We start from the raw sequence: 142248 nt of genomic DNA, 5'->3' as shown, positions 1-142248 counted from the left end.
AAATACGGTCCAGGATTGATATATGTGCTGCTGAAGCAAGCATATGACCCAGGATTGGGCAGCCCAACACTACCTTCTTCCTTTTTGACCTCTCAGTCGACATTTACTAACCAGAAGCGAGAGGCTAAAGTGGAAACTAATCATTATTTGTGCTCATAATAACTAAGGAAAGGCACATTCTGGCACACTGGCTTAGGTCTTAAGAAAAAGTGTTAACTATCCTTTCTCATTTTCAATAAAATATTAAAAGACACATTAGTCACATTTGTGCCTAGAAGGTAAAGGGGATGTTCTAGAATGGGGGTTTTCTGACTCTCCCACTGTGTGGCAAGACTAATTTTTGTCACCACACCTCTTTTAAAGGATGAGCAAAGGCACATTGGGTGGTATGGGTCAAATGCCAAGTAAATAAAAACAAAAGTGAGGAAAGTAATTGGAGATAGCAGAACTCAAAGAAAAAAGGCCCTGGAAACTGTAGCATTTAAGACAAAATACATTAAATAATGCAAATATTAAATTAAATAATATAAACAATAAAAATACACTAATAATATAAACCATTTTATTTTGGTAATAGGTATATTATAAAGTTTATTTTGGTAATAGGTATATTATAAAGTTTCACGAAAATGTATAAAATGTATACAAAAATGTAGAAAAAAGACAACTATTAGAAATAGAAAAGAATGAACCACAGAAAACAATTTGTGTGAAAGAAAACACAATTCCTTAAGCATCTGTGTGTTTTAATGGTTAAGCATCTGAATAGGAAAATAATTAAGATTGGATTCATGAATATCTATTCATCTATCTACTTCTATCACATCTCTGTGTATCTATAAAGCTCTTCAATCTACAGAGAATCTACCTCCTTATTAAACATTTATGAAAGAATTGGCCATATACCAGGTCTTGAGGAAAACTTAATAAATTTCAAAAAGCAGAAATTACAGGGTTTATATTTTCTGATCACAAAGCAAATAATAATAATGATAATTATAAATGCTTAAAATACCCACTTACTTGGAAACTAAAACAAAAACTATAATAAGTTGTTGAGTCGAAGAGGAAATCACAACCATAATTACAGCCCATTTAAAAAATAATGACAACAGAATAATGCCTATCAACTTTGACGGAAGGCAGTTAAAGTAGAAGTGAGAGATAAATGGGCACTTGCACATACTTCCATTTTTATGCCAGGAAGGATGTACATAAACAAACTCATGTTTCAACTCAAGAAACGTTCAAATGTTCGAATCAAGAAATCAGAAACACCCCTCTAGGCAAAGAGGCTCGCAGGGGGTTTAGGGTGGGGAGAAACAAGGAAAGAGGTGGAGTGCTGAGCTATAATTCACCTGCTTCCCGTCATTAGCCTGCAGTGGCCACAAAGATGGGGGGTCAGGGGTAGAGTGGGGAATCACAAATCATTTATATAAATGATTTGTCTTTTATGTTTGCCCAACAGAACCATTGCTTTTCCTCTCTTCTTTGTTCATCTGGAACTTTCTACCTTTTTGCCTCCCTTCCTGCACACATTTGCACGTGACATGCCTGTCTAAGGTATGGTTATTCAGATGGAGCTCCCAAACTGACTTGCCGACCGGTGGGTGTGCACTTGCATTCTATAACAACCTATAAGTACGTTTTATAGCAGACACCAGTTCGAAGCACAATTAATTCAAACGAAGAGGCGCATCTAGCCGATGAGGCTTTATTAGGATGACAAATGGATTTAAATGAAATAATGCTTGTAGAGTGCACTGCCTAGCTGGCACATTCCAAATGCTCAATAAATATTAACTATTAGACCATTTTATTTCACTGTCTATATTTGTGTATATAGAAAAACTGTAAAGCTATTACTCTACTAATAATAGAGTTCAGAAAAGCTACTAAATAAAAGGCAAATAAAAATAAATATATTTACTATATTCTATCAACATGCTTAAAAACATACAGAGAAAATCCTTTTTTTTTTTTTAAGACTTTATTTATTTTATTCATGAGAGACACGGGCGGGGCGGGGGCGGGCAGTGGCAGGCAGAGACACAGGCAGAGGGAGAAGCAAGCTCCATGCAGGGAGCCTGACCTAGGACTCGATCCAGGGTCTCCAGGATCATGCCCTGGGCTGAAGGCGGCGCTAAACCGCTGAACCACCAGAGCTGCCCAGAGAAAGTCTTATCTGGGAAAGTTGCAAAATGAAAACAGAACAGATCGAACAAAGCAAAAGAAGGAAAATATACAATTTCACTGAGAAAAAATATTAATGAATAATGGAGAGAGATACCATATCCCTTGATTGGAAGACTGCATATTTTTAAAATGTAAGTTATTCTCAATTTAAGGTACATTTAAACATAATCCAAGAAAAATATTAATGGAATTGGAGGGGGGGAACTTTTCGCTCATGATTTTAAAGTTCATCTGGAAAAATGAAAAGGGTATTCAATGTTAGGAAGTGCAAATTAAAATCACAATGAATGATCTCTATACACCTATTAGAATAGCTAAAATAAAACGTAATCACAGTTAACTGCAGAGGTACTGGATGTCTCATACTTTGCTGGTGGTTATGCAAAGTGGAATAGCCACAGTGGGAAATTGTTTGGCAATTTTTAAATAAAACTTAATGTACACTTATCATATGACCTAGAAATTACACTCTGGGGCTTTATCCCAGATAAATAAAAGCTTCTGTTCACACAAAAGCCCGAACACAAATGTTTATAGCAGCTTTATTTGAAACAACCCTAAACTGGAAATAATCCAAATGTCCTTCAATGGGTGAATGGTTAAACCAGCCTGGCACAATGAAATACTACTCAGCAATAAAAAAAAGAATGAATTGTTGATATACACAAAATCCTGGATAGATCGTAAGGGCTTCGCGCTTAGTGAAAAAAATGCCAGCCTTAAAAGGTTATATACTGTATGCTTCCATTTATATAAAATTCTTCAAATGTCAAAACTATAGAGATGGAGAAAAGATTGGTGGTTGCTAAGGACAAGGATGCAGTTATAAAGAATGGGAAGATGTGAAGTAAGGGGGGGTACCATGTAGGAGCCCCCTGTTGGTGATGGAGCAGCCCCGTGTCTTGACTGCACTGCTGTTGGCACGAATCTATGCATGGGATAAAATTAGAGCTGTGTGTTGTGTTGTATGTAAAAATGTTTTTTTTTTTTTACATCCATGATGCAAAAAATGTTGATAGTCTAGTTAACAGTACAAATGGTACAAATGTCAACTTACTGGTTTCAACATTGTACTATAGTTATGTAAAATGTCGCTGGTATGGAAACATGGGTGAAGGGTTCTTAGAACTCTATGTACTATATTTTGTGATTTTCTGGAAGTCTACAATTATTTCAAATAAAATGCTTTAAAACAATCGGGAAGAGGGGCACTTGGGTGGCTCTGTTGGTTAAGCGTCCGACTCTTGATTTTGGCTCCAGTCATGATCTCAGGGTGGTGGGACCTAGCCCCCTGTCCCACTCTGTGCTGAACGTGGAGACTGCTTGAGATTTTTCTCTCTCCCTTTCTCTCTTCTCTCTCTTAAAAAAAGAAAAGAAAAGAAAAGAAACACAAGAAGAAAACAGGTTAATAAATAATAAGAACTATGGAATTCATAAAAACTACAAAATTTTAAGTAAGAAGACTAGTGTGATGTGATTGCCCTGGCACATGCAGAACATACCATGAACCCTATATAATGAAAATGTGTTAGGACTCATGAGTCAACAGATCCATGAAACAGAAAACATAGCACTGAATCAGGAGCTGAAACGTGATAAAGAAAGAGCTGTGGTCAAAGTCAAGGGCTCACGACTCAACAACTCATGTTAAAAATTGAATGTAATTCCTTTGAAACAAAATTGTGTTAACGCCTCATCTTATATTACACTCCAAAATAAATTCCAGATGTATTAAAAAGCATCAAGGAAGAAAATAAGTTAATTGTTTAATATATAGGGAAAAAACTTTCTAGTCATAAAAACCTATGGGTCAAATAAATCATAAATATCTCAAGCTTCTAGTCATCCAAAACATCATAAACCATGACAACAAGCAAAGAAATGTAAGGGGAAATGATCGTTATCATTACTTTACTGAAAAAGATCATTTGAACGTATAAAAACAGAGCATCTCAACGGAGAAATGTAAAAAGGACAGTAATAGACATTAACAAATACAAAAATATTAAAACTTTTTCAACCTAATGAATAATCAAAGGTAAGAAAAATTAAAGCCATAGTACAATTAGACAGTTTCTTAAAAAACTACACACTCAAATGCCATATGATCTGGCAATTGTACTCCTGAGAATTTATCTCAGAGAAATGAAAACTTCTGTTCACAGAAAAACCTGTACACAAATGTTTGTAGCAGCTCTATCCAAAGAGCTGAAACTGGAAACAACCCATATATCCTTCAATGGGTGGACAGTTTCACAAACTGGTATATCCATACCACAGACTACTACTCAGCAGTAAAAGGGAGAAAACTATTGATACAAACAATTTGAATAAATGTCTAGAGAATTAGGCTGAATGGAAAAGCCAAACCCCAAAAGGTTACATACTCTAGGCTTCCACTTACATAAAACATTTGAAATGACAAAATTAATGAAATAGAGAACATGTTAGTAGTTTCCAGGAATTGAGGACACAGAGGTGGAAGGGGTAGGCAGTGAATGTGGTAATACAAGGCCACATTAGGGATCTTTGTGGTGATGAAAACGTTGTGTGCCTTGACTATATCAATAGCAATGGTGATATTGAATTATAGCTTTATAAGATGTTACCACTGGCTAGCATGGTGGGGAGGGGTACAAGGGATCTCTATACTGTGTCTTTCAACTGCATGTAGAATCTACAGTGATTTTAAAATTAAAAAGTTAATGAAAAAAGAAAACAATAAAGCAACACAAAAGATCGTTCTCTTTGCCTATCAACGAATGAGGAAATAAATTATAGGTAAAAATGCTGGGCTGTATATGGTAAGATCAGGATTCTCCAAACAGCTGATGGGAATATAAATTGATAGTGATTCTGAAAAAAACTTTCTGACAATACATATGATGATCTTTTAAATTGTTTATGTCCGTGACACAGTGATTTAATATGGAGGGATCAGTCTTGAGAAAATAATCAGAGAGGTGGACAAAGATGTATGAGTAAGACTATTCACATTTCTGTATTATTCATAAACTAGTAGAGAAAATTCAAGGGAAACTAAATGTTCAACTGTAGAATAGTTGGTTAAATGGAGGCATGTTCGTATGCTAAAAATGAGATTTTTAAATGACTATTGGATGACATGGGAAGATGTAGACATTAACATATGTTAATGAAAATGCATGACAGAAATAAGATAAAATAGCAAATGTAGATACATACAGACATATGAACCCACACACAGTTATACATGCATACCTGTGCATCATTAAACACACACACACACACACACACACACACACACAAAGCTTGGAAAGGAAGACACCAGAATATTTATTTATTTATTTATTTATTTATTTATTTATTTATTTATTTATTTTTAATTTATTTTTTATTGGTGTTCAATTTACTAACATACAGAATAACCCCCAGTGCCCGTCACCCATTCACTCCCACTCCCCGCCCTCCTCCCCTTCTACCACCCCTAGTTCGTTTCCCAGAGTTAGCAGTCTTTACGTTCTGTCTCCCTTTCTGATATTTCCCACACATTTCTTCCCCCTTCCCTTATATTCCCTTTCACTATTATTTATATTCCCCAAATGAATGAGAACATATAATGTTTGTCCTTCTCCAACTGACTTACTTCACTCAGCATAATACCCTCCAGTTCCATCCACGTTGAAGCAAATGGTGGGTATTTGTCATTTCTAATAGCTGAGTAATATTCCATTGTATACATAAACCACATCTTCTTATCCATTCATCTTTCGTTGGACACCGAGGCTCCTTCCACAGTTTGGCTATCGTGGCCATTGCTGCTATAAACATCGGGGTGCAGGTGTCCCGGCGTTTCATTGCATTTGTATCTTTGGGGTAAATCCCCAACAGTGCAATTGCTGGGTCGTAGGGCAGGTATATTTTTAACTGTTTGAGGAACCTCCACACAGTTTTCCAGAGTGGCTGCACCAGTTCACATTCCCACCAACAGTGTAAGAGGGTTCCCTTTTCTCCGCATCCTCTCCAACATTTGTTGTTTCCTGCCTTGTTAATTTTCCCCATTCTCACTGGTGTGAGGTGGTATCTCATTGTGGTTTGGATTTGTATTTCCCTGATGGCAAGTGATGCAGAGCATTTTCTCAGGTGCATGTTGGCCATGTCTATGTCTTCCTCTGTGAGATTTCTCTTCATGTCTTTTGCCCATTTCATGATTGGATTGTTTGTTTCTTTGCTGTTGAGTTTAATAAGTTCTTTATAGATCTTGGAAACTAGCCCTTTATCTGATATGTCATTTGCAAATATCTTCTCCCATTCTGTAGGTTGTCTTTGAGTTTTGTTGACTGTATCCTTTGCTGTGCAAAAGCTTCTTATCTTGATGAAGTCCCAATAGTTCATTTTTGCTTTTGTTTCTTTTGCCTTCATGGATGTATCTTGCAAGAAGTTACTATGGCCGAGTTCAAAAAGGGTGTTGCCTGTGTTCTTCTCTAGGATTTTGATGGAATCTTGTCTCACATTTAGATCTTTCATCCATTTTGAGTTTATCTTTGTGTATGGTGAAAGGGAGTGGTCTAGTTTCATTCTTCTGCATGTGGATGTCCAATTTTCCCAGCACCATTTATTGAAGAGACTGTCTTTCTTCCAATGGATAGTCTTTCCTCCTTTATCGAATATTAGTTGCCCATAAAGTTCAGGGTCCACTTCTGGATTCTCTATTCTGTTCCACTGATCTATGTGTCTGTTTTTGTGCCAGTACCACACTGTCTTGATGACCACAGCTTTGTAGTACAACCTGAAATCTGGCATTGTGATGCCCCCAGCTATGGTTTTCTTTTTTAAAATTCCCCTGGCTATTCGGGGTCTTTTCTGATTCCACACAAATCTTAAAATAATTTGTTCTAACTCTCTGAAGAAAGTCCATGGTATTTTGATAGGGATTGGATTAAACGTGTATATTGCCCTGGGTAACATTGACATTTTCACAATATTAATTCTGCCAATCCATGAGCATGGAATATTTTTCCATCTCTTTGTGTCTTCCTCAATTTCTTTCAGAAGTGTTCTATAGTTTTCAGGGTATAGATCCTTTACATCTTTGGTTAGGTTTATTCCTAGGTATCTTATGCTTTTGGGTGCAATTGTAAATGGGATTGACTCCTTAATTTCTCTTTCTTCAGTCTCACTGTTAGTGTATAGAAATGCCACTGACTTCTGGGCATTGATTTTGTATCCTGCCATGCTACCGAATTGCTGTATGAGTTCTAGCAATCTTGGGGTGGAGACTTTTGGGTTTTCTTTTTTTTTTTTTTTTTTTTTTTTTTTTTGACTTTTGGGTTTTCTATGTAGAGTATCATGTCATCGGCGAAGAGGGAGAGTTTGACTTCCTCTTTGCCAATTTGAATCCCTTAATGTCTTTTTGTTGTCTGATTGCTGAGGCTAGGACTTAGAGTACTATGTTGAACAGCAGTGGTGAGAGTGGACATCCCTGTCTTGTTCCTGATCTTAGGGGAAAGGCTCCCAGTGCTTTCCCATTGAGAATGATATTTGCTGTGGGCTTTTCATAGATGGCTTTTAAGATGTCGAGGAATGTTCCCTCTATCCCTACACTCTGAAGAGTTTTGATCAGGAATGGATGCTGTATTTTGTCAAATGCTTTCTCTGCATCCAAAGAGAGGATCATATGGTTCTTGGTTTTTCTCTTGCTGATATGATGAATCACATTGATTGTTTTACGGGTGTTGAACCAGCCTTGTGTCCCAGGGATAAATCCTACTTGGTCATGGTGAATAATTTTTTTAATGTACTGTTGGATCCTATTGGCCAGTATCTTGTTGAGAATTTTTGCATCTATGTTCATCAGGGATATTGGTCTGTAATTCTCCTTTTTGGTGGGGTCTTTGTCTGGTTTTGGAATTAAGGTGATGCTGGCCTCATAGAACGAATTTGGAAGTACTCCATCTCTTTCTATCTTTCCAAACAGCTTTAGGAGAATAGGTATGATTTCTTCTTTAAACGTTTGAAAAAATTCCCCTGGGAAGCCATCTGGCCCTGGACTCTTGTGTCTTGGGAGGTTTTTGATGACTGCTTCAATTTCCTCCCTGGTTATTGGCCTGTTCAGGTTTTCTATTTCTTCCTGTTCCAGTTTTGGTAGTTTGTGGCTTTCCAGGAATGCGTCCATTTCTTCTAGATTGCCTAATTTATTGGCGTATAGCTGTTCATAATATGTTTTTAAAATCGTTTGTATTTCCTTGGTGTTGGTAGTGATCTCTCCTTTCTCATTCATGATTTTATTAATTTGAGTCTTCTCTCTCTTCTTTTTAATAAGGCTGGCTAATGGTTTATCTATCTTGTTAATTCTTTCAAAGAACCAACTCCCGGTTTTGTTGATCTGTTCCACAGTTCTTCTGGTCTCGATTTCGTTGAGTTCTGCTCAAATCTTTATTAACTCCCTTCTTCTCTTGGGTGTAGGATCTATTTGCTGTATTTTCTCTAGCTCCTTTATGTGTAAGGTTAGCTTTTGTATTTGAGTTCTTTCCAGTTTTTGAATGGATGCTTGTATTGCGATGTATTTCCCCCTTAGGACTGCTTTTGCTGCATCCCAAAGATTTTGAACGGTTGTATCTTCATTCTCATTAGTTTCCATGAATCTTTTTAATTCTTCCTTAATTTCCTGGTTGACCCTTTCATCTTTTAGCAGGATGGTCCTTACCTCCACGTGTTTGAGGTCCTTCCAAACTTCTTGTTGTGATTTAGTTCTAATTTCAAGGCATTATGGTCTGAGAATATGCAGGGGACAATCCCAATCTTTTGGTATCGGTTCAGACCCGATTTGTGACCCAATATGTGGTCTATTCTGGAGAAAGTTCCATGTGCGCTTGAGAAGAATGTGTATTCAGTTGAGTTTGGATGTAAAGTTCTGTAGATATCTGTGAAATCCATCTGGTCCAGTGTATCATTTAAAGCTCTCGTTTCTTTGGAGATGTTGTGCTTAGAAGACCTATCGAGTATAGAAAGAGCTAGATTGAAGTCACCAAGTATAAGTGTATTATTATCTAAGTATTTCTTCACTTTGGTTAATAATTGATTGATATATTTGGCAGCTCCCACATTCGGGGCATATATATTGAGGATTGCTAAGTCCTCTTGTTGAATAGATCCTTTAAGTATGATATAGTGTCCCTCTTCATCTCTCACTACAGTCTTTGGGGTAAATTTTAGTTTATCTGATATAAGGATGGCTACCCCTGCTTTCTTTTGAGGACCATTCGAATGGTAAATGGTTCTCCAGCCTTTTATTTTCAGGCTGTAGGTGTCCTTCTGTCTAAAATGAGTCTCTTGTAGACAGCAAATAGATGGGTCCTGCTTTTTTATCCAGTCTGAAACCCTGCGCCTTTTGATGGGGTCATTAAGCCCATTCACATTCAGAGTTACTATTGAGAGATATGAGTTTAGTGTCATCATGATATCTATTCAGTCCTTGTTTTTGTGGACTGTTCCACTGAACTTCTTCTTAAAGGGGAATTTTAAGAGTCCCCCTTAAAATTTCTTGCAGAGCTGGTTTGGAGGTCACATATTCTTTTAGTTGCTGCCTGTCTTGGAAGCTCTTTATCTCTCCTTCCATTTTGAATGAGAGCCTTGCTGGATAAAGTATTCTTGGTTGCATGTTCTTCTCATTTAGGACCCTGAATATATCCTGCCAGCCCTTTCTGGCCTGCCAGGTCTCTGTGGAGAGGTCTGCTGTTACCCTAATACTCCTCCCCATAAAAGTCAGGGATTTCTTGTCTCTTGCTGCTTTACGGATCTTCTCTTTATCTTTGGAATTTGTAAGCTTAACTATTAAATGTCGAGGTGTTGAACGGTTTTTATTGATTTTAGGGGGGGATCTCTCTATTTTCTGGATCTGAATGCCTGTTTCCCTTCCCAGATTAGGAAAGTTTTCAGCTAGAATTTGTTCAAATACATATTCTGGCCCTCTGTCCCTTTCGGCGCCCTCGGGAACCCCAATTAAACGTAGGTTTTTCTTTCTCAGGCTGTTGTTTATTTCCCTTAATCTATCCTCATGGTCTTTTAATTGTTTGTCTCTTTTTTCCTCAGTTTCCCTCTTTGCTATCAACTTGTCTTCTATGTCACTCACTCGTTCTTCCACCTCGTTAACCCTCGTCGTTAGGACTTCTAGTTTGGATTGCATCTCATTCAATTGATTTTTAATTTCGGCCTGATTAGCTCTAAATTCTGCAGTCATGAAGTCTCTTGAGTCCTTTATACTTTTTTCTAGAGCCACCAGTAGCTGTATAATAGTGCTTCTGAATTGGCTTTCTGACATTGAATTGTAATCCAGATTTTGTAACTCTGTGGGAGAGAGGACTGTTTCTGATTCTTTCTTTTGAGGTGAGGTTTTCCTTCTAGTCATTTTGCTCAGTGCAGAGTGGCCAAAAGCAAGTTGTATTGGGAAAAAGAGAAAAAGAGAGGAGAGAAAGAAGGAAAGAAAAGAGAGAAAAAAAAAGGGAAGAAAAAAACGAAAAAAAAAAAAGAAAAAGAGAAAGAAAAAGAAAGGAGAAAAAAAGGGGGGTGGGGGAAGGAAACAAATCAAAGAGCAAAACAAAACAAAACAAAACAAAACAAAAAGGACCACGGGGGAGTATCTTCTGATTCTGTGTACTTTAAGTCTCTTGGCTTCTCCTGGAAGTTGTCCGTCTAGCTGGTCTTCTGGGGGAGGGGCCTGCTGTGCTGATTTTCAGGTGTTAGCAGTTGGGGGAGCTGCTGTGCCCCTGCCTGGTGCAGGGCTCAGTGGGGGTTGTTTACCCCGTGAGGCCGCAGGAGCAACAGCCCCAGTGGCGGGGCCGCTCTGGAAACCTGGATTCAGCCCCCGCAGGAACTCCGTCTGCAGGGCCTGGAGGCTCCGGGCGGGGCCGCTGATGTGCTCAGCTGGGGCAGGAGCGTCCTTGCTGTCCTGGGCCCTCCCGGCCTCTGCCTGTCCCGGGGGAGGCGGGATCCTGGGCTGTGTCCCGGCGCCCTGTGCTCCGGAGCCTGCGCTGGTGGATTCGCGCTCCCGGGCCGCGCAACCCCCTCCGCGGAGCTGCCGCCCGAGCCCCTCCTGGAACCGTGCAGCCCCCTCCGCACGGAGCCTCTTCCTCTGCCCGAGCCCCTCCGACCTGCTCCCGGGGCCGCGCAGCCCCCTCCGCGGAGCCGCCGCCCGAGCCCCTCCAGCTGCTCCGGGTCCCTCCGGGTCCCCCCGTGCGCGCTGCAGCCCTTAGGGAGCTCGGCGCACTCTCCTGGGGCGCAGGTGTCTGTTAGTGTCCCCGGGAGCCCAGGGCATCCCCGCCCTCCTGGGTCCTGCTCCAACTCCCCGCGAGCCCCTTTCCGCCCGGGAAGGTCGGTGCAGCTCCTGCTCCTCCGGGACGAGGCTCTCCTGTCCTGGGGACACTCGCCCCGGCCTCAGCCCGGCTCCTCGCGGGGCCCCTCCCCCTTGGAGGCCTTTGTGTCTTTACTTCTTTTTCCCCGTCTTCCTACCTTGATAGAAGCGCGAACTCTTCTCACTGTTGCATTCCAGGTGTTCTCTCTTTAATTCTCAGGCCGAATTGATAGATTTTCAGGATAATTTGAAGGTTTTCTAGGTAATTTGGTGGAGACAGGTGATTTGGGGACCCTGCTCTCCCGCCATCTTGCCCCTCCCCGACACCAGAATATTTAGAGTGGGTGATGGCTCTGTGGCAGTGATTTTCCATTTCTTCTTTGCACTTTTAGTACTTTGCTAGTATCATATGCTTGAGAAGTGGCCAAGCGGATTGCAAGACTGAGAGGTCAGATTTAGCATAAAATTAATTAAAAATAGATTCAAACTGCATTTATTGATCACTTCCTGCATGTCAGCCTCTTAGCTAGGGATTCTTTTCTAAAGTGTCCATTTAACATTCTGGCCTCAAGGAGGGCATTTTCCCCATTTTAGGTCAGATAAGAACAGTTCAGAGAGGTTGAGTGGAGAGCTCAGAGACACCCAGTACACAGGCAGCAAAGCAGGAACCCCACCCTTCCATTCTGTTGCTCCTCCTGTTCTGGCAACACTCTTGACTTGGGTGTTTGTTCAGGTAGGTATGGTCAGGTTACAGTGCTTGTGACTCGGCTCAGAGGACAGGAGTGAAATTATTAGCTCAATTAAAAAGAAAAGATGGTTTGATGGAAACTTTATTACTAGAGATAAACAAAGTGTTCGGAGCCCAGTCTCACAGGCATACATGAACTTGGAGCTACCAGTGGCATCGATCCACTGCTGATTTGTGAAGGCAGCATCAGCTTCAGCCTCTACTGGACAGCTGCTTCGACCTGTGAAAACAAAGCCAAAGTTCTGAGCACGGCTTCCCAGGAGCCTGGAAGTGCGGTAGAGTCAGGCATAGCTACCAGACCCTGCCTTCCTCATCCTTTGGCAACTGGGAAACGCTGGTGCAGAGAGAGGAAAGAATGGAGGAGGGAAAGAGAGCATTTGCCATTTCTTCTTGTGCCCCATCAATCATCATTCTCTCCTGTTTTCTACCTCTACCCCAAACCCCAATGCCTTCCAGCTGCATTTCTTCCTCGTTCCACTCTGTCCTAAACCTGTCTCTTCTTGGCCTCCTAGGAGAGAGAGATGCACCCTAGTAAGAGCTTGGCTAATAGAATAACAAAGGTGCAACAAAGCATCAACAGGAACTTCTCCCAGGCATTAACACTTGGAGGGGATAACCCAGCAGAAAATCTTGATTTGTGGGATCAAAAGCTCTGGTGTGGTGATTTGAAAACACATTTGCGAATTCTGTGATATGCTCCCAATCAGGAGGGGGAGTTTGAATGCCCACCCCTTGAAACTAGGCCGGCTTTTGTGATTCTCTCTGGATAGAACATGGCAGAAAAGTTGTACTTGATTTAAAAGGCTGAGTTAGAGAAGGTCAAGATGGGGCAGCTTCTGCCCTGTTCTCCTATGATACTTGCTTTGAAAGCCTGAGCTGCTATGCAAGGGCTGGGCTACTCAGAAGCTTCCATGGTGGAGACACCATGCAAAATGACATGAGAAAAAGAGAGAGAGAGACAGAGAGAGAGAGAGAGAGAGAGAGAGAGAGAGAGAAACTCTGTCTTTTCCCAGCTCTGCATCTTTCCAAGCTTGTGCACCAGACATGTGAATGGGGCAGCCTTCAGCCCGGTCACAGTCTGATTGCAACCTTGGGAGAGACCCTGAGTGAGGACCACTTGGTTGAGACCGGCCAATCCCCAGAACAGGAGAGACAATAATAAACTAATTACCATTGTTTTATTTGGCTAAGGTTTGGGGCCACTTGTTAGGCAGCAAGAGATAATGGAAAACATCTGCATTTTGCCACCAACAGACACCAGGATGCCTGAGTCAGGCGGCCTCTTTGCCAGCTCATTTTCTTCATCTGCAAGATGCACATTGTGATGTTAGTTCTCACCAAACATTTTTCGGGGCTCGCATAGGAGATAACGTGCGTAAAATGTTCGGTACACTGTCAGAACATCTGCTAATGTTGACAGTTATCAGAGGCCACATCTGCACTTGTGGAAACAGACCCCCAGTGATGGAGTCCCATTGCCTCCCAAGGAACATAAACATTTGTGGACATTATTTGACATAGCAAACACTAAATGTATTCCAAGACTTTATAGAACAATAAAGTTTGTTCTTCTTTGCTTAGGACAGTGCTTGACCTAATATGGTTGCTCAAGTAAATATGTTGAACCCCTAGGGGACAGGAATTGGAGGTCAGACACGCTGGTTCTATCACCTACTAGCTGTGTGATCCTCAGCAAATTACTTAACCCCTTTGTGCTTCAGTTGTCTTATAAGTGAAAGGTGGGAAATAATAAATACATTAAAAGGTGTCATGAAAGTTAAAAGGATTCATATACATAAATGATGAAAGAAGTACAAACCCTACACATAAGGTAGTCCATTCAGTGGCTTCACCATGTCCTTGTCCACTTCCCCCGTAGGCTCTAGGTGTCCTTCCAGAGCTGACCTGACTGTCTTCCCTGCTCTTTCCTGAAAATCTCAGTTGTCAGAACAAACCCATTATGACTCACGGGGATTGATGTCTTAATCCCCAGCACCTCAGAACGTGACCTTACTTGGACACATGGCCATTGCTGCTGTACTGAGTTAAGATGACGCTGCAATAATCGGGCCCTTGATCCAATGACCGGCGTCCTTACAGGAGACAGGCGACAATGTTGTTGTAGACACACCAGGACAAGGCCATGTCACGTGAAGGTGAGTGCAGAGATGAGTGATGCCTTCAGGATCTGAGGATCATCTGGAGAAGGGGAGCCTCTGGAGGGAGCCCGGCCCCACTGACACTTGATTTTGGACTTTCAGCCTCTCGAACTGCGACAGAATGAATTCTTGTTGTTCAAAAACAGGTGGTTCACGGTGCTTTTGTTAACAGCAGCCCCAGGAAATGAATCCACCCAGTCTGGTCGTCCCAACCATTATTTTCAGGGTGCTCTGAAACCCATCGGTGGGTGGAGGGTGTCTCCCAGCCAAGATGAGGGGATGGGAAAGGGCTGCAGAATGTGACCACGTGGCCATCCCAGCCTGGACCATTGGCCTGATTAGACAGTCCCACAGAAGAATGTCCGAGGGCATGGCTCTGTGTTTCCTGGGTTCTGGGAAAATCACAAGGGCATGAGTGTGGCCTCAAGGACATGTGCTTTCTCAGCCCTGCCGGGTTCAGTGTCGCAGTGTGGCCACCGGAGGTCATCCCTTATTTCCTCCTGCAGCCCGTGAGCCTTAGGAAGGGGAATCACAGCCGCTTCTTGGCCCCAGCAGGTGCTGTGAGGTCAGGGCTACAGGAACCGCTCTAACACCCGGCTCATTAGCGGGCTTAGAAGTCAGATCCAGCCTACTCGGAAGGCTGCTCCGTGGTCCACTTCTCACAGCGCGTTAGAAGCCAGAAATCAATAAATACCTTTCTATGGGGGGCAGACTGGCCGTGAAAATGATCTCCAAAGAGGTGGCTATGAAAGAGCTTGCTGCTTGGTCTGATGCTCTGTGAATAAGTGATCTTTGAACCTTCCAGCTCCTGCACCAATCAAAGGCAGGCTCATCCAGGGAGGAGGTGGGGGAGAAGGCACAGCCTGCTGGGCAGGGGGACGACCGAAGATCCCAGCCTTGGAATCGCTTGGGAGTTTGAAAGGAACTTGCTCGTTTCAAAGTAGCTGGGCTGGAGCTCCATGGTGCAGTTCATCCAGACAGCAAACCCAGCAAGTGCTGCTCCTCCTTCCTGCAGTACAAATATGCACCCTCCATCAGAGTATCTTGGGGGCAGGGGGTTCCTGGCCTCTCTATGTTTAGTAATCATCGCAAGTGATAGTTCTGAGGCCACGCCAGCATAACTCTGCAGTTATTTTAAAAAATGTGTCTGATAGGGTGTTTTCCTAAAAATGATCTGTTCTGAGAACATAAGGGAGGCATATGCACTGCATGGTATTCTTTAGAGGTGGGTTTTCTGGGCGCAGGTTAGGTCTGTGAGGAAGTGATGATGAGGAGATTTGGGGAAGGGGGAGAGGGAGAGGGGTGCTGGGGCAGAGATGGTGTAAGTGCAAAGAAACTGAGCTGAGGACGGGATTGAGTGACAGGTCATGGTCCAGTCACTGGAATCGCTTCAGCTCTGCTACTGGCACACTGGGTCCCCTTGAGCATATCCCCAAGCCACCTATGGCTGGCACACATACAGGGAGGCACTTCTGGATTGTTCTAGCATTGCCAGCTGAGCTCTGCCAGCAGGGCCGTGCTGGGTAGCATCCTTCTGGGTGGGCTCTGCTTCAGACTGCAATGTCCATGTTTAATTCATCCTTTTTAACTGTTTTACTTTTCTAATTCACAAAGCCGCTCCCAACCAAGTCTTCTGTGGGGTTAGTAGGTTTGCTGAATATTTGCACTCAGAAGGAAGGATCTCATCCTATACACATGGGCTCTTGATGGCTTCCTGGCTCTATGCAGCAAGAGCAAGGGGAAATCTCTCCTGGTCTTACCTAGAACAGTTTTGCCTCTTTTCCTGAAATCTGGGAGCTGGGTTGCATCCTCATCCTCCTGGGGATCCTAACTTTTACCCAAAGTGGGCATGTGTTCTGAGATACAACTTCCAGAACCTGGCATGAAGGACGTGGGAAGGAGACCAGCAGAGGCATGGTGCATCATAGGAGGATGGTCAGGGATAAAGATGGGAAGAGAATTGGGAGCAATTCCAGCTGGAGATTGTCATTTTTATGGGGGAACACAGGGCTAACTGAGGACAAGGCACAAGCCTGGGCAGCACATTGACAACACCTTGAAATAGGAAGAGGGACATTCCTCTACAGACTTAACTGCCTCAATGTCAATACTTTGCTAAAGGTAAAGGCAATCTTAGCCCGATCCCCAGGATCCTATAAGTCTACTTTAACACATAAAAACTCCTTTAGAAATTTCCGTTATCTCTAAACCCCCACGATACGTTTGGCAATCATCCTCCAAGTATATGGCCCATTGATATACATCGGAAGGGTCTCACGACTAAGGGTTTATTAGACGATAATAAGTGACCTTTTCTCAACAATAGCTAGTCCCCTCAAGGTCTTGGAAGCCTTGCTTCCAAACTTCCTTAGAGTAGGCTATCCTCAAACCCCTCCCAACTTCCAGGTATATAATCAGTCACCCCTCATAGGACTGGGGCAGGAGCTCATCTTGCCCATGGGTCCTGTCCCTGTGCTTTAATAAAACTATCATTTTGCACCAAAGACATCTCAAGAATTCTTTCATGGTCATCGGCTCCAGACCTCACCTATATTTCAAAACTTCATCAATTTGACTTTATTTTTTTATTTTTTATTCTTTAAAAGATTTTATTTGTTCAGGAGAGACACATAGAGAGACACAGAGACACCGGCAGAGGGAGAAGCAGGCTCCATGCATGGAGCCGGATATAGGACTCCAGACTCTACCCAGGATCCTGGGATCACAACCTGAGCCAAAGGCCAATGCTCAACCACTGAGCCACTCAGGTGCCCCTTGTCATTTGGCTTTATTATTACTACTAATATTATTATTTTTAGCACTCTTCTGTTTAAAGAAGGACCACAGGACGCCCAATTGTACCATCGCCAGAGATGAAACACAGAGATTAGGACCAGAGTGTTACAGCTGTGTTGAAAAAGAAACAAGCTCCAAAAGGAGTCATTTGCCTGCCATGATTTATTTCAGGAATGTGACCTTTTAAAAGTCAGTCTGAAATTTTCTGATCAGCACCAGTGAGGTCATTCACATGATAAAAAATCAAAACAAACTCTGCTGCTCCCTCCCTCCTGCCACCCCAAAGATATCCTGGCCAGAAAGGATTCTTTCTTTTGCTGGTGACCTTCTTGCCTCCTCCTCCTGCCTGTAATTTCCCTGTTGTGCACTCTTGGGAGCACCTCTCTACTTGTTAGATGGGGTGCTGTCTGATTGGGGAACCATTTAATAAAAAATTAAGTCTTTACTCTGTTGAATTTTGTAGTTTTTTTTTTTTTTTTTTTTTTAACAGCTGTTAGGAAGAGATGTCTGAAGTCCAAGGCTAAAGTATTTGCTTCCCTGTCCCTATTAGTTTTCTATGACTGCTGTAGCGGGATTGCCATCTTACTGAATTACAGCAACACAAATGTATTCTCTGACATTTCTGGAGGTCAGAAGTCGGCAGTAGGTCTCACTAAATACCAAGGTATGGGAAGGGCTGTGGTCCTTGTGAAGACTCTGCAGAGTATTCTGTTTTCTTAGGCTTTCCAGCTTCTAGAGACCACCCACATTCCTGGGCTAGTCATCCCTGCCCCCATCTTCAGAGCCAGCCATGGATGGTTGAGTCTTCCCACACTTGGGCACTCTGACACCGACCCTTCTGCCTCTCTCTTCCACATCCACTTGGATACTTCAGGATACTCTTAATTAGAAGCTATAACTCTATCTGCTTCCTTAATTTCCCTTTGCCATCTAATATACCATATTCACAGGTTCCAGGGATCAGGATGTGGGTATCTTTGGAAGGGGGGACATTATCCTGCCTCCCATGTGCCCTGTGCAGTAAGCTTCCTTCCGTTCCTCTAGAGTGCCTGGTCCAATATGGTGGCCACTAGTTACATGAAGTGTTGAATCCTAGAAATGGGGCTGGTCCAAATTGAGATGTCTCATCAATGCAAAATACACTGGATTTTAAAAGTTTAAGATGAACATGGAATGCATGTATCTCATTAATCATTTTTTAATAGTTGGTTACATGTTGCAATGATAGTGTCACTAGCTGGACCCCAAGACCTGACGTTCATTGACCCACCTACTTGGACTCACCAACCTTCGACCTTCATCCCACATTTTTCCTTAAACTCTTCTTCCCAATTTGTCTCTTAACTCAGGCAAATGGAAGCAAAACTATCCCTCAGGTGTTGGTGACTGCCCTGACAAGACTTGCAGCTGGCCCAGAGCACCCAGACCAGATTGAGATTAACCCTTGACTTGTACCTGCACAGATGGACCATGAGGTGACCTTTGGAATGACCTACAATCATCCTTTATCTCATTACAATACTAAAATCTATACCCAGGGAGGAGCCTTGGCCTCATTTACATGACGTACCATCTATATATCTATATCTATATCTATATCTATATCTATATCTATCTATATGTTTCCTTAAGGCACATGTCCCACCTTACCACTTGCCTTACGTAAGATGACAAGATAGGATTCCCTACCTAAATATTCATCCTAACCCTAACAAAAGGAACCCATGCACCCTCACACTGGGAGTCATGGCTTTGAAGCCATTCCCCATGATCTTTTTATTTGATGCAAAGAAAAGTTTTCTTGACCCAACAACTCAACCTGATGCAGTTTCTGGCTCCCCAACAAGCAACTCAGGCTGGTTTGGTTACAGAACCATCCCAGAGGTCACCTCTGAGTCTTCAAATCTGTCTCACCTTGACTGCTGCCCAGGCAAGCCTGGAATCCCACAGCCTGTCTCTTTTGACTCTAGTCAAATGCTGGTTTTGGCAAACACTTCCTGTGATCCTGAAGCCTTGGGCCAGGCCTATCAGGTTTTCCTTCAAGCCTATGACCAGGCCTTTGTCCAAGAACCTGCTTCTAACTTTCAGGGTCAATCCTCACCTGCCTTAGCTGTATGGACACTCTAGTGACTGGGTTCCTGCTCTGCTCCATTCCACATCTCAATGGATCCTGACATGTCCACGGGAGACTCTGGGGGGCCAATGTGGCTTGACTTAAACTTAGGCCTTGGCAAACTCTTAGCTTTGAAAGGTGAGACCCCAACCCATGGTTGTGGTGACAGGCCCAAGACTTTACAACCAACCTCTTTATCTTTACAAATCAGTGTGATATAAGGGCCTTATCACTCTGCATGGCTCCCCCATCCAGGCCCTGTCCTAAAAACCTGGCTGGCTTCAGATCAACTGGCTAATTACTTGTGCTGTAATGATCAACCTGCCTAATTTATCACTTCTTTGAACATTTAATTAGCCAGCAGTGCAAGACAATTAGGTTCTGAATTAGGATAAATTAAACTGCTAGCTTAGCAGCTCTAAGGACATGGAAACTATAACCAATTACATCTACAAAAAAGATTTGACAGGACCATCAAAGAGCACGAGCCTGTCATGGACTAACAGCCCAATGTGCCAAACATTCTGGAGAATCTAGGGGGGCCAGTTTTAGCTTGGAAAACAGAGCAGGGAGGTGTACACCTTTGAGAGAGCGAAACATTTGCCTGGCACAGGGTTTGGAGTCTTTACCCCCAGCTAGAAAATGCTGATAGCATCTGTGACAATGGACCGTAGGATTATTTTAAAGATTTCATTTTTAAGTAATCTCTATACCCCCCCCATGGGGCTCAAACTCACAACCCCAAGATTAAGAGTCATATGCTCTATCGATTGAGCCAACCAGGTGCCCCTGTTTTAAAAGGTAAAGTAGAATTAGAAATTTGCATAGTTAGCAAGCTCAATGGTCATGCTTAGGATCATTGTTTTGCTAGTCCAAAAATTATGGATGGTACTCCAGTATAGCATATACAGTATAGATTCTTTACAGAAAGAAAGTCATCTCTTATCTATTTAAGCCTAGTTACTCTTGAATATTCACACTGTGATGCTGTTTGCACTCCCCAGGCAGATACTGAGCTTCATTATAGATGCCCTTCAAGCCTGAGGTTCATTCAACTTCTGCTTTCACTCTGAGGAAAAGTGATTGACATATACGGGGCTTCCCCTCCAGACAGGGTGATGAGAACCAAAGAGAAGGGTGTAGAAGAAGGCAGGAGGGCAGGAACCTTCTTGATCTTATTCTCTTTCTGGGATTTTCCAAGAATGCAGGAGGACCTCTCAGGCTTAGGGAGCAAATCATTTCACAAGGCAGGCTTTTAGGTTCATGTGATTCCATTCTATTCCTTCTTTTAAAAAAAATTATTTATTTATTCACCAGAGACACACAGAGAGAATGAGGCAGAGACACAGGCAGAGGGAGAAGCAGGCTCCATGCAGGGAACCCGACATGGGACTTGATCCCGGGTCTCCAGGATCACACCTTGTGCTAAAGGTGGCACTAAACCACTGAGCCACCCGGGCTGCTCCTATTCCTTCTTTGTGACTTAACACTTCCCGTGAAGCCTTGTATGCATGGTTTGAGTCTGGTTCACAGCTGTGCTATGGATTATTACTTACAGGGACTTTGTGCATGGGGTTGGATTTTGTATTCCAGGAGATGCCTGCATCCTCACTTTCCAAGCATGGTGCCACCAGTGATAACATGCAAGAGATCCACAGGGAAAAAGCGAACTTTAGCATAAAAAGAATCACCAAGTTCCATGGCTTGACTTGCAACCTCCCGCTCTTACCACCTTTCTTATCTAGAACTCGTGTCTACAGCCCAGTTATGAGTGTGACCACAGCAGACACCCAAGCCACACAGGCACACTGTGGCCAGCAGAAGGGGGAAAATGTACTGCATGGATGTGTGCATGATCGAAGGCAGCTTCCAGAGCCATGAGCCAAGTCATGGGCTGCAGGAAGGCATTGCCATGCTTCCAAACACCTAAGAAGAGGAGCGAGGCAGACACCAGAGGCATGATCAAAGGGCAGCTTGATCACTTCAGGAAGAGAAGTGGTTGGCACGCTGTGGATGTTTGGAGGTATGTAGTAAGTGCAAATACAGGAAAGCACCCAGTGGGGAAGAACTTCCTTTTAATCGAGAAACCTCTGAGCAGAGGCAGCTGACAACCAAGTCAGGATTGAGTGGCCCAGCCGACCAGTTCCCCAGGCCAGCTCTCCATATTTTTCCAGCTCTTAAGGTTTTGTTCGTTTGGCTTAATTAACAACAAGGAAATCAGCAAGGCTCCTTCGGGAACAGACTTCGGCATCTCAGTTTCTAGACTAAGGGTGTTTACTTCTCCTACATCTCTCAAATCCCATCTCAGACATTAAGCTAACTGCAGTCAAGCAACTTCCTAGATCCTTATTGTAAAAGAGGATCATAGTCATTTGAAATGTCTGGGAAATTAGGAGCAAATAGCAGATTTAGCCTTAGAAATTTTGCAGGGAGCATAGGTTCATACTAAAGCTCTGAAGCAAATGTCACAAACCCTCCACATCATCTTAGAGAATGTTTGCAGGTATGCATTTCATTGACATATTTAGAGCAAATTAGTCTATTTTGCATTGTTTCTCCAAATTGCATCATATCATCGCTTCATTAAAAATGCTCCAATTAAGGGAAAGAATGAAGTTCCTGTAGGGTAGCTCTCTGTACATATTAGTCTGAAGCTTTCAAATTAGAGACGAAATCACAGGTCTCTGTTACCATGAGAACCACAGCATTTCTCTGGCTGTTAAAATTATTAACTCAAAGAACATGCATCTTCTTAAACTCTGCCTGTTATTTATCTACTGTTCCATGGGCTTGTCTGTGCCTAGAGTGAACTCTATTAATCACCAGTGCAAGAGAGAACAGCCGCGACTTTCTTCCTGTCGGGAGTGGCAAGCAGTGGCAATTCATTTCCCCATGTCGCTCCATCCCTCTTGGAGGGTAGAGAAGAGGAAGGATGGAAGCACTCTGGAGTGAAGGCAGTCTTAAGGAGCCTGAAATGATGCACAGGGATGAGACAGACTGGCTGTCAATGGCTTTCAAACCCTCTGAGGGTGACCAGAAGACTAGAGGCTTCCTGGACCAACTGCCCATTTCTTTTCTTTTTTTTTTTTTTAAATTTATTTTTTATTGGTGTTCAATTTACTAACATACAGAATAACACCCAGTGCCCGTCACCCATTCACTCCCACCCCCCGCCCTCCTCCCCTTCTACCACCCCTAGTTCGTTTCCCAGAGTTAGCAGTCTTTACGTTCTGTCTCCCTTTCTGATATTTCCCACACATTTCTTCTCCCTTCCCTTATATTCCCTTTCACTATTATTTATATTCCCCAAATGAATGAGAACATATAATGTTTGTCCTTCTCCGACTGACTTACTTCACTCAGCATAATACCCTCCAGTTCCATCCACGTTGAAGCAAATGGTGGGTCCAACTGCCCATTTAAAAGCAAAGACTAGTAATTGTGCAGTACAGTACAGTACATACATCACTTTCTGCCGTACAGAATGTTTTCCAAGCCATTCACTCTTTTCATCTCTATTTTACAGAGAAAGAAACAGCCGCTAAGAGAAATTCCAAAACTTGCTCAAAACTTAGGAACCCTGGGTGGCGCAGCAGTTTAGCGCCTGCCTTTGGCCCAGGGCGCGATCCTGGAGACCCGGGATCGAATCCCACGTTGGACTCCCGGTGCATGGAGCCTGCTTCTCCCTCTGCCTGTGTCTCTGCCTCTCTCTCTCTCTCTCTGTGACTATCATAAATAAATAAAAAATTAAAAAAACAAAACAAAAAACAAAGTCAGTGAGATACTCCATTTTTAAATCCCACATCTGCCACACAAAAAATCTGCACAAGGGTGTTTACAGCAGCTGTATTTGTAATTGCTCAAACTTGGAAACAACCAAGATGTTCTGCAGCAGGTGAATGGATAAGCAAAACTGTGGCACATCCAGATAATGGAATATTATTCAGCGCTAAAAACAAATGAGCTGTTAAGGCACAAAGAGATATAGAGGAAGCTTAAATCCTTATTACTAAGCGAAAGTAGCCAATCTGAAAAGGCTACCTACTGTATGATTGCTACTATATGACATTCTAGAAAAGTCAAAACAGTGGAGATAGTAAGAAGATCAGTGGTTCCCAGGAATTCACAGGGAGGGAGGGATAACCACGCAGGACACTGAGGATTTTTAGGGCAGTGAATATACTCTGTATGACACGATTATGGTGGATACATGTCATTACACATTTATCCAAATCCATAGAATGCACAACTCCAAGAATGAAGTGTAATGTGAACTGTGGACTCTGGGTGATGACAGCGTGTCAGTGTAGGCTCATTGAGTGTACAAATGTATCACTCTGGCGGGGGAGGTTCATACTGGGGAAGGCTCCACATGCGTAACGACCACAGATACACAGGAGATCTCTACGCCTTCCTCTCAATTTTGCTGTGAACCTAAAACTGCTCTAAAAAAGAGAGGCTAAAAAAATTTCATGCCTTTTCCTTGTTATTCAGCAGGCAGGAGAAGGGAACTCTTGGCCATTTAAGAGATCAATAGAAGATGGACACTGTGATTGGACACTGATCGGACACTGTGATGAGAAAATGGGTCAGGAGAAATGAGTGTTGGCAATCGATGGGGCTCTACAGGAACCTGGGCCCAAAGCTGTAGGGGCACAGAGCCTCTTCAGCAAAGCCTTCTGGCTGAATTGCCACCCCCCTACCCAATGTGGCGACAATCATTCATTTCTCAAGTGCCACAGTGCCTAGTCACACACTCTGCCTGTGGCTGACTTGCTCTCTTAAGGACTGTAGAGAGATGAGCATGTGCAGTGTGATGTGATCTCACAAAGAAAACACACCAAGCTCCCCAATCAGAAAATCTTAATCCACATCCTCCAGGCTCTGTTGTATCTTTTCTTGGTCACTACTTTTACTCTCACTACTTTTATTCTCATTTCTCTTTATTTTTTGAATATTTTATTTATTTATTTGACAGACACAAAGAGACAGAGAGAGAATGAGAGAGAGAGAGCACGAGCAGGGGGAGCTGAAGGCAGAGCGAGAAACAGGCTTCCTGCCAAGTGGAGAGCCCAACACGGGGATCCATCCCAGGACCCTGGGATCATGACCTGAGCCAAATGCAGGCGCAAAACCGACAGAGCCACCCAGACATCCCTACTCTAATTTCTTTTTTTTTTTTTTAAGATTTTAAAATTTATATTTCATGAGAGAGAGAGAGAGAGACAGGCAGAGACACAGGCAGAGGGAGAAGCAGGCTCCATGCAGAGAGCCCGACGCAGGACTCAATCCCAGGACTCCAAGATCATGCCCTGGGCCAAAGGCAGGCACTAAACTGCTGAGCCACTCAGGGATCCCCTTTCTTTATTTTTAAAAAAGATTTTGTCTTTTCTAAAAAAAAATCTTCTAAATTCAAATTCAAATCTTCTAAAAAAGATTTGAGAGAGAGAGAACAGAGTGAGAGAGAGAAAGCATGAGCAATGGGGAAAGGGCAGAGCTTGATCCCAGGATACTGGGATAGTGACCTGAGCCAAAGTCAGATGTTTAACAGACTGAGCCACCCAGGCATCTCCCCACATTCTCTGATTTCTAATACTATATATGAGTATTCCCTGTTCTGGGGCTTTATATAGATGAAATCCAATCATATATCCTTCTTTTGTTAAGCATTATGCTTGTTAGCTTCATCCATCTTGCATGTGGGTAATAGTTTGTCCATTTTCTCTGCTATATTGTACTCCTGTGGATTAATCAACCACGATGCACTTTTTTCTTCTGCTTTTGTTTATCTGAGTAGTTTCCAGTTTGGAACTATCATGAACTGTGTAGGTACATGCATTCTTCTGTGTGTTTTGGGGGAATATGTGCGTATTTCTTTGGAGTATATCCCAGGAGGGGAATTGCAGGATCATGGAAATGTATATGTTTAGTTTTAGTAGTTTATTGTTGAGTACTTGGGGCTGTGCCTTATATTTGTGTAAATTAGTAGACATTTGTAAATACTGGGCAGCCTGGGTGGCTCAGCGGTTTAGCGCCACCTCGGCCCAGGGCCTGATCCTGGAGTCACAGGATTGAGTCCCACGTCGGGCTCCCTGCATGGAGCCTGCTTCTCCCTCTGCCTGTGTCTCTGCCTCTCTCTCTCTCTCTCTCTCTCTCTGTCTCTCTTGAATAAATAAATAAAATCTTTAAAAAATTTGTAAATATTTCTGTGCTTTTGTAAATTATTCTGCGGTTTTATGTGTCACTGAGTATTAAAATGGGACTGTTTCAATTTTAGATGAAGGCCCAAAGATAGAAAGCATAACTATAGATGGCCAGCACTTTACATTCTCAAATGAGCATTTATACCATTTGGGAAAGGCTTAGAATTCCAAAGGTGGCAGACAACAGGCCCTGTGCCTCTTAGTGCAATGAAAGTGGGAGAGTTCAGGACAGAGTTGGTGTGTGTCTTGCTCCCAGTTTTAAAGGGCTTCAAAGGGGGGACCCAGGATGCTTCTATGGGTCTCCTGGAATGCAGTTTCTCAGATGGCTGAGTGTGGAGAGCAGTGAGCATGCTGGAAGCTGGCATACTGCTCTGATTGTGGGCAAGAATGCACATTTCCCTGGAATAGTGGGAGCACCATAGGAAGCAGAACTTCCTAAGGAAAGGGGGAATTTCAGAAGAAAGAAGCCAGAGTTGGGGTGGCTGTAATAGCCTGCCAAAAGGGGCCTTGCCTTGCTAAGGGAACAGAGTGAGGTGGCTTGCCAGTGGGGAGCTCCAAAGGACCCACAAAACAAGAGGCGGCAGTAAATTCCTGCTTATGGGCAAAGGAGACCACCAGGCCACCCAGGGGTTTCGGAGCAGTCCTGCCCCTTCCTCCTCCTGGTGTCTGACTCCTTTCCCCAAGAAGGAGGAGCCAAAGGCAGCCTTCACAAGGCAGATAGAGGATAGCAGCACTTGTCAGGGAAGTGGAGAATTCACCAGATGGTGCTTTGGTCCAGCCTTACTGCCTTTCCATCCTGCAGCAAGTACAGCTGACCTGGGAATGGTTTAACTTCATATGCAATTTGGAGTTTGGAGTTGATGTCCTTCAATCGTATTAGCTATTGAGATGAAATTACTCTGGGACTATCCTATCCTAGCTACAGGATCTTTAGTTTACAAGAGTGAGCTGAGCAGTTTGGGGCATCTTGCTCGGTGGGGCCGCTGAGATTGCACTTGGAGCTAGGGATGAGCTAGGGATAGGCCTGTAGAGGCAGATATGTCATGATGCAGGCAATGTCAGAGGCTTTGGATGGAAAGGAGTCATCAGTGGCCACAGACAGCCCTCACCCTCAAGTCAGGTGTAAAGTCTGGTTCATTCCAACGCTCTCATTCTCAACTTGGGAGGGAAGTATCTTTCCACACTGTGCAGGGCAAGCATGCCCTCACCAGTGGGGTTCTCAATACATCAGGACCCCTCGATTTAAACATTCTAGGGCTTTAGGGGAGAAAGTATAAATGACCCAGGAAGATCTGTTGTAGGCAAGAAGAAACTGACTCCCTGGCAATGAGGCATACTCAGGAAGCCCACTGTGGCTGAGTTCCTCAGGCTGTACCCAAAAGGGACACTAACTTATGAATCCTGAACTTCACAAAGATGATCAAGAGTAATGATTCCCAACCCGTGGTCCACAAACCCCTGGGATAGGGGACAGAGCTGGGGTAGGGCCGTGCTTAGAATTAGAGCAAGAAGTTCAACTATTTCTTACCATCTTGAGACCATGCACTGCTGGTAAACCAACATAGTAAAATATGGTATCATGGATGGTATTCAACAAGTGTGTAATAAGGCACATATTCTTTAAATGCACTACTGGATTTTTCATGACACTGGGCCATTTGCAATTCTTCATCACAAATGTTATCATGGGAGGACCTGCCACTTTCTTATTTTTTGTTCCCTTAAAGAGATGTCCTTACACCAGATGAGAGGAAAGAGATACACAGGACCGTGATGCCATTGCATTAACACTAAAATGCCATTTAGCCAGCATGCGGGCTGCCAGATAACACTGTGAGGTACTAGAGGGATGAATTGAAAATTGTCATTCCGTCAAACTTAGTGACAACATTATCTGCAGATCTTAGAAAAATCAGCTCAGAAAAATCCCTGGTTGGTAGTGATCCTCTCAGATAGATTGAAATCTTTCTAGGCTATTCCTCAGGGCTCATCAATCAAAGGTAGTTGTCATGGTGAACAGTTGAATGGATGGTTTCCATTTAATTATCTTCAGCCCTCTGGATATTGAAAACACTTGGGGACAGCAGGCTCTGCCGGCCCCTGTCTCGTCAGCTCAAATAACTGTTGCTCTTTCCTCACCCACCTCACCTGGAGGCATTCATTCATTCATTTGTTCAATAATATGTACCAAGTGCCTACTATGTGTTAGGCAAGTGCTCCTGCCAAGGATTCCTCTGTGAAAATATCAGGTGCCATCTATGACTTTGCAAACTTCAAGCTGGATCCAGACAATCATGACAGTTGGGAATCAGAGGAAGGCACCGATGCCTGGGAAGGTACTACTAGGTATTGGCCAAATGGCCAGGAGCTAGGAGTTGGGTTCCAAAGAATCAATAGCGCAGATGAGAGTATTGACTGAGAGAGGAGATCCAGGTACAATTCTTTCCAGAGTGGGAGATAAAAGGGGGTAACAACAACATAGGGGAACTAAACAAAGCAAGAGGGAACCCAATGCCACCAAGAGGAAACTGATGATGAGGAATCAAAGGGTAAAAGGTGGGAACCAGAGAAGAATTAATAAGAAATTAAGAAGGGTCCTGGGCATTTCCTTGAAAAGCGTCATGATTTCTGTGTCTCCCATTCATTAGATGTGAAGTTTATGATATCAGAGACAAGGCTTATATTAAGGAAGCAAAGTTAAGTGAGATCACTCAGACAATCAACATGGCCATATATCCATCGATCCACCTATCCCCCACACATCCATCCATCCATCCATCCATCCACCCACCCATCCATCCATTTGCTCATCTGGCAAATGTTTTCTGAACGTCTACCATGCACCTGTCTTCTGGGAGTGAAAAACATAAAACAGATTATTACACATGTGTTTATTTAGTCACAAGTGTAAGTCATGCTGTGAAGTCCACAATCAGAGAGATGATCAGGGAGAGAACTGCAGGGTGAGGAGGAACTAGTGAGAAGAGGCCAGATATGGGGTAAATTTTCCAGGCAGGGGGAAAGCACAGTTGGGGACTTTACAGACATACAAGCACACAGTAAACAAATGTGGATGCTGGCCATGTCACAGAGGGCCACTGAGACTTGGCCCTATAAGCAACAGCATTTAAAGAGGTGGAGAGATATGAATGGGGCTGCCTTTTTCAAGACCCACTCTGTGCTGTGGGAAGAAGGTGTAGATGAGGGCGAAAGTGGAGGGATGTAAAGCTGTAAGGAAATGGATATGGCAGTCCGGGCAAGAGATGTCAGAGGCTGGGCCTTGAGTGGCATCAATGGAAATAGAGAGCAGTGGTCATCCTCACTCTGGTGTCAAGGTTTATAGCTCATCTATACATACCTCCTGCACTTGACGGTATGTACCTTCACTGGACATGCACACTTAGCAGAGGATCTGGCTCCAAACCACAGTAGACTCCCTTGGAAATCTTCACACCCACCCATAATGCTAATCAGTTCCATTAGGGAACACAGTTTGGCCTTAAATGAATGGAGTCTCTCTGAATTGGTGGCCTGACAATCACCTCAAATCCAGGACTAGGCTAGGGGGCTCAGGCTCCATGCTGTATCAGAAGGAAATAGTACTGACACCGAAAAAGAAATGTTTGAGTTATCTCAACATTTGGGGAACCAGCCCAGTGGTAGGGGTCTGAGCAACATCTGCTGCTGACCGGCTTTGTACCATATCAATGCTGCTTTCTTGGTTGATGAGAAAGAAAAAAACAAAATAAGCCTTTAAACATTCTTCCCTCCAAAGTGGTGGGGAAGTTCTGTCTGGCTTGTCATTACAGGGGAACAGGGAAGAGAGGAAGGAAAGAGAAGGGAGAGATTCGACTTTGTTCATTTTTGAAGGAAGATTTTTTTAAAGATTTTTATTTATTTTTTTGAAAGAGAGAGAAAGCAGAGCAGGGGAAGCGGTGGAGGGAGGAGCAGGGTCCCCGCTGAGCAGGGAGCTTGACATAGGGCTCCATCCCAGGACCCTGGGATATGACCTGAGCCGAAGGCAGATGCTTAATGAACTGAGCCATCTAGGTTCCCCAAATTTTGTTCATTTTTGAAGTTTATCTTTAATTTTTTCCCTTCTAGCAACAGGGCCAGTTTTCTATAATCTGTACAGGTGTGGAGACGGTTGGTAGAAACATATCAGGTGCTATATTGGCACCCAAGAGATGTAATGTTGGTGCGAATGGATGGCAGTGTAAGCAGCGCATCAAGTAGGGTGTTGACATTGACAGTGATGTGTCAATGTCAAAAGTAGGGTCTTTGGAAAACATATAATGAAGTTCCCAATTTTTACATTTAATGTGTTATCACCCAACTGAACTGACATTTGGAGATCAAGTGATGACTACTTCATCCTGGATTGCTCTTTTAGTTGAAAGTGGACATCTCCTCCTGTCCCTCACAGGCTTGGTTTCAGGACTCTCAGGAGCTGTGTTATGTGTATGTCTTGAGAAGCAGGATCTTGGGTCCCTTGTGTGGTTGGCATTTTACTCCTTGCTTGCTCTTGCTCGGAGCTTGCATGCTGCAAGGCAGGTTCATTCTTGTCAGTGCAACATGAAGGCTGCTATGTCACCAATGCCCAGTGTCGATGGCACACTGTTGTCCCAACTAGTTACCAGCACATCACCACCAATGTCAACACCTCCCACACACACTGCTGTGCCTCCATGATTGGCACCAACACTACATCTTTTGACGACCAGATGGCAGCTACGAGGTATTTTATCCCCTTGGGAAGTCACACACTATCAGTTCTGTGGACCCCTGGCTGTAAGATCAGCCTGTTGATGGGAGGAGTCTGCACGGGGTGGGAAGACCCTGTATTTCTTGAGGGCTCAATGGGGCTACCTTGGAGCCTAGCTACCACACCTCACAAGCAATGATGATCTGTTAGAGGAGCCCTTGGAGGGAAGAAATAGCCTGGTTCTAGAACACTTGCTGGGCTCAGCCATAGGATGGGAGAAGCAGGGAGCAAAATGTGACTTTCATGTGAATGCTGTGGAGACCCCATGGAGGATTCATGAAAGATGGGGAAGGGGGAGCTTCTGGGGGCTGACTGCTCACTACACTTCTCATGGTAAGTTTCCTCCAAGGGAGATCTGAGCTGTACACCCCCTACGGGTGCCCCATCCCCATTCCTTTATGAAACAGATCCTGAGAGCATCCATTTATCAGCCTCCTTGTTCCAGGATTTTCTGAGTTCAAGGTGTTCAATACACCTTCAGGTTGAGCTGGGAACACTGTCCCCTCCCCCCCCCCATTAAGAAAAGGAAGCATAGAGAAAGAGATACAATAACCCGAGGTCTTCCCCAAGATGACAGAAGCAAGACTCTAATGAAGGAGTCTCAATTCCAAGCCCAGTGCTCTTTGCTTGGTGCCATGAAAGGCCCATAAATTCTGCCCTATGTGAGGGATGGGCTTACAAGGACACTCCTGGCTGCTGAAGATGCCATTAGCTCTGAGGCACATTCCTATTTTTACTCTTCGTGCTGCTACGGCAACAGATTTGACTCCCTAATTATGTTTTGCTTGGGCTAATGTAAAAATTAATTTTTGTTCCCTGAACAGCCATCAACCGCTGGTAAGAAGAGATAACTGAGAAGATTATAAATTCACTCGACACCAGCACGATCCACCAGCAGGGGAAGGAGCTGTCACTTGTTACACGTGCGTTCTGTGCTCTACTCTATACAAGATGCCTCCTTTCTCCCGAACCTGTCAGGTAATTTTAATATTCCCATTTTAAAGTTGAAAAAATAGAGGGTAAGCATGTTGTTCAGAATTATATGCAGAATGAGTGGCAAGATGGAATTTAAGGAGTATCTGTCAGAGTCCAAATTTAGTTCTCTTTCGCCTAGGTGGGACTGCTTCCAGTTTTAATATTCACTTAGATGCCTAGTGGCAAGTAGGAGATGGGAACAAGAAGGGAAAGGCACACAACTGTTCAGAAGGGTCTGGGCAATGGTAGCATTTGTTGGGGTTACTGCTGTTCAGAGTATAGTTTTGAGTTTTGGTTCTGAGGCCTAATTATTTCAGGTCACAGGAGGATTTGTGAATCTTGGGGGGAATATATTCCTATTGATTAAATTCACAAGAGACTGATGTATAAATCTGAATGAAAATCCATTTCCTTGGAAGGGAATGACCAGAATTTCCATGTCCATCCTCCAGGACTTCCTCTTCCCAGAAGCTTCATAGGTTGGCTTACTGAGCATAAGGCTACTTGGTAAGTATAGAATCAGAACCACACTAACTGGGAGGTAGCTTTGAAGACCTCTATGGACATCTTGTGGATGACTCCTTCTTAGCCTCCTCTCTTATATGATGGGAATATTCTGGTGTCTCTCTCCTGTAAACACTCCTAAGGAAGTACCGTCATGTCTTGCTCATCACTTTTGTTTTACTAGACTTTCCTAACTTCCCTTTGAAGGAAAAAAAATATATATATATATATATAGGAATATATATTCAATATATAGGAAATATATATTCAAATATTTTATTATAATTATAATGAATTATACTACAATTATCTTTGCTATGCAGCCATGTTTAATTTCAGGGCCTCTTCCTACTATTTTGGCTTGGAGATTCTCTGTCCTTTGCTAGATGGCTTCACAAATGTTTAACATTATACATTTTATCTTATTTTCCTTAAGATGGTACAAGATATGTCAATCTAGTGCCTAAGGGCCTGACCATCCTCCAGAGTTATAGCCTCAGCTTGAAACCCACTCTCAGCTAAAGGGATGTGCACTGTTTTAAATCAGAGCTGATGGAGCCAGGTGTGGGGCCCTTACCTGAAAGAGGCCCATCTGTAGACTCATCAGATATGAAAGAAAGACCTATACCAAATAGATCATTTCCCTAAAAAGTCTTAAGGGAGAAATAGAATTTTTAAAAAGGTTGTTAGCAGAGAGAGCTTGCCAGTGAGAGGTCATGAAGCAGAAGGATGCCTCTTGCGTCGCCTCCGAGGGCTGCCGAGTAAAGTACCACACCCTGGGCCACTTAAATGATAGGGATTTATGGCCTCACAGCTCTGGAGGCAGAAATCTGAAGTCAAGGTGCCATTAGGGTTGGTTCATCTGAGGACTGTGAGGGACGATCTGTCCAGGCTTCGCTCCCAGCATCTGGTAGCTCTAAGGTGTTTCCCGGCTTGTAGATGGCATCCTCTGTGTGTCTTTGCATCATCTCTTTCTGCCCGTGGCTTTTTCTCTTTCCAAATCATCCTTCTTTGTATTGGATTACAACACACCTACTGCCCTCATTTTAACTTGCTTACCTTTGCAGAGACCCTTTTTCCAAATATGGTTACATTCTTTTGGTATGAGGGTTAGGATATCAATGTATCTTTTTTTTTTTTAAAAGATTTTATTTGTTTATTCATGAGAGACACAGAGAGAGAGAGAGGCAGAGACATAGGCAGAGGGAGAAGTAGGCTCCTTGCAGGGAGCCTGATATGGGACTTGATCCCAGGACCCTGGGATCATGACGTGAGCCAAAGACAGACGCTCAATTGCTAAGCCGCCCTGGCAGCCCCTAAGTACCTTTTTTAGGGGAATACAATACAACCCGTAGAGCCATGCCCAGAAACAAGGCCAGGATGGAGCCAAGTGAAGTTCTTGTTAGAGCCATGTGCTTCAGTGAGGAGGTGTAAGTCTTGGGCTCAGGACTGGGCCGCAGCCGATGCCATGGGAGGTGCCTCAGCAGAGCCAACAGAAAGGACAGCAAGGCACAGCAGGGAGAGAGGACCTCTGGGGTCACCACAATGACCTCTAATGGTTTCCAAACACACTGTCCAGGCATCGAGGCGAGGAATATACATTCTGGGCAGGGAATCAGATTTCTGTCCCAGTGTACCCACAGCTGCACACTGGCTGTGGGACTCTGGGCTTTCATCCTCTTGTCACACCAAGGCTCTTCCTAGCTATAAAATTCTATGATTTTTATCATGATCAATCTATTAAACCCAAAGAGTCCTTCCAACAGAAAGCCTTAAAGATGCATTTTAGAAAATGCCCCGCATAGGTAAATCACAGGTCCGTAAGTGAGAGTTTATCACCCAACTTTCTGGGAAGCAAACCAGAATTTCTTCCCAAATGTGAGCTCTCGTTGAAGCTTAAGTTATTTTTAAAAGATAGGCAAAACCTATGATATCATCCCTCTGTTAATTTGTGGATGTGGAAGATTTCTACTTGTTCTGAGTCTTAGATAAATACACAAGAATAATAACAACCCTTGCAAAAAGGTATTGAACATCAGACAGTTACAGAAGGCGAATATCATTTGTTCCAAGGAACCCGTGCAATTGGGGCTTTTGATTCTGTGTGTAAGCTGCCAGGAGAGGCAATTACTGTTCTTTTTCTATTTTGGGTCTTGAAATACCTTAGAATTCTTTCCATTGTGGTCCAGCCGTCAGGAGGAGCAACTCGGCACCGTTGTAGGAAAGGCTTCATATCAGACTTCTTCAAAGAAATAAAAACTCGAGGTCTGTGTAAGGCGGCCCCTGGGAAGCAGAAGGAAACTGTGCATGCTTGCACCCTGCAGACCGTTAGCAGGTGCCTACTGTGCTGGGGGGCCTGGGATCCACCGCCCCTCCCCTCCAAGCCTTCACAGACTGAAGTCGGGACCCCCAGGTAGTCAAATATTCTGGTGCGGTTTATGGTTTCTGTGAAGTGCCCGTCGAACAACAGAGGAATGCCTGAGTCCATTACAGCACGACGGTAGAAGTGAGTGTTATGCAGCCATAGAACATTGCATTTAGGAAGAGTATTTAAAAGGGCTTGCTTTTTTATTCACCACTGAATAGGAAGTGGAAAGGGCAAGATACAAAGTTTTATAGGGTATGAACCCACTTCATTTTTTTGTTTTGTTTTGTTTTTCTCACTTCATTTTCTTAAAGATTTATTTATTTATTTGAGAGAGAGAGAGAGAGTGCGTGTGTGCACATAAGCAGGGGAAGGGTAGAGGAAGAGGGAGAGAATCTCAAGCAGACTCCCTGCTGAGCCTGGAGCCCAACTTGGGGCTCAATCCCATATTCCTGAGATCAGGACCTGAGCTGAAATCAGGAGTCAGAGCACATAACCGACTGTGCCACCCAGGCACCCCTGAATCCATTTTATATAAATGATACGGCTTGTATGATACGCTTTATTTGTGTTATATGCTATATATTACATACATATTGAAATATATATGTAGTATACACTTATACATAGTTTGTATATGTGCTATATATTACACATGTCATATATCATACATAAAGCCATAAAAAGAAATTAAACTTACCGAGAAGTGGTTGTTGAATTATTACTATGCAACTTAATACATTCTAGGTCCTGTGCTAAATTCGCCGTTTATCATGTCACTTAGATCTTAGATTTGTTGTTGTTGTTTTTGTTTTTTTTTTTTTTAAGACTTATTTATTTGAGAGAGAGAGAGTGGGGGTGGATTCAGGAGAGGGAGAGAAAGAGGGAATCTCAAGCAGACTCCCCACTGAGCATGGAGCTGGCAGTGGGACTTGATCCTGAGATTCTGAAATCAAGAGTTGGATGCTTAGCTGACCGTGCCATCCAAGTGCCCCAGCTCTTAAATTTGCTTTATGTGAAATAGATAACATATAAAAGAGTAGCTATATCATGTGCACAGTGTTAGCAATAAAAATGAACCTAATTTCTGTGAGCCCACCTCCCAGCTTATGCTGTAACACAGTGGGGATCTTTATGTTTTCCTCGATGGCAGGTCCTGCCCTACTCCTCAGAAGTAACTACTATCCTGACATTAGTATTAATAATTCTCTTGCTTATCTTTATTATTATTTTTATGTTAGTTTAAAAAAACACAAAACCGGAGCTCTATCCTCTTAAAAAAAATTTTAAATGTATAAGACAGTACTGTTAACTAAAAGGACAAAGTTGTATAGCAAATCTCTAGGTTAACAATTTTTATATATATTTTAATAATTATTTGATATGTATTTATATTGTTTATTTTAAAAACATAAATAACAATATTCCTTAGTTATTCAGTACTTATTTATATTACATATATAATATAAATAAGAATTTATACAATATGTATAATACATATAAAGATATATAATAATTATCAATATAATTTTGCTTCCACATCTTGGCTTTTGTGAATAATGTGATGAACATGGTATACAAGTAACTCTTTGAGATGCTGATTTCAATTCTTTAGAATAATTACTCAGAAGTGGGATCGCTGGGTGATATACTCATTTTATTTTGATTTTTGGAGGCACTTTCATACTCTTTTCCATAGCAGCTACACCATTTTACACTCCCATTACCAGTACACAGCTTTCAATTTGTATTTCTCCTACTCCATGTGATGTTGAATATCTTTTCATACACTTGTTGGCCATTTGAATATTTTTGGAGAAATTATTTAACTATATTTCCCATTTTTAGAAAAGATTTGTTTATTTTATTTTAGAGAGGGAGAGAGAGAGAGACAGAGCATGCAAGCTGAGCTGGGGAGTCGCAGCAAGAATCCTTAAGCAGAGCCCCCACTGAATGGGGTGCCCTACATGGTGCTCAATCCCAGGACTCTGAGATCATGACCTGAGCCGAAATCTAGAGTTGGCTACTTAACTGACTGAATCACCCAAGTGCCTCAATACTTTGCCCATTTTTATTTTTTTTTTAATTTTTTTAAAAATTTTTATTTATTTATGATAGTCACAGAGAGAGAAAGAGAGAGAGGCAGAGACATAGGCAGAGGGAGAAGCAGGCTCCATGCACTAGAAGCCCAATGTGGGATTCGATCCCGGGTCTCCAGGATCACGCCCTGGGCCAAAGGCAGGCGCCAAACCGCTGTGCCACCCAGGGATCCCACTTTGCCCATTTTTAAATTCAGTTATTTGGAAGTTTTGTTTTTGTTTTGTTTTTGTTTTTGTTTTTTGTGGGTTTTTGGCTATTGAGTTGTAAAAGTTCCTTATATGTTTTGCATATTAAGCACTTATCAGATATGTGCTTTGCAAATATTTTTTTTCCCATTCCATAAGTTGCTTTTCACTCTGTTGATTGCTTCCTTTGCTGTGCAGAAGCTTTTTAGTTTGATGTCATCCCATCTGTCTATTTTTGCTTTTGTTGCCTGGGCTTTTGGTATCATACACAAGAAATCATTGCCCAGAACAATGTTTTGAAGCTTTGCCCCAATATTTTCTTCTAGGAGTTTTACAGTTTCTGGTATGTGTTTAAATCTTTAACTTTATCTTTATTCTTTCTCAGGGAGGGTGTGTATCCCTAAATAATGCATGCTAGGGTCTGAATGTTTACGTCTCCCCCAAAATTCCCACATTGGAATCCTAACTTCTAAAGATGATGGTATTAGGAAGGTAGGACCTTTGAGATGTGCTTAATTCATGAGGGTGAGGCCCTCATGAATAGGACTGGTGCCTAACAAATGAAGCTCCAGGGAGATCCCGTGTCCCTTCTACCATGTGAGGACACAGAGGCCTCCTGCTATGAGGCAGGGAGAGAGACTTTACCAAAATACGACCATGCTGATACCCCGATCTTGGACTTCCCAGTCTAGGACTGTGAGCATTACATTTCTTTTGCTTATAAGCCACTGAACCTGTGCTATGTGGTTATAGTAGCCTGACCAGACTGAGACAATGCATTTCTTCTACTTTTTTTGTCTGTTTATGAACTTCTCATAAATGCCATCACATTGTGTATGTTCTATGATTCACTCTGTCTTGTTCATTATTATATTTCTGATATTCATCCATGTTGATTGTGTGTAGCTGCGGTTGATTTATTATTTTGGCGCTGAAATATTCATTTGCACTCTTAGCCCACAATTTACATGCCTGTCCTACTCTGACTGTTCCTCATTAAGAACTGTTTGACATTTATGTTCTGCTAGTATGGATATTACTGTACATGACTGTACTGTACCTGACTTCTGGGACACTCAAGCAAGAGTTTCTCTGGGAGAAATAGTTACAAGTGGACATACTTGCTCTTAGGATAGGCACATGCTTACTCTTTTCTGATTACATTAGTTATGTTTATCTAAAGTAAGAACTAGAAACAAAAGTACCTATGAACTCATCTCCTTAATCATAGAATACCTTAACTGCATTCTGGATCAGTGGAAGGTTATCCTCTAGAATGTAATTCAGAGACCAAGACCTCTTCCATCTCTTGGCGGCCATCCCTTTCATCTTGAGCAGTGGAGAAAGAAAGGGAATGTGCAAGAAGCTCAGCCACTTTTTAAAAGCCTGGAAATGACCCACAGCTCCTGTTCACACCCTGTTGTCAACGGTCAGGCAGTACCTGCCTGTAAAGAGGCAAAGAAATATGATCCTGACTCCACAATCCCATGTTCATCAGGCTCTTCTCAGAAACAATCCAACAATACTTAACAAAAGGGTGAATGAATGAAGTAAGTCAGTCGGAGAAGGACAAACATTATATGTTCTCATTCATGTGGGGAATATAAATAATAGTGAAAGGGAATATAAGGGAAGGGAGAAGAAATGTGTGGGAAATATCAGAAAGGGAGACAGAACGTAAAGACTCCTAACTCTGGGAAACGAACTAGGGGTGGTAGAAGGGGAGGAGGGCAGAGGGTGGGAGTGAATGGGTGACGGGCACTGGGGGTTATTCTGTATGTTGGTAAATTGAACACCAATAAAAAATAAATTAAAAAAAACAAAACAAACAAAACAAACAAACAAACAAAAAAGGGTGAATGAATTTTGGAGGACAGCCAGCTGGTGGTGTGCTAAAGAAGGTCAAGCCATGTCTCTTCCAAAGTAACCATGACCATTTAAATGGTCACAAGTAGTGCTTCAAAATGTCTACCACTATAGTCCCTTGCCAATGGGTGGTATTGCTCAACTTCAAATGTCTTGACAATGTGACATGTGTTTGATTATTATTTGGAATCATTTCATGGTGTCATGAGCTCTTTATGCTTCTTTTCCTGTGAAATGACGGTGTACGTTTTTTGCCTTTTTTCTTTTAACTACTTTTTTCTTCTTTTGATTTTTAAAAGTTCTGTATTCACACTGAATATGAATTCTTTTTTAGTTATATGGGTAGCAGGTAACATCTCCAAGTCTGTGTTTTTGCTTTACATTCTCTTTATGTTGTGTTTGGGTGAAGAACTTAGGTATAAGACTGTCCACTTTGGCAATTTTTTACCTTATTACTTGTGCATTTGTGTCTTGAAAAATGATTTCCTGTTCTGAGATCCTCCATACAGTCTCCTATATCTTCTCCTAAAAGTTTTAAGGTTTTGCCTTTTTGCATATGAATTTTTAATACATTATCTATCTATCTATCTATCTATCTATCTATCTATCTATCTATCTATCATCTACCTATCCATCTATATACCTACCTTCCTATCTATCCATCCACCCATCCATCCATCCACCTGTCTGTCTATCTTTTTAAATGGTATATGGTAGGGATCCAAATCTATTTTTAATCTTCATTGATAAATAATTGTTTCTGCTTCACATAATGAGCAGTCTACTTTTTCTCACTGTTCTGTAATTCTAGCCCTGATATGTAAGTTTTTCTATATATGTATGGGTCCTTTTCTGGGCTTTCCATTATCTTCATGAATCTAAACATCTATCTCTGTGCTAGCGTGATTGTCTTGATTATTATATAGCCTTAAAATAAATATTGATTTTGGTAAAGCAAGTCACTCCTCTTTTGCATCTTTTTTTTTTTTCCAGGAGTCTCCTATATTCTTTCTGCCTCTACTTACTTTTTGGAAACTGCTTATTAAGTCACAGTATTGGCATTGCATTGTATATATGGATCAACTTTGTGGAGAATTAAAATCTTTACAATATCCTGTCCTCCCCTCCCTGACGTGGTGATGCTTCCTTACTTATGCCTCTTTAAATGCTTTTAAGTCTTGCCATTTTTTTTGTTAGATTTATTCTTAGATACTGCATAAGCTGTATCGTTATTGTAAGTGATATCTTTTTTCGACTTTATTTTCTAATTGTTTCTTGCTAGTATTTAGAAATTCAGGGGACCTCTGTATGTTTACATACGCAAACAGTGCTAAATTACCTACTTGAAACTAATAATTTGTTTGTGAATTCTTTAGCAGTTTCTGCATAGATGATTTTATACATTGAGACCATTGAATACTGTGTATCTTACTTTTCGATGTTTATATATTTTTCTTGTTTTGCTGCATTGCCTTGGATCCTTAATGTGATGTTGACTGAATTGGTGCCAGCAGACATCCTTGTTTTGTTCCTATTTTATAAAGAATACTTTGCATAGAATGAGTGAGATATTTACTGTGTGTTTGTGCATTTTCCACACAAAGAGGTGCTGTTCTTTTCCTAATTTGTTAAAAGATTCAGTTGTATTCTAACAAATAATTTAAAATTTTTAAAATACATTTTTTTCTTTCCTGGGTCTTGTTCTCCTATCACCTATTATCATTATACATTTCATTAATAGAATTTTTATTATTAACCACATTTATAAAGTAAACCTGACGTAGTCATGATGTACAGTCTTTTTACACATTGTTGGTATCACTTTGCTAATATTCTGATTAAAATTTTTGCATTTATGTTAACAAATTCTTTTCTCATTTAATTCCCGCATTGTTAAGGTTATGTTAGCTTCCAATGAATTGTAGCATGCTTATTTTTTCTTATTCTCTAAAATAATTTGCATAAGATTAGAATTCTTTCTTCCTTGCATATTTTGTAAAGCTCATCAATAAAAGTTTCTGAGGCTAGTGCTACCTTTGTGAAAGATTTTAAACTGTAATTTCAGTTTATTTGAATAATTATAGGATCATTTTGATTTTATATTTCTCTTTGAAAAAGATCTTTCAAAACTTTTAGATATTTGCTCATTTCACTCAAAAATCCTTTTTTTTTTTTAATTTTTTTTTCCACAATGCTTTGTCTTCCTCTGGGACTCCATGGACACAAATGTTAGATCTTTTGTTACTGCTCCATGTGTTCTTGAGGCTCTGTAAGTTTTTTCCTCAATCATCTTTGTTTTTATTCTCTGTCGTCCAGATCAGGTGATCTCATAGCCTTTCCCCATGTTCACTGATATTTTTCTGTTTTTTTTTTCCATTCTGCCTCTGAGTTTCTCCAATGATTTTTTAAAATTGTGATTATTATATAAAATTGCAATTTGGTTCTTTTTAAAGATCTTTTATTCTCTGCTGAGGCTTTCCACATTATGCTCTGTTCAAAAAGTGTCTTTGTCTGATAATCTCAACATCTGTGTAATTTCATTGTTAGTATCCTTTGGTTGTCTTTTTTCATTGTGAGATGTTCAGATTTTCTTATTTCTTAATATGTAGAATTATTTTGAATTGTGTTCTAGACATCTTGGAATGAGTTATGTGACTCTGAGTCTTATTTAATTCTTATCACATTAGTTCTTTTAAAGCAGATAAATACCTAGTTAGATTCAGGCCACAAATTCCTACCCATCTTCTGAGTGCATTAATTCTTTCTAATGTCGGTTCAGTATACAAAGCCCTTGCAAATGTTATTCATATCTCTTCCACCCATACATTACTCAGGGATCCGTTTGGGATCTGGGTGGTATTCTAACACATAATTCAGTTCTCAAAGACTGTGTTATTTGTTTTAGCATCCAATCCATATATATACTTCATGTGTTTGAGTCCACAAGTTGTACATAATTTTATAGGATTGCTTCCTTGAACTCCCTCCTCCCCATGATCTCCCTGACACTTTCTGATTTTCTTGCTAGAAATATGGAGCTTTATTGTTCCCACTTTACTGCATATTTCCCATGATTGTGTCTGCCTCCAGATCCCAGTAGTAAGAGAATATTTGAGAAAAAGAAACTTGAAACTTAGAGATTCCCTTCTCCCACCTCAATATTGGTCAGAGGGAAGAATAGTCCTCTTTCAGAATTTTAATCTTCCTATCTACTTATTTCAATGCTGTCAATGACATTGGAGAATTGCCTGGATATTATAGTAGGAGAGAGAATAAACAAAACAAAAGGGATCAGAGATCTTGGAGAAATGGTTGACTCTGGGGATGGAGCAGGGAATATACAAGATAAGTCTAGAACATCTTGTAGTATCAGAAATGAAGGAAATGCTCACAAGGCAAATGATGGGGTGTATATGTCAAAGGGGTATAGAGATAACTGAAATATGGGGCAATTTGGGAAAAAGAAATAAATTTCATGTACTGGATTACAGTCCAAATGATAAAATAAATATCCATGAATAGTTACCAATATACATGATTGAATGCATAAATAAATATATCAGAAATAGAGGCCTTTGTCTTGGAGCCTTTTGTATTTGTATCTTGTGTACAGTTTTAAATTTGGAACTACCTTTGAGTCCAGACTGGTAGATAAAGAGGGGAAAAATGGAAAAATGAAAAAATCATGATTAATTTGATCATATTTCACATTTTAGTGCCATGATATAATGAAATTATGTATCATAATATTTATTTCATGAACTTTTTTCTAATTATAAAAATAGCAAATGCCTCTCTGTACATGTTTTTAATTTTTTTAAAAAGATTTTTATTTATCTGAGAGTGAGAGAATGAGAGAGAGAGAGCAGGAGCAGGGGGAGAGCAGGCAGGAGGAGAAGGAGAAGCAGGGTCACAACTGAGCAAGGAGCCTGATGTGGGGCTTGATTCCAGAACCCCACGATTATGACCTGAACGGAAGGCAGATGCTTAACTGACAGAGCACTCCAGGCACCCCTGTTCACATTTTAAAAATATAAATAAGCACTAAGAAAAAAAATTCTAGCACTGGAAAGTAGCAAAAATTAAATCATTATTAATATTTGGTGTACTTATTAGTATTACTTTAGTGGTTTTGAGAAAAATTAAAATTATTGGGATGACTAACTTGAAACCATTCAGGAGAATAAAAATGCTGAAGAATAGGTTTCAAACATTTCAAGTATACAGAGCTCAAATGCAAGTTGGAGGTGAGAAACAATAATGCACCATGGTTTGAAAAGAGTAATTAGTTTTTGAAGCTGGTTTCTTTCTTGATGACAAATGTTAATCCATGAAGTGTTTTAGTGAAACACCAAAATCTAGATCCCCAAAACAATGTATAGATGGGTCAGAAATGCTGTCATAGAGTTAGGGCTCTGTGATATAAGACACCCTCAGAGGAGGGTTCCCTGGGTGGTGCAGTGGTTTGGCGCCTGCCTTGGCCCAGGGCGCGATCCTGGAGACCTAGGATCAAATCCCACGTCAGGCTCCTGGTGCATGGAGTCTGCTTCTCCCTCTGCCTATGTCTCTGCTTCTCTCTCTCTCTCTCTCTCTCTCTGTGACTATCATAAAAAAAAAAAAAAACCACCCTCAGAGGATACAGTCAATACAATTCTTGCTCTAGAGAAGGAAGATCTTGAAAAAATTGCTGGTGTTTTTCCTAGCATCAGGTTGAATGACTGAAGAAAGAAAAGGTCTTTTGAGAATCCTAGTTAAAAATATATAACAGGGACGCCTGGGTGGCTCAGCCGTTAAGCGCCTGCCTTCAGCCCAGGGCATGATCATGGAGACCCAGGATCAAGTCCCATATCAGGCTCCCTGCATGGAGCCTGCTTCTCCCTCTGCCTGTGTCTCTGCCTCTCTCTCTCTCTCTCTGTGTCTCTCATGAATAAATAAATAAAATATTAAAAAATATATGTATATATATAACAAGAATTTGGGTCAGAATTCATTCCATGTACATGCCCTGGAAAAATCCAGCTTGAAATCTTAGATTAGGGCAGCCTGGGTGGCTCAGCGGTTTAGCTCCTGTCTTCAGCCCGGGGCATGATCCTGGAGACCCCGGATCGAGTCCCACGTTGGGCTCCCTGCATGGAGCCTGCTTCTCCCTCTGCCTGTGTCTCTGCCTCTCTCTCTCTCTCTCTTTGTCTCTCATGAACAAATAAATAAAATCTTAAAAAAAAAGAAAAAAGAAAGAAGAAATCTTACATTAGGGCAGACTCACATAGATGAACTTCTCTGGGACCTGAAATAGTGATCACAGTGTCTGGAGTAAACAAGTCACCACTGGAGTAAGAGTTGACAGAAAGAGCAAACTATAGGATCAGATCCACAAAGACAGCACAGTGCAATTACTGACAATGCTATGGAAAGGAAGTGAGTTTCATACATTTAAATGAATACAATGGATCAAAAATGATGAAGGAACAAAGGAATGCAGAACATTCAGGAAGATTTCAAAAAGATCTCAAAAAGCCATGAGGATTAGAGAATATTGAAGTTGGAAAAAAATGGACAAGTTGAACAGCATGTTGATGCAGATAATGAAAGAATTAGAGCACTGGAGGATAGATCTGAAAATGTTGCCATAAAATCGGCACAGAGAAAAGGGATGGAAAATATGAGAAGTGAAGCAGTATGGAGAAAAGAAAGAAAAGGTCCAATTTAGGTGGTCCAGAAAAAGAAAACAGAATGAATTGGTGAATTCACCAAATTTGGTGAATTTCAGTATCCAAAGAAGTGATAGTTGTGAATATTATAGATTGGTAAAATACATGAATATTTAACCTCGGAACACCCAGTGAATCCCAGGAACTACAAAATATCTAGGGATCACAGAGCTTCACTTGGATTTTTACTTATTTTCATATTCCCCAAAATAATTATTTGAAGCTCAAGAGGAAATACATATATGATCTTTGCCTATATTACTGCAATGCCCGGCACATACCAAGTGCTTGTCAAATGCTTATTGACACTGAGGATGGTTATCTCTGGTTTAGTAGACTGCCATATATTGAAATATTTTCTGCACCTGAATTTGAAATAAAAATATCTATTGTTTGACCCTAATGTAATCACCATTTGAACAACTAGATAGGGGACGCCTGGGTGGCTCAGCGGTTGAGCATCTGCCTCCAGCTCAGGGCATGATCCTGGGTCCAGGGATCGAGTCCTGCATCGGGCTCCCTGCAAGGAACTTGTTTCTCCCTCTGTCTATGTCTCTACCTCTCTCTGTGTATCTTTCGTGAATAATAAATACAATTTTTAAAAAAAGAACAACTAGATGTTATTTCAATCCAGTTAACCAAGATGATAATCTCATTGCCATAATGTGAAGCTATTAATGGTACTCAAAAATATGCCTCATATGAGCTGAAGATTTTTTCAAACTTTGATTTAATGTTTATACACAAAATCCCATGAAGTTAGATTTAGTAAAGGTTATTTTGAGTACAAGTAACAAGAGTATGCTTCAAATTACATCGAATGCAAAATGTAACATAGGATTTATGGCCATTGACATATCAGAATATTATTCATGTATTTAACAGAATTCAAGTAAGAATTTTACAAAAGCTTCAAGAATCCCTTCCTTTTTAAAGAGCTCTTTCATCCCTTCCCTGCATTGCATAAAATTGCACTACACATGCTAAATCTACCTTAGAATGCTTATTTCTGATCCAAATTGAGGAAAGAGAACTAAATCCCAAGTAGCAAATGATACTTAAGAGATCTAAACACCCAAGGAACATGTCTCTTCTGCAATTTTTTATTTTTTTGAAAGCAAGATTTACTACTTCACAGTAGATGAAAAAAATTTAGACACAATAAAAGTATTTATGATAATGGGTGAGAAACCCATTAAGAATTTTATTAGGTAAGGATGACAAAATTAACTTTCCCTGTTTTCATTTTGGAATCACTGAACATTTGCGTTTCCATAATAAAAATAGCAATGAAAAGAAAATTGGACACAGAGCATTACCCCCTTTCCCTCTGCAGGGTGGAGGAGGATAATTCCTTCTCCGTTGAAAGAGGAGGGAGACCTACCATGGGTTTAATTAAAGAGGGCATTGCATGTAGAAAAAGAGGAAGGTTTAAGAGACTTCAACGTAAGGCTTAACAGCCTACAACGTAATTCCCTGTGTTTCCTAGTAGTTACATGCTCCGGCTCGGGTTCACAGCACTAGGTGATTTTCAATACTGTCTCTGCCAGTTGCTCGAGATACCGGGCAAGGAACTTTATATCTGCATCCTTCCTTTTTCCCTTCGGTGAAGTGGTTGATGGAGAGTGTCTCACCATCTAAGAGTATAAAATGAGCTCATTTATTCCGTAGAACAGTGTTTGGCACAGAGTGTGTGTGGGGTGTCACTGAATGCCAGCTGATAGTATCTGCCCTTAGTGCAAAATGGTATGAATCCAACCATGATGTGGGAGAGTGAGCCACATGTTTGAAAGGATTCTGTTTGTGAATTGATTTGTTGATTAGGTCTCTCACCCAAAATTCTGTGCCAGGCAGTCTGCATTTATCTCATCTTGTGACATGACAGAAAAGATCCAGACACCTGCCACGACCTCTGTAGTTGATGATTACTGGTTGCAGAAACTGTACCTGTGGGAGGATATGGGATAATGTGTTCGATGGAAAAACCAACAAAAGGATAGAGAGTAAGTTTAGAGGGGAGATGTAAAAAGAAAGAGAAGATGACCACTGAAAGAAAAGACAAAGTATAATTTTTTTTTTTTTCCCTTACCAAAACTAGGACTAAGGATTTTGGTTTGTAGTGGGTCAAGCCCAGATGAACCTAAGTGGAGACTGGGTGCACGGGGCCCCTGATACTCTATATTTATTATTGCTGATCTGTAGGATGAACTGCTGGTTATTTGTTAATTCTGTTTGACTAAAGGCAAGGAGAAGGTTCTGTACCCAGTTTTCTGGGAGGTTGCTATTGGAAGTGGAGAACTGGAGGCTCTGCTTGCACCAGGTCCTTAGCCTGGCCCCAGAAACCAAGATGGACATGCTAGAGAGATGGAGAGTGCAGTCAGAATCCAAAGGACCATCAGATACAGGACCTTGTGGGACTTAAGGTGGAAGCAATGGTGCTGTAGGCACAAGGCTTCATGATATACAGGCCACAGAGAACTGCAGCCCCCAGCCAAGGAGGGTTCTGTGTCTTAGTGGGGCATGTGCAGGAGCTCGTGCACTTAGCAGAGCTTTTTACATTTCTGTTCTATTATTATTTTTAATAATAATGTTCTTAGAACTCTGCTCCATTATTATTATTTTTCAGTGACTCACAAAAAACACATTTATTCCAGGTCAGTATTGCCTTTTAGTCTATTTCTAGAACATTCTATCATGGTTGTTCCCAGAAAGAAGCAAAGAATTTTTACCTCCGAAACTAAAAAACATACTGCCATTCTACATTTTCTGTATAAGCAAGTCAAGAACATGAGGTAAGCCGCTCTCAAACTCGAGCAAGCTTACAAGGTAATGAAAAAGAAAAGAAAAGCTAAGGTCGATGATGGGTTCTTGGTTGCCAGTACCTTTGGAATGGTCTTCCAACCTCTAGACAACTCTTCTTTCTCATTTGAACCAGTTTCTTTCTTTCTTTCTTTCTTTCTTTCTTTCTTTCTTTCTTTCTTTCTTTCTTTCTTTCTTTTCTTTTCTTTTCTTTTCTTTCTTTCCAAATATTTTATTTATTTAATCATGAGAGACACACAGAGAGACATAGGCAGAGGAAGAAGCAGATTCTGTGGGGAGCCTGATGTGGGACTCAATCCCAGGACTCTGGAATCACAACCTGAGCCAAAGGCCAACACTTAATCACTGAGCCACCAAGGCACCCCTGGACCAGTTTCTTAAGATTCCTTCTTAGAAAATTCCAGTTGGGCTCCAATAATAACTCAAGTCTTTGAGCACTTATTATGAGCCAGGTGCTAGTCTCAGTGCTTTGTATGTAGTCACATATTTAGACCTATTGGTGAAGTATAGTTTCTAAGCACTGACAATTGGAGTGACTAAGTAGCTTGCCCAGAGTCTCAGTTACTAAGGAGTAGAACCAGGATTTGCATCAGGATGTTGAGTATGGCATCTTGTTTTGAACCACCCAAGAATTCTGACCAATGGGGATTCCCTGGGTGGCGCAGCGGTTTGGCGCCTGCCTTTGGCCCAGGGCGCGATCCTGGAGACCAGGAATCAAATCCCACGTCGGGCTCCCGGGGCATGGAGCCTGCTTCTCCCTCTGCCTGTGTCTCTGCCTCTCTCTCTCACTGTGTGTCTATCATAAATTAAAAAAAAAAAAAAAAAAAAAAAAAAACTCTAAGAATTCTGACCAATGGATGGTGTAACATGTGTGTGTTATGGCTCTCCCCTGCTCATACATATTCAGTTGCTTCCCATTACTTATGGTTGGTCCTTTCCAAAATCCTTAGCCAATTATTTTCCTCAGAGTTTAAAAGTAATCTCCTGGCACAATCAGCCTGGTTTCCTCTGCCTAAAATCACTTAGTAAATCCATGGCATGAAAATGTTAAGATGGGAGAAAATAATTAGAAACTCCCAGAAAGCAAAGGGTTATTTTTAGCTGAGATTTTCTGTGTGCAGACAATCCCTTGGAGTGAAGTAAATGTCCATGAATCCATACTGATGAATGAGTGAATGAATGAATGAATTCAGTCAAACAGATAAACAATAAGTGGAAATATATTCTTCTAGCAAAATTCCAATCAACAAATAAGTGGAGCTGAGCTAAGCTCTTTTAGAGCAGTTCCCGGCCATGGCAGGTATGTTATGAGATGGGGTCCCCCTTCTGTGACCAGTGCTTGCTCTGGGTTTCCACCTTGGCTTTGCGAAGACTTTATCAACAAAAATGGTTATTCCAATTGTCAGAATAGATTATTATCAATTATTTTGTTGCTAAAATTATCCCAGATTTGGTCATTAAAGTCTTCTTCAGGCTGACATGCTCATGTAATATCTTCTGGAATCATGAATCATATTGGGCTCATCTTGTTTTCCATGTCCCAGGCCTGGAATGGACCATTTCTCCAAAGATCTCTGGTTCCTTATTTTGGACAATTGTATACAGAAAACAAGATCTAAATACCAGGTATGGAAAAAGCATTTTGTAAAATGTCACAGAAAAATAGAGGCAAAACAAACAAAAAAAACCAAACAGATTAGGGTAGTGTGATCTCAAAGATTAACACAGTGCACTCACTGGACACCCAGTAAGTGTTGCTAATGTGACCAAATTTTTAAACGCAACATAATCAAGTGACAGATGCTTACTTCAGGTAGTACGAGTAGAATGGCAACTATGAAAGATATTTGAAAGGTTTCCCAGAGGTGGCTCTGTGGTGCAATGGATAGCGCATTGGACTTACAGAGGCTGAAAGGTTTCCCAGGACACTGGATTTTCAGTGAGAAACCAGGGAAAGCCCAGGGAAAATGGGATGAGTTGGTCGCTTGAATGTAGAATAGGGTTGGCTTGATATTGTTACTTCTTTATATCAGCTTGACTCGCCAAGGGGTGCCCAGACTAAACATTGTTAATCATTATGTCTGGGGGTGTCCTTGAGGGTGTATCAGGACAACATTAGCATCTGAATCCATGAACTCAGTAAATCAGATGGCCATCCCCAATGAGTGGGCCTCCTCCACTCTGCTGGGGATCTAAATAGAACAAAAGGCAGAGGAACAGAGGAATTCAACCACTTTTTATTCTGCCTCAGTATTGGGCTGGAACATTTCATCTCATCTCTTGCCCTTGGACTGGGATTTAAACCATTGGCTTCCCTGGTTCTCAGGCATTTGGATTTGGATTGAACTACACTAGATTTCCCTGAGACTCTAGCTTTCAGATGGCAGATTGTGGGGCTTCTCAACCTCTATAATCATGTGAGCCAATTCCTCATAATCAATCAATCAATCAATCAATCACTGTTTTGGTCAGGATTCTAACAGATAGATGATGGATGGATAAAAAGGTAGATAGGTAGATGATAGATAAATAGGGTCAGAGTTCATAGGTAGCCTACTGATTCTGTTTCTCTGGAAGTTCTCCAGAGAACACTAACCAGCACAGCTTGTTAGGGTTGGGGGTGATCACTGGTGGCTTCTGGGGGGAGGGGAGGAGGCAGATCTCTGAGGCTTTAAGAGATCCTAAAACCCCCTTGCCCCTCCTTATGCAGCTCAAACCCTGTCACTCCCTGTGAGTGGTTTTTGGCGCATGGGTCTCAATCATAGCTCCTGATTTCCTCCTCTCTCCTCAACTGAGCCGTAAATAATAGCTTTGGACTTTAAACACTGCTCAGATAAGCTGTGATTGGAAACACGGTCTGTGCCAATGGAGCATGTGTCTCTGCCAGTGACAGCCTGTTGGAGCAGGAGGTGGGACGTCCAGATGCACAATTACTATTGGGCTTCCAACAGCCTCCTATTCCAGGTTTACGGAAACACAGCGGCAACAACAGAGGTTCTGTTTCAGGCATCACTGACCACAGCTGCCAAGGTGTCTCAGCTTTTCCAGTGCAGTATTTTGTTCAAGGGCTGGGTGGGCAGAGGTTGCAGGTCAAGGCGTGAGACATTTGGATATAACGAAGTCCTAGGCTGGAGCAGCTCAGGCAAATACCCGATGTCAAGCTCCCTGTCTTTATGCAGGAACTCTTATTGTCCCCATAGTAAGGATTCAGAAACAGGCTTCAGAATGATGATCCGTCACATCAAGTTGCAACATTAATATGCACTGGAGCTGAGACGAAAGAACTTTCTGAAAGAGTGCTCATTTTGTCACAGCAATGTTTGCTCCATACTATGTATACCTTTTTTTTTTTTTTTAGATTTTATTTATTTATTCATGAGAGACACAGAGAGGCAGAGACACAGGCCGAGGGAGAAGCAGGCTCCCTGCAGAGAGCCTGATGCGGGACTCCATTCCATGACACCGGGATCACGCCCTGAGCCGCAGGTAGACACTCAACCACTGAGCCACCCAGGTCTCCCTATGTATGACTTTTTGAAGTCTGCAATGGGCATAATGAGATACTCTGTTAAAAAAATAATAATAATAAAGGTCCAGATTTCTCCACCTTATTTGAGCATTAAGTTCTCTCTTCACTGGATCCCTATTATGAGATGACGGAATGCAGAGTCCAGGAACCTTGTCACGGGTAGGAAATTTATAGCAAAAGAAAGGAAAGAATTGGTGGAAATCAGTGACACTGATGGAGGGACCCAAATCCTACAACGGCCAATGAGGAATTGCTTTCGTTGGGAAGTCGAAATGATTGATACCACTTAAGGACATTTTGGTTGGCTGAGTTACGGTTTGCTTGAGACAACAGAGTATCTCCGCCTCCAGTTCTGCCACTCTCGGCAAGATTTGCACGCAACCCTATTTATTGTTCAGTGGGGGTGTGAGGACTGCAGCCATAGCAGGTGTTCTTCATGAAGAGGATTTAGAGACTCTGGGCGCAGGCGCTGCTACTTTAGGGTGCAGGTGACAGCCTGTGAGGCAGTCAGGAGGAGAATCAATCTCCCTGCTTTGACTCAGAGTTCAGCACATGGCTGGCACTTGGAGGATTCATGGTCTGGGAAGCGTGAGGAGATGGCACCCCTGACCACACACACACTGACGTTCTCACGCAGGGACGTCCTGTGTATTGGTGATAAAAAGATGGAAAGCCCACTAGGACAGTGAGAAGAGCTGCAAGAAGGATGTTTATAGAAAGGGAAGGCACCAAAGTTTTAAGCATAAGATGAGAGCCCAGGCTAGGTGGCAGGTTAGGAATTGGACAAATGCCATTTCAAACAATGGGGGCTACTCCTTCATGCTTAGGCACTGGTGAAAATCAGAGCTGGGTGGCACCAACATGGGCAGGATGTGAAACAATGGTGAGGGGGCAGACACTCCTCGGGTGGGAGGGTGGACTGGTGCTGCCATTATGGAGAACCACATGGCACTACCCAAGCGATCTACACATGTGCACACGTGTGACTCAACAATTCTTTGGTGTGTATAGCAGGAAAATGATGTCGCCATCCATAATGGACAAGAAAGCCTGTTACACTATAGTTGAGGTCAAGGCAGTTTGGAGGCAAGCTGGTAATTCATCACTTGAAGAGGGGACAGGCAGGGGTGATACTCAGCTGCCATAGTACAGCCATGCTGGTTGTTGAAAACCAGTGTTCTGCTGATTGATAACTGGCCTGCTTCTCCTAACCCACTCAATGTCTCTTTATCTCCTTTTGAGACCTACCCAATCCTTATATATGCAGCAATTAAAGATTAAATTCCTGCATTTCAAGGACTTATAAGACCCAGTTATAGCACTGACGCAGCTTCCTGATTGGGCCATGCCTGTGTTCTACAAAAGTTAAATGTTTGGGACATTAACTCTGCGGACAGGTCAGATGAGATGGATTTATACCATGGAGTACTAGCGGTTGGAAGGAATGGATATAGGGGTGCCTGGGCGGCTCAGTCTGTTAAGAGTTCGACTCTTGATTTTGGCCCAGGTCAGGATCTTGGGGTGGTGAGAATGAGCCTTGTATCGGGCTCCGCTCTCAGTGTGGCGTCTGCTTGAGTTTCCCCCTCCTCTCTCTGCTCACCCCGCTTGCCAGGCACTGTTGAAAGCACTTTGCCTATATGAACTCATTTTATCTGGATGATAACTCTAAGTCCAGCCAGGCCGTATTTTCCCTCTGGATCCAGTCCTGGCCACTTGCCTGTCTTTGCTGTATCCTAGCAATGCTGAAGTTGTTCCAGTGGCTTCCCGAGAAGCCAACATTGATGAGTTTGAGCAAGCCAGAGCAGTAGCAGAACAGCGCAGAACAAAGAACCGTCCTGCATATAGGTCCAAGGTGATTGGTAAGGTGTTTGAAGACACCCACTGGGGACCATCGTGGCTTCCTATCAGTGCAGTAACAGATACCACAGATTTAGTGGCTTAAAATGATTCATATTGATCATTTTAGGGTTCTGTGAGAGTCAGAAGTCTGACTCAACTCATTGGGCTAAAATCAAGGTGTCGAGTGGGTCATGTTCCTTTGTGAAGGCTCCAGGAGAGACTGTTTCCTTGCCTCTTCCAGCCTCTAGGGGCCACAGGCATGCTCTGGCTCATGGCTCTCTTCCTCCCTCCTCAGAGCCAGCAACATCTCACCTCTCTGACAACATTCTTCCATAGTCCTATCTCCTCTGTTTTCTTTCTTTCTTTCTTTCTTTCTTTCTTTCTTTCTTTCTTTCTTTCTTTCTTTCTTTCTTCTTTCTTTCTTTCTTTCTTTTTCTTTTTTTGAATATTTTATTTATTTATGTAAGAGAGAGAGGGAGAGAAGAAGGGAGGTAGAGACAGAGGGAGAAGTAGGTTCCCTGCAAAGCAGGGAGTCCGATGCAGGATTTGATCCTAGGACCCTGAGATCACAACCTGAGCCAAATGCAGCCACCTAAGTGACTGAGCCATCCAGGAGCCCCTCTTTTTTTTTCTTTTCTTTCTTTTTTCTTTTTCTTTTTAGATTTTATTTATTTATTTAGAGAGAGCATGAGTGAGGGGTGAGGGAAGGGGCAAAGGGAGAGGGAGTGAGAACCTCAAGCAGACACTGCGCTGAGAGTGGAGCCTGATGCAGGGCTCAATGTCAGAACCTTGAGGTCATCACCTGAGCTGAAATCAAGGGTAAGATGCTTAACTGGCTGAGCCACCCAGGCGCCCTTCCAGACCACCGTTTCTGACTCTGACTTCAGTTGGGACCGTTTCTTTAAAGGACTCAGGTGGTTAGGCTGAGCCACTTGGATATTGCAGAATAACTTCCTCATTTTAAGGTCCTTACCCTGAATGATAGCTGCAAAATCTCTTTTTCCACTTAAAATAACATATTCCCAGGTTCTGGGGATTAGGAAGGACTTGAGCATCTTCAGGGGGCCATGATTCCGCCTAGCCAAGAGATTAAAAGAAATTCTTTGGGATGGAATAACAGCTGAAAAGGGAGACACAATCTTTTTTTTTTTTTTAATTTATTTTTTTTTAAAGTTTTTTCTCTGTAAATTTTTTTTAAAAATTTATTTTAAGTTTACTCAGTTCACATGCCCTGCAATATTTTTTTCTGGAGTAGAATTCAGTGAATCATCAGGTACATACGACTGTGCTCATCACAAGAAGCCTGCACCCTTTGTGAAAATTCTAACGAGAAAGGAGAAGGCAGTGAGGACGGTGGCTGGGACCCTGCCAGCCCCGGAGCGGTATTTCCTGGAGGGTCTGTCTCCCATCAGGAGTCACAGATCACCGCGACCAAGGTCATTTCAGAAAGGGACAGGTCGCCTCCTGGTCTTGGCACATGCAAGGTTGCATGATGCAACCCAATGGGGACTTGGGGCGGCCTTCCCCTTATCTTGGTGTCTGCACTGTTTCCCGCAGGTCATGGTCATCCACAGCTGGAGCAGATGGACAGCGTGTGCTGGGGGCGTGCTGGGGGTGGCGGTACAGCCCCTGCTCTGAGGTCTGGTCGCGTCCCTGTGATTTGGTAACAGTTGAAGTAGAGCCTTCCTGGGAGCTCAGGAATGGCCTTAAAGCTGAAAATCTCCTTTACTTTACCAGCATGGGGCCGGGGTTCCTGAGACCGTGTGTGCCTGTGTGTGAGCGCTGTGTGGGGCTGCGGCGTGGCCTCCCCCAGTTCTTAGACCCTGCCCTGGCTTCCTTCTGTTTAGACTAAATCCTCCGAGGCTGGAAGGAGCCCCCCGAACCACCTGATCCTGGGTGTTCTCCCCCAGTGGGAGGCCAGTAGCCCAGGTGTGACCCCCACAGGATGCAGGCGCCTTCACTCACTTCCATTCAGATCTGTGTGACATGAGCCAGGGATGGGGCCTGTCTCGGAGGGCCACTGGCACGTGTGCTGGGGAGACACAATCTTTGAGGGGCAAGTTGGGGGAGGAAGGACAATTTACTAATAATCCTGGTGCCCTGAGACCTCATTTACAATTCAATTGTTGATGAGGTCGGCCAACATTTGAGTTGCACTTAAACTGGAGCCCTTTGCAGCAGATCTAAAAAAGACCTGGAGAAAAGAATTAAATGGAAAGATTTGAGCAAAGCAGTTTGCAGACTCCCAGATGAACCTTATGGTGGTCTGGTGGCAGAGTGGCAGGGCCGGAGGGTGGGAGGGGTGCAGGGGAGGGCATTTGCAGGCTTTCAGATTTACTGTGCTGGAGCAGAGAGAAAAAGAAAAAAAGCCAAAAAGCACACATATCCTTGTCTTTCTTTCAAGGGAGTTGAACCCTAGCATTTTTAATTAGGTAGCTTAGTAACACAAAACATTGATATTAAGAATAATTGAAATATATATATATATGTGTGTGTGTGTGTGTGTGTGTATGTATAGATCACATCTTCTTTATCCATTTATCTATCGATGGACATCTGGTCTACTTCCAAAGGCTTGAATAAAAAAGAAAAAGAAAAAAAAAAACTAAAGTAATTTCCAGTAGAATGAAAAAACTGCATGTTTTTCTTCCAAATCACTGACCAAGACGAAAACCAGCCTTCCCCATACATCAGAGGGTAACATTTAAAAAGGCTCACCCAGAGAACATAAAGAGAAAACATAAAATAGGACAGAGGTTGAGTAAAGTGAAGCTGTTTTAGCAAACATAAAACTAACAGTGTAAATTCCACTGCCAAACAGCCAATTCTCTGAGACTACTGGAATATCTTTGTTTAAAGAATTGCTGCAGGGACGCCTGGGTGGCTCAGTGGTTGAACATCTGCCTTTGGCTCAGAAGGTGATCTCAGGTCCTGGGATTGAGTCCTGCATCAGGCTCCCTGCTCAGCGGGGAGTCTGTTTCTCCCTCTGCCTGTGTCTCTGTGTCTCTCATGAATAAATAAATAAAATCTAAAAAAAAAAGAACTACTGCTTATAAAACATACAGCTCAAGAGAGCTGAATTCCAAAGTCTAAAAAACAAAATTGAGGATGGTAATCTTGATTAAAACATAACAGGTGACTGACAGTGGTGGGGATAGTAACAGCATTTAAGGCAGAACTTGTTGGCCATGGTAAATGGGAAAATCGGTTATATGAAAACTATAATCAATACTAAGGTCCTAAAGTTATCAAGGATTTATTCTTTGAATCAATATAATCAACAAAGTACAATCTCTTAGAAATACATAAAATTGTGGGTAACTGTAAAGGGAGGTTTTAATTATTAGAAATTAAATATGGGTATAAATGACATGATATAATGCAAATAAATTAGGTGGAATGGATAGGAGCAAATGTTTTGCTTTACCAAAGTGTGCTTTCTTTTCATATTCTCATGATTACTTATATAAATTGATTGTATGATGCACACCAAAGCTTATGAAAATTCAAGAAAGCTGTTCAGGAAATTAGAAAACTAATAGTATATTTATAGCCACTCGATTTTGAAAAACATTTCATGGAATAACAATCCTTTCAGAAGCTCAAGACTGAAGCAATAACAGGTTATTCAGAAGATAATGAAACTTCTTTTTTTTAATTTTAATTATATTATTTAGGTATAATTGACATTATATTAGTTTCAGGTGACAGTATAATGATTTTATATTTATTTGTATATAATGCGAACATGGCCAGCTAAGTAAGCCTGGTTAACATCTGTCATCATACATAGTTACAAAGTATTCTTTTTTTTTTTTTAAATGTTTATTTATTTATGATAATCACAGAGAGAGAAAGAGAGAGAGGCAGAGATGCAGGCAGAGGGAGAAGCAGGCTCCATGCACCGGAAGCCTGACGTGGGATTCGATCCCGAGTCTCCAGGATCGCGCCTTGGGCCAAAGGCAGGCGCCAAACCCCTGCGCCACCCAGGGATCCCCAAAGTATTCTTCTCTTGTGTGGAGAACTTTTAAGATTTGCTCTCTTAGCAAGTTTCAAATATGTAGTATAATTAACAGTATTATTAGTTGCACTTGTCGTGTTGTACATTATATCCCACAGTTTATTTTATAACTGGAAGTTTGTACCTTTTGACTCCCTCCACCCATTTTATCTATTCTCCACCCATTTTACCCACCCTCCACTCTGATAACCATCAATGTGTTTTCTGTATCAATGAGCTTGTTTTTTGGCATTGTTTTGTTTGTTTGTTTTGTTTTTTTAGGTCTCACAAATAAGTGAGATCCTACAGTATTTGTTTTTTCTGTCTGACCTTTTCCACTTAGCAAAACCCCCTCAAGGTCCATCCATTTGGTAGCAAATGGCAAGATTCCATTCTTTTCTGGACTATATCAAACTAAAAGTCACTGCTAAGAGTATCATCAATAATATGAAAATCTAGTGAAATGAAAATGAAAATCTGGGAGAAAATATTTGCAAACCATACATCCTGTAAAGGATTGATGTCCAAAATATATAAAGAATATATAAACTCACCACAAGAAAAACAATTGGATTAAAAAACTGAGCAGAGCACCTACATAGAGATTTGTCCAAAGAAGACATACAAACGGCCAACAGGCACATGGAAGGATGCTCAACATTACTGATCATCAGGGAAATGCATCAAAACCACGAGATACCACCTTCAACCTGTTGGAATGGCTATTACCGAAAACACAAGAAACTTCTTTGTAATTTAATACATTATGGAAACATATAAAACAAAGTGGGACTCCAAAATTAAATCCTTCACTTGAAGTATTTTATAATAAAATAAAAAGGTAAAAATAAAACCAGTTGAGCTAAACAGTAAAAGACAGAGAAATCTAGCAAAGAAATAAATGAATTTGAAAAGCATGAAGAGGATCCAGAAGTCTAAGATTTGGTCTTTTGAATAAGCAAAACACTGGCAAGTCTCCCAAACTGAGAAAAAAAACACAAATACGATGAGAAGAGGGGATTTGGCAATAGACAAAAGAGAGTATATACTTGTAAATGAATATGCGTTTATAAGTACATAACCCATTCCTATTAGTAATAGAAGATCTTGCTGAAATAATTTTTTACAGAAATATACAATTGCAAATTGATCAAAAGAGCAAATAAGAAGGTGAAGTTATACCAAGTAACAAAAATAAGGAGAACCATCTAGAAGGCTCCATGCCCAACGTTCTCTACTGACTGAGCCAGTCAGGTGCCCCAACACTGAGAAACATTTAGTGTGGGTGTTCTCTGCTTGCCTCTCCTGCCCTCTACTCTTCCCCACACTACTTTGAGTCCCAGGAATCTGACACACATGGACAACGTCAGTGGATGTTTTTGACCTCTTTCCAGTTGGGTTTGGCCGATGTCAGTTGGGTTTGGGGGTGTCATTTATAAGTCAGAAGGCAGAAGGGGCGGGGGGTGGGGTGGTGATGCATCAGTCAGCCCTCTCCTTGCAGGGTCGCTTGGGACTGTTGGTGTCCAGAGGCCACAACTCCTGTCACACAGCCTGTCCACACTGCACTGGTGTTGCAGAGCACCTGTGATCGCTTCCTCCTCTCACTTCTTCATGCTCAAGGTGGTGATGCCTTCTCTTATCCGTCTGCACACACCTTGGTAGATAAACCTTTTATTAAACACTCTACTTACCCAGTTGAATGTGCTAATGCCCATGTGAACAACCACTATTTGCTTGAGCATCTGCCGCTTGCTCCTCAAACAGCCCCTTTGAAAAACACGTAGCCCAGGAGTCTGAGGTCTGAGACATACAGGTGGCCAGAGGTTGAGTAAAGGGGGGCAGAGGCAGGCAAAAAGACGCAACACCCAGGACAAGCTTGTACGTTTTGATTTTTATCACATTTTATAAAATAATTTTATAATGTCTCCTCCTTTTAAGTATTTGTCCAACATGTATTTAATGAGGGTAGAATTGGGGTGCCATCTTCTGTGGCGAGGGCAAACCATCAAAGCAGAAGCCCAAAGCGGGGATTGCATTTCTGATAATCGGACAGGTTGGCACACCTCCGGGCCCTGTCTGTTCGTCTTGTTTTGAGACAGGTTTTCAGCCTGAAATCGAAACGTGCTGGTTCCTTAGGCAGAGTTCTGTGCCAGGCACTCAGACCTCGTGGGCCTCAGGCAAGAGCACTTTGCTTGGGTACCAATGTCTGAAAATCAAAACCAAACACCACATTGCTCTTCCTCTCCCAGATCGTTCCAGCGACAGTTCGTACCCACCTGCTTTGTGCCAAGTAATGAGCGAGGGCCCAGGCAGCCTGGAGGATGAGCCCCTCTGAAACACACAACCGCTCTTGCCAGCTCCATCATTTCTGGCAATTCCAGCCAGGCGGGGCTGGCCTTGGTGGTCATGGGGACTGTCCTTTCTGACAGCTGGCACAGAGTTTTTCTGAAACCCTTTCCATTCTGGTTCTTGCCTCTGATCTCCTGCTGGAGAGTATCTGCCAAAGTCTTTCCTTTGGGCTCTGGCCTGGCTGCTTTAGTCTGATTTCAGCTTCAGTACCTTCCTACAGGAGACCGTTTCCTCTGCACAGCTCCTGGAAGCGATGGCCCTGGGCATTCTCTGCCCCCATTCTCCGGTCCCCTCTGCTACAATGCTGCCAGCACTCCACTGGAGACATTTCCTGAATGCACCACTTCATCTCACCAGCTGGGTCCACGCCTGGTTGAGGCCACCTATGGGTCTCAAGGTCAGCTCCCAGCAGCACTAGCATAATCTCTAGAAGAGGTGCTGGTGAACTTGGAAATAGTGCAACTCAGATATCTCCACTGTATTCATTGATACTTAATTAGTGGCAATAACTATTAGGTGTTATTTCTAAATATTTATTGAAGACTTTCTCCAGAAGCCCTGTGGCATGGACCAGGACCCTCCAGCTCACTGCCTCTACTTACCAGCTAGAGTCATCAAAGTGGTGCCTTAAACTTTCTAGGCTCTATTTGCTTCCCAGGTAAAATGAAAACCAAGACTCCCTGCCTGCCTGTACCCTCACATTTAGGCTCCCTCATGGGGTGTGCTTAGATGCTTCTAGTTCTCTTAGCTGCAATATTTTCTGCTCCAGCCAAACAGGACTTGCTGCTCATCAGCCCCATGCACAGCATGCATTTCCACTCTGCTGCACTGGAAATGCCTTTCCCACAGATCTATGCCCTCCTATATTCCATACATGCTTCAACATACTTTCAAAGTGACAAATGTCTCCTGGTGGGCTGTGGATCCGTGTGGGCTGAGGAGCTTGTTAAAAATTTAGGCAGTTTTCATATCTGCTTTGACTTGTGCTGCTGCTAGGGCCCCCTGAGTCTCAGTCACTCAGGATTGCATGGAGAGTTTACACACACACACACGTATGTGTCTATAAATGCATATATACATATATATATAAATACATATATATCACGTATCTATCTCTCCATCAGTTCTTTTTAAAAGATTTTATTTATTTATTTGAGAGAGAGAGAGAGAGAGAGAGAGATAGCACCAGCAGAGGAAGGGGCAGAGGGAGAGGGAGAAGCAGACTCCCAACCGAGCAGGGAGCCTGACACGGGCCTCGATCCTGGCACCTGGAGATCATGACCTGAGCTGAAGGCAGACGCTTAACCAACTGAACTATCCAGGTGCCCCTCTCCATCACTTATTCTTTAGAGGAAGTCTTTGTACCATTTTTCTCTTATTGCTCCCAGCAGCACTCCGAGGCATGAGAAATTATTACCCTTGCCTTCCAGAAGAGACTCTTGAGATCCAGAGAGCCTATACAGGTCGCTCGATTTTCCTTCTCAGAGTCTAACCTACTGGAACCCCAGGAGCACATCTCCTCTAAATATCTTCTCCTGTGCCTAGCACAATGCTTGCTTGATCAATGAATGGGCACCCATGTTAAATAAATAAGCAAGTGCCTATGGTGGCTACTTTCGATCTCTTAGGCCTATTGCCCAGTTTCTTTGGGGACCATGCATGCAATATCAGGGTTGCATTTAGGGCTACTGCCACATATTCCATTTGAGGAATAATTTAGAAGTATCACTGGAAGATAAGATATTAGTCTGACTCCAGGTTAACCAGTGTTCCTAATTAAGCCACAAGGTACAGTGCTTACAGCTAAAGACAGTGCGGCTTCAGTGATAACTCAGCTAATAGTCTGTGGCCTCTGCTATCCCCTTCCCTGGCATTTCCCTGATGAGTGCAGAAATCCCTATGGAATCATGGCCTCCATCTCTTTAATGAGGATTTAAAATACCCAGGGAAATTATATGGACAGATAAAGTTAGCTTATATATATACCTCCCAAAGGTTTCTCCTCCCTGAAGTGAGGTAATATCATTTGATAGACCTTGGAGTTGAGTTTCATGTGAGTTGACTGTGTCACATGGTTGAGTTAATTTCCCAAGTAACAAAGGAATATTAAAAGCAGATTCTTTTATTGGTGGTCTTCCCTGATCTGATGGGAAACAGAAATTCAAATATTCTTTTTTTTTTTCTAGTAAAGAATGGAGTGGAATGGGAGAGCTTGGCCTTCATAGTCATGGACCCGGGAACAATCCTCTCATGGTCAATGATTACTAAGCCTCTACTATGTTGGGGATAACAGCAATGACAAAGGAGCTTTGAGAAAATTCTACCACTATGTAGAAAGTGCTGAGGTGGATGAATGTGTAGGAGGATTTCCAACCCTGATGGGCCGGACACTTGCCTGTCAGTACTTGGCATCATTTCCAACACCTTCCATGCTCTGCTTGATATTGCAGTTGCCAGAAGCATGGAAACTTGTGTCCTCCACTCTCTTGCCAATGGGATTCCGATGTACAGTCTGTTCTGAGAGCTCACATGCAAGATTTGGAAGAAGGAAGAGAAGTAGAAGCCATTTTCACAGCGGCAGGTGGAACCACGGATTTAGGTCGACATGCAAATTCACACAGAAACACCTGTAGGTGGTACCTCAGACAGTTTGGCAATAGCTGTGGGTCCTGACCTAAGAGATAGCTAGCGCTATCATTTTTCTTCGAAAGGGAATGGTGGGCCTTACAGGTCAAAGTGGTCTTTCAATGCTTTAGTTCCTTTAGTGCTAGACAGTGTTGCTTGGGGGAAGACTAAGGCTCTGAGTTTTGGAGATTCCAATAAATATCAGTAGATTGTGCTCCCTGCCTCCAATGCCCACTTAATTCTACTGAAAGCAGAAGTATCCCCCACCTCCTGCGAGGAGGCTGCTCTCCCCCTTTCTTTTTTTACACATTTTTTAAAAATTCAATTTGCCAACATATAGTATAACACCCAGTGCTCATCCCAGCAAGTGCCCTCCACAGTGTCCATGACCCAGTTACCCCATCCCCCCACCCACCGCCCCTTCCACAACCCTTTGTTTGGTTCCCAGAGTTAGGAGTCTCTCGTGGTTTGTCTCCCTCTCTAATTTTTCCCATTCAGCTCCTCTCCTTGCTCTTAAAATCCCTTTCACTATTTCTTATATTCCCCTTGTTTAAAGACCTTGCAATGACTTTACCTGAGATGGTTACCTTGTAAAATACTATTCTCAAGAAGACCCTCAAGAGCCACGCTGTCTACTCCTCATTATCTCTAGACCCATAACTGGATGAGATCTCAGCATAGCCTAGAGAGATCTCTACAAAGGTCTCACCTGGGGGGAGCCCATTTACATACCAAAACAATGATTATATTTTGTTAGCATTGGTAGAAGCCCAAGGAATATGTGTGGAGATGGATTCTGAAAAGTGTAGATCAGGAAAGTTACCTATCTGAAACCTGACAATATTTTTCTTTTGGAGGAGACTTCTAGTAATTCCATTCTAAATGGTAGATGTGAACGGTGACAACAGTAAATACAGGCCGAATCATATGGCAGGAGGTAAAGTTTGTCACCCCATCAGAGAGAAACCATAGCTGCAAAGGGATCATAGAGTAGATGGTTGAAGAAGGAAGTTCTGGACACCAACTCTGGTCTCAGGGACTGTCACAAACAAGCAAAGAAACATGTGTAAAATACATGCACAAGTTTTTCCTTGCTTTGCTATTTAAATATTTGCTTATAATAATTGCTGTGTAATTTCTTTTTTCTTTACCATCTTATTAAGAAATATTGGTGGTAAACTAAATATTTATTCTCCAGGGTAAAAGATGTTGAAAAATGAATAGAAGAAGAACCAGCATCAGCCAGAGATGGATACAGTGTCTGATGGGACCAGAGCCTTCCCTTTTGAGCATAAAGTGGGTATGTCTTGGTTTGCACAATGTAGAGCCATATCATGTTATATTGTTAAGTATTAGAAACGTATATACAGATAAGGAGAAGTTGAAGGGGCTGACATCCAGATGACGCTCTACTGGAATTTTGCAACTTTCTGGCTCCTTTCTATGTTCTCCCTATAGAACAGATGAGGAAACCAGAAAGTGCATCTTCCAGAATCCCTGGTCAGCACCTGGTTTACACTCTAATAAGGACAGAAGTGAAGCAGAAGCCACTTTTGCTCCTCTGGCAGTAGTGAGAAGATGTTTGGGCTTTGGTAGGCATGACGTAAAGTTTTGTACCAGCATCTGGGCAGATTCTCATGATATATCTGTCCCTGTGCCACAGACAACTGTGAACAACAATTTTGGCATATTTATGTACCTGACTTGGGTGGTCAGATTCCCTAAAAACTAGTGGTAACCTTGAGATCTGATAGTGGACGTCCTGACTTTTCTCCTCTCATCTTCGTACAGCATCATAAGCCCTGCTTTATTACGTCTCTTTATTTTATAAATACCTTTTAATTCCTTAACATTGTTTGATACACCAGTTTAGGAGATCCAGCAAAGTGATGAGAAATTCAGGTGGAACATGGAATGATAGATTCTATAAAGCCTAAACATAAGAATATGGGGGAAGTAGAAGGTAGCAGTGGACACTATGATTTTCCAGGCATCCCATAAATAATTCTAACTCATCCCTATAGTAAGAGCTTGGGCTCTAGAGGATAGCTTTTAGCTTGGATTCTAGCTCTTATTCTTATTCTTAACCCTGTGGGATGATGGATAAGAAAAGTTTCTTTACAGAGGCCCCAGTATGCTAATAATGTGTGAGTAATAAATTCCTAGGCCATAGCTCTATTGAGAATACAAAAGACCATTTACATAAAGGCTCAATGCTGAGGACAAAGTAAATCGTGAGTGTAGATAGCTTCTGTTATTTCATTTTAACGTACCTCAGGAAATGGAGCCTCAGAAAGAGAAAATGTACCTGTAATTATAACAGTTAATATCTGATAGAGCCAGAACTCCAAAATCTGTGCTCATTCTTCTATATAAGGCAACCATCCACATAGCTAATATGTGATAATTAACAGGCTCAGAGACTGTATGTTTTGCTGAGATACCAAGCAACTCTGAAATCTCATGGCTTTTAAGGGTGAATATTTGTCAGGGATTTGTAGGTTGTCTGTGGCTCTGTTGACTGGGTGCCATGTTTTTGTTTTGTTTTGTTTTGTTCTGTTTTTGTTTTTTAAATCTGGCACATCCAGGCTAAAGGAGCAGTAGCTCTCTTTTGAATGCAGAATCTCAAGATTCCTGGAAGAAACAGGCAATGCTTCTTAAAACCTCTTCTTGGAACCCCTACTTCTGCCTATATTCCTTTGGTCAAAGCAAGACAAAGGCCCAAGCCCACATGGGTGGGATGGGAAAGTAAACTTCTTCCATAGAGCTGGAGAAAATTGGAGGATGAATATTTGGTGAGCAATAATTCAATCCACCACCATATTACAAACCAGAGTTTTGTAATGCTTCTTGCTTTCTCCTTACTTTTCTTTGGTTTCCTCATTGTGCTGGATTATCTGTTTTAATTTGATAAAATTAAAAACGTGGGGTGATCACCACACGCATGTTTTGCAGTCTTTTTTGCATTGCCAGAAAGAAACCTGGGGATATATCTCTTAGAATCTTTATCTCTATGTGGTTCCAGGTTAGAGTCTCCCAAAGACAGGGCCAACAAGTGAAATTTGGAAAGCAAAAAAGAGAATCCATTATTATTATTATTATTATTATTAATTATTATTATTTTTATTATTATTGGTGGCAGTTTCACATAGCTACATGAGCATATGGCCAATATGAAGTTATAGTACCTTCTGGGCAAGGTCCTAGAAGTCACCTGTCTTGATATCATAGACAGCTGATGTTGGCAGTGTTGACACCATTTAGCTTCCAAAGATTTGCTGTGGGTACCGGGTGAGCTCTCTTGTTAATTACCTTCTTCTCGAAGCTTCACTAACAATTATTCTTAAGCCCTTCCAATGATTATGTAGGCTTTTAATGCCCTCTGTTAAAGCACTTTCTACTTGGAATGCCTAGAGTGGCTTCTCTTTTCTCAATGGAATTCTGATTTACATATTTCATATTCTATAAAAAATTTGGATATCTTCCTTTGTAATAAAAATGACCAGCTTTTGCCACCTCTGGGTTCTGAAGATCAACGCAATAATCATCAGGTAGGGTCTGCTTGGTGCATTTTTAAACAGAAAAAACGTGAAGGAGATCCTAATTTGGGTCCCTAAGAAATCAATGGCAAAACAATGTTTTGAGAAATACTAAACTTGTACTTGGTACGTATATTTTTCTCTCAGTATTTACATGGAATGAACCACAAAGGAAGAACCACAGAGCTCCAGTTCATCCTCCATGAGAACGAATGGTGACCCAACTTGTATGGCTAGAGATCTAATTCTTGTTCAGAGCTCACTGGTTCTGAGAGATCTCATGGACCCAGCAGTTGACTCACCCAGTCTGTACATCAGCTCCAGACCCTGCTTTATGTATCTCAGAAGGTTCTAGCAAATGTGTATAGTGAGGTTGCAGTCTTTAACCACTGAAGTTTCTGCTTTGTTTTGTGTTGAAGGGAGCTCAGGTGCACAGAATGGATTAGTCATAATCCTTGATTCATGGCACATTCATCCTCAGTCCATACCCAGGGCCTCTTGTCATTTAAGTATTTATTTGTCAATTAGTACATCTTAATGCAATCAGCATCCATGAACCCATCACTCCTAGATCTTGTGGAGGCTTTCCATTCTTCAATGTGCTCTGCAAAATGCTGGCAGAATTTTAGCAAATATAGCTATGTGATTTTTCCAGGGTCTCTTTAACTTCATCGCCTGATTTATACCATGGGTTGCATTTTCTGTCTTGTCTGTGAAAATAAGGAATAGACATTTTAAACCCCTTTTGGCAGAAGAATAATATCCTTCTGGTAGTCCAAACTATAATGGACCTATCTTGGGCAAAAATACAAATGCCCTGACATTTCTGCTTGCCACTATTAAAGCATCCCCTTGGCAATACCAGATTAGGGCATTTCTACATGATCAGTGTGGTACAGATTAAAGCCTTGGGAACTCTGTTTTGGATTAATAGCAGAAGAAATATTTGCTTTTCAATAGTAGATACTCACCCAAGTAATAAATGAATTAAAAACTAAGTAGTATTTAAATATTCTTTAAATGAGAGTACATTTGTTAAACTTTAATCAAAAGAAATTTTATATCAGAGGGCTTAACAAAATACAAATTTAAAAGCCATGCAAACAAACAATTATCTCACTACTTAGGCAAAATTTCAACTTTTTTAAAGCATGAATTTGAACCAATCATTAAATATAGAAATTGACATTTAAATATGTCAATTTGCTTACAAGCAAATTTAACAAAAAGTATATCATGTAAACAACAGAATGAAACAAAACAAAATCTGAGAATTCTAAAGTAAGTGGAAAGAAAAGCAAATGAAAGAATGGGATCAATTGAAATCTGAATTAAAAAGTACATTTTCTGAAATGATTGCCATGTAACCAAGAGGTATTCTCTAAAATGAATGGGGACCAAAATGCTCATTCATTAAGATTTATTTAGTCATTTCTAAAAGAGTTGACTGTTTTATATTACAGAGGGTCAGTTAATGTGAGAAGTCTCATAATTTACTTTCACTTGAATTCAACATAAGATGGATTGATAGATAGATAGATAGATAGATAGATAGATAGATAGATAGATAGATAAAGATAGATTCTCCACTGGGTCTTGAGCAGCTGGAAAGGAGTCTGAGAAATCTTGGAAAAATTTTCTACTCTGTGACTTTTCCTCCAGATTCAGGAGATCTGTCCCACCCTCCAGGAAGAAATAGCTAACCACCTTTTATCACGTCTATGGTAGAGCAGAAATTTCTCCTGTGGTGGACTGAACACAATGAGGACCTTGAAGAAAACCATGCATTTGCAACTAGTACCACAAACCAAACACATGAATGGTTCAGTGATCTTTGTTCTTACAGCCACACCTACACCTTCTCCAGCCACAGCTCATACTCAGAGATTTACACTTCTCTATATCCATGAGGTAACTTGGTCTTCACCTCATCTAACCTTCTAGGCAGCGAACAAAACCACCTTTACTAAACAAAGTATCAACCCTTTTCCTTTTATTTTCACTTGCATTCATGTCTTCAAAGGAAGTACTGTTGTTGTTTGACTTTTATAGATGTAAAACTGAGGATTGGAGATTGTGTGATGTATCTATAGCTAGCTTTGCAGTGACTAAAGGATGGAGCCAAGGAGGTAAATATGAATCTTTCTCTAAACCTCATATTTTGTGTGTGTGTGTGCTACACTTGAGCACCAATTACATTATCCTCCCAGATACTCAACTCTTCCATGGATGGACAGTGGTCAACCTCAGAAGGCAGCTTGACTCTTCTCCAGCCAAGTGAAATTATTAGAAGAATCTTTCTGTCATTTTCACCCATTGGTTTTGCCCTTTGGAAGTAAAAGAGAAAAAAATAGTGTACCTTTCCTTTACATGACAATCTTCAAGTATCTGAAGACCCCTATAGGGCATTCTAGGTCTGATGTCACCATAGACCCACAAGTGGCCATGGTTGCCACCACAAAAGATCTCCTATGACAGCTGAACATACACAGTCTCTAGGGTTGAATCAATCATAACTCTGTAGTGTGACTTCCAGAAACACTATGTTTTTTCTCTAGATGTTGGTCACTGATCAAAGAGGGTGAAATAAATCCATCTTCAAGTCTCTCTGTAGACTTGAATACTGCAGAGGCAATGGGGGGGACTTTTCTTATTTTTAATAGTGAGTCTATAGAGATGATTGTTGCTTTGAAGACAAGCTACTGCCTAACCCATATCCTAGGAAAAGAAGCCCAAATCAGTGAAATAGGATCTCTGGATCAATCCTGGGCATTATTCTTTCACTTTTGTGTTTCTGTGCCAACATTTGCAGCACATTCAGTACATATTTATTAATCATCTACTATTTGATGACTGCTATTCCGGACACTGAACTCAACAAAATTCCTGTCCTGGTGGACCCTTCATCCTAAACAAAAAGAAAGAAGAAAAGAAAAGATTCCTAGGAAATGTAGGAAGCATGTAAAATTCAAAATGGGTGGTCAGAGAAGGTGTCATTGCAGTTACCTTTAAGCAGACCCACAGGTGACAAAGGAGTGAACTGTAGGTCCATGTAGGGAAGAAAGAAGACTCAGCTGAGGCACCAGGGATGGGGCTGTCTGTGAGGCTAAAGTTCAACCAGCAAGGAGGCATATGGTCCAGATGAGTTCAGGGTGGTGTTGGGGGCCAGATGGTGTGGAGAAGTGGTTCCCAAAGTGTAGTCCACAGATTCGGGGCATCCTCAATCACTTTAAGAAGATCCAAGAAAGCAAAGCAAGTTTTATAATACTACTGAGGTATTATTTGCTTCTTTTTTTTCCTATTCTTTTCTCACTAACATATGATAGAACTTTCCAGATACTACACAGTGGGCAACATTGCAACAGAGTGAATACAGAAGCACATAAGAGAATCCAGCCCTCTTCCACAAGCCAGGCATTAAAGCATTTTGCAATACTATAGTGTTACTTTTACTGCTGATTTTTTTTTGTTTGTTTGGTTTTGGAAAATGCAGCTATTTTCAGAAAGATGTTGTTTGTGGTAATAGGTAAAGGCTTATTATGGTTATTTTTCAATGAATCAATACATATGTTTTTTAAATTCTCAATTTTAATTTCTACTCTGGCATGGATTGATAGATGCAAAGCACAGAAATAAAAGTTTCTTGGTGCCCTCAATCACTTTTTAAGAGTTTAAATGGGTCTCAAGTCTACATGGTTAAGAACCACCGGTGGAGGGCTTGAGAGGCTGGGTTGGTGATTTTTGTCTTTTGGCACTGGGTGGTTTTGAGCAGGGGAGTGATAAGAAGGAGCCCACGGGACCAGTGTGACCGATGACTGGGAACAGGTTGAAGTGGGCAGCAGTGAGAGAGAAAGGAGAGAAGCAAGAAGGCTAGTCAGGAGGTCCCCATAGTGGTCTAGCAAGTGGTGTTGGTGCCTTGGACCAGCTAGAAAGCAAGGGTGGGGGGATGAGGGTAATGAGGGTGTGGGGGGTGAGAAACAGTCTCATTTCTGGATTCATCTGAAATAGTGAGCCAACAAGCATCTTTGTTGAGAGGCTAAATGTGGAATGTGCAAGTGATATAGGAATCAAGGGATCTTCTACAATTTTTGTTTGTTGGTTTTTGAGGAAAGAATGGTCATTAACTGGGGTTCCCCATGGGATTACTTCCCAAGTAATCCAGGGTGCAGAGACTTTACTTGTAGTATCCCCACATCTTGCCTCGGAAAGAATGTAGAAGGTTCAGGAACAGGAAGAGTGGCTTTGCCTATAGAAAGAACGAGCTGGGGGCCTGGGAGTGGGGTTTCCTGTACAGTCATGCTAATTTGGTTTTGCCACCATGGAAGAAAAATCAGACAGTCCTGAAGACATGTTCAAGGTTTTCCCATGTGCTCAGACCCTGTCTGTACCTTGGCGGGGATGGGGAGGGGGGATGTTGCTGAGGCAGGGAGACATGTCACAGCTCTGGAGTATGCCCTGCAGGGCTGGGAGTGCTGTGTGCTGTCCTGGCCCTGGGGGACGGCCCTTGCACCCCATGGATCCCTTTCTTACAAGCATGGCACCAGACTTCTTCATCTCAGGATTGTGTGACTCTGAATGTCTCTGTGGCAGCATTGTGTCAGGGGGACAAGAAGCATGTGCAGCCTCAGTGAAATCACATGCACAGAGCTAACATGCCTGGGATGCCACCAGCCCAGGGCTCTGGCCCCTTTCTCACTTCCTGCTGGTCCATGAGCAAGCAGAGGTGACAGGGCTGGGGCCACGTGCTTCAGCAGAGATGGCCTCCTGGCCCATTTCCTCCACTGACTGAAGCTGCAACACCCGTGCCCTCTCTCCCTCCCTCTCTCTGTCTCTGTCTCTGCTGTGTTTCTGTCTCTATCTCTTTTGTGGCATGAGATAAATAATTGGCCAGTGTCCATAGTAAAAACAGAACAATAGTACATAAGCTTTATTTTCTGTTCCATCAGAAAACCAGGTTAAATTTTTATACCGCCTTAAGGTAATTCTTCCCCCTTCCCCTCCTCCTCCCTCTCCTCTTCCTCCCTCTCTCCTTCTCCACCTGCCACCCGCTCCTCCCCCTTCTCCTCCTTCACCTTCTTCCTCTTCCTTATTCTCCTCCTTCACCCTCCTCCTCCCTCTCCACATCCACCTCTTCCTCTTCTTCCCTCCACCTCTACCTTCTCCTCCCCCTCATCCTTCTCTTTCCCCTTCTCTTCTCCACCTGCCTTCCCCTCCTCCTCTCTTCCTCATTCACCATCCTTTTCCTCCTCCCCCTCCTCCACCTCTTACTCCTTCTTCCTCCTTCTCCTTCTCTTCCCCCTCCCTCCTCCTTCTTCACCCCTTCTTCCTCCCCTGCTCCTTCTCCTTCTTTCTACTATTATCATTTTTTTCCCATTAAACTGGAACCTAAGGCAACCAAACACCTTTGCTCACTCATCACCATCATCTTGCCTGAGTTGGGTTTGAGACATGTGCCAGTCAGTCAGGCTTCTCCAAAGGAACAGAATACACAAACTTGACCCTTGAACAACATTGGAGTTTGAGATACTAGCCTCCTGCAGAGCTGAAAATTTGTGCATAACTTTTGATTCCCCCAAAACTTAGCAGAAGCCTTAATTATAGCATAAGCAGGCAGTGAACATGTATTTGGTATGTTACATGTATTATATGTCATGTTCTTACAAATAAGTAAGCTAGAGAAAAGGAAATGTCATTAAGAAAATAATGAGGAAGAGAAAACACATGTACAGTACCATACTGTATTTTGAAAACCATCTGCATACAAGTGGACCCACGCAGTTCTAACAATTGGGTACCATAGCCAGTTGGCATGGAGAATTAACCATCACGCAACAACAAAATGGCCTAGTTCTGGGGAAGAAGATCAGGTTTTACTTCCAACAAAGCAACAACAGGAGGTAGCTGGCAAAGAAGGCCTCTGACTTAAATGGGTTTGGGGGCAGAAATGGAAAGAGAGGCCATCCCCATAATATATTCCACTGGAAAGGTGATCTGCATTCTGAAGTAGACACATGAGTTCATAGGACCAATTCCCTCCACAGGTGCAAAATCATTTCATAGATGAGCCACCATGCAATCTGGGTTCATTTCAATGTGTAGGCAGCCCACCAGGAAAACATCTTGCAAAGTTGCTAGATGGTACCAGTTGAGGTTGCACAAAGAAAGAGATAGAGTTCCAGCCACCCCATTCCCCATCCTATGGACCAAAGATATTTTACCAGCCAGTTACTAAGAAAGCGAGCTGAGCTTTCATAGGTTGGTTCCTAACAGACACTCTTACCCTGCCTCTAACGTGTCCCTAATCACCACTCCTGTTGCTTATTTCGTGTTTAACATCCCTAGTCTTACTCAAACAGCTATACAAGCAACTGGGTCAGAGTCACAGTAGATGTCCTTCTCCCCTTCCTTCTCCTTCTATGGAATCAGGGTGTATCTTCACTGTATCCCCGGAAGCAACTTCCTAACTTCAACCCACAGCTTTGTATAATAATATCCCACGCACCCAAGCTCCCCACCTTACAGCTGAGTTTTGTGCTCTCAATGGTATATAGGACATGGACAATAGACACTTGATGTTATCATGACAGTTGTCCGGGTATTGGTATGATATGGGGCTGGAAATCAGACGAATCCAGGACTTAAGAAAATTTAGGATCCCAAATCACCAAATGAGAGGGAAGATTAGCTGATGACCCCAGAGGTCAGGCCAGGAAACCAAATCCTAAGTACCAGGAACCTAAAAACACAACCAAGTGAATGGAAAAGAAGATGATGTTCAGGCAGGCACAGGTTTTCAAAGAAATAATCCTGAGTGTGAACCACAGGTCAAAGACAAAGAAATCCTGGCAAGGTAGTGGAAGCAGAAAACAAAGTGACATGAAGACATCTGCTTTAGTCTGGATTGCTTCCTAGAGGCACTCCGTGTCACTTCTTATTTCTTGATGTCTTAAAAGGAACACCTGGTACCTGACAGGCAGAAATGATTCCTCAAAAGGGCACAAGATGGAGGAAGTTTATTGGACTTGTAATCAAGACAAAAGCTTACCTCAAAGGTTTCCCAGTGCCCCTTTCACAGACACTTCAATTACTGGAAAGTGAAGGGCAGGTTCCTTCCACAAAATAGCCCTTTCTGGCCACTTCAGAGTTCTGAAACACTACCTCCAAATCACGCACAAATTAACTGTGGCCACTGGCTATTAATTGTGATAATGGTGCCTCTCCCTCTAGGGACCTGTGAGTACTTCACGCTGAAGTGAGCAAATGGTCCTGTCTGGAACATTGTCATGGGCAACTGTGAGAAGAAGCTGCAGGAATTGAGAAGCCCTAAAGGTCAAGAAAGGGACATTCACTAGAAGTGGCTCTGGAGAATTCTCAGACATTCTGTGGGCATCTGGAAGGAGGTGGATTTCTCCCGAGTAAGGGGGGAGTTGAGTCAGAACAATATTTTTGTACCAATGTTGGGTTTTTTAGAATTTTATTTTAGAAGACTTTTATACTTCAAGAAACATCGAGAAGATAGTACAGTGTTCCCATATATCTCCTCTACGTATCCCCCTATTATTAACACTTTATGTTAGCGTAATGCGTTAGTTATAATAAGTGAACCAATATCAATACGTTATTAACTAAAGTCTGTGCTTTGTTCAGAATTCCATAGTTTTTAACCTAATGTCCGTCTTCTATTTGGGATACCATCCAAGGTGCCACATTACATTCAGTTGTCATGTCTCCTTAGGCTCCTTATGGCTATGGTAGTTTCTCAAACCCTGCTTGTCTTTGATGACCTTGATGACTGAGGAATCTTGTAAAATATATTGCAGGATGGCCCTTTATTGGAATTTGTCTGATGGTCTTCTTATGATTACACTGGGGTTATGAGGTTTGGGGAGGAAAATCACAGAGATAAAGTGCCATTTCCTTCACATTAAATCAAGGGTGCATACTATCAACATGATTTATGACTGTTGATGATGACCACGATCACCTGACCAAAGTAGTGTTTGTCAGGTTTCTCTACTATAAAGTTATTTTTCTTTTTTATTCCTTTCCACACTGTACTCTATGGAAAGAAGTCACAATGCACAGCTCACACTTCAGGAATAGAGAATCACGCTCCACTTCCTTGAAGGTGGAATAGCTACATGTATTATTTGCAATATTTCTGCATGGAAAATTTGTCTCTTCCTCCTCATTTATCTGCTTATTCAATTACTTATGTTTGCTTGGGCTCATGGATATTTATTTTATACTCTGGGTTATACTGTTGGAAATAGTACTGGGGAATACTGTTTTATCTACTTTCTGGCTTCGATTATTCCAGTGTGAGCCATTGGGAGACTTTTCAGTTGATCTCTGTGGTTTTCTGAAATGTCCCCACCATTGAGCATTTTTGGTTTTGTTTGTTTGTTTTAGGGGGGTGGTATTTCCTTACTATCTCTCATTACAAGATGCTTGGGTTCATCTTCTGTATTTTCTGCCCTAGTCCTAGAATCAGCCACTTTTCCAAAGAGCTTCATTCTTTTTATCGGAGAATGGTATTAAAAACCAAGATTTGGATGATAGGTGTGCTCACTACTATTGGGGTGTGGTTGCTTCATAAACTTCTTCCTGACCTTTGTGCTGCCACAGCAAGGAAATATATGTGTGTATTCCAACTGATGAACATAGACATACTGTGACATATTTCTATGTATAACCATCTTTATATTCATGTAAACATGAATTTTTACTACTAACTCTAACACTAATTCATTACCACATTGATTATTCTAGCCTCCTCCCCTTGTTGATCTGTAAATTTCCACTCCAACAGTGAGAAACCTGACTCACACCAGCCTCTAACCATTTACTTGTTCATTTCAGACATCAGTGGACAGCAACATCAGAATTGGTAACTCATACCTCTGTGGTAGGCATTTGTGGATATACACTGATCATCTCTAGTATAGAGCTTAGGTACAGTTTCTTTTGGCTTTAATTTTACGTACTTCACTGATTTCTAAAGTTATTTGGACCAGCATATTTTCTCTTGACCCACTTCACTGAGGTTGTTTTATGCATTTATAATACATTTAGATTATTTGTTACATTCTACATTCTATCTGGGATCCTCTGTACTCTTAAATTATTTGTTTTGATGTATATAGTTTCAGGTTCATATTTTATGCAGTAAAGTTCTATGGGTTTTGAAAAATGCCTAGTGTCTTGCATTTGGTAATAACAGTAGCATACTGAATGGTTCACAACCCTAAAAAAATCCCCTATGTTTCAATTCCCTATGCTGAGTCAACCCTCCTCTCTTTCTTCTGGAACTCCTGTCTCTGGGAACCACTGTTCTGTTTCTAATCTCTATAGTTTTGTCTTTTCCAGAGCATCATGCAATTGCAATCACTCATTATGTAATTTTTAACAGATTAGCTTCCTTCACTTAGCAATACACAGTTAATATTTATCCATGGTTTCCTTGTGTCTTGATAGCTCATTTCGTTTTATCATGGAAAAATATAGCATTGTATGTATATACCAGTTTATTTATCCATTCATCTTTTGAAGGACATGCACATGTAATTTGTATGTATCTTGTTAGATTTATACTTCTTGTACCTAAGTATTTCACTTTTGGGGGCGCTATTGTAAATAGTAATTTTATATCCAAATTCCTATTGTTCATGCTGGAAAATAGAAACACAGTTGACTTTTGTGTATTAACCTTGTATCCTGAAAGCTTGAAACACTCATTTGCTAGTTTCAGAGGTTTTTGTGGAATCTTTTGTACTTTCTACATAGACAATCACATCAGCTGTGAATAAAGGCAGTTTTGATTTCTTCCTAAGGCAGTTTTTATATCTGTCTTTCTGTATATATTATTTATATGTATTATATTATATGCAATAATATATAAGATATACATATCATACCCTGTTCTTGTTTTATTGCACTGGCTACAGCTTCCAGTACAATGTTGACTAGGAGTGGTGAGAAGGGACATTCTTGCTTTGTTCCCAATCTTAGGGAGGAAGCATTCAGTTTGTCACCATTAATTATGATGTCAGCCCTAAGTTCTTTGTAGATTTTATTTATCAAATTGAAATTATCTCTATTTCTATTTTGGTAAGACTTTTCTTTTAAAGATTTTATTTATTTATTCATGAGAGAGAGAGAGAGAGAGAGAGAGAGGTAGAGACACAGGCAGAGGGAGAAGCAGGCTCCATGCAGGAAGCCTGACGTGGGACTCGATCCCGGGTCTCCAGGATCAGGCCCTGGGCTGAAGGCAGGTGCTCAACCGCTGAGCCACCCAGGCTGCCCCTATTTTGCTAAGACTTTTTAACATAAATGCGTGTTATATTTTGTCAAAAACATCTAAAAGCTTTTCTGAATCAATTGATATGATCATATGACTTTTCTTCTCGAACTTGTTGATGTGGTATGTTATATTGATTGATATTCAAATATTTAGCCAGCCTTGCATGCCTGGAATAAATCCTACTTAGTCATGGGTATAATTCTTTTTATACATTATTGAATTTGCTACGATTTTGTGGGTTATTTTTACAATTGCATTCATTAGAGATATTAAGTCTGTGGTTCACCTTTCTTGTAATGTTATTATCTTGTGTTATTATTAGGGGAGTGCTGGTCTCATAGAATGAATTAGCAAGTATTTATTCTTCTATTTCTGCAAGAGATTGTGAAATATTGGCTTCATCCATTCTTTAAATATTTATGAGAAATTATTTGTGAAACCATCTGGACCTTGATTTCTTTTTTTCTTTTTTTGGAAGGTTTTTAATACTGACTCAATTTATTGAACAGATATTAGCCTATTGAGATTATCTACTTCTTCTTGTATGAGTTTTGGTAGCTTGCATCTTTGAAGGAATTGGTTTATCTATGTTATCAAATCTGTAGACATAGAATTATTCATAATATTCTTTTATTATCCTTTTAGCATCTACAGGACCAGCAATGATGACCCTTCTTCATTTCAGATGCTGCTAATTTGTGCCATCTCTCTTTTCTTTTTGGTCAGACTGACTAGAGGTTTGCCAGTTTTATTGACTTTTTCAAAGAATCACTTTATGATTTTATTGACTTTATTGCTTTCCTCTTTTCAATTTCATTAATCTTTGCTCTAATTTCTTTTCTTCTGCTTGCTGTAGGCTTACACTGCCTTCTCTATTTTACCAAGGTGGAAAGCTTAGTTTCAGATCTTTCTTATTTTCTAATGTATACATGTAATGCTATAAATATCCCTTTAAAGTACTGCTTTTGATACAACTCAGAGAAGTTAATTATTTGTATTTTCATTTAGCTCAAAATATTTTTACGTTTGGTTTGTGAGTTCTTCTATGACCAATGTGCTATTCACAAGTGTGTTATTAAATTTTAAATATTTGGAGATTTCCCATCTCTTTTTCTCTTGTTGAATTCTAGTTTAATTTCATTGTGGTCTGAGAATATGTTTTGTACGGGTTTTATTTTTAAAAATGTGTTGATGTGTTTATGGCCCAGAATATGCCCTGTCTTGAGGAATGTTTCATGTTAGCTTCAAAGCAGTGTACATTTTCCTCTTTTTGGATGGAGTGTTCTATAAAAAAACTAGATTAATTGACTGACAATTCAGGGCAACTATATCCCTCTGACTTTTCTGCCTACTTGATCTATCAGTTCCTGAAGAGGTATGTTGAAGTTTACAACTATAATATTTCATTTTTCTATTTCTCCTTGAAGGTCTGTCAATTTTTGCCTTACCAATTTTGATGCTTGGTTGTTTGGTGCATATGCATTTAGAATTATGTCTTTTGGAGAATGAAGTGTCTTATTATTATATAGTGCCCCTTGTTACTCCTGATAATTTCTCTTGTTCTAGCGTCTGCTTTGTCTGAATTTAATATAGCTACTCTGGCTTTCTTTTGATTAGTATTAACATGATCTATTTTTCTTCACTACTTTACTTTTAATCCATTTGAGTCTTTGTGTGTTTTTTTTGTTTTTTTTGTTTTTTTTTTTTTTTTTTTTAGTCTTTGTGTTTTAAATGCATTTCTTACAGACAAACTATAGTTGGCTTTTTAAAAAAGGTTTTATTTATTTCCTCATGAGAGATGGTGAGAGAGAGGCAGAGACATAGGTAGAGGGAGATGCAGGCTCCCTGCAGGGAGCCCAATGTGGGATTCAGTCCCACGACCCTGGGATCACGCCAGAGCCAAAAGCAGACGGTTCAACCTCTGAGCCACCCAGGTCCCCTTCTTTTTTTATTGAGGGCTGTTTTGACCATACTTTTACCTCTACACTGGTACAATTCAATATAAATATGTTAACTCACAAAATTGTGTAAGATAATGTTATTATTCCCATCTTATACATAAGAAAATGGGGACTTCCAGCATTCCAACATGCCTAACAAGGATGGCACATAGCCCAGTGGGTAATAGTACTTGTCTTTGCCATTTGCTGTATGTGTGATCCTCTTCTCAATATCATTTTCCTCAGCCATAAAATGAGAATGATGGTAACAAGCCTATAGCTGATGATTAAATTATGTTAAATGCACTTAAAGTAGTAAAGCATCTAGAAGAGCATGTTGCACTGGGTATTAAAAGAAGAGAAAGAAAAATAAAGCCCTAAGCTTTTCCTGGATCAACATCTGCCTTTGATTCTGACTTTATCTGAGCCTGAAGAATATGAATAGAATAAACTTCTGAAATTTGTTGAGTAGATTAAATGAAATATTACCTTTGAAACACATGCTAAGGAGATGAGCATCAGGTGAGTGTTCAGCAAATATTGTCTATGGCTATAAAAATGTTTATCAATGTGCTTTCCCACATTTCACTCTTATGAATATTCCTGGAATGACCATCCTTTCACACACGAACATATCATTATGTGAGAATGGTTTGTTTGTAGACTAAAATTAGAGAAGTGCTATTGCTGGGTCAAAGGTAGGGATGTTTAAATTTTGAATAGAAATTTTACACAAGCCCGTTCACGTTCAGAGTTACTATTGAAAGATATGAGTTTAGTGTCATCATGATATCTATTCAGTCCTTGTTTTTGTGGATTGTTCCACTGGACTTCTTCTTAAAGGGGAATTTTAAGAGTCCCCCTTAAAATTTCTTGCAGAGCTGGTTTGGAGGTCACATATTCTTTCAGTTCCTGCCTGTTTTGGAAGCTCTTTATCTCTCCTTCCATTCTGAATGAGAGCCTTGCTGGATAAAGTATTCTTGGTTGCATGTTCTCATTGAGGACCCTGAATATATCCTGCCAGCCCTTTCTGGCCTCCCAGGTCTCTGTGGAGAGGTCTGCTGTTACCTTAATATTCCTCCCCATAAAAGTCAGGGATTTCTTGTCTCTTGCTGCTTTAAGGATCTTCTCTTTATCTTTGGAATTTGCAAGCTTCACTATTAAATGCCGAGGTGTTGAACGGTTTTTATTGATTTTAGGGGCGGATCTCTCTATTTCCTGGATCTGAATGCCTGTTTCCCTTCCCAGATTAGGAAAGTTTTCACCTATGATTTGTTCAAATACATATTCTGGCCCTCTGTCCCTTTCGGCGCCCTCGGGAACCCCAATTAAATGTAGTTTTTTCTTCCTCAAGCTATCATTTATTTCCCTTAATCTATCCTCATGGTCTTTTAATTATTTGTCTCTTTTTTCCTCAGTTTCCCTCTTTGCCATCAACTTGTCTTCTATGTCACTCACTCGTTCTTCCACCTAGTTAACCCTCGTCATTAGGACTTTAGCTTGGATTACATCTGATTCAATTGATTTTTAATTTCTGCCTGATTGGATCTAAATTCTGCAGTCATGAAGTCTCTTGAGTCCTTTATGCTTTTTTCTAGAGCCACCAGTAGCTTTAAAATAGTGCTTCTGAATTGGCTTTCTGACATTGAATTGTAATCCAAATTTTGTAACTCTGTGGGAGAGGACTGTTTCTGATTCTTTCTTTTGAGGTGAGGTTTTCCTTCTAGTCAATTTGCTCAGTGCAGAGTGGCCAAAAACAAGTTGTATTGGGAAAAGGAGAAAAAGAGAGGAAAGAAGGAAAGAAAAGAGAAAAACAAAAAAGAAAAAAGGAGGAAAAAAAGAAAAAAGAGAAGAAAAAGAGAAAGAAAAAAAGGGTGGGGGAAGCAAACAGAAATCAAAAAGCAAAACAAAACAAAACAAAACAAAACACGGGGGAGTATCTTCTGTTTCTGTATACTTTAAGTCCCTTGACTTCCCTGGAACTTGTCCATATAGCTGGTCTTCTGGGGGAGGGGCCTGTTGTGCTGATTTTCAGGTGTTAGCGCTTGGGGGAGCTGCTCTGCCCCCTGCCTGGTGCAGGGCTCAGTGGGGGTTGTTTACCCTGTGAAGCCCCAGGAGTAACAACCACAGTGGTGGCGGCCAGCTCTGGAGCCCTGGAGTCTGCTCCCGCAATAACTACAGAGCTCTCCGTCTGCAGGGCCTGGAGGCTCCGGGGCGGGACCGCTGATCTGCTCAGCTTCCTGCAGGAGCGTCCTTGCGGTCCTGGGCCCTCCTGGCCTCTGCCTAGAAATGACAAATACCCACCATTTGCTTCAACGTGGATGGAACTGGAGGGTATTATGCTGAGTGAAATAAGTCAATCGGAGAAGGACAAACATTATATGGTCTCATTCATTTGGGGAATATAAATAATAGTGAAAAGGAATAGAAGGGAAGGGAGAAGAAATGGGTAGGAAATATCAGAAAGGGAGACAGAACATAAAGACTCCTAACTCTGGGAAACAAACTAGAGGTGGTGGAAGGGAAGGAGGGCAGGGGGTGGGGGTGAATGGGTGACCGGCACTGAGGGGGGCACTTGACGGGATGAGCACTGGGTGTTATTCTGTATGTTGGCAAATTGAACACCAATAAAAAATAAATGTATTAAAAAAAAGAAATTTTACACAAATGTCCCCCTAAGAATTTCACCATTTTAAACCCCTCACAGACAATGTTTGAGGATGCCTGTTTTCTGTACACCTTCACCAACACAGGGTGTTATTAACCCTTTGCATTTTTCTGTCAATATACAAGTTATATTTTATTTTAATTTGTGTGTCTTTATTTATTGGTGAGATTAATCATATTTATATGTCCTTCGCCTTATTCATGTTGTGTACCCATTTTTTCTTTAGATTTCTTTGAATACCTGTTATATGCTGGGCATGATCTCTGAGCAGCAGGAATATGCTGGTTATCAGAACAGATGAGATTTTTGCTCTTGCCAACTGAGGTTGTTTCCTGATTTTTGTTTGTATTGATTTTTAAAGGCTCCCTGTGTATTTAGGAAACATCTTTGTCTATGATGTGTTACAAATTTGGGGGAGAAATGACATTTTTAAGGCATAGGCTGATACAGGACATCTTTTCAAAGTATAATAAAGTATAAATTCTCAGGAGGAGCAGAAGCAGTTATTTCCAAATTGGAGGCAGCAGTTACAATTGACTGTTAATGATTTTCCTGATTCACCAGAAAGAATCAGATGTTAAGTTCCTTAATACATTCTTAATGAGAGCTGGTCAGGGACAAGAGAGGCGAGGTCATCCTAGAGTTTTGAATTAATGCCCTAGTTCATAGCAATTCTTTCTTTTCTTCTCTTTCTTCTTTTCTTTTTTCATTAATTAAACAACTTTTATTTTTTTTTATTTATTTTTATTTTTATATTTTTTTTAATTTATTTTTTATTGGTGTTCAATTTACTAACATACAGAATAACCCCCATCAGGGAAATACAAATCAAAACCACAATGAGATACCACCTCACACCAGTGAGAATGGGGAAAATTAACAAGGCAGGAAACCACAAATGTTGGAGAGGATGCGGAGAAAAGGGAACCCTCATACACTGTTGGTGGGAATGTGAACTGGTGCAGCCACTCTGGAAAACTGTGTGGAGGTTCCTCAAACAGTTAAAAATATACCTGCCCTACGACCCAGCAATTGCACTGTTGGGGATTTACCCCAAAGATACAAATGCAATGAAACGCCGGGACACCTGCACCCCGATGTTTATAGCAGCAATGGCCACGATAGCCAAACTGTGGAAGGAGCCTCGGTGTCCAACGAAAGATGAATGGATAAAGAAGATGTGGTTTAAACAACTTTTAATGGTATGGCCTGGCAATAGACTTTCAGGCCCAAATCCAAAAGTCAAAATTGAAGGACATTACCTCATGTGCCCTAATGATAGAGTCTTTTGGGTAGTAGGTTAGTAATCAGTAGCTCTCATCGAAGTATGGAGCTCTTTTAAAATTCAGGACAATAATTTGTATCTAATCTGTGCCAATGAACCAAACATTTAGGGCATCAAGATGTTCTAATGTAGTCACTGCTACTAAGGTCAGAAGAGACAGAGTTGAGCACCCAGCCTTGGATGGCTCCTGGCAGTCTACCTGGGAAGTCACAGTTGAGCTGAAGTCTCTGGGGACACCAGCAAGTGCCTCTTGGGTCTTCTCTGTGAGATGTGATTTCAAGGGGCATCACTACTACTGTGAGACATCAGGTAAGGATCCAGAAAACCAGAGCACAGACCATGGTACTTGGCAGGAGAGGGTGTTAGGGAAGGCTCCCCCAACTATACTTCTGGCAAAAACTGGAGGATTAGAGAAAACAAAAGAAGAATAAAGCTTCAAGCTTCTACAGTCTCAACCCCCTAGAATCATCCACAAAGGGCATTTTGTTATATTCCTCTGAAGTCTTTACTTTTTAAAAGTTTTTTTTGTAATCTTATTTGTTTTTCTCTATGCCCAATGTGAGGCTTGAACTCACAACCTTGGATCAAGAGCCACGCACCCTTCAGACTGAGCTAGCCAGGCCCCTCTGTCCGCTTTTTATAATCCCACAATTTTTATTAATGCACATTTTTATATTGGTGGAATCTGTTTTTACTGGCTGCAAAATTTTCAATTTTCTGAACGCTCCAGATTTATTTCTCCATCTTTCTCATGATGTTCATTTCACTTTCTATTTATATTTGAATGCATTCTCTAGAATAAATTTCTTGAGATAGAATTAAAGGTGCAAGACAATCACGTGTTTTGTTTTGTTTTGTTTTTAGATTTTATTCATTTATCCATGAGAGACACAGACAGAGGGGCAGAGACATAGGCATAGGGAGAAGCAGACTCCCAGCAGGGAGCCTGATACAGGACTGGATCCCAGGACCCTGGGATCACGCATTGAGCCAAAGGCAGTCACTCAACCACTGAGCCACCCAGGAGTCCTGACAATCACGTTTTACCTTTTTCAAACATTGCAAAAGTGCTTTCTTAGCAGATGATTCATATTTGCCCATCTATCAGTAATGTATGTGATTGCTCATTTCAGCAAACTCCTATCATACTTTCACATTTTTCCAAAGTCATTCTAGCTACTTTGGAAGATATAATAGAGTATGATGTTAAAACTTAATGAGTTTGCATGTTTTTCACATGTTTAGTAGATGTTTAGAATCTAATACTAGTAGATATTTTTTTTGTTGCTGTTGGGGGAGGTAGTTGTCTTGAAAGACCTTTAACACCCTGAGGACTGATGTGGTTGAGAGATATGGAACCTCCTGTCTTGGTCCTGTTGACTTTGTATGTTTCTAGCTACCTTCGTAACCCCAAATGCCCTGGACTGATTTTAGATCTATATGTTTTAGTTAATTTTTTTTTTACCACTTTCTCTGATGGATCTTGTCCTACTGAATCCATTTAATCCTGGGGGAAGGAAAGGAGAAGCCCTCTTAAAGCTGTAGGTCTAAATCTCTTCTCTTCACCACTGTAAGCCAGTTTTTCTGCTTTCTTGTAGGACTCATAGAGGAAAAAAGATCCATTCCTAGGACTATGAAGATGAAAGCCAAGTGCCAAGCTCTACTAGCATTTCCTTAATGGAGGACCCAAGGGGTCCCACATCATTCTCCAGAGAAGGGGCAGCATGGAACAGTTAAATCCAGTTAAAGTTAAGTTTTGGAATCAGACCTTGATTTGAGACTGGACTCAATCACTCATAGCTGAAGTAATGTGGAGAAATGTTCAGAAGGATTTAACACAGAGGTGGCACATAATGTGTGTTCAATAAATGATAGCTATCATCATCATCAATAGTAGTAGTAGTGTAGATTAATAGCGGGGATGTATGGGAAAAAATAGTCAAGAGAAAAAAAAATGTTGAGAGAAAGAGGGCTAGGAGTGGTTCCTTAGGAGACTTAATATCCCAACTTTACAAGTTTGCTAGGAAGAATATTACTAAAGCTATCCTCCCTCCAATTTTAGTCATTTAGCTTCCTAACCACGTGCCCCTTCTGGTTATAGTTTTCAACTGAGTGACCTAACTTCCATCTGTCTATAAGTGGTGCAATTGACAGAAACCACAAATATCCTTTGGCTAATTGGACCACTCATCAAATGGACTGTAGCTGATCTGTTCAATCAGAAGGCACAGTAGGAAAATGTCAGACTTGGAGTCATTTCCATAACTGGCAAAGACATTGCTAAAAGATCAGAACACTGAAAACATTGAGCCATCCTTCCTTGTAAGATTTTCATGAGAACTTCATTTTCTAAACTTGCCTCTCAGCCTCTTAAAGATTTATAAAGATGATTTAGTGCTTTGATGTGAAGATAAATATGCCTGTGGTTTCAGAAATGTCAAAGATATTGCTTGAAAATGAAAATTTCAGGCTGCCAACTTCATGGTCTACATGGGGCCATGGAACTTGTTAAGTTGCTTCTTATCCCATTATCTCCAGCAAACCGTTACTCCACTTTCCATATATAAACAAAATTAGCCTAGCCCTTCTTCACACACATATTTATTTATTCAGTGACCATCTTTGTTGACATTCCTGATCGGTTTAGTCATACAACTGATCAACATAGCGATAAAGCTTATTTTTCTCCAACTCTACATTTCAAATCTACTGCCTCTCTCCCATCCTCAAGACCCCTGTAGTTTTATATAATCTCGTGTAGGTTAGCATGTTATTTTTTCTTATTCCTCTCCAAGTTATCTTCCTGAAAAGCTATTTCTCTAAAATGCAAATATTAACATAGCATACCCCCACTCAAATAATTTCATATGCTTCCAAATATCCATGACAGTGCTGAGCCATAATTAACAATGATGGAAGTGCTCTGTATCAGAGCTGTTCAAGATGGTGCCCACTAGCCACATGGAGCTGTTGAGCCCCTCAAGAGTGGTAAGAATGAGAAACTGAATTAACCTTTTAAAGTTTTAACTAAGTGAAGTTGAATTTGAAATAGCCATATATGGCTTGGGTTGTCTACCCTGATGCTGCGGATCTATGAGATGAGATCCAGGTTGCTTAGCATGGTACACAAGGACCTCCATCATTTGGTTCCTGACTACTTCTCCAGTCCCAGCTACCAGTGTTCCATGCCTTTAATGTTTATTAGTAAGGTTAAACACTTGTAGCTCATACTTTTCCAGACAATGCAATTATGTCTGTGCATAGCTATTCCCTTGGCCTTATATATATCTGTCTCTCCTCACCTTGTACAATTGCCATATTCTCTAGGATCCTTAAAACTGGAGTTTTATCCCTCCAATGACTCCTTCTTGCCTAACCCTGAAGCCCAATGACTTCTTTAGTTAGGTTGTTTTTACCTCCTGCATGTGGTTTTGTTATTGCACTGCTAACATTAAATTTTAATTACTTACCCAGCTGTCAGTTTCTTGAAAACAAATTTATAACTTAATCTGTTGGTTGGTTGGCTTCTCTAGCACCTACGACATTATCTGGGATAGACTGGTCACTTAATGGATGGTTATTTAATTATGTGTCATTGGATTATTTAATTGACATTATGTAAACAAAACCATTCATTATTTAACAATTATTTTTTTCTGGTTCAGGGGTTATCCTTTGGAATCAGGTGGTTTCTTTTTAAGATTTATTTATTTATTTATTTATTTATTTATTTATTTATTTGAGAGAGAGAAAAAGCAAGTGTGGAGAGGAGGGGTAGAGGGAGAGGGAGAGTTCCAAGAAGACTCCATGCTGATCACAGAGTCCAAAGCGGGGTTTGATCTCACAGTCCTGAGATCATGACCTGAGCCTAAGCTAAGAGTTGGAGGCTCAACTGACTGAGCTGCCCAGGCGCCCCTGGAATCAGTTTTAAGTGAAACACTGAGACATTTCATTTCCTTAGCAATAGAAGAAGAGTTGGGATGGAGTGAGCTTGCTGAATTCTAAAAAAAGCAGCTACAAATGTCTGATATCCAGTTTTACCTGTTTGTTCAGCGCAGAGTCTGAGAATCGAAAGCCCTTAAAAGTACAGACTCTTTTCAAAAAAGACCCTATTCTGTTGTAAGATTGTTCCTTCTACAATCACTTGCCAAACATGAGCTCTATTTAAAATATATGCAGTGCCTGTGTTTTCATAAAACATATATAAATTAGATCTGTCCTTTGCATAGTTTAAAATATTATAGCAATTTCTCTATGTGGAGGGAAGTAACTTCTAGCAAGTTCTTTTCTTTAACAGTTGTTCATATAATGGATAGACTTTGAGTGGGTTATCTCTGATTTTTGATCTGGAAAACACCATGAATCGCTCTGTTATTTTTTTTTCCTGGCTCTCTTAAGCCTTGTATTTGTATAGCACTTCAGAGTTTACAAAGCACATTTATCTCTATTATCCCACTTGATTGTTATGAGAATCTTGCCAAGCAGGCAGAGCAAAAACTGTTATTCTGTATTCATAAGAAAGGAAGAAAGGAGCCAATACTCTATTGCCCAGCCTCTGACTTGCCCAAGTTCTTTGGGGAGCAGGATGGGGCCAGAATTCTTCCTCAGTCTGACCACAACTCCAGAGCTATTCTCTCTGCTGGGATTATGCTCAGATTATGGGCGGGCCGTACTCTGCTGGGACCAGGAGCTTGCAGCCAACAATAGAAGTCTTCCCAAAATTGCAGTCTTAAAGTGAAAGTGTGTTCTCACTATGTCATCTTGCTATTTCCTTTCTGGGATGTTGCTTCTAGTAAATGAGGGGGAAGATTGCCAGTGACAGCTTGATAACTATCCCCAACCACAGTCGACAGGGGTTACCTTCAGCCACAAGTTGGCAAGTGTCTCCATGGTAACCCAGAAGCAAAGCTATTTCTCGGATGCATCTCAACAGCAAGAGCACGATTATAAACTTTGTCAAGAGGCTGGAGTTACACCTCTGGATAGGGGAGAAAGGGCTCCAAATACTTAAAATATATATTTGTAAGATTGCCTTCTGGTCATTGACATATGCCATATCGTATAACTTTTGAATCTCATTCAATGTGATAATATTTCCTGTATACTGTCTTCTGAATTCAGAATTTTGGCAATACCATATAGGTGAGAGCACATTATAATATGAATTTTCGAAAAATTCTGTAACCAAGCTTTCTTGTGTGGAATTCAAATTCAAATGGGATCTACTTCAGAATAAATACAGCATTGCACCAAATCTAATTCATTATGAGGTTTGTTGGTATTTCACATTGATAGGTTGGAGGGTCTACCAAATACTCCAATGGAGTAATGTGCTTTATTTCCAGGTGCCTTTCATAAACAAGAGAATTAAGATACTCTCTATTTTCTGCCAAGTCGCTGGAATGTTAAAAAATCTGGTGGTTTTTTCAGTCTGTCTCCAAATGCCACTAGCTTGCTCTACAAATGTGGACTTCCTACTGCATCTCTCGGGACCTTCTACTCCTTATGAGGAGCCTGCTTTCAACTGTTCCTTAGCTCTAAGACTTCCAAAGATTAGTATTTTGTTCCACACAGAGTAAGGAGCAGATAATGGGTTCAGTGTTCCCACTTCAATTCAGATATCCTGGCAGACAGAAATTCAGAATAAGAGAGCTAAGTAAGGGTAGAAAATGAAATACAGTTAACTCTTAGTCAACTTCTTAGTTGTAGAAATTATCTACAACCTGTGTGTTTAGTACCAAGCAGAAAACCTGTCTCCTTTCTACTTCTGGACTCCTCACCTAAACCAGTTGCTTTGAATCTGAGCAGATAATGTATTTTTAATTAGACATAATCAGTTATTAGTGTGTGCCAGTAATTTATTGCTGTGTAACAAAAGGGCTCCAACGTTTAACGGCCTAAGCCAACAATATTTTATTATTTCTCACAATTTGGTGGGTCAGTTGGATATTGCATCTGCCCCGTGCACTGTTGTTTGAAGTAATATATGCATTTGCATTAAGTTAACAAAACCGATTGGGGCTAGAATGTCCATAGTAACTTCACTTGCCTATCTGGGAGCTCATGTATGAAGGCTGGAATGTCTGGTGGTTGGTGGGCCCTCTCTCTCCATCAAGGTAGCTATTTTCATGGTGACTCAAGAGTGACAGGTGAAGATACTAAAACTCTAAAGGGTTAGAGTCAGAATCAGCACAGTGTTATTTCTACTGTATTCTGTTGGTCGAAGTAAGTCAAAGTCTAGCCGAACCCCAAGAGGCAGAATCAATCCACTTCTCAATGGGAAAAGTTACATCTCTGTACAAAAATCGAACATAAGAGGAGTTATTTTTGGCCATAGCTGGAGACAACTTCCCAGCCTGCCCTATAGCCACAGCAATTTATGAGCCTCCCACATGCAAATGTTATCCACCCACCTCAAAGATCTTTAGTCTCAAAGATCTTGGGCCCAAAGCCAGGATTTAAAGTCAGGTCTGCTGTGGCTAGATGTGGATGAAACTACTCGGGTAAAGTTCCTCTTGATCGGGGACTTTGGAAACCAAAGCAATAACACCACCACCAAAAGCAAGCCTAGTCAGTAGGCTTGCTCATACAAAGACACCCAACATAAATGGTGAGATAAGAACAGAATAATCACAATAGACACATCTGTTCAAGAAGTCAGACACAGGGATCCCTGAGTGGCGTAGTGGTTTAGCGCCTGCCTTTGGCCCAGGGCGCGATCCTGGAGACCCGGGATCGAATCCCATGTCCGGCTCCCGGTGCATGGAGCCTGCTTCTCCCTCTGCCTATGTCTCTGCCTCTCTCTCTCTCTCTCTCTCTCTGTGTGACTATCATAAATAAATAAAAAAAAATTTAAATAAAAATAAAAAAAACTTAAAAAAAAAAGAGGTCAGACACATACCATGAGCTTTGCATCCATGGGGATGGGAAATGTTGCTTTGTTAGAGAATGTTGCTCTGCATTTGAGAATGGTTCCCTAAACCACAGCTTTCCTCTGCTCCAGACTCTACCCTCAGAGTCATTCTCTCTTTTGAATAAGAAAGGGCTAATGCTAATATCTGAGTAGCTTCCTCATCCTGTTTCTGACCAATATGGAAGGTTGGACACCCACAGGACTCTTGTTATTTGGCACTTTTATTTCTTCAGCCAAGTTGGGAGTATTTTGCTAGTACAATTATTTTAAAGCCTTTTGGATTTCCTATGAATCTTATAGTGGCCCAGAAGCCCCATCCAATATTCTCTCTGACACAGCTTCTCCCTGTTTTGTGCTTCTTGGGCTGATATGGGACAGCAAGATTGTTGGATAACCTTACAGTCTATCTGTGAAGATCTACTAACGCTACCTTAAATCTTGCAGGGGTCTTAGAAAGAGTTCTAGCAGCCTTTATTCAAGAAGAGAACATACTCACACTTTTATTGGGGGCAGCACTAGCTGGGCATGGATGGGTGCCACTATTGGTGACTGTCTTTGGAAATAATTCAGCACAGACCTGAGAGGGGTCTCAGAGATCATCTGATCCTACTACCCATTTGGTACCAAAATCAACCCACCTTGAGATTAAGAAACTAAAACCAAAAGAGAAGGACTTGGCCACAACCATAAGCCAAATGGTTAACAAAGCAAGAAAGAAAAATTTCATCTCTTATATTCACATTCAGGAGTGCTTTCTGCTACATTTATCCCCTAAGTGAAGCTGGAAAGAAACATGGCTTTAAACTACAGGCTGAGGAATATCAAAGGTAAATTATCTTGGAAGCATCTTTTTTATTATTATTCATAGCATTGTTAGCTTCCTTTAGTATACACAGCAGAGTCAACTATATTAGAAAGATCTAAAGTCAGAGAACAACAATCAGTGTGAAATTGGAAACCGAGCTCCAGTTTCTGTGTTTCTAGAACATCTGGAGGAAAAATAAAATGCCATTTGTTTTGGTGTTTTAAGGATCTTTTACTTCCCATTAATTTTTCACCAAGTCATATAACAAATGCATTTTTTAAAAACAAATGCTTTTTATTTGATTTTTATTTTTTAAGGATTTTATTTATTTATTTGAGAAAGAGACAGAGACAGAGAGCGAGAAAGAGCAGGAAGGGGGAGAGGAGCATATGGAGAAGCAGGATCCCTGACTTGGGGCTCGATCCCAGGACCTGGAGATCATGACCTGAGCCAAAGTCAGATACTTAACCAACTGAGCCATCCAGGCTCCCCTAAAAGGTGCCTTTTAAACACCTTCTACATGTCAGATTCTATCCTCTGCATTGGAGGTCGGCCTTGGAGATGCTCACTAGGTAAGAGTTTAGACAGCTGATGGTGGGAAATGTAAGTGTGTAGTAGAGCAGAGAAGGCAGCTCCATTTGGAACAGCTAAACAGTACCTTGGATAAAGAAGAAAGAACAGAAACTCACCAGGACTTAATAACTGGAAGGAGCCCTGAAAGAGCAAAGAAAGTCCACAGTTGGATGATGTTAGGGTATAGTATGCATGATGAACAATGGTGGAAAGAGAAGTTCTGGGGAGGTCAAAGACTTGTGGAATCCTTTGACTTGGACAAGGAAGCTGCAGAAAGAAAGAATCAGAGGGTGTTCTGGGCCAACCTCAAATCAGAGGCCATTCACTCTGGATTAGAATGGGGGTTTCCAGGGGCACCTGAGTGGCTCAGTCAGTTAAGCATCTGACTTTTTAAAAAAGATTTTATTTATTTATTTATTTATTCATGAGAGACAGAGAGAGAAAGAGAGTCACAGACATAGGCAGAGTGAGAAGCAGGCTCCATGCAGGACCCCAGGCTGACCTGAGCCAAAGGCAGACACTCAACTGCCGAGCCACCCAGGTGTCCCAGCATCTGACTCTTGATCTCAGCTCAGGACTTGATTTTAGGGTTGTGAGTTCAAGCCCCATGCTGGGCTCCACACTGGGCAAGGAGCCTACTTTAAAAAAATAAAAATAAAGTAAAAGAATTGGAGTTTCCAATCTATCAGTCAGGTTTCCTTTCACTTTTCTGTTGTCATAGTTGTTGCTCTGTATGGTAACAAACCCTGATGAGAGCATGGCTTTCTCAGGGAGGTAGCACATGGAAAAGACACATGGTCATAAAATCAGGAAATGTTCACAAAGACACATGAGTGCTGAGTAAGCCATACTGACCATACTGAATGCACCTACATTTTCTGTTTCGGGTCATGCCTTGTACTCTGAAAGGCATTGCAAATTTGCTTGCAGATCGTGTACCCCTGATTCAGGACCATTGCCATGAGGCAGTCAGAAGAGAAGTTATACAACATGTTTTAGGCAAAGTGAGTATACATTATTTGAAAACATCATTCATTTTTAGAGCCTGCAGCATTTCACCAAAATGAACATTAGAGATCATATAGTCGAAAATCTGCTACTAGTTTAAAAAGAGAGAGAGAGAGAAAGAGCTGGAGTGCCTAATTCTTCTGTGTCCGGATAAACCTGGGCAGGGTGGCTATTCAGACTTGTGTCCAACCTTCGAAGGCTGGCTACCTGTTAAACTTCAACCATGGCTCAAACACAAGGCCCAAGGCCAGACCAGTCATACTCTCAAAGAGACAATCAAGTCGCCGCCTAGCAAAGAAAACAGAGGCAGCAAGAAGGCGTGATGCCATGAAATAAATTAGAATGAACATCACATTTTTATCTCCATGGCAGGCGGCCCGTTCCATTCTTTGTATGCTATTTTCATATGTTCCCAGCAGTTTGAGAGCTGAATAGGAAGAGAGGAGGAATGGTATAGAGGAATCAGAAGGGAAGTGAGAGAGAGAAAACCACTGGCTATTAATCCTGACCCAGTAAAACCCAGTTGTGTCTATTGTAACTAGACAGAACCAGACGTCCATTCAAGGACTTGGCATTGAAATGAGTGAGACATGGCCCTCACCCAGCCTGGGCCTCTCTGCCTCTCTCCCTAACCTTGTTTCCACTGCCTTCGTAAGCCTGGTTTGAAGAGAGTGACAATTCCCCGATTCTTCCCCAGTGGCTTGTCCAGCTGGGTCTATGGAACTTGAAGAGGGGCTTGGGAAGCTCCCTGATGGAGACAGGAGAGTCTTCTCCAAGTTCAGCAGTACTTCTGTGCACACATCCCTCCTGTCTCCCAAACTGGCCCAGCACTGAGGAAGGCATGATGCTGTATGATGGGCTGGGTGCCAAGCACTGAGATCGTGCTAGAAAATGGCCAGTTTCGATGGCAGATTTTATCCATTAAAACCTATTACTAGTTCCCTCCCAGAGCCCAGCTGGTTCCATTATAGAAAATTGGAGTGAAATGATGTCAGGTTTGTGCCATAAAAATGAATAGGAATCTTGCTTTCCATTATTTTAAATTGCAGATTGTTGCACTGATATGTATTTATTTTTGTCATTTCTCTCTGGCCCCAGTTGAGGGTCTGACCCTTGAATAATGAATAAACAGAAAGACACATGTTGGCACTTGAGCCTTGCCTGTGTCACCCTGGTTTTTCCTTCCATTTGTGACAAATTCAAAAAAAATGCAACACTCTTAAATGGGTTTATAATCTGTACTCTTTTAAGCTGTCACTCAATCTCTGTCTCAGAAAATAGGCTATTGAAACTCAGGAGGAAATATTTCATAGAGACCTCAACACTGCAAACTTGTTTCCAGTTTTAGAGGCAGCCCTTTGGTAGCTTTAGAATTAAAATAAGAATTTGGAGTAATTGTTGCTTATTGAGATAAAGGAGGTTCATTTGGAAATGCCAAGTACACTTTAGCAGCCTTAAAAATGATGGCTTCTTTTGTTTGGGCATAATCGAGTTTTCTAGATGTTTCTTTCAGACCCAGGATTTTTATAGGATGAATCTTGAGAGTGGGGAAAAAGGGCAAAGCAACAGTGAGTATAATGGTAATGACTATGTGTTCATTTTAAAGTATTTTATTGTTAAAGGAGGGTTTATATCTTGTTGCTCTAGTGCTTAAGTGGCTACCGGGGTATAAAGACCAAAAAATATAATAAGTCCTAAAGTTATTAGGGATATGAGAAGCAGTTGAAGTACCGTAGAGATAAGAGAATTTATATTTCTGGGCATCCTTGAGTTTTGGGAAAATGTACAACTCACAATGGCCATTAAGATCACAGGACCATACAAATAAAAAAGCCAGCAAACAGATAATAATTGCTTCCATTAAAAAAAAATTCAAATGCAATTGCTTTCAGAGATGCAGAAAACATCCTAGCATGTATTTCTTTGCCATTTCATTAATTACAAAGTGTGACAAGTGGATTTCAGAGCAGATGGCGGCATGAGAGTCAAACACACAAATGGTCTCTACTAAGTTCTATTCTTCTAGCTAAGTCCAAGTCCTAGTCCACCCTCATTGAGAGTGGCCACAGTAAACATTGGATCTGGCCTCTCTGCAATGTTACCACCTTGACTTTCAGCCCTATGGACAGCTGTTAAGAGTCTGGGCTTCAAGGTGAGAGAGAACATGAGGGCCACGATTTTCCCACTGCCACTTTTGAATGTGAGAAATAGAGAAATGTCAATGCCTTCCTTCCTCTCCAAATCAATCTTATCCTGAGCTCTTGGCAGGCAAGATGCTGAGAAATTTGATCTCAGTCATCATCAGAACTCTAAATTCATGATTGCATAAGAGAAATTTGGGGTTTCACAAAGCCTAGAACGTTTGGAAGTTTCCAGAATATAGTTCTATGTTGGTCATCTATGATGCAGACCTCTCCTAAACACAGAGAGTCCCCTGCACAAGTGCATGTCCATCACTAGGGGTTATACCTGCAACAGGCTCCTTGATGAGTCTGGGAGCCCCCATGCCTGGGTCTCACGACCTACACATGACTCTGTGTTATTCATCTCTGACATCCTCCAACTTGCCAGGCAGGAGTATAGCAGTTCTCCTCCCAGTTTTAGAGAAGTTTTTCCTGCCTCAGTTTGTTCAACTGTGTCTTCCTTTACATGCTCTTCCCTCCAGCCTTTCTTTCCCTTCCAGGAAGGTCTCCTGCCTCCGGTCATTAGAAACATAATGTTGACTCCCCACCCCTACTCCTTATTGGAGGGAGAAGCTGAAAACTGACAGCTCTTGTGACTTACTAAAGCATGTGTTAGGGATGCTTGAATGGCTCAGTGGTTGAGCATCTGCCTTTGGCTCGGGAGTGATCCTGGGGTCCTGGGATCGAGTCCCACATCGGGCTCCCCACAGGGAGCCTGCTTCTCCCTCTGTCTATGTCTGTGTCTTTCTCTGTGTCTCTCATGAATAAATAAATAAAATCTTTTAATAAATAAATAAATAATCATGTCTTAAATCTAGATTCAAGTTCTGATTCTATCACTTTAGAAAAGCTAACTATGCTCTCTATGCCTTGGTTTTTGTACCAGTGGAATTGTGACCATGCCAATTTCATAAGGTTATTGTCGAGATTAAACAAGGGAAAAAAAGTGCATTTATACCGAGCTCAATGCACATGAAAAACACGGATAAAATAATACTCGTTAAGATGGAATTGTGGCTTATCTTTTCATTAGATCTTGTGCCTCAGTTCTTAATAGGAGTAGTTCACTTGGACCAATGTCATTTCTGAAGCCAGTTGATCACCATTTGAAAGTGCCAATGCCAAGATGAAGGCTCCTGAGAAAGAAACAAGGGAAACCTCCTCTCTGTGCCTTGTTCTCCCACCAGAACTCAGGCAGGATAAGTAACATGGTTGATTCATGACCCATCTCGAAGCTCCAGACACAAGTATTTATCTTTAGGTTCAACGATACCGTGCTTAAGGGCTCAGCAACCTACACCTACACCCAGACTGCCCTCTGGCCTCAGCTCAACTAAAATTCCCCAACACAACTCAAGAATGATTGCTTCTCAAACAAAGCCAGTATGATAAAGGATCCAGATATTTCAGGGGAGAAATAGAGAAATAGTCAGAGCTGGGTAGTGGGTCTTGGTGGCGTGGTTCTTAATATGTCACATAGAACAATCATCAGCCATGAATATTAGCTATTGGGTCCCAATCCCTAGAACCTGCAAATGTTTCCTGGTTTGGAAAATGTTTTGTTTTGTTTTGTTTTGCCTCTGTGATTAAGTTAAAAGTTGTGAGATGAAGAGGCCCTGGATTACCTACCCTATGGGCTCTAAATGCCAACACAAGCATCCTTATAAGAAAGAGGCAGAGGGAGATTCAACACACAAAAGGAGAAGACCATGTGAAGACAGAGCAGAGAGGTTTGATGATGCTGGCCTTGAAAGCTAGAGGGATGTGACCATAGGCCAAGGAAGGCTGGCAGCCACCAGGAGCTGGAAGGGGCAAGGAAGGGGTCTTGCTGAGTCTCCACGAGAAGAGTGGCCCTGCCAACACCATGATTTCTGCCCAGTGATATTATTTTGGGATTTTTGGTCTCTAGAACTGTGAGAAAATAGATTTCCATCGTTTTAAGCCACCAGGCTTTTAATTTGTCCTGGTAGCCCCAGGAAGTTGATAGAGCAGGAGAAAGGAAAGTTGATGAGAAGAAAACAGGAAAATGTGAAGGCAGTAGAGGGACAATAACAACGCTTCACCCCTTGTAAAATTGATGCTTCACCTCCTTATGAAATTAAACAGGGTTCTGCATGCAGAATCTGTGTGGTTCTTAGAATATACAGGCATGTTATTGAAATGACCATGAAATAGGTATGGACATGGAGTAAATCACTCCATAAGCACAAGAAAGTCTGGCATAGCAGTTTATAAGCCAAAATAAAAGGACATCCATCACAGTAAACTGTCTCCAGTGTGGCATCAGTGAGCAAGGCCAAGGACACAGTGGCATGGAGAGTAGAATGGGGTCTTCCAGTTCCCTGTACAGCCATTGAAATAATGTCAAGTTTTGTGTGTTGCCTAAACAATAGGACTCTATGCCAGTAGTACTTGCAAGATCTGTTCATGGTATATTGACTGCCACCTGCTTTATTGTAATAGGAAAACACAGAGAAAACAAAGTTGAATATTCATAAAGTTTTTCAATTGGGTCCTTTGGGTCAACAATTAACAGTGGTAAATGATACAGCAACAAACTGAGATTATTATAAAAGTCTGCACACATGCAAAAAGACCATAGATCTCACATTTTCTCCCTCCAATCAGAACTTAATTCACACACGAGAACAAAATTCGATATTAGAGATTTTCTATTCCTTTAGAGAAAAAAGGATACACTATCTTCTTAAGCAGAGCCTGTGTATTCAAAAATAAAGAAATGAAGCAGATAAAAACCAAGTAAACAGTTTGCAGAATCAGCTGTCAGGCAGATTCTCAGATTTATATTTGAGAGTTACCTCCAGAATATAGAAGACAACTTTAAAAACTAATCAAAAAGAATGTGCAGAGATATCAAAATATTTTAAGAATTCAGTACTTTTATTATAATTGTATTCTTTTTTTACTTCAAAAAGAAAGATGATAGACATGGACATTAGAATAAAAAGATCCAATCTGTTAATAAGAAGATTCCCTTCCTCCCCAAAGGTAATCACTACTCCTCTAAAAATAAAGCAATTAATTCAAAATTTTATCTTCAGAACTAATATGGAAGAGAAAAATCACAAACTTATAAAAGATCCAAATATTAGAAATCAAGAAGACAAAATAAGTTCAATAAACAAGACAAACCCATTGTGAAGATTTTAAATTCAAAGGATAAAAAGATAACCGCATGAGCTTCAGGAAGGCAATAATTTGGTTTCAGAGGAGTTAAATACAAGTTAGTTTCAGATTTTCTTTCAGCATAGTCAATATCTAAACATCTAGTTGTTTAGCATATCTTAAATCTGAGGCCCAGAGAGTCATTCTGAGGTCTTCAGAGTCTCAGATATATGTTGCCCCAAATGTCTTTTGGAAATAAATAATAAATAAAACTGAAAATATTTTGAACAATGCAGAGATTGTAATTTTTAAAGAACAAGAGATTGTCATTGAAATATAGTTCCTATATGGAAAGGGGAGTTAAGAAAATATGGTATTTATGGTAGCATCAAAAAATGTCCTTAGGAATACACTTAACAAAGGAGGTAAAAAGTCCACAGTGATAACTACAAAACATTGCTGAAGAAAATTAAACAAGACATGAATTAATGGGAGGTTGTCCTGTGTTCATGGGTTGGAAAACTTAATAGTCTTAAAATGTCTGTACTACCCAAAGCATTATACAGATTTAATGCAATCCCTATCAAAATCTGATGACATTTTTTCAAAAGTTGAAAAAAAATGCTAAAATGCATATGGAATCTCAAAGGATCCTGAATGGCCAAAATAATCTTGATAAAGAAAAAGAAAGCTGGATGACTCACACTTTTTGATATTATGCAATATATATTATTTTATATTGCAAAATGACAGTAAACAAAACAGTATGGCACTGGCATACTGACACACATGTGGACTGATGGGACAGAATGGAAAGCCAGAAATAAATTGTTGTGTGAATGGTCAAATGATCTTCAGCAAGGATAACAAGGCTGCACAATGGGGAAATAACTGTCTGCTCAACAAATGATGCTAGGAAAACTGTATATCCACCTGCAAAAGAATGAGTTTAGACCCTTATCTTACACCACACACAAAAATCAACTCAAGACAGATCAAAGGCCTAAATGTAATACCTGAAACTATAAAACCCTTAGAATAAAACATAGGGTAAAATCTTCGGGACATGAGATTTGGCCATGATTTCTTGTAAGTGACAACAAAGTCATATGCAACAAAGCAACACAAGACATATGGAGGTATATCAAATTTTAAAACTTTTGTGCAGTGGAGCAATCCATCAATAAAGTGAAATTGCACCCCAAGTAATGGGAAAAATATCTGTAAGCCACTCATTTGATAAGGAGATAATATCCAGAAGATAAAAAGGACTTGCACAACTCATCACTAAAAAACAAAGAACCCAATGAAAAACCAGACAAATGAGTTGAGTAGCTATTTCAACAAAGAAGATACACCAACTGCCAATAAATATTACGAAAATATTATGAAAAGATGCCCAAGTGTCACTGGTCATCAGAGAAGTGCAAGTCACAATCAGAATGGGACATCACCTCATGCTTGCTAGGAAGGCCACTATCAAACAAACAAACAAAATGAAATCATAAATGTTTGCAATGATGTAGAAAGATTGGAACACTTGGGCATGTAACATGGTAAAATGACTATGAAAAACAGAACAGATATTCCTCAAAAGACTAAAAATAAAATTACCATATGATCCAGCAATCCCACTTTGGGATATGAATCCCAAATAATTGAAAACAAGATCTTGAAAAGATATTTGCACACTCATGTTCATTGCGGCATTGCTCAGGGTAGCCAAGACATGAAAGCAACTTCAATATCTATGAATAGACGGGGAAAGAAAATGTGGTGTATGCGTATAATGAAATAGTATTCAGCATTAAAAAGGAAGGAAATCCTACAAAATGTGACAACATGGATGGACCCGGAGGACACACAATAAGTGAAATAAGCCAGTCACAAAAGGACAGATACTGCATATTCTACTTCATGAAGCATGTAAAGTAGTCAAACTCTTAGAAAGTAAAAGAGTCTTTACCAGGGGCTAGCGGGGAGGAAAGAAAGGGGGAATTGTTCCCTTGGCATAGGATTTCAGTTTTGCAAGAGGAAAAAAAATCTAGAGATCTGTTACACAACAATGTATATATAGTTAACACTACTGTATGCTGAGAAATGGTTAAAAGAAAATTTTATGTTTTTTACAGTAATAAAAAATGGTCTTGACTTGTCTGATATGATTATGATTAAGTAAAAATATCAACTGTGAGAACATGTCATGTTGAGAAATGATTGCCGTAGAATTGTAAATCATTTAATTTTCACATCTTCGTAACATTTTACGGCAAATAGTCATGTATATAGTAAGTGCTCACTAAATGCCTCTTGAATAAATGAATAACATGGTTCATTCAACACAGGACAAAATAGATGTAATAAAGGAACACAGAATATGATTAAAGATTCCATAGCAAGAACAAAAGTTATAATCAAGAAGTGAAAAGTACAGAGCAGGAAATGTAGTCAATAATATTAACACTGTCATACGGTGACAGGTGCAACTACACTTACCGTGCTGCGCACCAAATAATGTATAGAATTGTCAAGTCCCTAAGTAGTACACCTGAAATAACATAATATCATGTGTAAACTATACTTCAATAAAAAACAAAAATTAAAAACTGTAAACAACATAAATTCCCATTTTAAAAGGGGGCTAAGTCTCCGATTGAGGTGTTTTTTGTTTGTTTCCCCTTTGCGTATTTGCTACTTTTGAGAGAAACACTAAAACAAAATGAGAGGAGAAAACCGAAATTGCAATGTTTGGTCTATTACATAAATGAAAATGAGAAGATCAGGGCTAGCAGTATTAAAATCAAACCAGAGATTAAATTTAATATGTTCTATCAAATTTAAACACAGTATTCAAGATAAAGTGTAACAAAAGATCTAATAAAGCGAAAAATGTTGGAAATTAAAAAAAGTGCAAGAAGCACAACGTGGGACATGCTCTCAGCTTGTTCTCATCAGCTCGTGACTAATTAAGTGAGCAGCGGTGGGTGAAGGTTAATGACCGACATCATGGGAAAGAGCCTGTAAGTATAGTCATAACTTAAACCCCCTATGAACTAAACATTTCTTTTTTTAAAAAAAATATTTATTTATTTTAGAGAGAGAGTGCAAGGAGCTGGAGGAGCATAGGGTGAGGGATAAGCACACTAGGCTCTGAGCGTGGAGCCCACCATGGTGCTCGATCTCATGACCCTGAGATCATGACCTGAGCCGAAATCACCAGCTGGTCGCTCAACGGACTGAGCCACCCAGGCGCCCCACAGACTAATAAATATTTCTGATGACTTTTGTTCACACTTGTACTTTTTTTTCCCCTCATGACAAAAAGTAAAAAATGCTGAAGAAATTTTCAGAAAATATGGGGGAAAGATCAGGTATTTATTGGCAGGGAGGAAACCCAAAACCATAATTATTTTTTCTTTAAAGATTTTATTTATTCATGAGCGACACAGAGAGAGAAGCAGAGACACAGGCTGAGGGAGAAGCAGGCTCCCTGCAGGGAGCTTGATGGGGGACTCCGGAATCATGGCCTGAGTCGAAGGCAGACACTCAACCACTGAGCCACCCAGGCACCCTCAAAACCATAATTAATGAAAAAGTAAGTTGCAGAAGAATTATTACAGTATACCACCATTTATGTGAAGAAATGGGAGACAATGATACATGTATTATATATTATATATACTATATATTTAAATACATTACTGTATTTTATATACTAATTATAATATATAACATCAATACTTATATTATTAGTTACTATATTATAATGTTATTGTATTTTATTGTTACAAATACTTCCTCTATGTAATTACATATAAATTTTACTATATAAATAAATAAATACACATATATACACACACACACACACACTATAAGGAAAAGCACGGGTGTGAGGAATACTTCATTCAGGATGTCATTAAGTATAATAGTGTCATGATAGGGTCATGATAAGAAAGAGAAGAGATGGAACTGCTCATTCCCCACATGGTAGCCAATTTCCCTTAGAGGATACGTAGCCATATAACCCACTTGATCTGACTCCTGCCACCTTTATGGTCTCACTTCCTGCCATCTGCTCCCATGCTCAGCTATAGTTGATTTCAGTTATTGGATGGTGCCATGATTTCTTCTGCTTCTGAGGCTTTGATATGCCCTGTGCCCTTACCCGATCCAGATCTCGTTTGTCAGGGGTTAGTTAATTTTTTTAAAGGTTTTATTTATTCATGAGACACACACAGAGATAGAGGCAGAGACACAAGGCAGAGAGAGAAGCAGGCTCCCTGTGGGGAGCCCAATGTGGGACTCAATCCCAGGACCCTGGGATCACGACCTGAGCCAAAGGCAGACGCTCAACCACTGAGCCACCCAGGTCTCCCAGGTGTCTTCTAAATGTCAATCCCCCTACCTTTCCCTCCTGAAGCTGGGATAGACACCCTTACTCTCTACGCACAGCTCCCTGTTCTTTCCATCCTTCACTTTATTCTAACTGTTTATAGAATTGTCTAATCTCCCATTTACACTATACATTTTGGAAGATCTTGTCTCTCTTATCTGCCCTGTATCCTGGGGAATAGCGAGGAGGGATACAATAAGTGTTTGTGGGATGAATGGATGAATGCACATGACGAGCTCCATGCCTAACCCTCAGGGCAGGCAATCTCCACTGATGACTGGTACCTCCACATTTCTGTCTCCTCTTCCTGCAGGAATGCCCATTTCACTGCAATTAGAGTTTTGCCCTGGTACTGCCTACAGCCCACTGCATCCACTGCAATGTGGATCGATATGCTACTGAACTGAACAGCAGCCTAAGCTAATCAGCTGATAATCCTAATAGCGGCCAAGGCGGAGTATAAAATATAAGCCCGGTGAAAGGAGGCACCCCAGGGAAGTATTGTGTTATCCATGTGAGAACTGAAGGGCTTAAAGATGCATTGACTTTCCAAGGAAACATTGGGTTTTTAACACAAGAGTTCTGACTCCCGTGTATATCCCATGTGGCCCCAGGAGAAAGGAAATTGTCAATTTCCTACCTCTATGCCTGTGTCTATTTCTATCATCTCTGTATTAAGATATTATTAAATTCAAACTTCCTGGTAAAGAGAAGAACCACAATCTCAGACTATTGAGCAGGATCAACAGATCCCGAGGGACAGACAAGAACGATGATAAGTTAAGGTCAACACACACAGTTTAACACTCTTGATGGAGTAATGGGTTGGTTTAATTATATTAGCTTCTTTTAACCTGTAGAAAGATGATGCGCTATACTGGAGAAAGCTCTGGATGAGGGGCAGGACACCCTGGTTCTCTCCCCACACGCCCTTTTTACAAGCTGGTTTACTTTAGACAAGTAACCTACTCCTCCAGACCGCAGTTTAAATGATCTGTGAATACCCTTGGTCATTGGTATCCAAACATCATTTCATGTAGCAGTGGATGTACTGGGCTCTATCCCCAAAAGATTCCACTTGACCACTCCAGTAGGCTAATGTGAAAATATGACAACTTATACATCTCTTCTGTTACTAATGGGTAGAATTTGTTTCCAAATATTTGCTATTATGAGCAGTGCTGCTATGAGCATTCCTTCCTGTGTGCATGGGACGCTATAGGGTAAATCCCTAACAGAGAAATCACTGGATTATAGGGTGTGTGCATCTTCACATTTTCTATTACCAAATTGTTCCCCCAAAGTGGTCACATCCACCTACATTTCCACTCGCAGTTCTTGCTCTGTATCCATGCTTACACTTGAAGTTGTCTGACATTTTTGTTTTAAATTTTGAGTAAATGCTCTGAATAAAATTCTTCAAGGGTGAACATTGCCTAAGGATGTTCCTAGTGTCTGGTGTTCCTCTGCCGATGCCCTTCCTATGTGCTTAGTCTGCCTGTCGGGTAAGTTTATAGAGAAACTACCTGCCTTACTATTTTGTGTGCTCTCTACACATAAGATTTAAGATGAGGGGTGCCTGGGGGACTAAGTCGGCAAAGTCTCTGACTCGATTTTAGCTCAGGTCATGATCCCAGGGTGGTGGGATCAAGCCCCATGTCAGGCTCCACAATCAGCATGAAGTCTGCTTGAGATTCTCTCTCTCTCCCCCTCCCTCCTGCTCACGTGTGTGTGCTCTCGCTCTCTCTCTCAAATAAATAAATAAAATCTTTTTTATTTATTTAAAGATTTAAGCTGAATTTGAGAAGGAGGACTCCTATTCTGGTGTTTCTTGCTCAGATTCATTTGTGTAAAGGTGTCAGGTCTGCAGTTGTCTGCGTTGATGTGTATTACAGCTTACCATGAAACTAATTGAAATTGATAACAGTTATATTAGTGAGGTTTAGATCAATTTTAATTGCATAGGGAAGTGTCATAGTGATTTAGAAAGTGACTTTCTGTTACTATATCAATGAAAAAGGCATCTCCTCTAAATGGATGAATGGAATGTGCATGGAGAAGTTACCAGAGAACATGAATGGCCAAAGAATTCTTCATACTAGGACATATGTCTCTGTAGTTCCCTAATGCAACCCTTCAATGAAAAATTCCTTGAAAATTATTTCCTTCAGTTTTGGAGACCTTGATATGTCTTAGGTAAAATCAGGTGAGAAATAGAAAATGACAGGCAGTGACACTTTGGCCATGTGAAGTTAGACTTACAGAGCTTCTAGAATGAGAAGTGGTCCTGAAATGAATAGCTAAATGTCATTAAAATGGGAAAAGGTGCATCTCATGGAGCTATAAGATTCTTTTCTGTTCTCCTCAATCATAGAATATTGAAGGAATTATAGATTTTGAGAATGTGTTGTGACACCACCCCCATGACAAATCAAAAGGACCCTGGTTCTCAGTATGGGATGCCAGTCTGCCTCTCATGTTAGAAGTGGAATTATCTGGTAATCTGCCTCTCTGGGAGCCATGAGACATAACAGTTGAGTTCAGAGGAGATAGTTCTGATGGCCTAGAAGCTAAGTTGTGTTGTCTTTCCCTTCTCACTGCAGCTTGCCGGGCTCTGAGCAGCAGTGGTAATGTAGGAGGGTGCCCCCCTCCAAGTCTCCAGAGTTGGCTCCACCTTGCAGTGGAGGGACGTTCAGTGGAAATGTCAAGTGGCAATGTGGCTGAGGGTACTGACAAGAACTTTAGTTGGACTGAATTCTGGGAGAGCCTCTGATTTTTATAGCCACATTGGACTGCAGAAATCATTGGACTGGACTCAAATTTAAGTAGGAAAGAGATGGAAAATGTGATGTTTGTTCTAGTGGTTGTTTCAGAACAAAACGTGCTGCTGTGAGGATAAAGCTAGCTCTGGGTTTAGCTATGGCTGAGATGAGATTCTTTGCACAGGCTGATGATTATTATGGTTTTCTTATCATAAAAGCAGCACATATTTCTTGCAGGAAATACACTTTATCATTACACTCGATTTTTCTATATTCTCGGTTGTTAGCTTCAGTCCATCTGGGGAGTTATCTAGAGAAGGTAGGGTCTAGGTCACCAAAGATAAGATGACTTTCACTTCTAGATAGAACTTTCATGCACCATTAACATTCCTTGACTTTTGGTGATTAAGAAAATCCAGGAAGGTTTTTGTTTTTGTTTTTTTGAGGGTTTTTTTGTTTTGTTTTGTTTTTTGTTTTTTTTAGGAGATTCATTAGGGCGAAATATCCATGTGGAAAAGTAGAGAAGGAACGGGCAGTCACAGTCTATGATGGAAAGGCAAAGCTACATTCCTTTATAATTTCCTTTAGATACATGCCCCCATGGAGTCCTTCTGAATTCCTGTGGGGAGAAGACATAGTAAGTTTTTTTTGCCCAAATTCATGTATTTTGAGCTTTATAGCTAGTGATGATGAAGACTGTTTAGGAATGTTTGAACTAATTCCTCCAACTCATCTCAGTCACATAAGTGGATCACATCACCTAAGAAATAATAGTTCAGAAGCCCCACCAGTCTCTGAAAGATTGCTGATAATATATTGGAGCCCCAAGGTATTAAATTGCCCCATAGGCATTCAGTGGTGTTTTAAGCCGATATTACACTCAAGGAAAATACATTGACCTTCTTGTGATGACCCTATTGGTCTCATTCTATAGATGAGTGTATCAAGGCTTCAAGATATTTTATATCTTCCTTAAAGTCAACAAACAAGCGAGTAGCAAATCCAGCCCAAAATCCTTGCTCTTAAGTTTTTCAATATTTGGTTGTGCTATATGGTTTTGCTGCCAGACCATATTTTAATCCAGAAGCACAATTATACTCTCCAGAGATACAAAGCGTTATAAATGAAGACTTAACAAATCCAGTCTCAAGAGGAGAGGTTCCTATTGCAAACTTTGGTGTAAAGCACAGAAAAGATAGTTTCCTTTTTTGCCATGTATCTAGCTATTAGTGATGCAGGAATGTTAACGGATGTATTGGCTTAAGATAGCCCACTGAAGTACCTAGCTTTTTGTGTCTAGCTTCTTCAATTTACATAAAGCTTAAGAGATCTACCCATATGACTGTGTGTTTCAGTCAGTCTGTTTCTATTTGTCACATGTGCCAGATGGATAGACCACAATTTGTTTACCCATTTATCAGGTCATGGACATTTGGGTTAACTCCAGTGTTCTGCTCTTACAAATAACTCATCTATGAACTAGTGTATGTACCAGTCTTTATATGAACTTATGTTTTCATTTTTCTTAGATAATATGTAAAACGAAATTTCTGGGTCATAACAGAAGTGTAAATTTAACTTGGTAAGAAACTCCTAAATTGGTTTTCAAAATGGCTACAGCATTTCAAATTTCCCACAGCAATGTGTGAGAGCTTCAGTTGTTCCACAATCTCACCAGCATTTGATACAGTCAGCCTTTTTAAATTTAGGCCCTTGTAATAGGTATGTGGTGGCATCTCACTGAGGCTTTAATCCAGATTTCTCGAATAACTAATGATGCTGGGAAATGCTCATGTCCTTATTGGCTATTTGTATCTCTTCTTTGGTGAAGTGTCTGTTCAACTATTTTGTACATTGTTTTTGGAAAAAAAGATTGTCTTTTGGGGCACTTGGGTAGCACAGCCAGTGAAGTGTCTGACTATTGATTTCAGTTTGGGTCGTGATCTCAGGGCTGTGGGATTACGCCTGTGTCAGGGCTCCACGTTCAGCACAGGGTCTCCCTCAGTTTCTCTCTCCCTCTCTCTGTGCCCCTACTCTCTCTCTCTCTCTCTCAAATTAATAAATCTTTATTTTTTAAAAAGATTTTATTTATTCATGAGAGAGAGAGAAAGAGAGAGAGAGAGAGAGAGAGAGGCAGAGGGAGAAGCAGGCTCCATGCAGGGAGCCAGACATGCGACTGGATCCGGGTCTCCAGGACCACGCCCTGGGCTGAAGGCGGCGCTAAATCGCTGAGCCACCCGGGCTGTCCAATAAATAAATCTTTAAAAAGATCTTTTTACTATAGAATTGTAAATGTTCTTTATATATTCTGGATATGTCTTTTGTAAGATACATATTTTTAAAAACATTTGTTCTAGTTTATGATTCACCTTTAATTTTTGCCAACTATTCTTAACTTTCCATTTTGAAACAGTTTGACTTACACAAAAGTTAGAAAAATTGTACGGAAAGTGTTGTATACCCTTCACTGCACTTCCTTTAAGGCTAAACTTTCATATACCCATAGAGGAGTATTTTTTTGAAAAACAAAAGCTTAATCTTGATTACATCCACTTTATCATATTTTCTCTTCAATAGTTCATCCATTTTGTCTCCTCTAAAGAAGTTTTCACCTAATTCAAGTCATTAAGATTTTCCACATGCTTTCTTTTATATAGGTCTATAGTTGATTTTGAGTTCATTTCTCTAGGTGTGAGGTAGTGGTTGAAATTTAATTTTTTTTAGTGCATATTTACATAATGATTTCAGAAACATGAGTCAAATTGTCCTGACACCTTTGTAAAAATAAATGGTCATACACGTGGGCACTGTATTCTGGCCCATTAATCTATATGTCTTTACGCCAATAACAGCCTTAATTACTCTGGCTTTACAACAAGTGTCAAAATCCAGTATGACATTCTTCAATGTTGTTCTTCTATTGCAAAAGTTTTGGGGCCATGCTAGGTCCTTTGCCTTTACATATACATTTTAGGATCAGTTTCTAACATCCTACTGGGAATTTGATTGATGTCAAATCCATAGATCATTCAAGGAGCACTGACATCTTAACAATATCGGGCTGCCCAGTCCATGAATAAGATCTACCTCTACATTTATTTAGGTTTTCTTTCGTTTATTTTATTAGTGTTTTATTGTTTTCAGAAACCATGCATGTTTGGTTAGAGGTAGACCTGACACATCTTTCTTTTTGTTGCTGCTATTGTAAATTGTACTCCTTTAAAATGGCATTTCCAATTGTTCATTGCTAGTTATAGAAGTGTAATTTATTTTTTATTTTATTTCCTACAAATCTGCTAAACTTAGTCCTAGAACTTTTTTTCATATCCCCTGGGATCTTGTACTTAGAGAATCATATAATTTGTAAATAGAAACAGTTTTGGTGCTTCCTTTCCAAACTGTTTTTTTGCATTGTCTTCCCTTGATGGGTTAGGACTTGTTGATCTATGTTGTATGAGCAGGACCTTTTGCCATCCATGTTCCCAGCCTCAGGGTGAAAGCATTTGGTTTTTAGAAGCCCTTTATCAGGTTGAGAAAGTTCCCTGCTAAAAGTTTTTAATAACATTAATGAATGTTGAATGATCAAATATTTTTATAATTTACATTATCATATAGTTTTTTGTTTTTCTATTTTTCTGTTGCTATGTTGGGCTACACTTACTGGCATTTGAATATTGAACGAGACTGCATTCCCAGAGCTTTTCTTTAAACATTTTGTGCTTTGGTCTGGGACAAAATTAAGTTACTTGTACTCATATATAACTTTTAAGGAATACACCATCTAAGACAAGTCCTAGAATGACCTTTAGTCTAGGATACTTTTGCCCCATGTCTTAGTCTATTTGGGCGGCTGTAATAAAAATACCATACACTGGGGAGCCTAAATAACAACTATTTATTTCCTACTATTATGGAGGCTGGGAAATCTCAGACCAAGGTGCTAGCAGATTCAGTGTCTGTTGAGAATCTACTTGGTTCTTAAAAGGCCATGTTCTCATTGTTGAGATTCAATGTATCTTCACATGGTGGAAGGGTAAGGAACTCTCTGGGCCTCTTTTATAGGAGCACTAATTCTACTCATTAGGTCACCTTTGTGACCTAATCACCTCCCAAAGGCTCCACCTCCAAATACCATCGTATTAGGGATCAGATTTCAACTTATGACTTCTGGGGAGACATGTATATTGCATCTAGCACAGTATTCGTGAGTTATCATAATCCTGAGGACTACACTCTATGCTTGCTGTGTTAAGAGATCTTTTCGCTCTGCATGGTGGGGCTATGAATTCTATCCAGCCCTGGTGATTGGAGGAGTTATTCTTCCTACTTTCCAGGGGTTCTTTTCCAGTCTGACCTGCTTCCTCACGTACACACACAGATCAGTATTTAGCCAAAGACACAAGAACAGCCTTCTGTCGATCACTAGATCTCCCTGTCTGCTTTTTCCTCTCCCCTACCCTTCTATGCTAATCCTGGTTTCCTGGTTCCAGCCCAGACTCCATGAACCTATGTCCTCAGCTCTGTGAGGCCACCTGGCTTTGCGCTAACCCCTCCACATGCTTAGCCAGTAAGTCCTGTTGTGCCCAAGATTGCGAATCTGAGAAACCACCAAGGAGCCGACACTGATGCAAACACACGAGGATTTATTACAAGCTCGAGCTTGGGTCCAAGTATACCCGACACAGTGGAGCAGGGACTTGGACCCGGAGGCTAAGAGGCGTAGCAGCTTTATAGGGGCCAGTGGCCAATGGGATTGTAACACACGCAGAAAGTTGCACAGTCATGTCGGTTCACACGCAGGTGGCCAATTAAATTACATTTTACCCTAAAGTATCCATTTGACTGGCCTATCACTCTGGTCGGAATTGGCGTGCAGTTTTGGCGGGCACAAGGCGGGGTTATATTTTTATGAGCCGATTCGGGTAAGGGTGTGCCCAGTGGCTTGACTAGGGTGGGGCAGCGCCTTAAACAATAAGCAGGTCAGGTGGGGTGATAAAGGAGGTGGTGGGTGCAGCATAAAATGGAGTTAGTCCTGCTCTGCTTGTTCAGGGGTAGGGGATTTTTGTTAAATTTCCTGGGTCCCACAGTCCTTCTGCAGACAGCAAGTTGGGGTACCCTAGGGCTCACCTTGTTTGTTTCCCTTCTTGGTAGAGGTCACTGTCCTGTGCTGTCTAGTGTTCAATTTCTGAAAATTCCTGGGTCATTTTATCCAATGTGCTAGAATAGATCAGAACTCTCATCCTTGTTATTTTCTCAGAGCTGGAAGTAGGAATCTCTTAAGATTTTATTTATTTATTCATGAGAGACACACAGAGAGAGGTAGAGACATAGGCAGAGGGAGAAGCAGGCTCCCTGCAGGGAGCCCAATGTGGGACTCAATCCCAGGACCCTGGAATTATGCCCTGAGCCGAAGATAGACATTCAACAACTGAGTCATCCAGGTAACCTGTTACAAAAACTTTAACAACAATTTTAACTTAAATTCTCATGCAAGAAATGGAGCTTGCCCTAGAAAAGCCCTGATACTTAAACAGATTAGAAGAAACCAAGTCGGTACTTTCACGAAATTAACATCTCTCTGCGATCAGTTCACTACATCTGCTAATTCTCCAGATTTTATCTTGTGTGTAACTGGCTTCTTCCCCACCTGGTTCCCACCCTTTCTTTTTGAGCCACAGCTCTACTTTAAGTAGGATGTGAAGCATAAACAAATAGTAATGGTCTTTCATCTCATCTTCATTTCTCTTTCCTCCCCCACTAGACTCTTCGTACGCATTAAGTATCATAACATTCACAGGATGGGCCTGTGAACCATCTGCCATTAGATAGAGAGAGCATTTGAGAAGAAATCATGTATGAATTAGAGGCTGCCTCCTTCTGCCTCTGAAACAAGCACATCTTGGAATCTTACTGTAGCATAAATGAGAGAGGTAAGCTAAATGGCCAGAATATTTAAGTTGCATGAAATTAGTATTGTGTGGTTGGACAAGTCCCCCGAAGGGATCATGAGGAGCACCTTTCCTTGGATAGCGTGGGGGGATCTGCTCTATGGAATGAGAAGAAGAGCAGATGATAGTAGTTAAGCCAGGCAGGAAGCTAGAGACAGGGATGTAAAATATTTGTGCAAAATTTACTTTATTTTTTTAAAGATTTACTCATTTATTTTAGAAAGAGAGGGAGAGCTTGTGTGAGCAGGGGAGAGAATAGGACAGAAGCAGACTTTGAGCTGAGCAAGGAGCTCAACTCAGGGCTTGATCTCAAGACCCTGAGATCATGACCTGAGTTGAAATTAAGTCAGAGGCTTAACTGACTGAGCCACCCAGGTGCCCCCCAAATCTATTTTAGGTGGCTATATCCCTGCCATGTGAAAAAGCCATTCATTCATTCATTCATTCATTCACTCACTCACTCTTTTATTCAGCACACATGCATGGCATGTTCTGTGCAGATGGTGATGGGTGTGTGTGTGTGTGTGTGTATGCAAAGTAGTGGTTTCTACAGAACCCCACAGTTTAATGAAGAGGCAGACAAGTAAATAAATAGTGGAACATGATAACTGTAACCATGACCTTTGTAACTGACACATCTCAATTAGAATCCCAGCCTAGGAAACAAACTAACTATGTGAGCGTGGGCTTACAGTTTCAGAGGCTTAAAGCCATTATTTGTAATATATGGATAACAACATCCATCACTAAGGAGTTTCTCAGGGTTCAACACATAATAGAAACCTCAGGTCTGTATTTAATAGGCATTTAATAGATAATTTAAAATAAATGTATGTCCAAAATACAATGGTAATTTGGAAGAAGATATTTAACAAGAAGGGTCATCCCAAAGGGCAAAGAGAATATTTGAACTGCATTTTGAAGGAAATGTCAGAGTTCACCAAGTGGCTAAGGCAGACTGATTTCAGGCAGATAGATAAGCATGCACAAAGTCTGAAAATCATGAAACTATAACCAATTTGGGTTGATGTTTGGAAGAAGGTATGTGGTAAAGGTGGAAGGTCACCAGGGAAGTGTGACAGATTAGGTGTCATGAGGCTTCACATGGAGTCATGGTCTGTAAAAGGAGCCTTTAGCCCGAGCAAGCCAAGAAACTTGATATATGTCAGTGCACTGAGAGGGATTCAGTGTTCAGAGGGACTCACATTAGCTCAACTCTTGATAGGCTGATATTTAACCCGAACGCCTGTGTTACTTCCCATTGACAAATCTAACGAATAGTAAGGCTGGAGTGTTTCCATCAGCATATCAGCACTTTGTGCCTCTATACAGATTCACAGAAGGTGGATTCTCAGCTAAGGTAGCTTGAGGTACAGTATTCTCTAACAAGAAGAGGCAAAGGGGTTCTAGTGGTCAGTCTCTCCTGGACAGGGGTATCGCCAAGGCCAAATATGCCTCCCTGAATCTCTGCCATACTGACAAACAACTGCACCTTCTGGTTGAAAACAGAATTTCAATTTTTGGAGGTTGCTAACCCATTCATTTAGATTATGGTTGTATCTTGCTTCCACTGGGGAGCCCGTCAGTGCCCTGAAGATCAACCTCTATCATCTGAGCCTTCAGCTATCTTGTTCACCACTGTACCTACACTTCTTAAAACAGTGCCTATCCATTATCGACACACAGCAAAGATCCTTTAGAGAGCAAATGAGGTATTGAGTTCGTTATATTCTGATTTTATATCCAAAGTTTCAGAATGCTATTTTTGAACCAGTTGAGGTGACCTCACCTTTGGTCTCTTTCTTCCATGAACCTCCTACAACATGGTGGGCCTAGAATTCAGAGAGGATGGGGCGGGAGTGCTGATGGGAGACCTGGCGGTAGAAAGTTTGGGTATGCAGACTCTCATATTTGAAGCCAAGGAATAAAAATTAGAGGCTTGAACTTACTGTACCTTCCTCTTCTTCATGGAAACAACTACCTTTTAGTTTGTGTTAAGTGATTCTAGCTTCTATAACAGATAAACCCTGACTCTCAGAGTTTCACACTATGAGGCTGGTTTCTAATTCATGATCCAGGGTGGGTTCTTGGTGGGTATTCTCCATGTGGTGATTTGGACATCCACGCTCCTTCTATCTAGCGCTCTATCCTCTTCAATCCTGACAGCAGTAGTGCTTGACATGTGGTCCCCAGCCTGGCAGCACCAACAGCAGCATCACCCTAGAACCAGTAAGAAATGCAGGTTCCTGGGCCCCACCACAGACCTACAGACTCAGCTACTCCAAAGGTGGACCCTTCAGGTGATTCTGAAAGACACAAATGATGCAGAACCACATTTCTACGAGGGAGGTGTAATTTTGGTGACTTCAGTCAGAATTCATAAAAAAAAAATGTTATTGTAATTAGATGCAGTAGGAATGGTGATTGAATCATTATTCAATACATATTTGTTGAAATCCTTCTATGTGCCAGACTTCAAGATAGATAGGCCCTGTGTATATTGATGACAAAGAGGGTGACCCATGACTACTCTATTGCCAATATTTTAGGTTATATAGGCTCTTGTTGGCTTACCTGGGTACTTAGACTGATACCCAAGTAATGGATATTTAGGCCATTAATAAGTGTTTACTAAAAGAAAATGTAGGGCAGCACCAGGGTAACTCAGTTGGTTGTGTCTGACTCTTGATTTCGGCTCAGGTCATGATCTCAGGGTCATGAGATCAAGCCCTATGTCAGCCTCTATGCTGGGTGTGGAGTGAGCTTGGGATTCTCTTTCTCCCTCCCCCCTCTGTCCCTACCCCCACCCACATGTTTTTTTTTCTCTCTCTCTCTAAAATAAAGAAAATGAAAAAGAAAAGAAAAAGGATGAGTGAATCATTATTTTCCTGAGACTCAGATTGCTAACCTTCAGAAAGACAGAACTGAATTTCTAAAGTGGGCCCCCTTCAGATTCATTCTAGCAAAATACACCTCTAATATGGGGATAAACCTCCCTTGGTGGGTGACCATGCAAAACCCCATCCACAGAAGAAGATTCTCTCGGTTGGGCTACTAACAATGAGGATGATCATGGAAATGCCTTTCAAAGTTAACAATGCCTGACTAAAGCAGGCATTTTCCATGTCTTATTTTACACGACCCTCACAACCTCTGATATAGCTACTATTGTGTATTTCCCATTTTAGAGATGAAGGCAGAAAGACGGAAGAGCTCAAAAAGGTTGCACGTGAAGTAAGCGGCCAAACTGGGATTCAACTCACACTCTGTGTGGCTCTACATCTCTGGGCTAGTTTATAGGTTATATAGGTTGTGGAACCAACTTCAGGCTTATAAAAATAGAAGCAGGGGATCCCTGGGTGGCGCAGCGGTTTGGCGCCTGCCTTTGGCCCAGGGCGCGATCCTGGAGACCCGGGATCGAATCCCACATCAGGCTCCCGTTGCATGGAGCCTGCTTCTCCCTCTGCCTATGTCTCTGTGCCTCTCTCTCTCTCTCTCTCTCTGTGACTATCATAAATAAATAAAAATTAAAAAAAAAATAGAAGCAAACCATAAAATTTGGTAGGAAGGAACTGGATTGGAAGGGCAAGAGCACCCTTTAGGAAAGCTTCTGCAGGATCCTGACAGCAGGTGCATGGGGCTGGTGAGAGAGGCCCTCTGGAAAGATTCCCAAGACAAAGGCAATGTCTCTACATATAGCAAGGCCTGGGAGCTTGGGTGCCCGGGTCCTGGTAGAGGCCCTACCTTCAGCCTATAAGGCCTTGGACAAATCAGTGAAACTTTATGAGCCTTACAAGCATATGGCCTGTAAAACGAGGATAATGCCTTTAATGATTGTCTTGCATGGCCATTATAAAGATCCAATAAGCAAAATTATAGTGTACATAAAAATGGTACCCACAGAAGCTGTCCTTAGAAAGTAGAGTGGCGTTCTATGCCTTAAGACAAAGGCATCAACATCGTCAAGGTGGATCGGGAAAGGATATCCTTGAGCTGGGGTTGAGAATGTGTACACATTTCCCACGGACGGATGACAGGACACTCACCGCAGAAACAGATCAGTCTGTGCAGAGCCAGGGAGGAAGATGTATCTGGGAAATAGTAAGTGACTTTCTTGAGTGTGAGTATGAGTGGCAAAGAGGAGAGGAGCAGATGAGAAGAGAGAGACAAAGTATGGTGGCCCTTCCCAAATCTTCCACGATAATGAAAAATCAGCATACCAATCCTAAAATGAAAACAAAAGTATCGCTAGAGCAGAAACTAAAGGGACTGGCTCAGTTGGTTACACGTCTAACTCTTGATTTTGGCTCAGATCGTGATCTCAGTGTCCTGAGATCGAGACCACATTGGGCTCTCAGCGGGGAGTCTGCTTGATTCTGTCTCTCCTTCTCCCTCTGCCCCCTCCTCGCTCATGCTTATTGTCTCTCTCCAAAAAAATAAATAATTAAAAATTTTAAAAAATAGGGCAGAAAGGAGGAAATATTTCATGGGAGCCCTCTGCAAGCTCCAGAGCACCAATTCAAACATTAGGTTGTTGCCTTGGCTACTGGCATGGGCAAGTAACAGCAAGCCAGGCATGGCCATCCTTAAAAGACAGCATGTAATTTTAAATAGTCACAGAAAATGTCAAAAAAAAAAAAGAGAAATAAACAAAACTCCAAGCAACAACCACCACCACACACGCACACACATATACACACACACACACCCAACCAATGGAAGGAAAGTCCATCCAAATTGTCGCTGATTTATTACCGTGCATAATCAATAGTAGTAGGTCCACATCAATTTTATATCTAATTTAAAAATTTGAGGTCTCAATGTGCTCATTAAAGAATATAATGGATTTACATATTTTAATTATGTTTTATGGATTGTGAACATAATGTAATTAAGAGACTTTTCAGGAGGCATGATGAATGAACAGGGTGGCCCAACATATGGCAGGAGACACCACAGCGAGTGGCCGGGGCAGAGCGGCCCAGCCCCACGGCTGCCAGCCCACGCTGGAGTGTCAGGGCCATGGTCACGGTTGTGGCAGCCTTGTGACGCCACCAGGCAGGGAGGCGCAGGCCCAGTGGCCACGCGAGAGGGGGTGGGAGTGCTGTATCTGCAGGAGAGGGCAGCCCGCCTGCTGCCCAGCCAGGCCTTGTCTTGTCCCGCTCTCCATCTTCCTCTCTGTTGCAGCCTTGGTGGAAAAGCAATCCTGTCAGCTTTTTCTATTTTAACTATGGTGAGAAAAATAGCACGTGTGCACACACACACGCACACACAACCATGTAACAGAAACACATGCACACTACAGAATTGGCCACATTAACCATTTTTTAAATTAATTAATTCATTTATTTTTAAAGATTTTATTTATTTATATAGGAGAGACACAGAGAGGCAGAGACACAGGCAGAGGGAGGAGAAGTAGGCTCCCTGAAGGGAGCCCAGTGCAGGACTTGATCCTAGGACCCCGGGATCATGACCTGAGCCAAAGGCAGACGTTCAACCGCTGAGCCACCCAAGCACCCCTGATCACCCCTATTTTTAAATATGAACTGGGACCTTGATATTCCCTCCTGCAACATGAGGAGAATAACGCCTGGACTTCAGGTTTACTGTGGGCATTAAAAGCAGCAAGCGTTTAAATTAGGATTTAGGAGTCAAAAACATAACTGCACACAAGGGCAGGAAGCAGACACTCGGAAGAGGGTAGTTTCTTTTCTCCTTTCCTCCAGTGTGTCCTGAGATTGAAATCCGCAATTCCCAGCTCTAGAGGGTTGCTTTGCTAGATACCTGCATGACACAATGAATTGTTAACAGGCCTCCTGGGCTGATGCCCCTGGGAGCACTCCCATCACTTCTCAAGTGTCCTTGTACATCTCATCTTTCCTCCTCTCAGGGAATGATGTAATAATTGGCCTGCATATTGGCCTGCAGAGTCTCACCGCTTTTCCTTCCTCACAACTACTACTGGCCTCTAGGGGGAGCTCAAGACTTCATCATCCTTGGCTTGGGTCAGAGGCAGGGTATCATCCCAGACTTAGTCAACCAATAGATAAATAGATAAATAACTTTTGCTGAATGAAGGGACACAAGCAAAGAAGGATGGATGTCAGGGATAAGGTGAAGCTTGACTTTAGAAGGCTTTTTCTCATTTAAAGCTTTACATTTGGATGCCCTCTTCTTTGCTCCCTGTTGGGCTCTAGGGACCTCAAGATACCTTCCACTGAGTGGAAGCAAGTCTACTCTTCAACCCACCACCATCTCTCTTTAAGAAACTAGGTACCAACTCAGTTGCAAAGAAGAAAGGCAAAGCACAGCCTGATGTGGGTGCCTAGGCCAGCCACTCCAGGCCCTGTGCTGAACCCAACCTGGAAGCATTTCCTTCATTTGTCTTTGCTTCAGCTCATGCTTAGCATGTGAGGCTTTGAGAGCCAGAATTGGAGTTCTAGAAGCAGGAAAATATATTGGTCATTGAGCCTTGGGTCTTTGTTTTGAGCAAAAATATCCTGTGACATAGAAAGTGATCTAGTTTGGTGGCTTTGCTGGTGTTTGAGACTTCATTGTTGGTCAAGTGTTTCAATGACTGATTCTCAGTACTGATAAGTGTTCACTTCTGGAAGTGAACGGAAGAATGGTTCCATGGATGAAAGATTAACTCATTGTCAGGAGGGCAACCAAGGAAACTTTCTCAGAGGTGGTAAAGTCAGAATTGCGTTTTGCGCATGAGTGAAGGAGGAGTATGCCAAGTGCATTGTATGGGAAATACATCCCACCATGTGGGAGGAGCATGTGTAAGAGTAGAGAGTTGTGATAAGGACCAGGACATGATGTGTGGATGTCAGAGATGGCTGAGCCCTGGGTGGGGTCTAAGGAGATGAAACGAGAATTAGATGGGTTTCACAAAATGGCAGGACTGGTATTCTTTCTTTCAACAAGTATTTTTTGAGCATCAACCATATATACTGCTCTGGGGACTAGGAGGCTGTGAATAGCAGACTTATTCCTTGCCCTCAGGGAGTGTAAATTCTACTACACAATCCAGGGGTGATTGCATTCATCCAAGGTTACTAAGGAATCATCAGGGAAAAGAGTAAGCAAAATGGCCCATATGATCAGAGCTGTGTTTCTGAAGCATTACTGATGTTGGCATGGACGGTGCACCAAGGATTGGAGACAACAGAGGTGGGAAGCCCTGCAGGAAGAGATTACTGAGGGTAGATTGGGAGGGATAAAAGCAAGGGAAAGATTTGGAAGTTATTTTAGAGGTCAGTTTCAGAAGCATATTTGGAAGAACTTGGTGCTATTTTATAATTCATTGAATGTTGGGCATGAGGGTTAACAAGGAAGAGTCAAGGAGACAGAAGTCCTAAGTTGTAAGGAACAGGAATATGATACAATACACTGGGTACAACATACCAAGGTATATGGTACCATACACCAGAGTAGGCAAGGGAGCTGGGAAATTGGCTTTCTGGGAGAAGGAGGGCTTTGGACTCCGTGGGTTTGCTGTGTGTGAGTACTTACAGAGATTTATCTGGTAGACAGCTGGTTGTTGCCAAATACTCAAGGACCTCTCCCAGGTGGGAGTTAGAGACTCAGATTTGGGAGTCATGACAGACTTGCTCCAGTAGTTGTGAGGGGGAGGAACAAGAAAAGGCACTGTGGGAAATGACACGGAGAGAGAAAGGAAAGGACAGAGAGTCTATGGTAGGGAAAAATGAGTGATTAAAGATCACATGTTCCCATGTGATCCCATGGGAAGATCCAAAGGTAGAAAGGACACTGGTGGCTGAGGACAGACACACCATTGTTCTGGAGGGGGTGAACACCATATTGGCACAGCCTGAGAAATAAGGAATTGGAGAGGAAAACAGGAACTTAAGAGAACCATATCTTCAGACCGTTGAGTGATGAGGGATGGAAGTTTGGGATAGTGACTTAAGTGACAGCAAGGGTTAGAGTAGGGATTTTTTTTTTTTTTTTAATGGATAGTAGCTTGCCTTCCTGTTGAAGCCTTTCTGGTGCTACCAGGTGAGAACGTAGCCCAAAACATTTGTTTCCTTGAGTATGTTTGCTCCAAGGCTGCCAACAATAGGTGGGGTAAGATTCTCAATGGGCATCTTCCCCTTCTGTCTGTCCCAAGTGTTATGTTATGTGGCAGGAATATCTGTGAGCACTGAAATAGCTGCAGTGCTGAGAACCTTCTGGAAAAAAATTAATTTTGCCGAGGGATGGCCTTTCTCCCTTGTGGAAATCAGCACAGATGGAAACCCTGCTTTTTGACTTTTGTGGGCATCTAAGACTGCCACTTACTAGCTATGTGACAGTGGGCCAGCTACTTACTCCCTCTGCGTCTCAGTTTCCTTATTTATAAAACGGGGACAATATGTCATTACAGGAATGTTTTTGGAGACTTAAATTCTGCACCATTAATTTCCTGGAGCCTGGCAGAGTTAGGCTCTCAGTAAATGTTTGCCCTCTCTTCCCCACATCTTACCAGCATTTGATTGCCATGCATTTGATTACTTTGGCCTGAGCCAACTCCCTTAACAAATGTTTCCACCTTAGATTAAAATTAATTCAAAGACAGGGACCAGCAACACATCCTGTAAGGGACTAAGAAAATGGCATTAATTTTGTAAATTAATAAATATGCAAATGGAAGCTTTGTATGGAATAGGCTATATAAGCAGGAAGTAAATTGTGTTGTAAATTATGCATTGCCATATGGAGCAGATACCCTTGACTTAGCATGCAAGGCAGGGAAAGCTGGAGCAGACTCTGCCGTAATGGCTTCTGAGAATGAGTGGCATGCTCGTCCAACAGCAACCCCGGGTGCTGAGTCATGTGGCTGGTCCTGGAGTGGCAGTGGAAGCCCCATGGTGAGCAGGCTGTTACCCAGCCATTGATGGGAATAATCTAGGGAAGACCATCCTATGGCTGCCAAGAGAATGGGCAAGCATGAGCTCAGATGGGACAGTCTGTGCGCACTGAGCACCATGCCCAGGGTCTGGAGGGGGCTTGGTGGGGGTTGTTGACTGGATGGGGAGAGCTGTCCTGGGCTTTCAGAGCCTTGCCAGCCAGTACTACAATCCCAACTCCAAGGCAGGTGTGACTGGCCTGGGGAAATGTGCATTACTGCTGGATTGATCCATCAATCATTAGAAAACAAATAGTGTAAGAACAGGCCAGGTGTTCCACATTGTGCTAAATAGATGCTGGAGGGCAGTGGTTCCCCCTTATGACTATTCAGCAGAATCATCCAGGGAACTTTTTAAAAATAGATTCCTGGCTCCTACCTCTGGGATTCTGGTGCAGCAGGTCTGGGCTGAGAATGAGAGTCTGTTTCCAAACTCCCAGCTAATTCCTCTGATCAGCTAGATTTAGGGGTCATGGTGGCAGAAAAAGTTTCTCCTTGGTCCTGAGCTTTGAGGGTCTCAAAATATAATTGGGAAGGCTAAGGTTAGGCTCCCAGACCCAATCCTAGTGTGTGTTCTTATTGCCTACGAGCTTAGTGACGGGGCAGACAGTGAGTCCAAGGGAGAAATTTCTCATTGAGAGGCAGATCAGAGAAGGCTTTCGGGGAGGCACGAGCCGTGGCTGCATCTGAGAAGCAAGGAGAAGGTGGGGAAACATTTGAAGATGAAGCTAGCTGCCATGGGAGACAGGGTTTGAGCGTTATCCTCTGGTGTGGGGAAAAGCAGCTTCGAGCTGGCCCCTGACTGGTCTGGAATGCCAGGTGAAGATGAGCTTTGTGCCTTTCGGGGTTCTTCTTGGTGCCTTGCCTCTGGGTATGCTGAGCAGTGGTACCTATCCAAGTGTGGCTCAAGGCCTCAGCACCTGGGACCCCAGGTACAAAGTTGTGTCAGGGTGCTACGGCAACCATCCACATTGTTTAGACTCAGATAGTTCACATAACCAAGAATGTAGAAGAAACCCATGTCTCTTCCAGGATGATGAAAGACTGGGGAGACCTATGGTTCTAGCACAATGCTTTTCTCCCTCTCTCTTCAGCCTTCTTGAAATTATACCTTGATCACATTTCCACTTCCCCACCTCTTACAGCCTAACATTCTCCTGCTTTCTCCAGGATGAGAGTCAAAGGCTGGTCTGACAAGGATGAGGAAGATGTGAGACTGGCCAAGCCAATGTCCTTTTCAAAGAGCAGGGGACCCTTGGAACTCAATCACAGCCAGCCTGTCCCGCGAAATGGAAACTACCACCAGCTTTGCCCACTCAGCCTTGGCAGACTCTAGGCATTGCCCTGCGGCTGTGGTCCTCAGTGAGGCGCTGGTCAGCTCCTACGGCTGCTCTCTGGATCTACAGAATGTGGGGCTCCAGAGCAGGCCCGGAGGATCTGCATTCTTGACCACTGGTGCTTTTGATGTGGTATACCCCCTTACACCTCTGCAACATTCCCATACTGGGCTGGTCTGGCCCAGCTTACCACATCCTGTTTGTGACACTACGGGGAAAGTCTCAGCTATGTTGGCTCGGTGTGAGAGATCAGCGTGACATCACTGTAAAATGATTCCCATCATTGTGGGCTTTGCAGTTGTGGGCATGGGCCAACACCTCCTGTTTGCTTCACGTTCAAAGCAATGTGATCTTGAACATAAGCCCCTAAGACTCCGTTTCGTCGTCTGTGAAATGGGAATGGTAAGAAAACTGATCTTGCAGGACGGCAATGCATTCAAAGGCCAGCAAGGGGGTTTGCAGAGGTAATTAGGTGTTAGCAAGTGCTGCCCTGAGCCAAATCTGCCTCCATAAGACTTGGCTGACCAGGTACTGGTTCTGTCCTCGAGCCTGCCTCTTCCTCTGGCAGATCTTCAGATCCTCTCTGGAGCCTGGGACCCTGCCCCTCCACATCTCCTCTCCAAGCGAAACATCCCCATGGACCCACAAGAGCTGGCTGTGTTTGCCATCCCCGGAGGTATCTCATTTTACAGCTGGGCAAACCCCAGCATGCCAAGTTCCCGTCCTTGCAAAGTCATGCAGTTACAGAAATGTCTGGGCAGCAGGTGGCAAAATGGTGTTGTTATCGGAACCACACAGATAATCATGCTTTGCTTCTAATCATCTTCCATCTAGTCTGTGTTTTGTCATTTACAAGGGGCTTGCACAACCCTTACCTCATTTGGTCCTCCATCGCCCCGTGCAGGGGGATTTAGATGGTAATAGTGATGCTGTGCTCTCAGGTAGCACGCTGCCCTTTCTGAAACATTTCTACATCTCTTATTGCACTGGTTCTCTGTCACACCCTCGAGAAATAAAAGAGCAGGAATTATCAGATGAAGAAATGACAAAACAGAGAAGGCATGTGCTGGTCCAGATCCCACAAAGCCATTGACACATTCAGGTGTTGGACAGGCCTTGGACTGGGACTCAAAGTCCCTTCAACACTTGCGCTGGTCCTTGGCCTTTCTGCTCCTTTTCTGAACAGGTGAGCTTCTCCCCTGCCTCCTGGGGTGTTAGTATAAAAGTAGCAAATAATGTCTGAAAATTGTGTTCTAGTCAATAAGAATTACATATACATCCAGAGCTTCTGCTGCTTCTTCTGAGCTGAGTCATTACATCCTTTGCTCAAGGGCAAGGTCTAGTTACCACCACCACACTTGTATGCACCTGCCAGCTAGCAGAAAGCCCTGGAACATGCACTTCCAGGGCTTTCAGGGCAGACAGGATGGTGACCATGGCCCAAGCTCAAGTCCAGGCTGAGCACTCCTCCACCAAGTGGGAGTCCAGAGACTTGGCCATCTGTGGGCTTTCTTCCTTTTGCCTTCTGTTCACTGGCAGACCCTAGGGTTGGAGCTGCTGCTTGAGCCTGCCAGTCTCCCCAGTGACTCCTGCTCAGGCCTTGGCTGGCCTGCAATTGCCCGAGGGAAAGAAGAGACACAAAATCCACCCAGCCTCACGGAGGGGATTGCTTAAGTTGGGGACATGGTCAGCCTTCTTGGATATGGTCTGTTGGCTCAGGAGATGAGACAGAGGGATGGGAAGCCAGGCTGCCCACAGAAGCTCTGCACAGGAGGATCAGCAGGGGGGCATCCTACCTCCACTCCCCGGTGGGAAGAAGGGGAGGTGGAAGCTTTTGAGACGGAATCACAGCATGGATGGGAGACCAAATGTGGTCAAGGGTTGGGCAGATTCAGAGTGTATCTGTGGGGATTGCTTCAAGGAAGTGAAGCAGGGAAGGAAAAGGAGCAGGAGGGCTCTGCCTCTGGCTCTTTGCTTTCTCTTCCCCATCCCTATTTCAGGCTTCCATCTTTTGGTTATTGTGGGTACCATTCTCTCCCTATTGTATTTTTCGTAAGCCACTGTCTTCACTAAAGTTTACCTCCTGAATTCTGTGTATGAGGTGATGGATCAAGAGGTGAATTCAGGAATCCTAAGGGACTCTAGGAAGGCAAGTTCAGGTTGAAGCCAAGGCAGGGGAGGAAATCATACCTCGTGGCCCCCAGGATCCAACGGGGAATAGGAACAGGCAGGGGGCAGGCATGAGGAAGGACCGGTATACCCATGCCCCTGCCCCTGGTGCTTTCATGTTTTCATGAAGCTTGTAAGCCGAGATTGACTTTTCATTTTTCCCCTTACTCTCAACGAGGCTTCCCTACCCTTAATACATTGTTCTCTCCAAGATACATCCTTCAAGGGCTAGAGTCTTGAGTGAGCATGTAATGAGAGCTGGCAGATTGGCTTCCCAAGATCAAAAATGCTTTGGAAGATGTTCAATCTTGGGCAACATTGCAGGAAGGAAGCTATCTGGATTTAGCAGAGCTGGATTCAAGTCTTGGTCCTACTTCGTCTTAAAAATTAACATCCTTTATTTTTTACAGTAGTTTCAGGTTCACAGCAAAAATGGGCAGAAGGGACAGAGATCACCCGTGTACTCTGTGCATGAACAGCTTCCTCCACTGTGGACATCCCCCACCAGCGTGGTGCACTTGTTGTGACTGGTGAACCTACATCAACACGGCATTATCACTCAAGTCCATAAAAGACTGAAGAATTCACTGTTGTTGTTGCACATTGTTCAGGTTTGGACAAATGGATAACGTCTTGTATCCATCACTGACGGAGCATAAACGGTAATTTCACTGCCCTAAAAATCCTCTACAGTCCACCTGTTCATCCCTAAGTCTTCTCCAACCTCTGGCAAGTACTGACCTTACTGTTGCCTCCATACTCTTTGCCTTTTCCAGAATGTCCTATGTTCGAATGGCCTTACGTTTTTATGATCAGGCCGAACCATGTGCAATCGGCATTTAATATAAGTCAATGCTGGCAATTTCGTGCGGCTTCATGTAGTGGTTGGGGGGATGCTGGATGTGTCACTGGGCATGTCCGGTGCCCTCCTGCCTGTGTCCGTGGGTCCCGCTGTGGAATCAAGCCCCTCTTGCCACCCCAGCACCCCTACTCAGTCCCCAGGTCCGGTGGTGTTTACCTCTGAAATCTCTGGAGCCGTGTTTGCTTTCTCCGTCTTCCTCATGTTGTCTCTGTCCAGACCCTCATCCTGTTCTGGATGAGCTCATGCAAACACCCCTGAGTGGCTTCCATGCCTCCTGCCACAAGCCGCGGTAACGTTTAAGACCTAGCTCCAGATCGAGGTAGATCCCCGACGGATTATTCTGTGCTTGACAACTTCATCGCCTTGCCGCCTTGCCCCTGCCCGTGACTCAAGGTGACTCAAGGCTTCTGGCCGCGTGGGGCCACCAGCAGAGTCTTTTGATCAGGACCGTCCTTACACCTCCTGCTCTGCCCCCTGGTGTCCGTCTGCAGATCTGGGCACTCAGACCTCACACCCTCCCCGCCTCCCCCATGCTCAGCGCCCTTAGGCACATTCTGCTGTCCCTGTCCTAAGGCCCTGCCATTTCTTCCCTTCAGCCTGAAAACAACCCTATTCATCACCCAGGACCCAGCTCATCCCTCCTTGCCCTCCGCGGCCGGGGCTCTCAGCATTTCTGCTGTCTGGGGGACTCCACCCTGTTCTTGGCCCTGAGCCAGGAGGGGGCTACTGCCTCGTTCCCCTCCGCGCTCCCCCCCAGGGCCAACACTCGGCAAACACCGGTGATGCCTCCACGAGCAAGGCCCCACGTGGACACGGGAGCGCGCGGGTACCTGAGCACGGAGGCAGGGGCCGCTTCCTCCTGAAGCAGAATTACAAAGCCTGGACATCTTCTCTTCTCAAAGCCCCACAGTCGCAGACAATAGTCTTGGGGTTGGATTTCAGGCGCGATTCTGAGAGTGTCACGTTAGATCAGGTCCGGTCAGCGAGCCGAACGCCGCAGGGCCCCACGCGCCATCGCTCCCAGCGGCGGAAGTGCGTGCCCGTGCGTGCCGGCGTGCGCGTGCGTGTGCGTGCCGTGCGAACCCGCGTGCGCGTGCGTGTGCGTGCCCGTGCCCGTGCGCGCGCATGCGCGTGTGGGGGGCGTGGCTGACGGGTAAGCAGAGCTCCCGCTGGGCGGGTCCGCAGAGGCCCGGCGCTGATACCGTGGTCGGTGTTGCGTCCGCGCCATTCGGTGCTGCCTCCGATCCACTGTGGCCCGCGGGCCCTCAGACCCAAAGCTGGCGGAGGAGTGAAAATGAGAAAGACATCAGAGGTCTGATTCGTCTGGTGACGGTGGAGTGGAGCGGAGATCTCGAATGTCTCCTAGGACATGTGGGGGCTGTCTCTAGCAACTACCCACCTCTGCGCCTCCGTCCTATGTCCCCGGTCGTCGGGGCGTTAAGGACTACGGGTCACCACACGGGCCAAAAGAGCCTCTCTCTGCTTTTGCTCGGAGGGGAGTGCGGCGGACACGCGGGCCGGCCTAAGCGCATGCGTGGTCGGCGTCTCCCGCAGCAGCGGGACAGCGCCCCGTCCCGTGGGTTCACAGCGACCGTAGATTCCGCGGGGGCTGTGGCCCTCGTGCACCTGCACCTCGTGCACCTGCACCTCGTGCACCTCGTGCACCTCGTGCACCGTGAGCTGGTGGAGGCCCGGCTGGGATCTGGTCGGCAAGGCTCCCCAGGCACGTGGGCTGGGGGGCATCTGAGTGAGACGGGATCTAGACTCTGCCAGCGAGCGGGGCTGTGCCCAGCACGCCGGGCGCAGAGTCCTCAGCGGCCGCGACCCTGCGACGGGATTCCAATTTGTCGTTAACTTGGTTTGGTCCTTTGTTTAGAAGTCGTGGGGCCTTGGTATATTTTTGTTAAGCGGTTTGAGAATTCATTATCTTGGTCCAGGGCTGGTAATATTGCACCACTTTCTTCTCCCTCACAAAAACGGTTCTCGATAATGTTCAAAGCAGTCAGGGCAACCTGAGGATTCTCGTGAAGTTGCAAAGCCTCAATTTATCAATGCCACCAACTTCTTCTATCAGAAGACACAGATTTTCCTTCTCTGAAAGCTTCTCTGCTGCCTGGAGGATAAAAGGGATAACATCAAGGATGATGACAGCAATTTTGGTGTCTTGGACGGATTCACCAGTGGCTCCTGGACTCCAGGGTGGACAAGGTGGATCAACTGGTCTATGGTGCCTCCAGTTATGAAGTTAGCCACGGTCCAAACAGCCTCTTTCTGGACTTTAAATTCTCCATTTTTTAGCACAGCCACCAAGGGAGGCAGCATGCCGCAAGCGATCAGCCGCTGGACGTGTTGTCAGGCAGAGGGAGAAGCAGACTCCATGCAGGGAGCCCGACGGGACTCGATCCCAGGACCCCGGATCAAGCCCTGGACCGAAGGCAGATGCTCAACCACTGAGCCGCCCAGGTGCCCCAGATTATTACTTTTTAAAATTTTGTCTTCACGTGTTTGTAGGCTGTGTACAAGCTTATTTTTGGAGTCTTCACCCTATAATAAGTAAAAACGTACCTATCTCCCACAGTAAAACACAACGCCCAGCACATCCTCACTCTTTCCTTCCCAACACGCAAATGAAAAGTTTTGTTTTAGAGAAATCCATTTCTGATGTTGGATTTCATGTACATTTTTGTTAGAGCAATCTAAGTTGTTTCAAGGCAACCTAGCTGAGGTAGGTTGAGTCTTGCAAGGCATGTATAGCTAACAGTGGAGAAGAAAAGCACAAAAGTGGATGTTAGGGACTGAATTGCGTCCCCATGACCTTTAGGTGTTGAAGCTCTAGCCCCCAGTATGACTATCTCTGGGGATGGGGCTTTTCAGGAGAAAATTTGAGTTAAATGAGATGGTGAGGGTGAAGCCCTAATCCAACAGGACTGTGTCCTTCTAAGAAGAGGAAGAGACACCGGTGTGCTTTCTCTTTATGCACAGGCAAAGGAAAGGCTGTGTGAGAAGATGGCCACCTGCTCGCCAGGGAGAGAGGCCTCAGGAGAAACCAAACCTGTTAGCACCTTGATCTTGGCCTTCCAGCCAAAAGACCCTACTATGTAAGCCCTCCTGTATGCAATGTTTTGTGACAATAGCCCTGGCAGCCTGATACAGTTGAGTATTTTATGATCTTCTCTTGCTCTCTGTTGCTGGAAAGTGCTCTATGAACATTTTCTTATCTGATCCTGGGAGAAGTTCATTGAAATGGCAAAACTTTTTAAAGGGACCAAATGGAGAGACCTATTTCCAAGGATGCTTAAGACTTGCTGACTCAGCCAAACCTAGCAGACATGTCAGCTTGGAAGCAGCCTCCTCTGCTGTGAGCTCTTGCCTCCCGGGGAGCAGCCACTTGGAGTTTTCTAGGCTGGAGGGTTCCCAGGTGTGCCTGATTTACCTGTGTGCCAATGTATCTGTGCGCCGATGTACCTGCGGAGTGTTACTTTGTGCTGGTGGACCGGCCACATATGTCTCTTCTGCTCTGATGGAGTGATTGCGGAGCTTCCCCAGCTACTTAATTCCTGCCTGTCATTGGTTTGACATTTGAAAGTGAAATCACAGACCTGGATGCTGGCCAGGCTTTGGAGCTTGCTCTCCCCATGTCTACCTTTCAGTTTATGTACCTGTTTGCTTACTCGTAAGCTGAAGTGCACCCTGCTGCATTTCACAAATAATCCAGCAAATCCTTGAGATTTATTTTAAGGATTGATTAGAAAAGTCAATGTTGTACACGAAGGATTAAAACAAGAAATATTTGGAATCTGCTTATGTATCTGTTATCTCAAAGCCAAGTCTTGATTCCTCCAAAAATATACCGTCACAAGCAAAAAGACTATACACATTGTATAGTCTATATCATGGGAAGAACGCGGGGCTGGCCCTCAGAAGACCTAGATCCTGATCTGAATCTTGCTGCTCACCGATGGTGTCACCTCGAGTTAGAGAACCTTCTCAGGCCTTGGGTTGTGCTTGCTTGCTTGCTTGCTTGCTTTTTTTTTTTTTTTTTTTTTTAGTAACTTTTGGTGAAAACCATATAAAATGAATGTACCATCTTAACCATTTTAAAGTGTATAAGGTAGTAGTATCACCTAGATGTATATTGTTGTGCAACAAATCTCTAGACCTTCCATCTTGCAAAACTGAAGCTCTGTTCCTATTGAACACAAATCTCTACCCCCACTTCCCACCAGCCTCTGACAGACACTGTTCTACTTTTTTTTTTTTTTTTAAAGAGAGCTGGGTGGCAGGAGTAGAGAGATGGGGGAGATAGAGAATATCAAGCAGGCTCCACACCCAGTGCAGAGCCTAATGTGGGGCTCCATCTCTTGACTCTGGTATCATGACCTGAGCTGAAACCAAGAGTTGGATGCTTAACTGACTGAGCCCCCCAGGCACCCCTCTACTTTTTCTGTTTCTAAGATTTTGACTGTTTGATGTTTTTTGAGTTTTGTTTCTGTTCGTTTTCACACTCTTAACAATACCCATCCACAAAAAAGAAAACCTCATTTTAACCTTTTCAGCTTCCAATCTATGAGGCTATGTTGTGTCAAGCCCTGAGAAACTGCTTTGGAAACTGGATAGCGCTTGGAATGCCAGGTATTATAGCAAATCAATAATCTTGATGTAAATCTGGCATTTGGCTTAATAAGTCTAACCATCTGGTTATTTTCAAATGTCCAGAATTTTGATGGTGTGCATACCGTAACAATTATGAAGAGAGCTACAAAAACTCATTGAAAAGCTATATTGTTCAGAAACCTTTTGGGTTTAAATACAGATGAGTTAATGCTGAGTGGGTAGTTATTACCTGGGTTAGTTCCTTGTCTCAGAGTATCCACGTTCTACCCTCAGGACGGTGTGGTTGAATCCTGCCATCCCTTCCCACATCCAACTGGTTCCCAAGGACAAATGAGGATGTGCCTGTGTGGATACAGGGAGAAAATGGGACAACTTTGAGAAATGGGACAACTTCCAGGTCTTTTTATAGTTCATTCTTTAAAATTCTGTTTTTTGTGTTTTGTAAAATACACAGTATATTGATACTTGGGTCCATGTAAGTAATTTATAAACAAATAAATACACATGCATTGAAGTGTTCTTTTTGTTTGCTTGGTTAGTTTGCTTTAAATTAAGGGCACGCAGGTATAAAATGTATCAATCAGTAACTTACCTCTAATGTCAATCATTCAGGATTCTCTAGAAACAATAGAAGAGATACTCATTTATATATTTATAATTATTATATATTTATATAATTATATAAATAGTATATACATACATACACATATATAGGAAGAGATTTACTTTTTATTTTAAGAAATTGGCTTATGCAATTGTGAGGGCTGCCAAGTTTGAAATCTGTAGGGCAGGTTGAAAATTCAGGCAGGATTTCTTTCTTTTTTTTCAGAGATAGAGGGGGAGAGTGCCCAAGTGAGGGGGGAGGGGCAGAAAGAGAGGGAGAGAGAAAGAATCGTAAGCAGGCTCCCCACTTAGTGTGGAGCTCCACGTGGGGCTCCATCTCTCTGCCCTGAGCCCAAGTCAAGAATCGGACACTAACCAACTAAACTACCCAGACACTCCAACAGGCAGGATTTCTATGTTAACAGTCCTGAAGCAGAATTTCTTCTCCAGGAAACCTCAGTTTTGCCCCAAGGGCCCACCCACGATATCCAAGGTAATCCCCCTTACTTTAAGTCACCTTAATGTAGATGCTAACCACGTGGACATGCTACCCTTACAGCAAAACCTAGGTTAGTGTCTGATTATAGAACTGGATACTGCAGCCTAGCCCAGCTGACCCATCACACTATCCTAATGCCAGGTTTCTTTTGATCTGGCACCAGTCTGTCCCTGCTCTAAATCCCCTCTGTGCCATTTCCAGATTCAGTTTACTACAGCACATCTCTCCTCTGCTTGATGTCAGTTATTGCTAGATGAAGGCCACATTCTTGGACTGGCAGCATTTGCTGTTCTGTAGACTATTGCACGGCCAACCCCTGCCTCCACTCCTAGCTTTTTGTTATGATGAACCATCTCATTCATATAATTCCTGCTCCCTAATACCTTTCACCCCATCCGCCATCACACCTGGGTTTTGCTGACAATGAGCCCTCTTGCGCATGACTAGGGGCATATCTCCCCCTTCCAGGTCAGCCTATCAAGATCCTGCTCCTTGGTCAACATGTCCAGTGTCCAACTCATTACCTTACTTCAAAATGTGTGTCTTTTATGCTATTTCTGGGGCCCAGTTAATGTATTCCTTCCCCGTGCATGGGCTAGGAATTTCAAATAAAAATTTAATAGATGGCAGACTGAGGGAAGATATTTCCAAAGCCAAAACAGTCAAGGGAATAATTTCTAGAATATACAAAGAAATCCATCAAACCAACACACAAAGATAAGGAAAGCCAATAGGAAAATGGTCCAAAGATATCCCAAGGCAATTCACAGAAGAGGAAGCCCTTGTAGGCATCAAGTCTATGAACAAATGCTCATCAAGCTCACCACTAATCAAATAAGCAAAAATTAGAACAACACTGCAATACCACTTTATAACCATCCAGATGGCAAAAGTCAGAAAGGTAGGTCATACCTAATGTTAGGTAGCTTATGAGTAATTTTGTGTCTTTCCTTGTCTCCACCCATCCCTCTGTGGGTTTGGGATTCATGAGACAACTTCACTGAGGCTTGTCTCTGAGCTGATACCTGCAAATCTAATGCATTTTTAGACATTGTTACTTTAAAATTCCATTGGTTTATTAAACACAGCATGTTCAAAGCAGGACTTGAGCTGTGCTTCTCCAAACGTGATTCTTCTCCTCTGTTTGCAAAGGGCCACCTGTCACCCGCACATTTGCCTAAATCATTCCAATTCCTAATTCCTTCCTCCCCATTGTCCCTCATCTGTCACAAACTCCTTTATGTGAAGTTCACCACTTCAGTATATTTGACATCTGTCTCCCACGTCCCATCCTTTCCAAATGCTACCCTAGCTCATCGTCCTCTCTCACCTGGATTACTAAAATTGTTTCTGGTTTATTTCCCCTGCCTACAATCTTGCTAACTGATGTCATAATGAGTGCTTTCTAGTTGACAACCACTTGGACATAGGACTGAGTAAGATGGACTCTCTGACCTCAAGGAATTCGAGGGAGGGAAGGACAGGAAGGACAGATACGCAAATCATTGCAATCCCCTTCCCGCCTCTGAGAAGCTTGTGGTGACAGAGAGGGTGACCTGTATTTACTATGGGAGCAAAGAGGAAGTGGACCCAGTGCTAGGGACAGCCCATCCTTTATAAGCCAGGCATCTGATCTTCCTAAAATGCAAGTCTGATTGTACGCCTCTGGCGTTAACACTCTCTCAGAAAGACAATTATCATATGGTTTCACTCATATGTGGAATACAAGAAACAGCACAGAGGATAAGAGGGGAAGGCAGGGAAAACTGAATAGAAAGTAATTAGAGAGGGAGACAAACAATGAAAGACTTAACTCTAGGAAACAAACTGAGGGTTGCTGGAGGACAGGTGTGGGGGGAGGGTAACTGGGTGATGGGCATTAAAGAGAGCACAGGATGTGGCGAGCACTGGGTGTTTTGTTGTTAAGATTTTATTTATTTATTCATGAGAGAGAGACACACACACACAGGCAGAGGCAGAGACACAAGTAGAGGGAGAAGCAGGCTCCCTGCAGGGACCCCGATGCCGGACTCCATCCTGGGGCTCCAGGATCATGCCCTGGGCCAAAGGCAGACGCCCAACCGCTGAGCCATCCAGGCGTCCCAGCACTGGGTGTTGTATGCAACTGATGAATTATTGAACTCTACATCTGAAACTAAGGATGTACTATAGGTTGGCTAATTGAATTCAAATTAACAAAAGAAAACAAAACAAAACACTCTCCCAAGGCTTTCTGCTGCTTCTAGGATGAAATCCTCAACGTGGTGTAAACCCATGCATGGGCAATTTTGCCTACTTTCCAGCTCCTTTATGAACTCTCTCTGGCTGTGACAAACTATTCACATCACACACACAAACCATCCTTTCTTTTGCTACTTGGTGGGCCAACCTGTAGCACCCACCATAATTTGAGTAGTAATTTGGGTTGGTGAAAATTAGCTACGGTTCTGAAGAAGTTGCATATCAAATATCCATAGTCTCCCCCATCACTCCCGTGCTTAAAGATGAACAGCAATCATCCAACGGACATTATGTTCATCATATACAGGCAACGTGAGATGCATTTTGCTCAGCATTGTCGGGAGGCAAAGAGGAGTGACCATACTTAACCAGCTGCTCTCCTGCGTCCTTAACTCTACATGCCATCCTTGCTATGTACACAGCCAACCCCTGTCCCCACCCCAATGCTGATGTCCTAATGCTGACATACCCCCCTGATTTAGCTTTGCATGATGTGTGGCATGGCCCAGGTACTCAATAAGTGTGCTAACTTAATGAGAAATAGTTCTTGTTTCCTAGAAACTCATAATTCTCTATGGATTATGAAGTCAAGTCCAAATTTTCCAGCAAAAATTTCAAACCCCAGGATGCCTGGATGGCTCAGTGGTTGAGCTTCTGCCTTCAGCTCAGGTCATAGTCCCGGGGTCCTGGGATCGAGTCCTGCATCAGGCTTCCCACAGGGAGTCTGCTTCTCCCTCTGCCTGTGTCTCTGCCTCTCTTCTCTCTCTGTGTCTCTCATGGATAAATAAATAAAATCTTTTAAAAATAATTCAAACGCTTCTAGACATAGTCCCCACCTTACCTCATCATCTTCTCAGCTTTGCTAACACAGATCTGTGTCAGCCAGCCCGATTCTTGATTATACATCAAACAGACCATGCTTATTCATTTATTTCAAAAGTGCTCATTGAGACGAATATTGAAGATGTATGTTGAGAACCTACCACATGCCAGGCCCAGGTCTAGATGCTCAGGATAAAATAATGAGAAATTCAGACACGATTCCTGCCCTACTGGCATGCATAGAACGAGAAGGAAGCTAACCTTAAGTAAATAATAATTCACATTGGGAAAGCTCTATGAGAGAAGCAGACAGCCCTATGAGAGAGCGTAATGGGGTTGTTCAGGCCGATCCCCTCTCTGGGATATTTACTGCCTCCTCTCTGCCCCCCTTAATACCACATCTCTTTTATCCATTTAACCCCACAGCTCACTTAGGGGAAGTCTTCCCAGATTCCAACACCCCCCTTGACATTTAACATGTGCATCCCCAGACAAGAGCAGGCCCTTCTGGCCAGCAAAGCCGCGCTGAGCACCTGCCCTGGTGTCTGAGCCACAGTCATGGTAGAGTGTGGGCACTGGGCCTACAGTAATCCCATCATACAGGTGTTTCCCCAGTGTCGGAACCAGGCTCATAGGCCTATGGTGCAATTTCTGGGGTCTAATGCACTTTCATATACTAAGGCAGCCCAGCCGAGCTGATTGCACAGCTCCTGCCCCCTTGCACCCCCGCTGACTTGTCCCTACCCAACCTACCTGTGTGTTGTCATGACTAATCTTTCTCTTCCCACCAATCTCAGCCTGAAGGGTTCCAGTTAACTTATATTTTACTCATTTGTAATGGTTTAAGTGTTCCTTGCTGAGACTTAGGACAGGTCTCTCAATCTCCAAAGCCTAGCAGACCCCACCTGGGAATAGATCTGTTGGTTGGGTCTCTTTGGTAAGGCAGTGGGAAATTTTTCCATAACAACCAGTGTGCTAGGCCATCACAAACAAATATTTGGGAGCTGTGGGTGGAGGGGTCAGGAGGAAATTCGTGTTTGGGATACTATATATCACACTGCACATTGATCATTTCTAATTTTTATTTTTACTTTTTGACAGAGAGAGAGCGAGCATGAGCAGGATCAGGGCCAGAGGGGGAGGTAGAGAGAATCTTAAGTAGGCCCCACATCCATCATGGAGCCCAATGTGGAGCTTGATTTCATGACCCTGAGATCATGACTTGAGCTGAAATCAAGGGTAGGATGCTTAACTGACTCAGCCACCCAGGCACCCCTAATTATTTCTGATTTTTAAGAATTCCTACAAGATAATATAATTATGCCCATTTTTACAGATGAGGGAAATTAGGACAGAGAAAAGAACAATAGTTTGGCTAAGTGCTAATTCTTGGAGGACGGTCATATATTTAGACAAGTGATTTTGACACAGTAAAGGTTTGCGCAGAGTGAGAGTGCCCTGATTTGAGATTCCATCAGAAGCATTTGGAGGACTTATTCAACCACATGATACTGGGCCCCACCCCAAGAGGTTCTGATTCAGTAGCCTAAGAATTTACATTTCCAGCAAGTTCTCTGCTGCTGCAGCTCCGGGGACCACACTTTGAGAACCACTGCTAAGAAACGTGCTGTGAGTGCAGAGGAGACAGAAACTGCACTGCTTTGGGGGCATTTCAGGAGAGGCCTTGGCTTGGGCTGTGAAGGGTGTATGGGAGGCCACCAACCCACCCACACATCATCAAGCCCAACAGATGCAAGGTAAGCTCAGGTGCAGCGAGCAGTCCAACGGGCCATGCGTTAACTGGGACAGCTCTGCAGAGCTTGCCCTGGCAGATGAGCCTGGCAAGCCAGCTTGGGGCCAGACAGGGAGCCGTGCTAAGTTTGGACTTCATCCTCTGGGTACTGGGTTTTTAATCAGAAGAGTAATGCAATTCCCTTTGCCTAATTGTGTTCTAATTGTTCATTTATTAAAGATAAAAAGGCATTAATCATTAAGTGTGCCAAGTAATGCTAAGGGTAGAAAAATCTCACAGTCTGTAAGAGTCATACCCGCACGTGGAACCTTCCCGGCCCTTTGCAACAGCAGTGCACGCATGATCTCGCAGGCCTGATCTCACTCCCAGCAAACAGTTCTTGCAGTGGATGCTCCCACTATCCCATTTGAGGGATGAGGAAATCGAGGTTTACGGAGGCAAAGGCACACTACCTGAAGGTGGCTGAGTAGGGATGCAGGTTTAAGTTTAAAGGATTGGTTTTGCCATTTCAACTCCAGTTTTCCATCCAGCATCCTTGAGGCTAAGGACTGTGTCTCTAAGTTCCCTTTCATCCCCAAACTTGTTGCACCTGATCCAGAGCTGCCCCCGCAGTGCTCGGGAAGGGTAGCCTGAGCTGGCCAGACAATCCTGCCCCCCACCGCCGCCCCCCCACCACAGGTGCCCTGACCTCCTCTCACAAAGGCACCAGGCAGGCAGGAGCTACAGCTTGTTATCGGGACGATCTGTGGTCTTCAGAGTGCGGGAATGTCATCCCGAGGGGACAGGCAGGATCTATCACTGTCAAACCCGAAGGCCCTTTTTTATTCTTGCAAACTCAGGGCTTTTCAGATCTTTGAGGCTGATCAGAGATAGAGCACTACAATAGCGGACTTAAATCTCGGCAAGCGGGGAGGCGAGGCAAAGAGAGGTACCACGCTTAAAATAAAGTACACTGACTCTTTTTGGGAAGATAAAACATAACTCCTGGTGCACGCCGCACAATAAAAGCCCTCGGAGAACAGAGAAGATCTTTGTCAGGGATTGTATCTCATTTAGCACCATTGTTTCACCGTGTTCCTTTCAGAGTGGAAGCGATTCATCTTGCTTTTGTTTCACGCTGCCTTTTATTTTTCCCTTTCACAGAAATCTCTCTTCCATTAGCGGGCAAGCGCCTTTCCTTTCCCTGCTCTCCACAAACAGGACTTTCATCCTCAACGTGTTTATGCTCTGCTCTCGCAGGCCAATTCAATGATTTTCCTCCCCCATTTTGTCAAGGAGAGACTCAGACAATACAGACAAACCTGCTGTGAAGTGGGTTTGAAAAAATATTGTAATAATTCCATTCTTTGGTGTGTGTGTGTGTGTGTGTGTGTGTGCACATGCACACGTGTGCGTGAAGCTACAAACACCAGAATCATTTATTCACTCAGGAGGCAATTGCAAGGATCTGCTAGCTGCTTTGCATGCATGAGGACAGCAAGTAACTGCTACACAAGGTAGTGACCGCACCAGGTGTGCAGCCAAAGAAGAGGCTACACAAAAAGAGGTTAATTGAAGGTGCAGAAGCTGAGGAGCAAACCAACCCCATGAGAGATGTCTCGGGGGCAAATGCAGATGCTCTGTTCTCTGCATTTGGAGACAGTAGGATACAATTCGTAGAAACATGTATACATCATTGTGCACTTTAGCAGAAGGCTTTCTGATACAATGGACTGAAATAACATGCACCTTATCACGTTATCTCCTTTGTCTCCAAGTAGCGTTGAGTGGGTAGGGTATGGGGAACCGGGGTTCATGGCCATTGAATGATGTTCAGAAATCTGCATTGCTCAGAAGTGCCAGAGCATGATTTCAATCTCAGATCTTTAGACAATGAAGGAGACTAGCCGGACTATGGACCTAGGCTGGCAGGTCAGTCTAGATTATCTCAGTGAAAAGTGAATGACATTTCCTGTATTTGAACTCTTCTAGAAGTTCCTTCCTAGTCCCTGACTCCTTCCCAGCCATCCACAGGGAATGCCTGGGCATCTGAGGGCCTCCTGGCCCGGACTCCGTGTTAAAGCAGCTTGGCAAGCCATGGCCTCCCACCCTCGGGGCTAAGTGGCATTGGGACAAAGCTGTTTGCTGCATTATCCTGAAAGATGGGGTGCTGCCAGCGTGCCGGGGAAGTGTGGGGCCACGTCCCCAATCAGAGGTGTCCAGGAAGCTCATCTGGCTCTCTCTGTTCAGGTCTCTTGGGCTGCCAACTTCCAGAACCTCAGGTGGAAAGTAGAGGGAAGCTATGTATCCTAGCAATGGTCTCCCCAAACCTGCCACACCTTCCCTTCCTCTTCTGGGCCGGGTGCCATGCTCATCTGGTCTTCCTCCTTTCCTCCTGTACCTGTGTGTGCCTGATGTGTTCTTTCCTTTACCTCTGGACCTGCAGATCTCATTCCCCTGTGTTTTTGTCTAAGAATTTTACAGTTTTAGCTCTTACATCTATGCCTTTGATCCAGTTTGAATTAAGTTTTGTACATGGTGTAAGGCAAGGGTCTAACATCCTTCTTTGACTTGTGAACATTCCATCTTCCCAGCACCATGAGTTACATAAACGTTTTCCCGTTGGATGGTCTTGGTATCATGTTGAAAACCATTTGCCCATCATGAGGGTTGATTTCTGGGCTTTCTATTCGTTTCCATTGGTCTCTATGTCTGTCTTTACCACCCATAGATGTTTTTCACCCCTAGAAGATAAATTTCTTGAGGGCAGGTGTTAGGCCAGGCTTCCTGCAGCCCAGTCCCTGGCTCAGCGGGGGCTCAGCGAATTTCTGGCTGTGGTATGTGCCTTTTCTTCCATAGCCTACATGCATGGCTCTTACTCGGCCTATACTAGGCATACAACCCTCCCTGGGCAGCCACCTTTTCCTTTGACCTTGGGTCAGAGGGGCTCCCTCCTCTTGGTTTCTCCCAAAGCGATTCCCATATCTGCTGGGCTCACTTAACTGTATCTTGTCCCATTCTGATTCTACTTATAATTGGTGATTTCTTTATTTGTTGTTCTTTTTTCCAGGTGTCATCTGCAGCCAACGTGTGTGGCCACTGACATACCACTGCACGTGTGTTCCTGTCCTCCTCAGAGCCAGGTACTGCAGTCCCTCCTGGGCCCCTGTAGGGGAGGCACACCCACCTGCCTTCTGGAGTGGCCCTGCCTAACTTGAACCCCTGCATCTCAAATGCAAGTGAAGACCAAAGACAACTAAGTTTTGCTCTGCTCCGGCCTTGTGCGAGCTGCATCTAAAGGCCATCCTGGTTTTTGTTTTTGTTTCCAGTCTCATAAATAAGGCCTCGGTAATGGCAGGAAGGGAATCCAGAGGGCAGGAACACAGCATTACATCATCACATTACCTCCAGTGATGCATTTTCAAGGCCAACAAACTCAATTAGCTTGTTGGTAATAGCTGTACCAGCAGTGGGACTCCTGCAGCCATTTGCTGGGTTCTGCGGAAGGGCACAGGACACAAACGACAGTGTGGCTCACCCTGCAGCGTCACCAGCAAAGCTCTGCCTCGGTACCAAATGCAGATCACGTTAAATCATCCTTAACCGCTACTTGCAGATGTCTTTGGATTCATTTATATTTTGAGAAATAAAAGGCTGTTTGTTAACTGTGTCCTCATGATCTGGTACAGCCCTAATTCTTGGTCAACTTTGCTTTTTTCCTGTAAACCACCAGCCCCGAGACCCAGGGAGATTTTACAAGTCACTATGGAAATTGAGCAAGTGCCCTTACTCTGTCACTACGTCCATAGATTCATCATTCTCCGACACGTCAAAGACTCAGCCAAGCTTGCCTCTTGAGTAAGCTAGAGAAGGCAGAGAATTCTCACTCAGGAAGAGCAAGGAGGAAGGGCCCTTAGGATTCCTGAGGAGTCAAAATAATGTGATATTTTAGCCACAGCATCCTGAGGATACGAATGTTTCAGTGGAACAGTCCTGAGGCTCTAACTGGTCTAACGCTGTAATTGTACAGATGGGAAACCAGCAAAGGAGGCTAAGTGATGCCCTTAGGCCACGTGGCTGGTTAGCAGCCATGCAGAATTACTATAAATAGGACCACCACGCATGTGCTCACAGAAGGAATGGGCTTGCAAAGCCCCTTCAGGGGGAACTCTGTCCCCCTGAGATGAGTTGGATTTCAAAGCTGTGCACAGTGGGTCTGCAGGAGCTCTTGACATGATGTTTGGCTTTGGCCTGTAAATTCAAAAAGCCCTCTGGTTGGTGAACCTTACACTTTTAACGCTGAGCTCCTTGTGTGTGGTGACAAGTTGCAGCATAGCTATCTCACATTAAATTGGAGGCATCAAACTTTCACTGCAGGAAGGTGAAAACTGTACTTCTCTCAAAGCAGTCTGGGATCTCCAGGACATCTTTTGCCCTAGGATTGGTTTCCCACCCCTCTTTTAGAAACAAGAAGAGCTGATCCAAGGCCCCACCTTCCAACCACAGCCGCTTCCGTGGAGAACTCATTTAGAACACACGGGGGGTGGGGGTGGGGGGGCGGGGTCGGCGCTCAGCACTATGTTCTCAATGCCTCATAAATCATGCATTTCCTTAAGAAGGATTTTAAGGGGGAGGAGGAATCGGCTGGGTAGAGCTTTCTCCTTCTTCCCTCGGGCGGACTAGCAATTGCTGTGTGTCTTGCACATCTTTTATCTATTTACGGCTCAGAGAAGCCACCAGAATGGGGATGCTGGTGACTTGTAACTCCCAAGGAGAAATCAGCCCAATTCATGAAGACTCCCCTTGTGCCCCCAGGATGTAGACATATTGTAGGATGCACTTTTGGGGGGGCTTGACTAAAATGTTGGCCAGGTTAGCAGACATGCCAAACAACAAAGGCAGTCACAATGCTTTTGCAGCCCTAGAACTCAGAATATTCCCCTGGATGTAGTGGAGCTCATATGGGTGTTGTGTCCTCCCTTATGCCTCCCTCCCTTCTTCCCTCTCTCTTTATCTTCACGACGAGGCCCCACGTGGTCCCCAGCAACACAGCAAATCAGGAGGCAGGCATGGGATCACATCTGGGCCGTCACTTGAAAGTTGAGTGACCTCACATACATTATAGGAGCGCTCTGCCTTTCACAGATGAGGGATAACAACAGGGTGGAGAAAAGATGGAATAAGATAATAGAGACAGAGTTCCTGAGGCAACACATAACAGATTGTCGACTTTCTTTCATGCTTTATTCAATAACAATTCTCTGGGCACCTCCTTGGCCAGCCCCGCTTCTAGATGACAGGGACACAGCACCAAATAAAACAGACATAACCCTGCTATTGTGGCACTGATGTCCTGGCCGAATGACAACTAGTAAGTACGATTTATAGGATGGGCCGCGGTGACAGTTGCCATGGAGAGGAGTCCAGTGGGGAATGGGTCAGGGATCATGGGCCTGGGGGCCTTTGAAATATGCCATGGGGGAAGGCCTCCCAAGAGGATGGTGTCACAGATATTGGAGAAAGGGTATCCCCAGCAGGGAGTGTGGTGCAATAGATGGTGATAATTTGTACACAAAGAAGAGCTGTGCCCATCTCACTGTCACACTCAGTATCACAAGGAACTCAAAGCCACATGGATCTAGATCAGGAGAACGTAGAGGATGGATTTTGCCAGTTGGCAAGGAGAGACAAGGAAGGCAGGCCGATGAGTGTCCATTGTTGAGTAGCATATGGTACTAGGAGGTCATACTGTGTTCCCAGTATTTGGCACATTGTATAATGCCTCAGGGGTGGATGGAGGGTTGAACACAGATTCCAAGGCAGCAGTGATCAGAGAGGTAGAGGTAGGCAATTGGACATCAGGCTCAAAACCCTTCTGTGCAGAATTCAAGCCCCGGGAGACAGAATTCTAGCAGAGGGGGGAATCAGGTAAAGCCTGATTTCAGGATGTCTGGGGAAATAGATAAAGGAGCAAGAAGTGATCTGAGGCATAGGAAAATAAGACAATACACCTGCTATTGGAGTTGAGGTTCAAAGACAATCTGGTACTGGTAGAAAGTAGATCGGATGCTTCATAGGAAATTGAGCATTGAGCAGTCCTTCCCAGAGGAAGCCCTGTCCCCCAGGCTTTGAGATGGACATCTGTCATTGTGTCAAGCACATGGGGAGTGCTCTGTAAATTCAGCTTCAACCACCTCATGCAGTATTCAGGCCTGATGCCCTTCCTGTGTAGAAATTCTGGAACCTAAAAGAAGAAGGAAAGAAAGAGAAAGAAAGAAAGAAAGAAAGAAAGAAAGAAAGAAAGAAAGAAAGAAAGAAAGAAAGAAAGAAAGAAAGAAAGAAAGAAAGAAAGAAAGAAAGAAAGAAAGAAAGAAAGAGAAGAAATTCTGGAACTCTAACCCCAGTGCGAATGAGCTCTATGCCTCCATGGGCTCTTCTCTTTCTCCAGCCAAGGGAGGGCTTTTATGTGGAGATGGTGGCTGTGCCTGTCCACATGGGCTGGACACCTTAGGTATGTTGCTTTATCCCTACTTCTTCTGTGAACTGACTCTTAGGCCAGCCACATGCCTCCTTTCCAAGTTTCCTGGATTAAGAGCAATGAAAATGTAACCAGGAGAAATGTGATGGGACAATTAAGCAAATGTGAGACAAGGTGGGAAGGACCTAGAGACTGCCTCTTTCCCCCCGTTCCTGACAGCAGGCAGCCATGCAGGTCCTCCTGGCCATCTCGAGCCCACACAGAACATAGTGCCCATTGGTACTGAGATGCATCCATGGCCACCAATGCCAGGCCAGTGTTCAATGACAAAGGAAGCCAAGTTCCATGAAAATTCACCCCCAGAGGGTCTTCACAATATGTGAACACAGGAGATGATGGGAACATTCTTCACAAAACAAAGTACGGCTGGAGAAGGCTCTGGAAAGGAAACCAGTGAATGTCCAGATAGAGCAGTGGCTCGTAGGAGGAAAAACCAGCTAAATGGGGACTTTGGGTAAAGAGAATAGACAACAGATGTAGATAGGTTAAAAGGAACCAACTTCACATCTGAGAATGAGATAAAAGATCTAGGGGTTTGAGTCATTTATGTCCCCAAGATCCTGGAGAACAAAAGATAAGCAGGTCTGGATTGGTGATAAAGGAAATGAAGCATAGATGCTACAGATAATGGTAGGAGATGGTCATGGATGTCAATTTAGCAGAGGAGAGACAAAGGAGAATGGAGTCTCCCCATGACTCTAGAGCAGGTGCCCCAGAGGGACAGAGCACCTTGGTGGGAAGACGCTGAAATGCTGGGGGGGACCAAAGGTCTTTCTCTTGCAGGTCAACTACAAGGGTTGGCTGGGGACCATGCATTTTTTTTTTTTTTCTGGAAAGCTGAAGGTGCTCAGCTGAGCTCGGCAGAGGATCACTGGGAACTGGTGACTCATCACATACTCTTGGCTCATGGAGATGAGGGCAGAAACTTCTGACTTATTCTTGTCATTGTTGTTGAGACCCATCGGACATATACTCTATCTCTTAAGAAGGACTTTGGGCAATGGTCTTGCTTTGTTGATAAATCCAAGGTATTTGCAGAGGAGATGGTCCTGCGTTGGTCTCAAAAGCTGAGGCATTGCCACTTCTGGAAACTACTGGCTGCAGCCAGAACTGCCCAGTGCTGATTGCCTTTCTTCTTGGACATGTTTCTGCATGCTACCTGTCGCTGGGGGACTCAACACTCTGCCTGCCTCTAGGTAATATTGTCTTCTCAGGGATCCCAAGGCAAAGAAAATTCTAGGAGTCAGGGTCCTGCTCTGCTAACACCAGTCAGATACAACTCCAGTGGAGTAATTGCTTAGTAGAAGAGTTCAATGTAGACTCCAAGAGGTCATACTGGAATCAGGCATTCCAACAAATTTATATTTTATGTCTGCTATGTGTGGGCCCTGGTCTAGGCACTTGGAATAGGTCAGTGAACAAAACTCAGCAAGAGCCACTACCTTGCAGAGCTTACATTCTAATAGACAATAAATGGTAAAGACATTATGTGGTGAAGATAGTAAGCTGAAAGGGAATAAGTTCCAGGGGGTAGGTAAACAAGAGGTAAGGGAATTCTGGGGGGATTGCAATTTTAAATCAGGGTAGCCCTTGTGAGAAGGTGAGATTTGAGCAAAGACTTAAAAATAAGTAGGATGTTACCTATGGGAGTGCCAGGGAAAGCCCTCTAGGCAGAGGGAATAGCCAGTGCAAAGGCCCTGTGGCTGGAGCACGTCTGGCGTGGAACAACAAGGAAGGCAGTGTAGCTGGAGGAAGCATGAGGGGGGTAAAGAGATGAGGCAGAGAAGTTATGGGGACCAGAGTCCAGCACGCTCTGGAGGACCTTGTAGGCCGCCGTGATTTTGAGCAGAGTGATCTTAAAAGAGTCACTCTGGCGGGCAGCCCCGGTGGCACAGCGGTTTGGCGCCGCCTGCAGCCTGGGGTGTGATCCTGGAGACCCGGGATCGAGTCCCACATTGGGCTCCCTGCATGGAGCCTGCTTCTCCCTCTCCCTCTGCCTGTGTCTCTGCCCCTCTCTCTCTGAGTCTATGAATAAATAAATAAAATCTTAAAAAAAAAAAAAGAGTCACTCTGGCTAATGGGATGAGCATAGAATTGCATGTACAGGGGGTGGGGCAAAGGCCAAATACGAGAAACAATCGGAGAGGTTCTCAGGGGACATGACCACAGAAGGATTGCAGTAAATCTTGCTGCAGTGCCTGCTTGCTCATTTCTTGAGCAAGCAGAGGCAAAGATGGTCCATGGGCCAAGGCGGTCAGAGCTGAGGCACGTGGCCAGCCAGTGGATCAGTGGTCCTGGTCACAGCTTGTCACAGTCGGGAGATGCCGTGTGAAGCCAGGAGCTGAGACCTCAGAAGTGGATCAGGATGTGGAGTCCAAGGTGGGGCGGATGCTCAGAATCCACGACAGGTCTTCAGCAATGCCGGGGTGCCTGGGGGCGGGGGGCACTCATAGGTACGAAGCGGAGTCCTTTCTTTTAAAGGAGCAAGGCCAGGACCTTCCGTGTGGCCTTGGGGAAGTCACTTCCTCTCCGATTGATTTCTCAAGAGTGGAATTGGGCAAGTTGTAGGTATTACCTGTGAAAGCACCTGCAGATAGGCTTCACAGGGTGTAAAGTTGTGGTTCTCAAGCTTGCACGTGGAAATCACCAGGAGCAACTTAAAAGTACTGGTGCTAAGGCTTCCTCTCCAGAAGTTCTGGTTTAATTGGCCTGGGTGGGGCCTGGGCACTTTGTAAAGCTCCCCAGGTGCTCATCCACATTTTGCATCATCAGTGCCCTTTAAACAACCCTTGTACCTGTTCCTAGACCCCTTGCCAGCACGGCTCCTGTGCATTCTGTCAGGGAGAGGCACTTAGCTACGACTGGGAAGGCCGAAGAGAAAGGAGGGGGCTATTCTAAGCAGCAGGGGCGGCAGGTGCATGGGCATCTGCAAACAGCAGATCTGGATTCTGCCCTAGGGCTTCAGGTGCCTTCATAAGATCACCTGGTGCAGTTTTACCAGCGGCCAAGATCACTGGGGGCCACTCCCCTGCTTGCCAATTTCCAAAGCAGTCTTCTGACTTGTACGTGGATCCTGCAGCCCTTCGAGCGGTTCAGCCCCTAACTTCATTTCAGCAGTGACTTTACATGGAAAAGACACAGTGGCTTTTGTTCCCTGGCTGGGGCTCCAGAGGATTCTGTTGTGCAGCCTGGCCTGAGCACCATTATTGTCAACCTTTGGTAAACCTTTATGGCCAGGAGCTTTATCCTCCTGACCCTAACCTGCCCTGATGGGCAAGAGCGGCCCCATCACCTG

General features: G+C 42.5%; 2 long non-coding RNA genes across 6 annotated transcripts; one reads left to right on the top strand and one right to left on the bottom strand.

The window, feature by feature from the left end:
- Positions 1 to 28495: 28495 nt before the first annotated feature.
- LOC112646121 (uncharacterized) lies at positions 28496 to 82773 on the top strand. Of its 5 annotated transcripts, XR_003127482.3 has the most exons (8): positions 29291 to 30281; positions 31133 to 31286; positions 31736 to 31790; positions 48376 to 48457; positions 60999 to 61177; positions 62372 to 62473; positions 81018 to 81217; positions 82507 to 82773. It is a non-coding gene; the product is annotated as an uncharacterized LOC112646121 (long non-coding RNA). The 5 variants fall into 5 exon arrangements; XR_003127484.3 differs by lacking the exons at positions 29291 to 30281; positions 48376 to 48457 and adding an exon at positions 28496 to 28916; XR_003127485.3 differs by lacking the exon at positions 31736 to 31790.
- Positions 63432 to 122952, bottom strand: LOC112646122 (uncharacterized). Its single transcript, XR_003127486.3, has 3 exons — positions 122735 to 122952; positions 67719 to 67939; positions 63432 to 65422 (listed from the first exon to the last, which is right to left on the bottom strand). It is a non-coding gene; the product is annotated as an uncharacterized LOC112646122 (long non-coding RNA).
- Positions 122953 to 142248: the final 19296 nt, after the last annotated feature.

The sequence above is a fragment of the Canis lupus genome, chromosome 6, assembly GCF_003254725.2.
Source record: "Canis lupus dingo isolate Sandy chromosome 6, ASM325472v2, whole genome shotgun sequence".
In the NCBI taxonomy this organism is placed as follows: Eukaryota; Metazoa; Chordata; class Mammalia; order Carnivora; family Canidae; genus Canis; species Canis lupus.
This window is presented reverse-complemented; position numbering and strand designations above follow the sequence as displayed.